Source organism: Macaca mulatta, chromosome 9 (genome assembly GCF_049350105.2).
Source record: "Macaca mulatta isolate MMU2019108-1 chromosome 9, T2T-MMU8v2.0, whole genome shotgun sequence".
Taxonomy (NCBI): domain Eukaryota; kingdom Metazoa; phylum Chordata; class Mammalia; order Primates; family Cercopithecidae; genus Macaca; species Macaca mulatta.
Window position 1 is genome coordinate 23,757,459 of NC_133414.1, and position 144,179 is coordinate 23,901,637.

Below are 144,179 nucleotides of genomic sequence, written 5' to 3' on the forward strand. Positions count from 1 at the left end.
GTGAGCCACTGTGCTTAGCCAACAAATATTTATCGAGCACCTATTATTTGCAAAAGACTGTGGCAGAAGTTGTTGGAGAACAAATCTCAAAAGTTTTGTTTTGTTTTTGAAGAACTTTATTATTCAGTATGAGAGATGACATATACACAATGGCTGAAGTTCAAAATAGCATGTATTGGGAAACATGAACGAGCTTTAAACTGCTATGAAACCCACCAATTTCAGCAAGATAACTAAGCAATTATACCATTTATAACAATAAGCCAAGCTTGATAATAAATGTTATCCAAATATCACAGTGTGTGTGTGTGTGTATATATATATATATATATATATTTTTTTTTTTTTTTTTTTGAGACTGGGTCTCACTCTATCACTGGTTAGAATACAGTGGCATGCTCACTGCAGTCTCAGGCTCCTGGACCCAAGCCATCCTTCAACCTCAGCCTCCCAAGTACGTGGGACCACAGGCACGTGCCAACACAACCAGCTAATTTTTTATTTTTTGTAGAGACAGGGTCTCCTTGTGTTGCCCAGTCCTGAACTCCCAGGGTCAAGGGATCTTCCGGCATCAGCCTCTCAAAGTGCTGGGATTACAGGTGTGAGCCACCTTGCTGGGCTATAAAAGCATAAATCTTAATTGTTTTTCTTCAATATAAGAGGAAGACTGATATAAGCCTTGGAACCAGACAGACCTGGGCTTGGGAAGCTGCTCAGCAATTTGCTTGCTCTGGTTATCAGTCAATGGTTCAATCCAGGAAGCAGAACTCTTAGGAGTAATATGGAGTAAAGGATTCATCATAGGGATTAGATTTGTGCAACTGTGGGAGATATGATAATAAAGGTCTGCAAAGGAGGGGATAGTTGGAGGAGCAGATAAAGCACTAATCTGGGAGCATGGATTGGAGCCTATATGGGGCTCAATGTTGCCTCTGCTGGAGGGCCCAAAGCCACTCAAAATGACAAGCAGGGCAGGCTGTTGGCAAGGAAAGCTGGACACAAAGTGGTAGAAAGCCAGAACACCTACTTGCAGTAACACAGGATGGTGGCTTTGTACTGTCTCTCATTGCATCTAACCTGGCCGAGGATTGAGAGCACCCGACAAAGACTGGCGGGAGCGAAGGGACCTGTGACTGCAGCTGCTGCCTCATGCCAATAAAGCGAACCAGGAGATCAGCAACATTGCTCTGCATGCAATGGCTGCTGCTTCGCTTCTGCATTCCAAATCACGCACAGAAAGCTCTTGTGGCCAACTCTAAACAGGAGCCATACAAGTTCAGGGAATTCCGGGAAACATAGTTCCAGTTTAGCTAAGCTGCCCCAATATGAAGCCACCACACTCCGTTACTTGAAGAGAACAAAAGTCTCTTAGCCTCAGTTTTCTCATTTGTGAAAAAGGCATATTAGTACTTATGCTCAGAGAGTTGCTGAGAGGATGCATATCTTAAGGCATAGCTCCCTAGTATGTAGTGTATCATTTATCTCAATTAATTTATTTATCTCAAATTAATTTAAAGCATTTAATGCCAGTTTTATAATTTTTCTAATTACCCCCTTGATAAGATTATTATTATAATTTGCTATTTTTAAAATAAATTAGGCCAGGTATAGTGGCTTACATCTGTAATCCTAGTATTCTGGGAGGCCAAGACAGGAGGCTCACTTGAGGCCAGGAGTTTGAGATCAGCCCGGCCAATATAGCGTGACCCCCTCTCTATAAAAAATTTTGAAAAGGAGCCAGACATGGTAGCATGTGCCTGTAGTCCCAGCTATTTGGAAGGATGAGGTGGGAGGATCACCTGAGCCCAGAAGTTTGAAGCTGCAGTGAGCCATGATGGTGCCACTGCACTCCAGTCTGGGTGACAGAGCTAGACCCTGTCTCTAATAAACTGAACTAAAATAATAATATCTAATTTTCTTGAAATATGTTTTAATAATGTTTAGTCTGTCATTTTCTTAGGTCATAAGTGATTTTTAATATTATTCAGAGAGAAACTCAAATGCGGCTAACATTAGTATTTATGGACCCAAACTTGAAAATAGGCCTATGATTTGGAGAGTCTTAGTGCTCTTCTGTCATCAACCGCCTGGTCCTCAACCTACACTGACTGGTAGTTTTAAATTCCTCTGCAACTTTTGTGATTTCTTCTTATGATGTTTTGTCTTTCTTTGTGGTTCCTGAGATCAATTCCACAAGGAAATCACAGTTCTCAGATCCTAGAGTTGCCAGAATTAGCAATAAAAATATAGGATGCTCAATGAAGTTGGAATGTAAGTAAACAATGAATTAATTTTTAATATAAGTATGTCAAGTGCAATATTTAGAACATTCTTATTTAAAATCATTCATTTTTCATTGGAAATTCTAATTTAATTAGGCATGCTATATCTCATATGGAAATCCTACCTGATTCTCTTTTCCTTCTGGGGCACCCAGGCCTTGCTAATTCAGGAATCTCTTTTACTGTCATCCCTTCTAATGCTATTTTCACCACAAATTTCCATAGCAACTCACTTAACACTCAACATATCCCAAGAGGAAGCATGACCCAGCCTTGTACAATGGCTACCTTTTCCATCCAGCCAGCTATGTCTGCAGTTTTGCCATTCTTCCAATCTCTCCACAAAGAATCTTAGGTTCATTCTTGAGTGCCCCTACTTCCAGACAGTTACTGAGTCCTGTCAATTCTTTCTTTAAAGTGACTTCCAAGTGTTCACTTTCCTCCTTTTTGCTACCTTCACCTCTGCCCTGACCCCTGTCTGCTAGATAGTCTCCTTAACTCCAGTCTCCTTCTTTGATCCTGTCTAAATCCTACTCATCTTCCTGAACACTACTGTTTCACTGTACTGTGCTGCTTAAGAACTTACAATTGTTTGCTATTGTCTATTGTATTAAGTACTATGACTAGTGTAAAATCTTTCGCTCTTTGAATGACACCGTCAAAGAAATGAAGACAAGTGGCAGTTCTCTCAAGAAAAAAAATAGATGACCTGAATTGTAGTATATTCACTTCAAAAATAAATTCATAGTCTAAGACCTTGTAACAAAGAAAACTGCAGGCTCAGATGACCTCCCTGGTGAATTCTACTAAATATTTATAGAAAAAATAATACCAATTATACACAAACTCTTCCAGAAATAAAAGAGGAGAGAGGTCAGCATTACCCTGAAACCAAAAGCAGACAAAGGCATGAGAAGAAAAGAAAGTGATAGACCAATTTGCCTCATGAACACACACACACAAAACTGCAACAAAATTTTAGCAAATCAAGGCTGGGCACAGTGACTCACGCCTGTAATCTCAGCACTTTAGGAGGCTGAGGCAGTCGTATTGCTTGATCCCAGGAGTTCCAAGACCAGCCTGGGCAACATGGTGAAACCTTGTTTTTACATATATATATATATATATATGCAAATCACATCCAGCTATATATGAAAAGAATAAAACACCAAGACCAAGTGAGCTTTATCCTGGGAATGTAAGTTAGTTTCAAAATTTTAAAAGCAATCAAAGTAATTCACCATATCAACAGATGTATGATCATCTCAATAGATAAAGAATAGGGCTTTGACGAAATTCAACATTTACTCAATCATTTTAAAAACCACTACCAGCAAACCAGAAATATAAGGAATATTCCTATGTTGCTCAACCTAAGAAAAGGCACTTATGAAAAACCTACAACTAACATCATACTTAATGCTCAAAGACCAAATGCTTTCCCTAAAGATGAGAAACAAGGCAAGGATGACACTTTCACCTTCCTATTCAACATCGTACTGGAGGCCATAGCCAGTGCAATAAGGCATGAAAAATAAATCAAAGATATGCAGATTGAAAAGGAAAAAATATTAAATAAAACTATCTCTATTCACAGAAGACATGATTGGCTTTACAGAAATTCCCAAAGAGGCTATAAAAAAGCTACTGGAACTAAGAAGTAGTTTTAGTGAGGTCATAGGATATAAGGTCAACATACAAAATCAATTATATTTGGAATACTTGTAATGAAGAAATTTTAAAATGAAACATTTTAAAGTATCATTTCAAATGGCACCAAAAGTGTAAAATATTTAGGTATACATCTAACAAAATATGAAATCTGCATGCTCAACTATAAAACATCAAAGAGAGAAATCAAAGATGTAAATAAAAGTGGAAATATACCATGTTTACATATTGTAAGACTCAATATTGTTGTCATTTCACCTCCAAAATGATTTATAGATTAAATGTGATTCCAATCAAAATCCCAGTAGGCTTTTTTTTTTTTTTTTTTTGGTAGAAATCAACAAGATGGGGCCAGGCATAGTGGCTCACGGCTATAATCCTGGCACTTTGGGAGGCTGAGGGAGGTGGATCATTTGAGGTCAGGAGTTCAAGACCAGCCTGACCAATATAGTGAAACCACATCTATACTAAAAATATAAAAATTAGCCAGGCAGTAGTGGCACACACCTGTAATCCAAGCTACTCGAGAGGCTGAGGCAGGAGAATCGCTTGAGCCTAGGAGGCAGAGGTTGTGGTGAGCCAGTCTGGGTGACAGAGTGAGACCATCACAAAAAAAAAAAAAACAAAGAAATCAACAAGATGATTCTAAAATATATGTGGAAAAGCAAACAAAATGGAATTGCCAATACAACTTTGAAAAAGAAGTACAAAGAAGATTCACGTTATCTAATTTTAAGACTTACTATAAATCTACCATAATTAACACTACGTGGTATTGGCAAAAGGGCTGATGAATAGATAAATGAAACAGAAGATCCAGAAATAGACCCACAACATATGGTCAGTTGAAATTTGCAAAAAGTACAAAGGTAATTCAGTGGAGATCAGATAGTCTCTTCAAAAAATAGGGCAAAATAATTGAACATCCATATGCAAACACACAGAATAACAACTTAATTCATATTTCACACCATACATAAAAATTGACTCAAAATAAATCTAAAGTGTAAAATATAAAACTTCTAGAAGAAAACATAGGAGAAAATCTTTGTGACATTGGTTAGGGAATGATATTTTTAAATACAATACCAAAAGCATGATTCATTTAAAAAAAAGTTGGACTTAAAATTTCTGCTCTTTGAGTGACACTCAAATGAAAAGACAATCCATGAAATATCTACAAAAATATTTGCGAATACATATCTGATAAAGGACAAGTCTCTAGAATACATAAAGGACTCTCAGAACTCAATAATAAGAAAACCACCATATTAAAAACTGGACAAAATATTTGAATAGACACTTAATTGGTGAAGATGTTTGGATGAGAAATAGGCACATAAAAAGATGCTCAACATATTAGTCATTAGGGGAATGCAAATTAAAACCACAATAACAAACTATATATACCTATCAAAATGTCTAAAATAAAAGTAACTGATAATACCATATACGAAAGAGGATGTGAAGCAACTGAAAGTCCCATACAATACTGGTGGGAATATATACAGTGTAGCTACTATGGAAAATAGTTTGGCAGCTTCTTGTAAAGTTAAACATATATACATCATATAACCCAGCAATCCCACACTTTGGAATTTATTTAAGAGAAATAAAAACATTATGTCTAAACAAAACTAGCACACAAATCTTTATAGAGGCTTTATTCATAATTGCCAAAAAGCTGGAAACAATCCACATGTCCATCAACTGGTGAATGGAAAAACAAACTGGTATGTCCCTACAATGGAATACTATTCAGCAATAAGAAGAAATGAATTGCTGATATACCAACAGGGAGAATCTCAAAAATGTTGTGCTAGGTAAAAAACCACCTGAGCGTGGTGGCTCAGGCCTGTAATCCCAGTACTTTGGGAGGCCGAGGTGGGCAGATCGCCTGAGGTTGGGAGATCGAGACCAGCCTGACCCACATGGAGAAACCCTGTCTCTACTAAATAAACAAAATTAGTCAGGTGTGGTGGCACATACCTGTAATCCCAGCTACTCGGGAGGCTGAGGCAGGAGAATCGCTTGAACCTGGGAGGCGGAGGTTGCGGTGAGCTGATATCACGCCATTGCACTCCAGCCTCGGCAACAAGAGCGAAACTCCGTCTCAAAAAAAAAAAAAAAAAAACCAAAAAACAAAACAGACACAAAAGACTACATGCTGCATGAATCTATTTGTATCATGTTCCGGAAAAGGCAAAACTACGGTGAGATGAAGTAGATCAGTAGTCTCCTGGGGTCAGGGGTGGGGCAAGTATAATCACTGCAAATAGGAACATGGGAACAGGGAAATTTGCTGGGATTATGGTGACACTCTACATCTTGAGTGTAGTGCGGTTACACGACTGCATACCTTTGCCAGAACTCACTGAACTGTTCAACATTTTGGAGTTGTAGAGTTTAAACCTCTACATTCCAAATCATGTGCCTCCATTCCATGGTAAATGAGGGTTCTTACTGTTTTTTGTTTTTTTTTTTGTTTTTTTTTTAATTTGGCCAATCTTATCAATGCCTTATAGACTCTGGGCTCTTTGTAGATAGATGTTTCAAGCAGAGTCAAAAGTGCCACAAGTTATGAATCACTCAGACGACAGTGTGAGACAGCAACTCCTGAACCCAGACAAAGGATGTGCCAGAGAAAAATACAAAGACATCTCGATTTTGTTCCCTGAGAATTTCTAAAGAGCTGCTTACCAAAGGAAATGATTCAAGAAAAACTGGAGGAAGAACCAGTGAAAAGAGAGGGAATGGAATGGCCCACTACACCTTCTAAAGAGAGGGATGTTTACAAGTAGGCTGACCATAATGAACCCTGGTGGGCTCTAAGATTCCTGGGGGACCAAGAGGTGAGAGGATAAGAGAATTACTGTCATCAAGGCCTTTGAGGGCATCATATGACTGCTGTTATTATAAGAGCTCTGTCAGGTTCACTTTACAGTTCCTGATAGTGAAGAAGTACCAGGCAGCCCCCAGAAGGTTTTCATTTTCATTTTCTAAATAGGGGCTTATGTGCTTGGGGTCCTCAAATGGTTACATCACATGCACACCTGCACCAGTAAAAACTCACAATTATAGAATTACACAATTTGGTTATAATTACCAAATAAATACCAATAATGGTGCATGTGCCTTAGGTCTTAATACTTTCCAAGAGCCATGTGAAAGAGATGCCATTATTATTTCCACTGTACACTTTAGGAAAATTAGACTTAGAGAAAATAAGTCTTTAGTCCAAGGTCATAGAACTGGAAGCAAGTGGGATGTGGGCATAAGCCCCATTTCCTCTACTCCATGCACTATACTGCCTTCATTCATTGAACAAATATTCTTGACTGTCTATTATGTACCAGGTACTTGTCTAATAAAGGACTCTTTATAAGAATAACAAAGTAAAAAAGTAAAGAACTTACAACCTATGGTGCTTTTTTTTATAACTCATATTAAAAATCCTATCAACTTCAGTATACTTTCAGAAGGTATTATAACTTATTTATATAACTTTATAGTAATCCTTACAGTTATTAAGATAAAAAACAGCTTGTTAAACAAAGTTATTAAAATCTCCCTATTAAATAAAATTGAGTACATTACTGGATAAATGCTCCCCCCAAAAGAGTTTTTTGATATTTCTTTTCAATAAATCTTGTTATAAATGAGTATGTTTTTAGAAAAATTGATATTCCACTTGAAATGAAAGATAAACCCTGATACTTAAATTTGCCACTTAACCCCTTATATTTTCCAAAATTATCATTCATATAATTATTGAGATATCTTAAAGAAAAAAGAATAATGACTATTTTTATTCAAAGAATGGTGCAATATTCTTATAATACTCAAAGAAGTATTGGCTACTCTCCTATTATTATATTTAGCTGGAATGATTTAAAATTTTTGGCTAACATATAACTATGCCTGAGGATCTGATGACAGTTCTATGTAAAGGTTTTTTTTTTTTTTTAAACCATGTTAGGAATCACATTGAATATGTTTAAATCTAGCCAAGTTTTTATCTTTATACTTTTCTTAAACTTTAATACCATAAAAGGAAGCTAAGAGAAAGCTTATGCAAACACAATTAGATTGTCTTTATACTATTTATGGCAATGGACAGATACTTAAAGCTTACTTAGCTAAAGATTTAAGTCTGTTACTTTATGACATATGCTTTCCCCCAACTCCTGTTAACACGACAGGATGTTTGCAAAATGACTACTCTCCTGTAGTGACTCTTGATTTTAATATAACAGACTATCATTATGACTCAGTTTGAACATTTGTCATCATGGATGTCACAGTTTTTACAAACAAATATTGATCCTAGCAACTTTTAGAAACAGAATAAAACCAAAATGAAATTAAAATTAATTTGAAAGTATTTGTTTGCAAATGCTCTTTTAGGTTTCTAGAAGCGCTTTAATCATTGGTTAAACTGACTTCTAAACATCTGTATTTTATATTTTTATTTATGTTCACCTTGTTACAAAAATAAGGCAACTTTCAAAAGTATATAAAAACATATATGTAAGAATATTATTTTCCTTCTATTATAATTGACAAGTGCAAAATCAATTATTTTCCAACATTTCCAGTATACACTGTTGAAAGTTCTTTATAAAGAACAATGTATATTGCCATTGAAACTTATAAAACAAAATATGTATGTCTTTATTGATACTTTTGGTCTTATAAAACTATTTTTTATTTCAATTCATAAACATTCTAATTAAATTATTGTTTAGCAACAATAAAAGTTTTCTTATAGTTCTATCAACTACTCACCTATATATTATAGTTAGGCCGAATTTTAAATTTTCTGTCATTTTCAAATTTTAAGAAAACCATTTGAAAATTCAGTTTTCTTAGGGCCTTGTTTACCCACATTATTTCCATCTACATTGTAATTCTTTACAAAATTTCTCCTCAGTTTTTGGTCGTAATTTATAGAGCACTAAAAGTCAAATAAAAGTTGCCAATTATCCGATGAGTTTTGATTTAGAATACTGTTGCTCTAAATGATCCGTCCTATTTCTGTTAGCATTTAAAAAAAGAAAAGAAAAAAGAAAAAAAGAAAAGAAAGTTGAGTAATTACGCCAGTAATTCAGGTCCAAGTTTCTCATTACATGGACTAAACTGACTATATAAACACAATTCTCCCTTTCACCTGTTGCTAGTCATTATTTTCTTGGTGTTTTGTTACATTAAAAAGATTTTATAAAACTTGCCTCCCCATCCCCTTTCATAAAATATAGATTAAAATGCTTACACAAAGAAAATTAATTTTGAAAATAACATTTGAGAGAGAAAAACATTTATGTTTTAAGCTTAATAAAATAATGAAACAAAAGTTCAGGAAAAAAAAACTGAGCATATGGGAAGAAACACAGTGGAAAAGTTTATTTTTTTAGGTGCTTGTTTTCTCAAAACTCTGTAAAATTACTTTCTAAACATTCACCACGGTGTAAAAATCAGATATGTATAAACAATTCAAAGTATTTTCTGAATAGTTCTAGTTATGTAACAAATGTGAAAAAGTTGAACACAATTATTCTACTAGGATTTTTCAAAATGTAGTTTTCAGACTGACTTATCCATAAAATGGCTTCAAGTCTATATTTAATTTGAAAAGGGGGATATTCTGTTGAATATAACAACCATAATAAAATGTTAAATTCTTAACCAGTATTATTTTAAATATTGTACACAATTAAAAATATTAAAACTCTTATCTAGGTTTTCATTGCCATGTAAGCTCTTTTGAAATATTAACTTTGGTTTAAATGCTTACTTTAAATGAGTTAAAAGTACTTTAGCTATATAGTCTCCTTAACTGTTTATAATGTATTTAATGCAAATCATCCCTTCTTATACACATAACTTCCATCCTAAAATGCTTCATTTGACAAGTGAATATAGTTACATTTTTTAGTTTATAAGCAAGTGTACTGTTACCTGAGTTTTAATCTACAAAAACTTTTATTTTTGTTTTCATTTTTCTTTGTAAAATTATAGTTCCTTAAACAAAAGATAATTATTTGTACACATTTTAACATGTAAAAAGCATGTTCTCAAAATACAAACTTTAAAAAGTTACTGGCTTTCAACAATAATATCCCACAGCATAGGCCCATTTGTTCCATTTTTTGCTGGAATTCATGAAACCAACCAAAACTCCAATTTCTAAGGTATGAAAAAACACAGATATTCCAAATTCAGACCTAAAAAAGGAAGAGACTCTGTTAGACATTCTCTGCTGTTGTAGTCTAAATGTAGGACATCTTGAAACTGATTAGATTCTGGACATAACAGATGATCTTTCGGTCTTTTTCAAGCCTTACTATGAAGCTTAGTTGAATTCATTGTAGCTAAAAGAATCTTGGATTGTGTCAAAGAAAACAAACACTAAATAAGCTTTCTGTGACACTTCTCAGGTCCTTTCTCTCTTCCTTCGTCTTCCTCTTTCCCTTCTCTTTCTCCCCTCCTTCCCTCCCTCTCTCTTTTTAAAAATATAAAACAATTTAAAGGACAGTCTGTGTACACATGGAAGAATTAGATATATTCATCAGTGTCGACTTGTTTCATGTCTCTTCTTCACTTTACCCTCCTACAGCTAAGCCATGGGTCATCCTGGCTGATACCAGATCAATGATATAGAAAACTGAAGTGGTGATGTTTATAATTTTGGTAGAGAAAAAAAAAAGAATCAACTTGCTGGTGAGGAGGTAACTGTGCTTATTATCTAAATGGTCTATTTGATGGAATTTATTAGATGATTGGCCAGTTGCTAATTTTCATATAAATTAACTGGTGAAGACAGAAATTATGTGATTTAAGAATTGAACTTGCTTTTTATAATCCATACAAAAGATAAGTGAATCATTTAAATCACTTACTGAATTTAAAGGAAAATTATTTTTTATTTGTCTGTGCAGAGAAATTCTCAGACACATAATACAACCTGTTCTTTCCTCATTAAATGTTATGTGGAGTATGATTGCTTTCTTTCATTTCTTCCTAACTTCCTTACCTTTAACTTAAAAATCTGCCTTCATCTTTTGCCAAATTATATTTGTTTATTTTCATTTCTTTTTTACAAATCAATTTCTCATTTCTTCTTAGATGAAGACTTCATAATTTTGGTCTTTACAACTCAGATATTCCCCATGTGACATTAACTGCTTTGCTTAAAAATAAGGGATCAAACTTCCTAAAGTACATTTCAACATGCTACACTGAAGTCCTAAAGAGTAGACATGACTTTTCCAATATGCACAAAATCCTTTTAAAACTATGGACTGGTTAGATACAAAGATTTGATATTTAAAGTATAATTTCATTCTTACGTCTGCTCCTTTAATTTTGCCATTATCTTATACTCACTCAAGTAGCTAACAAAATCATGGCATGACAACACTGATGACAGCTCCCAAATTTCACTTTAGAAATTAAATAGTATTTTCTTTGTCAACATTTTGACTATAGAATTTCTTATTTGCAAAGTTTAACAAAATTATGGTTTTCTAGGCCAAGGTGGGTGGATTACTTGAGGTTAGGAGTTTGAGACCAGCCTGGCCAACATGGCAAAATCCTGTTTCTACTGAAAATACAAAAATTAGCTGGGTGTGGTTGCATACACCTGAAATCCCAGCTACTTGAGAGGCTGAGGCATGAGAATTACTTGAACCCAGGAGACAAAGGTTCCGTGAGCTGAGATTATGCCATTGCACTCCAGCCGGGGTGATAGAGTAAGACTCTGTCTCCAAAAAAAAAAAAAAAAAAAAAAAGAAAAGAAAAAATTTCAGGAAATGTTGTGAGATCTTATATAATAAACTCAATTTCTTAGTAGCATGATAATTTGACCTTTTAAAACTTAGATTTAAAATATTTAATTTTTCTTATATTTTGAAGTTTTATGTTTTATATTTCCCAGATACAACTTATGAAAATGAAATAGTTAAAATGGTACCAGCCGGACACTGTGGCTCACGCCTGTAATACCAGCACTTTGGGAGGCAGAGGCGGGCAGATCACCTGAGGTCAGGAGTTCGAGAGCAGCCTGGCCAACATGGCAAAACCCTGTCTCTACTAAAATAAATAAAAAAATAAATAAAATAAAATGGTACTAAATGATGACAATATTAAATAGAAATTATACTATTTACTACTTAATATAAATGTATTCAAAAAAGTTTTAGGGGAAAAATACAAAACACTTGTGCAAAACCATAAGCATACGTTAGCTAACTGTTTTAGAGAACATTGTATCATTAATTTTAATCCCTGTGGTTCCAGTTTATTTAATGTACTTAGTATTTTCATTTCCCTCACACATTTTAAAATCCACATATGCAAATTAAGCTATACAATGTGAGAAAAGGTTATATTTGTCCCTATAAATTATTGCAGCAATGACCATTTAGAAATAATTAGGGATTGGATTACATGTTTAAATTGAAAATAAAAGCTTTGCTGTTCCCTCTGAATACTCAATTTGGTGTTTGACAGCGTGATACAAAATGCAGTTTGAGACCACTCAACTCTGTGATCATGAATGTGCAAAAACTTGACCATTCAAATTCCAAGTCACAATCTGTGCCTTGCCAAGTTATTTAATAAAAGAATGTAGATAGGTTTTATAAATTTCACTGAAACAGTTTTTGACTTATACTCTCAAGTGTCATATATAACTCAGTTAAATACTCCTTCCAACTGTCCATTTGTGGTTAAAATAGCTTTAAAACAGTAAAGCCTATATCATTAACAAATATCTCAAAGTTTAAAGTAACCATCAAAGCACTGGTGTTAGGGAACACAGAGAGAATGGTTTCTTATTTATAGGTAGTTTTAAAAGTGTTTTAAACTTTTTTCTCTGTAGCATGTGAGTAGGCTACAGAGAATAAAACAGATAAAACAGATCTCCACTAGAATATATAATAAATATATAAGCCAGTTAAAACTAGTCTTTGTCTCAATGGCACTTAAACTTATTAAAATTTTTTTTCTCCCCATGGAGTTCCATGAACTCTTCAATCTAAAGGAGTATCTTCCTTCAGCGTTCTTTGCACAAGAGCAAAAGTACTTATACAATCTAAAAAAGAAAATATTTAAATTCATAACACTAACAAATGCAGCAATGAGGCCTGTGGGAAAAGCTGACCACATAGATCCTGCAAAAGCCCTAGCCTATTTAATTGTAATCACAATAAAGGGGCCAATATTAAGTTTGTTTCTAAAAAAAATTAACCAGTTCAAAGGATACAATGTACTTGAAACTTTAAAACATTGTTTAAAAGGGTAACTTCTAGTTCTTCAAATGATTTCTAGATTCTCAAAAAGAAAAATAAATTTATCAGCATTGTCTACCTAATATTTGCAGTTTAGAAGGCAAGATATATTATTCATGTGAAGATGGCTACATCTGTATTTTCTTATTTTCAGTTGCACATAATTGTTCTTTTAAAGAACTTTTTGGGGCCAAAGTTAGTTTACTGGCTTTGAGCCTGCAGTTTAGTCAAAGTTCCAATGCTGTTTTCAGTGAGTAAAGCAAAATTTTAAACAGTATTTTTCATACTTTCAGAATATATTCATATGTAGTTTTTCTAATATAAAACGCATTGATTTTTATGGCTGCAACCAAGAGAGTCTACATCTGGGAGTCATGCCTTTTGATAATCATACTTCCATGTATTTCAATGGCTTGTCAAAGACACACATGTTTGAAACACTCAATCCTGTGCCTCCTTCAAAGGAAGTTTAAATAAATATAACTGTAGTAGGAAAATTCAGTTTTTCTAGCATTAGAACACACTATGGTGAAAATTTTTGTGCGAGCTTAAAATGTGCCCATCATTTAGGCCTAACACATGAATATACTTAGGCCTAAGAGGACAAAACATCCTAAGAGAAAGTACTCATACATGGGCAACAGAGTAACATGACAGCTATTATGGAAACAATACTTGTGAATTTCCTAACTTTTATGCCCACAAATTCACAACCACTTGTGTTTATTTTTCTCTTTTAAAATAATATTTTAAAATCTATCCCCATGATTAATACTGTTTTTTGACACTAAAATTGAGTATTAAGAGTTATCAACTCAAATCTATTAGTATTAATAATCAGTGTTACACTAGGTCATAAATACATGTGTAATAAACGTAATAAGCTTGGATGTTAATATTGTTGAACATTTACACAACTCTGTCCTATTTATTCTCTATGTAATCAGATATCATGAAGTTTTTCAACTGACATTTTATTACTGATGAGAAACAAATCAGGAAGAAGATGAGTGATGGGAAGAAAAGATGAACATGATTAATAGGTGTTTGTTTCATAAAGACTCTAGGGAGACTTTTAAATCCTTCACTGCTACTATATTCTCACCGAGTGAACAGCCACTGCACGTGCCTTTTAAAGCTTTCAAAGGAGGGCTGAGTAGAGTTACTCAATTTGTTACTGATGCTGTTACTCCATTTGCATCCTGTTGTGAAATGAGGTACTCTTTATGTATTGGTGCCAAGATAAATGGCGACTATATCCATCAAACATTTTTAAAATAGACATCTAAGTTAGAAAAATAAAAGAATATTTCACTTTGGGTCTAATGTAGCAAATAATCGCTCCTGAAGACTAAAACATCTTTGTTGTTCCGCATCCCTTCCCTCCACCCTTCAAGAACTTGTATTTTTTAACTTTTCAAGTTCTCTTGATTAAAAATGCCTAACTACTTTGCTTCACGGGTTTTTTAAAGAATCATTCTTGTTCTCTAAACCAACTTCGTAGAAACAGAGAGGAAGTTAAACTTTATACAGTATTCGAATCTTTAAAGGTATGAGCATCCTAAACAGTAATTCACTTCTAATAAAGATCTTGCCATTCCTAACTGTACTTTACTAAGGTAGCTGTTTAATAAAAACATATTTATGCAGATTCTATACAGCAACTAAAACTGGACCCACAGATGTAGTGAGTAGAGTAGCACAAAATGTGTATGGCAGTTGGCATTTATTTGCAGCGGCATATAAAATTGTTAATAATCCTGTCAAATCTGTTCATAATCCGATTGCTGGAGTGCAGTGCATACAGGAACTCTATGTATGTGTGCATGTGTACACACCCCCCATGCACGAAGGACTCTACTGCCGTATTCCAGAAATGACAAAGAAAAAGTAAAAATAAGCAAGAATCACATAATTAGATGTCTTACAGTCTCATAAAAGGGCAGTGCTGCGAGGTTAAGCTGGTGAGCTAAAAAACAAACAAAACAAACAAAAACCCACAAAAACAAACAAAATCCAGTTGCCTGAGATCGGAGCTCCCCGCAGGATTCGCGCAGAGCGAGGAGCGGGGAGGGCGCAGTTTGCGGGAGGCGGGGGCCGGGATCCCGACACCGTCCGCCGTCTCCCCGGGATCTCTCAGGGAACCGAGCTGGTGACCGTCCGAGGTAAGCGCTAAGCCAAGGAGAAAGCGCCCGGCGCGTCCACAAAGCGCCCGAGGCCGCCCTTCTCGCCAAGGCTCGGCAGATCCCGCGGCCTGCGCTGGACAAGGAAAGGCTGGACCGAAACGGTGGGAGGCGGCAGGCGGCTGCTGGGGGCGCGGGACTTGCGCGCGGACGCGGAGGCGGGCGGGGACGCCCCGCAGCCCGCGCCGCCGCCAGCCGCCCCGAGCCGCGTGCGCGCGCGGCCGCATCAGCTGAGCGCGCGGCGCGTGTCACGTGGTGTGCGTGTCGAAGGTCACGGCGCGCTCACAATGGAGCTCTCCGAGTCTGTGCAGAAAGGCTTCCAGATGCTGGCGGATCCCGGCTCCTTCGACTCCAACGCCTTCACGCTTCTCCTCCGGGCGGCTTTCCAGAGCCTGCTGGACGCCCAGGCGGACGAGGCCGTGTTAGGTAAGCCGCTCGGCTCGGCTCGGAGCTGGATCCGCCGGGGTGGAGGGGCGCTCGAAGAAGAGGAGCCGGCGGAGCGAGAAGGGGAAAGCCCCGGGAAGAGGAAGTCTCCGGGCTTTGCCCTTCGCTCCGGACGGAGTGTTGGGGACGTGGCTCTGCTAGGACTCGGAGCAGACCCTGAGCATTGTTTTGGCCCCGCTTGGCACCTGCATAGAGCCAGCTCCACGTTCCTGGCCCGGTTTCCCTCCCAGTCTCTTTGTTCTTTTGTAAAGCCCGTGTTCAAATCTTGTTTGTGGCCTAAACATCTAAGGTGTTTAGCCTTGTCTGAGGCTGCGGCTGTTTTGACAGTTGGACTTCATCTGGGGAGCTCCCTGCAATTCAAGCTTCCAGGGCTAGGCTAGCAAAGGTTTAAAAGGGTCTGTTTCCGAAGTAATTACTAGGTCAGATAGTGTCGACATTTGCCAACTTAGAGCATACCTCAAGTTGCTGTGATCACTCCAGCGCTCTAGTTCAGCATGTTTTACTCAGGTTCTACACCTAGAACCTTAAACTATGATGCACAATACTTTGTTCCGCCCCAGTTACCAGGATGCGAGTGTCTTTTAAGCGATCTGGTCAGTGACTGCGGAGGTGCAGTGTCAGTCTGGATTGAAGACATATTTTAAGACAGATCGCTTTTAGATGATTTTCTTAAATATAAATATCCCAACAATTCAAATTTTTGTTTTTTTTCTGTAGTTTCATGAACTAAACACTTGTACAAAAAGTATGAAAGTGGAAGTTCTTTAAACGAAAATAGTAACCACCACCTGGGTTAATCTCAAAAAAAAAAAAAAAAAGGATAACTGTCAAACCCTGAAAGTACTACTATAATTTTGAAATTTGTATTTTATATTCTGAACTCATGCCTTACCTTCTACCCCCTTGATGTGTTGTTCATGGAGCCAGTTACCCTAAGCTCGTCATTTTTAGGACGGAAGTTTATTCTAAAATTGACACCATGTAAAATATTTATCTTGTTTTTCCTTTGAATTTACCCCAGTGTTAGAATGACCATTGCATTGTAATATTTTCTTTGGGGGCTATAATATTTTTAATAGTAAAAATATTAAGGCAAAGTAAGTTAATTGAAACCAGTAATAGTAGAGTTCTTGATGTGTTTTTATTGTTTTTCACTTGACCTTGTTGCTCATCTCATTTACTTATAATTATGACTGTCCTTATAGTTGAATTTTTTTTATCTTGTTAAAGGGTTTTTAAACCCAAATTAAAATATTCTTTTTAGGAACATGACTATAAAGAATTTATTATCATAGGCATCACTGGAAGTTAATTTATTTTAGATCATCCAGACTTGAAACATATCGACCCAGTGGTTTTAAAACATTGTCATGCAGCAGCTGCAACTTACATACTAGAGGCAGGAAAGCACCGAGCTGACAAGTCAACTCTAAGGTACAGGATTTATTTAAATATCCATTTATTTTCAAATGCTACCTTTATGATTTCAATTTCAGTTTTAAAAATGGAGACAGAACTTTGGCTTTTTTCTTTTCTTCTAGCACTTATCTAGAAGACTGTAAATTTGACAGAGAGCGAATAGAACTGTTTTGCACGGAATATCAGGTTACTTTAAAATTTTTAATTAACAGTGACTATTTTTCTTTTACTCTATTTGTAAAGATCTGTTTTTTTTCTCTCTTTCTTTTTCCTCTCCAGAATAATAAGAATTCCCTAGAAATCCTACTGGGAAGGTAGGTACTGTGTAAGGTGTCAAGCTGAGGCACTTTTCACTTGCAGGTATGAATGGAGAGTGTTGGTGTGAAACAAGATCTTCGGGATCTTGACCCAAAGAAAAAGAGCCAAAGGGCACGTCAAACAATTGAAGTTAAGCTAATGTTTTTAAAGATAAAGTTTATTGAGATGATTTTCAAATGCTTTTTTACCATTCAGAATTTAAAAGTAAAGTTTAACAATGGTTTAAATTGAGAATGGATTAAAATGGAGTTGGGGGTGGAAAGTAGACCCATTCTTAGTAAATAACTGAAAAGTTCTTCTGTAGAGACTATGTACAAAATTATCATTGCATCTTTCAGCATAGGTAGATCTCTCCCTCATATAACGGATGTTTCTTGGCGCTTGGAATATCAGATAAAGGTAAAGTTTAACCAACTTCTCTAGGGCGGATCAGGGAACTTCTTAAAACACAGAGTTAAAGGCTGTTACGTGTTTGTTGTGTTATTTTAGACCAATCAACTTCATAAGATGCACAGACCTGCATATTTGGTGACCTTAAGTATACAGGTATTTATAGATAAGTCTTACCCAATAATGAAATGTGTAATGAAATTTATAATTTCATTGATTTAAATAAACAGCGTTTTTTGTTGCGTGTTTTTTTTCCCTGCCCTAGAACACTGATTCCCCATCCTACCCAGAGATTAGTTTTAGTTGCAGCATGGAACAATTACAGGTACAGTATTAGGATCTATAAATATGCCTGTCTTTTTATAAATGTTTACTTGAGAGTTATACTCTTGGACAGTTCAAAATAAAATTAACCATCTGTCAGCAGATAATGAAGATTGGTTAAGGATTTAATGGGAAAGGGGCATCAAAAGTAGTATTTTAACATAGGCTTCACTGTTGAAATTAAGATGTTATTAATAGAGAATTGGTCTGTATTTGCTGTTTTTGCTGGTTAAAATAAACTTCTGTAGTGTTAGTGTAAATTTCTTCATGATGAGTTTGGTCCAATAAGATAAAGCAAAATTAAGACATGGCTTTGAAAATGTCTTTGCTTTCAGAAATTGAATTAAACTGTCAAAATTGGATTTTGAAACCGTGGTTTTAATGACTTTTTATAAAGGGGGAAGTATACATAACATTCTAAAACTGTTTTTATTGCCCATTTAAGACTGGGGAAATTCAAAACTACATTGATTAGTGGATATGGCAACGAATTTATTTCATAGCTCTTAAAAAATGAAGATCATTACTGGAAATTTAAGTGAAATTGAATTTTTCAAAGGCATCTTCTGCAGAGCCGTTTTAATGTAACTGTGAATCAAACTTTAAACTTTCAGAAAATGTATATACAGCATAACCTTTGTTAGATAACTTGAGAAAATTCAGATGTACCTGGGCGGTTAAGGATTCGGTTAGAAATCATGTTTCAGTGTGAGGGCAAATAACCGATTTGAACATGAGATATTTCTGAGGAAACGCTTCTTTTTGACCGATAGTAGTTTGTCAAAGGTTAAAATCTTGTTGAATTTTAAACTTGTTTGGAAGATGTGTCCTGACTTTTTTTCTTGCATCTTTCTTGAACTTGGATACTTCTTTCCATGTTTTATCCTAAAAACGTGGTATTGTATACACGTCTTTTAGGACTTGGTGGGGAAACTTAAAGATGCTTCGAAAAGCCTGGAAAGAGCAACTCAGTTGTAACTTGGGGAAGTTAACGATCCGCCCGAGTGCAGAGGAAAACCAGAAACGCCTTGCCTTGAGCTGAACCACCGTTTGTGCGAGCTGGATGTTCTTTTCAGTAGAAAAGAATTTTCCTTTTGAATTTATACCATTCATCAATTTTGACACTTTAAAAAACACGTGTGAAAAGGTTAAGAGGGAAAGATACTGCCCAAGTATTGAATCGTTTAGTACTAACTGTCCATTTATTCTATTTTGATCTTTTTCAAGTCTTCTGAAAGGAAGTAGACAGTATTACACCCTGAATAAATAAGGTGTTGTTTTCCACAAAGAGTGATGATATTTTGTTTGGATCTGAATTCGTGTGTTAATTATTACTTTGTGTGAAGCTAGATAGGAGTAGTGTGAACTTTTAACGATAGCCTTTTCTCAGGATTAAAGTTAAACAAGGAGGAAAGGATGCGATCCCCCCGGGTCTGTCGCAGAACCCTGCTTCGGGACTCTGGGGGCGGGCGCGGGCGGCTGCGCGGCCCGTTACCTGCGCCCGAGGGCTCGCCCACATCCCGACCCTCGGCCGCCGGGTCCTGGCCCGGCGCGGAGCCCCTGCCCGGAGCCAGCCGTCGCCCGCGCGCGCCCCGCCTCGGCCGCCGGCGGGCGGGGAAGAGGCCGGCGCGGCCGCGGGCGGGCGGGCAAGGGCAGGCGCTGTTGTTTCTGCGAGCCCAACTCGGGCGCAGGTTCCGCGCCGCGGCGCCTGAGCCTGGGCCGCAGCCCGCGGGGCCGGCCGGGGGACGGCGGCCGGGGGACGTATGCGCCCCGGGAGGAGGCGGGCGGCCGGGAGAAAGAAAGAACGGGGGGCGGGGTGGACTGCGCGGCGTGCGGGGCCGGAGTGGCGGCCGCGCGGAGTAAGGCGGCGCGTGTGGCGCTGTGGAGAAATGTCTCCACCGCCGCGGCGCGGGGCGAGGGAGGGGGCCGGGCGCGCGGCGCAGAGGGGAGGGGGCGGCCACGGGCCTGACTACACCGACACTAATTCCCAGGCCGCCCTTAAGGAATGAGGGGAGCACGTGACCCGCTGGGGGGGCGGCGGGGGGAGGGGGCGGGCGGACTCCGAGCCATTTTGGAGCCGGTGTCAGTTTCCACTCTGCCTTCAGCGGTGCATTTTTTTCCACCCTCCCCTCCCCCTCCTCCCCTCCCCCCGCTCGCACGCGCACACACGGCGCCCCCCGCCCGCCCGCCTCCCCCACAGCAACTATGAAATAATCGTAGTATGAGAGGCAGAGATCGGGGCGAGACAATGGGGATGTGGGCGCGGGAGCCCCGCTCCGGCTTAGCAGCACCTCCCAGCCCCGCAGAATAAAACCGATCGCGCCCCCTCCGCGCGCGCCCTCCCCCGAGTGCGGAGCGGGAGGAGGCGGCGGCGGCCGAGGAGGAGGAGGAGGAGGAGGAGGAGGAGGAGGAGGAGGCCCCGGAGGAGGAGGCGTTGGAGGTCGAGGCGGAGGCGGAGGAGGAGGAGGCCGAGGCGCCGGAGGAGGCCGAGGCGCCGGAGCAGGAGGAGGCCGGTCGGAGGCGGCATGAGGCGAGCGCGGCGGCCGCGGCTGCTCGGGGCCGCGCTGGTTGCCCATTGACAGCGGCGTCTGCAGCTCGCTTCAAGATGGCCGCTTGGCTCGCATTCATTTTCTGCTGAACGACTTTTAACTTTCATTGTCTTTTCCGCCCGCTTCGATCGCCTCGCGCCGGCTGCTCTTTCCGGGTACGTAGGAGGCGAGGCGCCCCCGGGACTGGGCTGGGGGCCGGCGGGGGCCGCGCGGGGCTCGGGGCGGCCGCGGGTGGAAGGGGAGCCCCCCCCGTGCCCCGGCCGCGCCGCCGGGAGGGCGCTGACAGCGTGGGCGCCCGGCCCCGCGCCCCGCGCCGCCCGCCTCGCGCCCGCCGGCCCCGCGCGCAGCCCGCCCCGCGCCCGCGAGCGCGCGCCCGCCGCCGCCCGCCGAGTCCCGCGGCGCCGGGACCGACCCGCAGCCCGCGCCACGCCGCCGCCGCCAGCAGGGCTCGGCGCCGCTCCAGCCGCCGCCGCCCGCTCAGCCCCGGCGCGCCGCGCGCGGCCCCACGTTTTAGTTCCCCGCTACCCCGGGCGCCCCTCCGCACCCTCGCGACGCACATGGCCCCCAAGAGGAGCACTCGTATTTCCAGCCTCGGCGGCTCTCCCGGCCGCAGCGCCCTTTGTTGAGAGGTAGATTTGGATGAAACGGGGACGGGATCCTGAAATCGGGAGCTGCTTGGGTCAAGTGGCTTCCCTCCTCTCCCGAAGAAAGGGCTCTGGAGGGGCTCCAGCCCCCAGAGAACGCCCCCATTTTATAGGGACGGGTTGCGTGGGAGGCGGCCAACCCGCCAAGGTGGGTGTTAGGCTGGAGAGAGCCCCGACAAAAATGTTATTAACTTAAGTTGGGGGGACACTTGTGTGAGATTGGATGGCTGGTAAGATGGCGGTTCCCAGTTGTTTCCAAGGTCTCCTGCATTTGTGTTTAAAATGCTAAAGTTTTCAAGGTGTTGTGTGTTGGGAGTCTTGGATAAGCGCTCTAAACATCACTTGGGAGGTGCTCCCTGGGAAGTGGGCATTTCAAATTTGGAGCTTTTTGTGGAGTGAAGATGGTGACTGGACGTTAGCCTTGCTGGAGGCTTCCTTTCTCACTACTTCTTTCTCTCCTTTTTCTTTTTTCCCCTTTTGGAGACTGCAACTTTTCTCTCGACTTCTACGTAGAAGGGATGCACTCAGCATCATGACTCCAGTCCACTACCTTTTATAGGTTTTGCTAAATGTCAGCATAGGTCATTTGGCAAAGGGATGCTTTAGAAAGGAGCACTAAAAAGTTGATTGCATATGTTTACGCAGTCATTTGGGCTTGACAGCAATATGGCATGATCTTTTTCCCAGAGATTTACAGTTAATAATTGGAAGTAAACAAGTAGAGAGACTTTGATCATTACCAATTGCAGTAAAAGGATTTAGTGGGCTTAGTGGTCACGGTTCAATATATGAAAGAGAAGTATGTATTAACCCCTTCCCTTAATGTGGGCAAAATTCCGAGCATATTTATCCAAATGCAAGTGTAGGTTGGTGGTGTGTACAACATTATGAGTAGTTCAACGTATATTTTATAGGAACCTTAACTCCCATGTTCTGGAAACACATTATAAGCTCCACGAAAGAGTTGATACTTAAGGATGCAAATTATTGACAGTATATAACAAGTTATGAGACTCTATATGTTAACATTTGAGTTTTAAGTAGACTGATCAGAAATCCTTGGGGTTGATTTTGTAAACAAAATTATAATTTTTTAGATTTGAGTTAATTCCATACATCATGAAATAACCTACTTGTGTGAGTCTTATGCCTAGTAAAAGTATCTTCAAAGCCATATACAAGTCACTGTGTATACATGTATACACTTAAAGCTTTTGTAAGAAAATTAAGCATTTAACTGTACATGATAAGTCCATTAATACTCTATCACTAATTTCTTGGATGTATGTTAAGTGTGCAGATAGGCAAATTTCTCTCCAGGAGTCAAATTAACCCCAACTTTACCCATGCTTATGTTGGGCTGTGAACCCCAACTGGGGCTATGGAGTTCATTTGCATTTCTTAGATTGCAATAGGCAAGTTGATGGTTAACACTAGAACTTGCTTCTGTTTTCCTTCATTTTGACATTCCTGGTGTTAGGCCTCCACCTAAAAACTGACAGCCCCAACTGAGTGTGTTACAATGGCAAGTTTTAACGGTTGAGTATTTTTACCATAATATGTTTGGTGCATTTTTGCTTGCTTAACTGGCACTTTCTAGGTTGGAACCTGGAAGGTTTTCACTTCTGTGGTGGAAGAGATTGTTTCTCAAATATTATCAAGGCACGTCAAACACTTTGGAAGTCTTCCTTAGGTTGCCACTACTTTCAAATAGTATAAAAACATAAAGAACTGATTTTTATATAAGTAACAGTGATATTTATTAGCATTATAAATGGTCACAGGATTGTGACCAAATTTTTCTGAACTGAGGTAGAGGAATTCTGTGAATTAAGATTTAAGATGAATTTGAAAGACTTTTGGTCAAGTACATGTGACTTAAATGCTGAAAGCAAACCGGTAGATAACCCTCCAGTGAGGTTTGATTGTTCTCCTTGTTAATACTTGTGTTTGTGTGGCGTTGGTTTTCTGCAAGGTAGAGGAGAAATAAAGGCAGCTATTTTTATTGGAGCCCCTTCATGAACTTTGTGATCAGTGGTTTTTTAGTGCAGTATGCTTTCACAGGCAAACAGAAGTATTACCTCACTATCTTTCTAGGAAAGATCCTGTGGTTTCAGAAGGAGAATTTTCTTTAAGCACCAAGAAGGCTGTTCTTTAATTTACCAAGTACAATTTGATTTAAATATTGCTACTCTTTAGGGACATTGCTCTACCTGCAACTCCTCTATGCCCCGCTTAGATTTATGTTAACATGTTGACAGTATTCTCCAAAACAAGTAATCCAAAGATAACTGAGTCGTCACACCAGAAGTTTTCTGGTAGAGGTCGCCAGTTGCCACTGTGGTCACTTTCATAAGAGAGGCTTTGTTTTGTTTTTTACCATTTTCTTGAGGTTAGCTCTTAATTTCAGCCATTGAGCTGTGTTGATTGGTGTTTCCCTTCACTGCATTAATACACCTTAGGAATTAAAACCGCAGGTACATCTTACTGCAAGTTTCAAAAGGTCCTGGATTTCCATTCAAGGAAGATTTAAAAGTGTACTTCAGTGAGGTCTGAAAGCTTAGTCTTGTATCAGGTTCTGAAATGAATGAAGGAGGGGGGTTGAAGTTTATTTTTTAAGAATACTACACGAAGTAATTGACTTCCCTGACTGTCGGCTGGTGTATTGTTGCTGACAGTTCCCCATTGTGACTTTCCTGTAATAGAGATACCTGTTGGGAATATCATTTCATCGTATGGGGGGGTTTACATTTGTTTTTCTCTTCTGTCGCTGCTATGGGTTGACAAGCTGTTGATTTAGCGTTGGGAATGGGCTGGTCACATGGTTCTGTACATGTTGTCACTATCGTACTGATTAAAGTACTTTTTCTTGCCCCCAGCATAGTTTGTTCAAATAAAACACTGGGCTTTGCCCCCTTTTCTTCTTGTAAAACAGATTTCAGTTTTCAGCCTTTCCAAAACTTTGTATCGCTCATTTGATATACAGGAGAGCGTCACATTAGAGAAAGAAGTTTTAAAGAGGTTCGGTTCAATAAACATCTCTGCAATTTGAGCCCTGACGGTTTCGGGCTAAGTGCACAGTTGGCAATTCTCAAAAAATCCCTTCGTGAAATTTCTGACCTAGTGATTGCAGACAGGACAGACCGAGGGAGTCGAGATCTGAAACCAGCTCTGCGCACCAAGTCGACGTGGAAAGAGGCTCCCGGAGTGTCCGAAATGGCCGGGAGTGCGGTTTGCATTTTCCTTTCGCGGGCGCTGCCGCAGGCTCCCGGGTCCCCGCCGCCCAGGACTTGGTCCCCAGTCCCCGCTCCCCAGCTCCCCAGCGCCTTGGCCTCGTGGGGCCGCCCCGCCCCCCCGGCGTCGCCGCACCCACCCCGCCCCCGCGCCGGCCCCGCCCCCGCGGCGCGCCGCCCCTCCCCCGCCCGCCGCCCCGCACGCCCGCCGAGGCTCGGGGCTCGGGCCGGGCTCCGCGCGGAGTTGCAGCGGTGGCCGGATGCCAAGTGTAAGTGTAAGTTGCTATGGAAACCCCGACCGAGGCGAGTTCCGAATCCGGAGCGAGATGGAGCCCCGGGCGCCGCCGGATCCGCCCCTCGCATCCCGGCCCCCGGGCGTCCGCCGCGCTCAGGCCCCGGCCCAGGCCGACTGGAGGTGCTCCTCCTGCGGCCCCGGCACCCGGCTCCGGAAATGCCAGGGATGCAGGGAGGGCAGAATTGTTTTCCCTGCGTGTCGCGTAAAAACGTGCCAGGTTCTGCTTGCTGGAACCGTCTAAAACAACCGGAACCCCGGGATTTTCGCTTGCAGATTCTTGAGGAAGTTTTATAATAAATTTGGAGAGCTGGAACAAGCCCTAGTGGTTGGTAAATATCCGCGGGGATTGTGTGGCGTCTGCAGCAGCCTTGGGGCTGCTGGGCTGGAGGACAAATGGAAGAAAGAGACCCTAATACGCTCAGCTCCCAGCCCCCACCCCAGACCTTTTCTTCTTCTACAGGAATGATCTGAAAGACCAGAAGTAACGTTAGTTGGATCCTTTTTCATCAGTTTGGTAGAAGTGATTCCGATCTGATGAGTAAATTCCTTCTGTAGAAACGTTGGGACAGCCCAGCTGTACAGTGTTAAATGGGTTTTCTGAATTCAGTGTTTCAGAGTGTGTGATTACTAGATGATCTCCATTCTTGTTCTGTGAATTATGGCTATTATTTCTGTGTCTTGCAGGATTTTTTATCAAGCAGAAATGCATCGAACAACGAGAATCAAGATCACTGAGCTAAATCCCCACCTGATGTGTGTGCTTTGTGGAGGGTACTTCATTGATGCCACAACCATAATAGAATGTCTACATTCCTGTAAGTACCAAGCTTTAGTTCTCTTTTGTATCATGTGTATTTTACAGTTCGACCTGAAATTTGAAAACTATTAATGATTCCTGCAATCTGTGGGAATGTTGGTTCAAAGTGAAGTCATATTCTTCTCTTGCATATAATGACTTTTTGTTAATATGTATTGTATTACAAGCATGCAGTGTATGTGTTCTCAGGGTATGAATTAGTTTATTTAGTTGGAAATGCTTTTCGGCATTTACCTCCTTGTTTCTACTAGTTCTCGGTTTCTGACACCAATGCTTTATCCACTCATTTCTAAACATAAAAAAACTTTACATGTTCTACTTCTAGTCTGTAAAACGTGTATTGTTCGTTACCTGGAGACCAGCAAGTATTGTCCTATTTGTGATGTCCAAGTTCACAAAACCAGACCACTACTGAATATAAGGTAGGAAACTGTTTAAATTCCTTGTTTGTAATTGTTATTGAAGTTGTATAATTTACTGAAGGCTACCCTCTTTATTTCTTCACAGAAAATTTACTCTTGAATACATACCTAATATGTGTGTGCTTTGTGGAGGGTAGCCGTTTAATTTCTTGCCATGTTAATGGTGACCAAGTTTAGACAAAGTTTAGTAGTAGACAAGTGATTTTAAGATTTTTTTTTCTAACTGTCCTTTACAAATTGAATTAGTTAATCTTTTTTGCATTGCTTTATGGACTTCATGACAGGCAAGAATAAATATTTAAAAGGGCTTCCATTCTTTCCTCTTCATTCTCTATTCATATTAGCTTAATTTAGTAACTTGAAAGGCACACTTCTCTTGACTTAGCAAATGTGAGGAATTTATTAGTGAATATAAAATATTTTTCTACTGATTTAAAAAGTGCTATATACAGAGAACTTTTATTCTCAGTTAATTTTTATCTTATCAATATAGTTATAGACAGCATCACAATAAAGTAAAATACTATAGCATGAAAAAAGACTGCAGAAACATACGAACATTTTTAGTTCTTGCCATCTTAATTCATAGTTTTCTATTTTAATTCTTTTTCAGGTCAGATAAAACTCTTCAAGATATTGTATACAAATTAGTTCCAGGGCTTTTCAAAAGTGAGTAACTTGCTTAGAAAGTGAATTTAAAGAGATTATTCATTAGTTCTTTGTGTTATGCCAAATGTTTACATCTTTTTTTCCCCATTCAGATGAAATGAAGAGAAGAAGGGATTTTTATGCAGCTCATCCTTCTGCTGATGGTAAACCTTTTAGGGGAGGGAAGACATTTTATTTGGGGGGAGAGCTTATCTAGGAATTAAAATTATTGAAATTGACTTAACCACTTCCATCCTCTTATATATAAAATATATTAGGTATCTAATTTTTAAAAATTACATTTCACTATATCATTATAGCTGCCAATGGCTCTAATGAAGATAGAGGAGAGGTTGCAGATGAAGATAAGAGAATTATAACTGATGATGAGATAATAAGCTTATCCATTGAATTCTTTGACCAGAACAGGTAAAATCTTTAGGCAATCTATTTTATGGTAATGTTTTATTAGATTATTTCACTAATAAATGTTCTGTTTCTTAGATTGGATCGGAAAGTAAACAAAGACAAAGAGAAATCTAAGGAGGAGGTATGTTTCATGTTACAAAAACATAGAAGAAACATTGTTTGGATTTCAGATTTTATCAGGGATTGTGTTGCCCTTTAGAATATTCGGCTGTTAAATAGAAGAAAATGGTCATGTTTAATGTTTAAGAAACGTCTACATGTGATATTTAATAATTAGAATTTATTTTATGTATGATTGTTAGTCTCACAAAATATTTTAAATAGTTCACAGTTAATACTTTGGTATGCTTGAAGTTTGCTTATTATATTAGGAATCTGTTCATTTAGTATTTATAATGATAGTAAACTCAAAGTAATTAGTTGAGAGGTTGGTCACCTCCAATTTTGTTTGATACTAGTATCTTTTATCATATTAAAGCAATCAAATTGAAACTTCGTATCTGAAAGTAACTGAAAAAAGTTACTTTTCTAAATGTACTTTTAGGTGAATGATAAAAGATATTTACGATGCCCAGCAGCAATGACTGTGATGCACTTAAGAAAGTTTCTCAGAAGTAAAATGGACATACCTAATACTTTCCAGGTATCTACTTTTATATTCTTCTTGCATTTTATATAGATTTTACAGTTTTAATTACATTTTTCACTTTGAATTTTGAACCCAAAAAAGCAATAGGAAAAAAATGTTAAGTTAGTGCTAAAGTTGAAATTTATCTTAAAACATTTGGTATGCGTTCTCTTTTATGCTATGAAAACAAATCCCTTAACACTCTCTAGAAATATTTTTTTCCTCATTTGAAGTTTCAGAAGTCTTTCTTTGTTAAAATGTTTAGAGAATGTGCTTTTTAAAGCACTTTTGGATTATATTTAAATGATAAAAAATGTAGATTTACCTTTGTTCTTTTGTTACCTAATAAAAATATTTTTCACTAGATTGATGTCATGTATGAGGAGGAACCTTTAAAGGATTATTATACACTAATGGATATTGCCTACATTTATACCTGGAGAAGGGTAAGTAGCATGTCTGTTGTTAGATTATGATGGTAAACTATATTTAAATAATTAAGAGTAATTTTTTTCCTTTTAACTTTGTAGAATGGTCCACTTCCTTTGAAATACAGAGTTCGACCTACTTGTAAAAGAATGAAGATCAGTCATCAGAGAGATGGACTGACAAATGCTGGAGAACTGGAAAGTGACTCTGGGAGTGACAAGGCCAACAGCCCAGCAGGAGGTATTCCCTCCACCTCTTCTTGTTTGCCTAGCCCCAGTACTCCAGTGCAGTCTCCTCATCCACAGTTTCCTCACATTTCCAGTACTATGAATGGAACCAGCAACAGCCCCAGCGGTAACCACCAATCTTCTTTTGCCAATAGACCTCGAAAATCATCAGTAAATGGGTCATCAGCAACTTCTTCTGGTTGATACCTGAGACTGTTAAGGAAAAAAATTTTAAACCCCTGATTTATATAGATATCTTCATGCCATTACAGCTTTATAGATGCTAATACATGTGACTATCGTCCAATTTGCTTTCTTTTGTAGTGACATTAAATTTGGCTATAAAAGATGGACTACATGTGATACTCCTATGGACGTTAATTGAAAAGAAAGATTGTTGTTACAAAGAATTGGTTTCTTGGAAAGCAGGCAAGACTTTTTCTCTGTGTTAGGAAAGATGGGAAATGGTTTCTGTAACCATTGTTTGGATTTGGAAATACTCTGCAGTGGACATAAGCATTGGGCCATAGTTTGTTAATCTCAACTAACGCCTACATTACATTCTCCTTGATTGTTCTTGTTATTATGCTGTTTTGTGAACCTGTAGAAAACAAGTGCTTTTTATCTTGAAATTCAACCAACGGAAAGAATATGCATAGAATAATGCATTCTATGTAGCCATGTCACTGTGAATAACGATTTCTTGCATATTTAGCCATTTTGATTCCTGTTTGATTTATACTTCTCTGTTGCTACGCAAAACCGATCAAAGAAAAGTGAACTTCAGTTTTACAATCTGTATGCCTAAAAGCGGGTACTACCGTTTATTTTACTGACTTGTTTAAATGATTCGCTTTTGTAAGAATCAGATGGCATTATGCTTGTTGTACAATGCCATATTGGTATATGACATAACAGGAAACAGTATTGTATGATATATTTATAAATGCTATAAAGAAATATTGTGTTTCATGCATTCAGAAATGATTGTTAAAATTCTCCCAACTGGTTCGACCTTTGCAGATACCCATAACCTATGTTTAGCGTTGCTTACCAGCAAATAATATTTTTAATGTGGATATCTAATTCTGAAGTCTGTTCCATTAGAAGCAATTGGCACATCTTTCTATACTTTCTATACTTTTCTTTATATACTTTTCTCCAATAATACATGTTTACTTTAAAAATTGCTGCAGTAAAGAAAAACCTTTAACTTTAGCGTGTTAATTTTCCATTGGCTATGATGGAATTAATATTGTATTTTAAAAATGCATATTGATCACTGTAATTCTAAAACAATTTTTTAAATAAACCAGCAAGTTGCTGAAAGAAGGCTTTTTATCTTAAAGTTATTTTAATATGTGGTATAGCAGGAATTTCAAATTTAAGAGTTGCTTTTACAGTTAACAATGGAATATGCCTTCTCTGCTATGTCTGGAAGTAGAAGCTATTTATTATAAGCTTCTACAGGTATTTTTAAATAGAGCAAGCATGTTGAATTTAAAATATGAATAACCCCACCCAACAATTTTCAATTTGTTTTTTGCTTTGGTCGAACTTGGTGTGTGTTCATCACCCATCAGTTATTTGTGAGGGTGTTTATTCTATATGAATATTGTTTCATGTTTGTATGGGAAAATTGTAGCTAAACATTTCACTGTCCCCAGTCTGCAAAAGAAGCACAATTCTATTGCTTTGTCTTGCTTATAGTCATTAAATCATTACTTTTACATATATTGCTGTTACTTCTGCTTTCTTTAAAGATATAGTAAAGGATGTTTTATGAAGTCACAAAATACATATATTTTTATTTTGACCTAAATTTGTACAGTCCCATTGTAAGTGTTGTTTCTAATTATAGATGTAAAATGAAATTTCATTTGTAATTGGAAAAAATCCAATAAAAAGGATATTCATTTAGAAAATAGCTAAGATCTTTAATAAAAATTTGATATGAAAAGCACAATGTGCAGAAGTTTTGGAAACCCTATAGAGGATTACAACAGGTAAACATTAAAGAGAATACATTGCTGTCTTATAGTGATGTTGCTAAGAAGTACGTGCTTTGTTGTAAAACTGCTTGAAAGCCCATTGAAAGATGTATCTGTTTATTTACAATCTTTGAAGTAAAAGTTACCAATGTTTGCCAATTTTGGTGAATTTAACTCATTTTCTAGGCTCTAAGTTTTTCATGATGTTTAAGACAAAAGTTAATGGAAGTGTCGTGATATTTTTACTTTGGATGATCATTTATATAAAGAATGAAAGTATTTTTAAAAGGCTAAAAACTTTAAATGCTAGTGGACTGTCATTTGATTTACATAAAACCAAGTTATAAGATCAACATGGAATTCAAACTTTACATCTCAATCGCTTTATGATGGATTTTTGAAATTGCTTATTAATCAGATACTGCAGTTATGGCTTACTTAGCACTATTTAGCCATATGTGAAAATGTTACTTAGTTGAAAAGATTTTTTTCTCCTCAATTAGAAAATGGCATAAGCTTAAAAGTACATTTCAGCCAAAATTTTTTCTATGAATGAAAGATGTTTTGTATTCTTAAATAAGCAGCTATTACAGTTTGACAATTAAGATTAAAAACGTTTGCTAAATTAATATGTTAGAAAATTTCAACCTTATGAAAACCCATATCAAAAGCTGCTAACTTTGTAACTTTTAGTAGCCAAAGCAGGGTACAGGAAAAGTCAGCTTTAAGTTTGACTTTTGCTTCTGAAAATATTCTAGAACACAAAGTTAGTGCTAACAAAATGTTTCAGAGAAAATGCCTAAATTGATTTTACAGATTTTTAGCTTAAATGCAAAGAGAAAAATGAGGCTGGTTGCTGTTGTGTAAATAGTGATCTATCTTGGTTTACACATGCATACCACTTTACAAGTACTTTTTGCTTTTAAAATTGCCGGCCGTTAATTGCACTGCGTTGAAAAAACAACTGCCCTTCAGTTGTCTTAACCTGCCAACCATATTGCTATTTCCATATCCATTTCTGATACTATTTGGACCTCTGGAGGGAAAATGCAACTGGCAGAATAAGCTGCTAGGGACTTTCCTTCATCCTTTCCTCTTTTCTGAATATTTTGAAGGTGCAGTTAATTTGTGAAATCTTGTTACACTCATTGTATGGGCCTATTAAGGTTTTGTTACGAAAACAATAGGAACTTAAATACCCATGTGAAATGCGCCTTACATTGACCAACACGAAAGGAGGACGTTTGGTATTTTAAAATACTTTATTTTGTGGTATCTTTTGAGGGGATAGGATTTACTTTTAGAAACAATCTGCACATGGAATCCAGTCTCTTAAAATCCTGGGGTGAAGCAATTGTTAATTTTTCCATTTCTCTTTGTATTTTAAAGGTTTGATAAATGAGATCTTTTTCTTCCTAATGCATGAAGAATGATAGTTGGAAATTCTGATTTAATTTAACTTAGTTGGAATGGAGGCTCCATAAGATTTTAAAAATACTTTGGCTGTTTTCCCCACACAGTCTTCATTGCGTTTTATCCAAAACAAAAGAGTCTTGATCAAATTATATGAAAAACGCCTAGACATCATTTTAGATCTGTGCTGCATCTAACAGTATACTAATTAAACCCTTTTCAAAAACCGTCTATGCCTTGAAGACACTAATGTGGTGCAAAAATCACTGAACCCAGCTCCAACTTAAAGCTCTTGAGATACAGCATTTCACTTGAGGATGTTTCTTCATGTACAAAATGAACACTAACACAGGTAATACTTTGGAAGGTTGCTCTAAAAAAATTATGACTCCTCAAAAAAAAAAAAAAAAAAAAAAAAAAAGCCCTTGAGGTAAATTAGCACTACAGAATTCAGAGCGAGGAGACGTCTCCAGTTCTTTACAAGGAATAGAAGGAGATATCCACATATTACAGCCTTGCAGCGAATCAGATTTGGAAATACCCACCGCGAAGACCTTGAGCCAGCCGATCTTCCTGCAAATCTCAAGATCGCCCAGTTTTGATTATGAAAGTCTCCGAAAATGTTTACACAGTTGAGTGTTTCCTGTTTCCGCAGTTAATTTTTTTTTTAACGTTTTTTCTTCTTTTGGTTCTTGAAACGGATTTCCTTTATTTGCACCAGTTTCTTTTTCTTAGTGTGCAATTTCTAGAGGTCTCACATGAAGAACTTCACTATCAACTCTGTCTTCATCAAGTCGACGACATCAGAAGTCATGTCATATTTATCACTGGAAAGGCTCCTCTGTAGAACTCTTGTGAGAAGTGTTCTGGAGAAGTTCAAGTGGAAAACTCATTCGGAAGTCGCTTTAGCCCTCCAAATAAATAGTAAGAGCTTCATAAAAACTTCCAACAAAGGAGTTAAAACTACTCTCATTCTTCAGCCCCTAGCCTTTAACAATGTCCCTTCCGAGACAATTCGAAGTTACTTTCAAAAGTAGCAGGTGTTGTTCCCTACCCTTCAGTAAAATGCTACTTCTTGCTCTAATTGTCGGGTCATCATGGAATGCAAACTTCACCGTGGACGTGATTTCAACGTTGGTGCGGATTTGGAGATCTCCAACTCTGTCCTAAATTAGCCGGAACTCAAGTTGAGAGAAGAGGCTGCAGACCCGGGTGATAGGGAAGCGCGTCGGAAAGTGGGATGCCAGGAATGGGATGGTGGCCAAGACGGACACCGAGGTTAGTGCAGGTGGAGAAGTCGGTCCAGGAGCCCAAGTCACAGGTCCGAAGTCCTCAGGAGTGGAAGATCTTTCAACTAAGCCAGAGAGAGGGGCGCACCGCACGGCGTGGACCATAAAGCCCAGGCGAGGGTGATTAGGGTGGGAAACCCCCACGGCATTCCAAAAAAACAGGTTTCTTAGATTCTAGTGCCCGGTGGAAAGGGCACAGTACACTGGCCTGGAGGAAATCACCTGACTTCTTCTCACAAGCGCTGCCTCCCTTGTAAGGGAGACCTTTATCAAAAAGATACCTTAAAGAAGCAACCGCCCCTCTCTTTTTCCTTATTTTCTAATTAGCATCTCACAGAGTAGGGGAAAGAGCTACAACCCAGTCCCCTGCTCGGAACTGCGCCATCCCGGTTCGGCCCTGCTGGGCGCGCGAGCCAAGGCCGCGGGGCACCGGGAGGCCATTTTGCGCGTGCGCTCCTCGCCTCGCGCCGCCCTCGGCTCTGCGGACTCGGATCCCGCCAAATTTGAAAGCGAGATTGTCAGGCCCTAAGGGGCTTGAGGGGCGGGGGAACGACGTCGCTCTCCAAAGTTGGACCCCGTGGCGAGCGGCGGTTACAGCCGGGTGCGCGCCGCCTCCGGAGGTGCTCCCCCTTCCCGCCGAAGCCCTCCACAGCGGCGGGCCGAGGCGCAGCGACGGGTCTCTGTCCCCCGAGCTCAGCGCGGGCAGGAAAACGACCCGCACTCGGGGAGGCAGCGGCTTCGCGGACAGAGCCCACGGGAGCGCGCCCTACCAGGAGCCAGGCCCGATAATCACCTTTCTCTGTCCTCCTCCCTCTTCGAGTCCTATCAATGCCCTTTCTCCTTAAGGAACGAGGTGTCCTTGGAGTTTGGGGTTTTGTTGAATGATTTTAAATAAAATCATTAAGTTATAAAGTGGCCACCCTGAAGGTTCCCGAAAGCGACTTCATGTCTGTGACTGGAAAGGCCTAGGGGAGAGGGTCCTCCCGCTGGGCTCGTTTAATAGAACACACTCGAATCCCCTGGGAAAGAGCCTTGATCGGGTGACAGGGCTGAGGAGGGGTGGCTGCGCGGCGGGAATCTCAAGATCTGGGCAAAGGCTCTTATCTCGGAACGCGAAGGCGACGCCAAAATAGGTCCCCGGACAAGGCGACCCTGGGAGTGCCGACTCCTCCGGCCTGGCAGAGGAGCGGGTGGGCCGAGGCTGGGACATCGCCTCCGAAAGCTGCCGGGACGCGGCGGCTTCCTGCAGAGCCCGCGCCTGCCGGATCCCCAGAGCACAGAGGCTCGGATAAGAGAGCTCCCCGTGCGCCCTAAAACCGGGAGAGGAAGGGACGACTTGGGGAAAGGGATTGGGGAATCAGCGGAGAAGTGAAAGCGGCCTAAAATGGGCGACGGCGGGCGAGTCCTCTTTATCAGTGCAGCAGGCTGCCGGAGCCGCCATTTGGTGGCGGATCTCGGTAGTTCAGTAGCACGTTGTGCTGAACGTCACAACTGGCTTGTCTACGTGGCATCGTCATTTCTTAACCGCGGTTTTACGAAATGCAAATTTCCCCCTGGCCTTCCTCCTCCGCGGGCGTCGACCCCCCCCCTCGGCGCTCCGGGTGGACGGCTCGGGGGCGCGGGTCGTCCCCCGGGTGGTGCAGCCGCCGCGGCCCGAGACCCGGGGAGCGCCGGGGGTCCTTTCTGTGAGGTGCCCTCCCCCGGCTTCTGCCCGCGCCAAAGCCTGATGGAGTCCAGCGCAGACCTAAAGGCGCGCTTGGCACCCCGATTTTTCGAGACTGGGACGACTCTGAGCCAGCAGCTTTTCTCTCCCCCGCGGGGAGAATCTCATTTCCTTGGGGTAGTGGGTGTGACAGGCATTGTCTTTTGGCCCCGCGTGTCCCTTCCCCGGTCTCCCGCCTCACCCCTCTCCGAGGTGAGGAGGGGAAACGGCGAGCTCAGGCCTGGCGGGAAGGAACCGACCCGACGAGAGGCGGCTCCGCAGGGAGGGTCGGTTGGGATCCCGCCCCAGCGCCTCCTGCTCTGCCCGGTCCCCCCGGGGACGGGGAATGCCAGGCATTTCTGTTGAGTGGTAGCAGGGCCGATGTCACCACCTCGGGTGGCCGAAGCTTCGAGGTTTTAATGAAAAGCCCCCGAAGAGTGAGGCGCCCGCCCAGTGGAGAACAAAGGGCCGAGGGGCGAAGGCGAGGCGAGGCCACGCGCGCGGTTCCCTTGGCTCGGCCCGGCTGGGAGTTGGGGGCGCGGGAAGGGCTCACTCTCGGCCTAGAGATGGGAGCCCGCCACCCCCGCCCCGCAGGCGACCGCAGGGATCCCATTCTTGGAGCCCGAGCTGCCATGTTGCCTTCGCGGAGGGCGCCAGTCACTTGACGCTTACAAGACAGCGACGCCCCGAACCCGAGAGCCCTTCGGCCCTCGTTGCCGCACAGCTGCGGTCAAGGCCCGGAGGGGCTGCGGGACGCGGGCGGGAGCGAGAGCCCTGGGGTGGGGCTGGGAGGGCAAGCCGGCGCGGCCGCGGCGCCGCAGCCGTTTCCCTCGCCACCTTCGTTCCAGGGGCTGCGGGGCTGCGCGCTCGGCAGAGGCTCGGTTGCCAGTAGCAACCACACGACGGCGATTCGCAGCCAGGGCCGCCGCCGCAGCCGCTGGTACCTCTGCCTCCTCCTACACCTCGGGCTCGAGCATTTGAAACCCTGGGGGTTGCCTTCGGTGACACCTCTCGCCCCCACCTCCGGTCCTCAGCCTCCAAAATCCTCAGCTCTGCTCAAAAGCCAGCGCCCCCGGCTGGGCCCTGCCCCCACCGCAGACAATAGGGGCGGCTGGGAGCGCACAGTGCGGCGCGCGCCGCGAGCAGCGGGCACCTGAGGCCCCCAAATCCGGGCGCGTCGCTGAGTCCCAGCCCCAGGTGCTCTCTTCGCGGAGTTGATCAGAAATTCTTTTTCAGTGGCCAATTAGAGAGCTTTTCTTGACATCAGCAATAAGGGTGGTGCCAAAGAAAGAAGTCAAACGCCCACTCCCTTTCTAATAACATCGACACAAAGAAGAGATCATGGTTGCGTCTGCGCTTGGTAACAGTGGCTTTCCTCTGGGTTAGAGCCACAGGCGCAAGCACCCGCTGCAATCTTTCTTCTTCGTCTACCACGAATATTTTGCATGAAATCCAGAATGTAACCATTTGCGTTGGCTTAACTGTTGCATCTGGATACTAGTTTTCATTAGTGGATGGAACACTTTTTTTTTTATCTCCATTTCATTGAATGATCCGCATCAACCCTTGGCAGTATGGACTGCGTGGTTTGAAACATAAAGAAAACGACTGGCATTAACCCTTGAGGGATCTACTTTTTCTGTGGCTCTAGGACACCAATTTAACATTTTATAACAAGAGAACTCTTGTTAATGTTTTAAGCAGGTTTTATTGAAGAAAAGTCCTTAAAGTATCCAGCTAAGTCTTTTATTTAGCTACTAGGATAACTCTGGAAATATGTGCATTGCCAAGTTTCTTCCCTCTTAATAATTGTCCCGGCTTTGAATAGCCGTTGTTAGCTGAGTGGTCTTAATGGGTTAAAATTTCTTGTAAATCACAAATGTGCTGAAATTTCCAAGTTTAAAGCTCCCTGAGGATAAGCACCTGCCTTATTCATCTTTGTAAGCTTTAGAGTCCTTTGAACATAACAAATATTTGTTTGACTTCCAGGGAATTTCAGAAGTCTCAACAACTCTTATTAGGAAAAGACCCTAGCTTACTGATAACTAGCACAAAGCTTGGATATCTTTAATGAACTTAATGAAAAGCTAAACAATTTCCAAGCTGGTAGCATTATCAGATACTCTCATTAATGAGTGTTTTACTTCATTATATTTCAAATACCATATACTGTATGTTAAAATATCTGACAGATGTTTCCAGGATTCTAAGGAGAATGATAAATTGTACATAAGAACTTGAAACTGCTAATTTCTCATCTAGTGTCTGAAAATTTGGTTGAATAGCCACAAGTAAGGTGCAATTTTAAAGTGCTTTCATACTTTCTTATAGCACAGACATGGCATTAACTGTCTTTACAGCTGGACAGGAATGCTTAAGGATCTAGCGTTGGATATTGCAAATCTATTAAGACCTTGGAATATCCTCTTTAATTTAAATAAGCTCTAAGCATACTGAAAATAGTATGTTTCACTCACAAGTGATGGTAAACTCAAATTATTGCCTCCTGAAATGACTCTTAGATATATTATTAAAAGAGGTTCACCTTTAAGCTTCACGAAATATCAAGTTCATTAAATAAGACAGTTTACCTAAAAGAAGAAAGCACTGCTTGGTTCCTAGAGGGAGCATAACGACCTGTAGCTTGCCAAACCACCCCCATCACCATCTTAAAAATAGGAAAGCAAGGCTTTAGTGAAAAGTTCCTTTCTACGGTCTTTCAAGAAAGAAAAGCTCCAACAACTTGCTTTGGACCAAGTTAAAGAGATTATCTCCCTTTTTCATTACGACTGTCTTTCAATGAATTGAAGGATAAGATCAAAGTGCATTCATATTCATGTGAATTATCGCTATTGACTTGAATAATGATGGATTTCATTGTTTTATTTAAACTGAAACCAGGAACGCTGCTGCTTTTGAGGCTACACCCCTAAGGCTGTAGAATTTCTTCTCTGAGGACTCAAAAGCCAAGCAATTAGGTCTGACAACCACGTCATTTCCATAATGTACTTCCATACAGAGGACTTTTTATTGGAATCGGTTACATTTCTATAGAATCTTATTACCACTCAATTTTTGACTTCTTTCCAGCCTTCTCAACAAAACTCCTAAGTTCGGCAAGTACACTTTCAAAAAACTTATGAGTAAATTGTACTGAGAAGATACAGTGATATTTCAGAAGCTTTTATTAATAGCTGTTCATGAATCAGACAAATTAGTGTTATCAGTAATTACCTCAGGAGAGTGTTTTTGTTTTGAACATGATACATTACAGGTTTTCTAGGGTAAACTGAAGAACTCAGTTACAGTAAGCTTGGGAAAATGTGTTTACCAGCTGTTTCTTTCTAAATATGCCTCATGACAGTTTTCTTAAGACATTTTCATTTGGGTTTTTCTCAAACTGTCCCATCATTTTCTAAGGAGATGGAAGTTACTAGATTCAGTGGAACTCCCCTCACTTTCACCAAGTGATCACTCTGCTCAAATAATTCTTATTGAAATGCTTATCAGTTTGGATAACACTTTTTAGGAAATTCATGACAATAAAGTAAGCTTGTCATTCAATTCTGCAAGCAACCTTTAAAATAGACTTAGGAAACTGCATTTTCCTGAACTTTAATATACACAATTTATATAGCCTCTCTAAACCTAAAAAGAGACTCTAGTGCAACAAAAGTCTATTATCATGGTCTGTAGTGGGTTCTGGGAATATCCTTTCCCAGGAAGAGAACTGATTCAGTTACTTGGTTTCTTTCTTAAACTTTTGCCATACATTTAAGGCATTATACATAAACCACATTTTTAAAAAATTCAATGTTTTTCTATTCAATTGGGCTACAAGAGATCTCTATTTTCATTTACCCATTGTGTGTTTTTAGTATTGCAAGACACTCTTTAAGCCAGGAATTTATTAGTAAATTGTTTCTCTTTGGGAAATGACCATATACATATTGAAATTACTTGCATACGTCCAGTTTTGCTTGTAAATTTCCAAGACTGTTACCCTTGACTTATAAGTAAAATAAGCAATTGCATATTATTTCACCAGGGCAAAAAAAAAAAAAAAAAAAAAAAAAAAAAAAGCATTCTTTGAATAAAAAGCATTTCTTTATAATTCAATTCCTTAAGACCAGATTTGTCTTAGTTTTGGGAAAATTATTAGTATTTTCTTCATATAAGTTGTTAATCTTTTATATTGTTCACATAGGAACTTTTATTTTTTCACTGTAAAAAAATTAGGTAATATTGGAGTAGGAGGTAAAGTAATCCAGCTTTAGCAATATTTAGATGTTTTCTCTGAAATGTCAAAAAGCAAGGGTTCAAACTGTAGTGCAAGCATCTCCTCTGAAAGAATGAGAGATGTAGTGCCGCCGTGTTCTCGAATTTAGCCTACGTTTTAGCGGAGCTCACTCTCCGCTCAGATCATCTCTAGGGGAGAAACGGACAGATAGAGTGGTTAAACTGGAGACACTTTTTTTTTTTTCAAAGGTTTCAGAAACCTTGAAAACCATCCCTCGGTACTTTTGCAGTTATTTCCAGGAGTCAGAACATACAGTCCATTATTCTTCAGAGTAACCAATGCACAAGACATTTTGGCTTGGGACTTGATATCGCGAAATGACGTCAAAAAATTAAAAAAAAAAAAATCGAGGCTCGCACATGCGCAATGAGGTGCAGCTGCTTTTTATTTTTTGTCTATATCAGCTATTGGCTCCTATCCCGCCTCTGGGATCCGGCCTCCGCCGCGGGGTCCTAGGGGACCCGCCGGTGTAAGGCGGTGCCGCACCCCACTCCAGCAAGAGAGAGCCCGAAGCCCTTCCCCACCTTTCCCGGCCAGGGCGCTCTTCTAAGTCCCGGGCGCGGACAGCCGGGACGAAGTAGGCCGACCGGTGCGGCAGCAGCGAGTTTTCTGGCAGCGCCACCGCCGCGGGGCCTGGGTCCCCGGGTTCAGGTCTCCGCCAGCTCCGGGCTCGCCCCCGCGAGTTGGCCGCACCGTTCCCCCGCCCGCGGGGCAGCCGCCCCTCCGGGAGGCTCCGGCACGGACCTCCGCCCCGGCCCCCGCGCGGCAGTGCGGCTGCAGCTAGAGGCCCAGCCCGGGAAGCAAAGCGAAAGGACAGAGGCCTCCTTCCTCGCCAGCTGCCCGCCGCGCCTTTCCCAGCCCAGGCCGGGAGAATCGGTGCCTGCCCCCTCTACCGCCCGTACCTCGGCCGCCGCGGCCGGGTCCGCGCCAGGAGGCCCCGCGGGAGGGAACCCCCGACCCGGCCCGCTAGGCGCTTCCGCACTCGCGCCCTGGGGCCGCGCGCCTCCGCCCCTTCCTCCCGCGACACCCACGAGGCCCCCGCCCGCGCTCCGGGCCGGCTCCCAGCGCCGCCTCCCCCGTTAGAAACTTCGCAGACACAGCGAGGCTGCTCGTTGGAGTTGGAGAAACTTGGGAAGAATGCAAAAAGCCAAAGAAGCCGGGGAGGACCACGTTTTTCCCTTGCCGTCGCCCCGACACTCCTGTCCACATTGGACGCGGCTGCCTGCCAGCGCCGGGGAGCGCGGACCCGGTGGACACTCCGCTTGGGGACCCGCCAGCATCCGGCTTCGGCTTGGGGCGGGCGGCCAGCCGCGGCGCAATCCTCGCGGGTCCCGCGTCTGGGGAATGCGTGGCCCGGACGCGGGCTTGGTGGGCTCTCTAGAGTCGTTTCTTATGTGGCACTTTCCATCTTTGCTGTGTCTTGCACTGATTGAAGGGTGGAGAGGATAGTACGGACCTTCTGTGACACAAGTCCAACAACGCCAACATTTTAAAGGGGTGGGAGGTATTGAGAGGGAGGGCTGACCGGCATCTGGAGCAGGGCGCTTAGTGTTTTCCAGCTCGTTATGCAGGCTTTGGTCAGTTTTGAATTACCTAAAACGCACCCAAGTCTAAACGGAAGATATTTATATCACACTCACACATCAAGCTCCAATAATTTGTTTTTAGGAATGTCACCATTGCCTTAGAAAACGGCATGCTGCATTTCGGACTTAACATTGAAAGCACCCATTTTTAGTATTAATCACTTTGCACTACCTGGTGCCTTTTGGGGAAGCAAAATTATTCGTGTATGGAATCCCCCTAATCACGGATTTCTTTGAAAGTGGAAAAGATTAGTTCCATCTCTTCATCCTCTGAATTACTGGAAAGGAAGACAGGTACAGGTATATATTGAGGAATTTGGGGCCAGTTAAACCACTGTCATCTTGACATTGACCTTAACGCTAAAAAGAAAAACTTTAAAATGCAAAGAGTTGACTTTAAAGGTTTGAAAAGCCAAGAATAGGGAGTAAGGCATCAACACAAAACATGCATAGAAATGTTAATCTTCCCTTCCCGGATGCAAGTGTACAAATCTCTTCTGCTCTGCTGACAAACTTGATGAAATAACTGGATGGTCGGCTCAGACCTAAAATCCTGACATTATTTCCCAAAATAGGCGCGATGCACCATTTAAGACAGTCATATTTACTTTCATCATTATAGGTAATATTTCTGTTCCACTAACTTGGTTATGGACTAAGTAATGCCTTTATTTTTAATTCCTGTATGTAACTATGGAGTTATTTTAGTTATTTTAAATTTAGTGTTTGCAAAATGATTAATGTAGTCTCATAACTTCAGTAATTACATGCAATTGCCAGTTGAATGCCTTCTTAAATGCTAACAATGATTTTGGGGAAAATATTTTAGGGGAGGGAAATTTCATAGCTGCACAGAACTCAGTTAATTTTTATTAAAAACAAGAAGCCTTTTATTATTTAAATGATGTTTTAGATATGCTCACTTCTTCGCCTACTTTACTATAAGTCCCTCATCTTTGCCCCCAAAACACTAATAGCAGTTAGAGCAATTACAGCCCTTAAAATAGTGGCAGACTGCAGTACATGCCCATTGAATGAATGCAGGCTGTGGTATATGCTGGTAGAATGAAGTGATGTCTACCTCCTACTAGACTTCATGTCCTGGAAGAAAGGCACATTCTTTTATTAGCAAGGTGTTTGACACACATTGATAATGAATGTATGTTAGGCTTGATGAAGAATATATATAAACACTTGATTCAACTCAATGACAGTTTTAAAATGTAGATGTTAATATCTAATTAGCATATATAAATGTTTAAATTTTAAAATTCAGCTAGGAACTGAGGAAAAAATACATGGATGGTAAAATTAGCAAAGCTTTTAGGCATGTGTAGCATATATTCCCACGATAGTGGGATTTTCTGAATTCTCAAAGGAGATATGCAAAGAGAACAGGATTTTAAAACTGGCTTTATTTTGTCATTTTCAGTCTCATTTTCATAAAGGAAGAATTATTTGAAAAAGTGATTTTGAAGTTACATATTATGATGAGCTTTTTACAAAAGTAGCCAAAGGCTTCCAAACAAACCTATCATGGAAACACTTTTTTTTGCAAGTTGTTCAGCTAATGGTTCATTCTCAATCAAATGTATACTCTTATGTGCCAGTTGCATTGTATATCTCTAAAGTCAGCTGGTACTTTAAGAACAGTAATCTTCCTGTAATACTTTTTAAAATACCGAAGTATCCCTTTGAATTGTTTTCTTTTTCATTGCTTAACTGTTAGTTTAGAAGTGTGTATGTGATCATGGGACATTCATTTAACTTTAGAAAACAGAATAGTATTTTGTTTTAGAGTCAGTACATTGAAAAATGGGTCAGAAAATACAGATTGTTTTCTTATCAGTAAAAGTAATCTGCCATATTTTATGCTTGAATTACTGATAATTTCACTTATATGCATATTATAAACACTCTGTGTTACATACATTTCTCCATTTAGTTTTTAAGATTTTTTAAGAAGGAAACTAGAATAAAGAGCAAAGATCTAGCTTCTTTAATATGTCCAATTTCAGATATGAAGTAGGCATCCTATATTATGTTTTATCAGGAACAATACAATTTAACTTAAATATATTGTTAATAACAGATACTCAGACTCTAATTTACATAGCTTTTGAACGTATGTTTTCAAAGAACTTAGTAGCATCCCATACTGTGTTATGTTTATAGGTTTAGACTTCTCCCTCTATTGAGCTCTTAACACTTTTAAAATAGAAAGCAAAGAGTAAAGCAATTGCTAAAAATGGCAGTTGGCGTAGCTTAAGAGTTAGAATTGTTTGTTTAAGGACTGAAACCAAATATAAAAACTTTTAGTTTTAAGGGGATTCTTTTTTTCATCATTCAACAAGGAACTGAAAATTACAAGGCTTATTTGCAATCTTAATTATTTACTCAACTGTTTCCTCCCGTGTCTCTAAATGGGAACGCACAACTTTAATTTTAAAGGACATATTCCCATAGGGAAATATAGATATCACTGTAAAACTTACGACTTTGAGTTAAGTAAAAAGATTATGGCCATCACTGGCTTTTGAGCTGCAGAAGCAGAAGACATGTACCTGCTCTTTGCGGGTATTAGGGACCCGACTAAACACACTTATTCTTCTCTCTGATTGCTGGTCAATTCCCCAACTATTTGGAGCTCCACAAAATATCAGGACTTCATCAAAGAGCTCAGGTCAGGGTGAGATCTCAAAGATTATTATAGAGGACTCATTCCAAATATAGAACCAGCTAAGTTTGCATGCCCCCTTCTGTTGAAGAAGTATCAAGGGGTTTCCTGTCTTGGCACTACTTAGCAGCATCTGCGGCTATGTATCCACTTGACATCTGGTGAAATTGTAGTTTCTGATGGAGGAACATTTAAAGTTGACAACTGTCATTGAAACAACTGGCATATAGTTTTCAGAGACAAGCTAGAAACCAGTGATAGACTAAGTACTTCAATTTTGTTAAAAGACACTGGGTAGAGGGTTCAAGTTAAGTAAGATAGGGAAGTCTGGTTTTCCAGGTAAAGGTTCTCTCTCCTTTTCTGTTGGAGATGTCATTCATCAACATAACGAAGCCTAAATTTAAAAGACTAAGACCAAATGTTTACAAATCACATAAAAGTGAGGAAACAGCAAAATTAGTAGTCATAAGGAGAAAGCCAGGGAAGACAGGACATTTATCACATCCTTTCCTCATCTGCTTTCTTCATTGAGTCTCTGAGTGCTCTTTAAATGCATTAGTATTGTGTAATTAAGTGCATGAACATAGTTCTCATGCTCCTCCAGGAATCTTGAAACCAGGAATGCCAGGTATATAACAGCGGGTTACAAAGGAAAACACCGATTCATAAATCAGTGTTTTACTGTCAGTGCAGTGTTAAATGTCAATGCATCTTAAGTTTTGCATTGACATTCTTGTTTTGATCGGATTCTACAATGTCACGTGTGAGATTTCTCGGGACCGTCGAAGCTCAGACGACTCCAGGGCTGCAGTTTACTCGTCTGGCCGCACTCGAACCAGGCTCTCTTGGCGCGTGGGGCTCTCCCGGCGCTCGGTCCCGACCCATGCCGCAGTCAGAACACCTCGCCGATCTGGGGTCGCTTTGTAAAGAGCTCCGACCTCCAGGCGGTGGAGGGACACTCGACGGCGCGCGACGTCCCAGCGGTTCCGCGAGCCTGGCGCGCTGAGAGTCCCTGCAGTCCGAGTCCTCGAGCTCGGGCGTCTTAGCGTTGCGCCCCGCGCAGTGAGCACAGGCACCGCGGCCATGACGTCACGCCCGGGACTGGCCGTTGCCGCAAGACGGCCGCATTCCGGTTCCGGTAGGTTGCCCGGGAGACGCTAGTACACAGAGAAGAGGCTCCCGTCGGAGGCCGAGTCGTCGCCAAGATTGCCCTCTGGGCTGACTCGCAGGCTGAGCTGCTTCCCCGCAGAGCTCAAGGAGGGGAGACCGTGGCGGGGGCGTCATGAGTCAGAGGCAGGTGCTGCAAGGTAGGGCCGGGGTGGGCAGGCGCCTTGACGGGCTGGCAGCTAGGAAACCCGGGTGCGGCGGGGTCCACCGACTCTCTCTCCCGCAGTGTTTGAGCAATATCAGAAGGCCAGGACCCAGTTCGTGCAGATGGTGGCGGAGCTGGCGACCAGACCCCAAAACATCGAGACGCTGCAGAACGCGGGTGAGCCTGGAGCCCGAACCCGCGTCGCCCCCTATCACCGGCCTCGCCCTGCGCATGGAGTCCCCGACGCCTCCGCCCCGCTCCCCTGCCCGTGGAGCTCTTGGGGGAGCCGCAGGGTGGGAACGGGAGTTCGCAAAAGCATCCATTCTTTTCTGCGGGTCTTTGGGGTTCAGGCCGAGAGGGTGAAGCTTCCAGATGGGTGTGGGAGGTACCCGATGTCACTATTTCCATCTTCATTGCACACAGGCAAGTGTCAGGTTGAAAGTCGAGGCCCTAGGAATTGCCTGGAAGTCATTTTACGTGAATGGGACTCTACCCTAATGAGACCCATTATATCCAAGTGCCATTTTGCGTGTCACCCTGCCTTTGATCACCTTCGACTTCCTCACCGCAAAGCAATTCCAGTGGTTTACACGTGATTTCTCGTCTTGCTTTAGTGAAAAAGGAATGATATGCTTAAATTTTTTCTAAGAAATTCAAAGTAGACAGAGATCAGACTTTGCGAAATCCTTGTGGCGCGTTCATTGTAGTCCTCAGTCCGAACTCTTGCAGATGTGAGAGGGGGAGAGAGGGAGAGATCTTCTTATCTCATAACACAAACTGATAAGAGAAAGATGGTTCTTCTTCTTCTTTTTTTTTTTTGGATGATTCTACCATCATCTGAACTGTAAGGTAGCATTTTATCACTACTGTGTCATGAGAAATCTTCAGTTTATAGGATGTGATCTTTAACACATAATTTTAAAAATTAAGAACATATTGATATTAAGAATACTTAAGGTGTAATGATTACTCTGGGTTTCTTTGAGGGGAATTACTACTGCACCTATGTGATACTTCGTTTTGTCACTAGGATTTTTGACATTCATTCCTTGTGTGTTTTTATTGGGGGGCATGTATTTACAATAAAGTGTATTTTATAATCTAAAAGCATTTTAGTTTGAGATAATTGTAGATTCACAACTGTGAGGGATAATACAGAGTGATCCCGTGTACCCTTTACTCAATTGCCCACAATGGTAACATTTTTCAAAACTGTAGTGCAATATCACAAGGAGGACATTGACATTGATAAAAATTCATTGATCTGATTTAGGTTTCCTCCTTTTAATTGTTCGTGTGTGTGTGTGTTTTGTCCTATAGAATTTTATTCCATATGTATCCACCACCAGCACAGTCAAGATACAGAACACTTTCATAATCACAAGGATCCTCTCTGTTGCTCTTTTATAGCCACACACACCTCCTGCTGTCCCTAACCCTGGGCAAACACTAATCTGTTCTCCATTTCTAAAATTTTGTCATTTCAGAATTGATAATCCTTTGTTCTATAGTTGTTTTATATGGGTTAATTTTCTGTATTCTGTGTGTATGTGTGTGCACTCGTACTCCTCAAGGTACCCAGAACAATACCGGGCACACAGTATTTCATGTACACAGACTAACACAGACTAAGGTATTAGAATATGTTACATTTTAGAAGTGCATTTAAAAGTACATTTTAAAGTGTAAACTTTTAAAGTTTTTTCTCTCAGTCACTCTCAATGGCCTTTGTGAATGGACACTTACTACTTAACAAAGATTTACTTTCTGGACAATATGAATAGGGCCAAACTAAAACTTCAAAATAGCAAAATAATTGCTATTATTTTTAAATTTTAATACTGAGATATTAAAGTATACGTTTAAGATATGGAGTATAATGTTTTAGTTAGTAGTGACAGGTTAGCTCCTCCCATAAGAGTGCAATGTAGAGTTCACAATGGAATTTAATCCAAACTGACAGTGTAAGTGGCTTAGATATAAGATTCTACACTTATGGTCTGGCTTAGGAAAGACAAATATGAAAGGAATATAACTTTATGTTTTGAAATTCTCTGCACTTGACTAATATCTGGGTAGCATGCTAAAATGTTTCTTTTCCTGAGGAACTTACTTTTAACATATTTCATGTTATCTAGATTCAATTCAAGCATTCCTTTAGCAATTTTAGAGACAATGAATATTTCAATGTATTTATTCTTTTGATTAAAAAATAACCTGTAAGCTTTGTTATGAAAACTTTTCTTTCTTTCTTTTTTTTTTTCTTTGAGACAGAGTCTTGCTCTGTTGCCAGGCTGGAGTGCAGTGGCATGATCTCGGCTCACTACAACCTCCACCTCCCAGGTTCAAGCGATTTTCCTGCCTCAGCCTCCTGAGTAGCTGGGACCACAGGTGCGCACCACTACGCCCAGCTAATTTTTGTATTTTTAGTAGAGACAGGGTTTCACCATGTTGGCCAGGATGGTCTCGATCTCTTGACCTCATGATCCACCCACCTTGGTCTCCCAAAGTGCTGGGATTACAGGCGTGAGCCACCTTGCCCGGCCAGGCCAGTTTTCTTTCTTAATAGTCAACCATTCAAATGATTTTGTTCTTTTAAAAAATTACAATGGATTTAAAAGTGCTTTAGAATGAGCCTCAGTATGTATAAATCAATTCTACATTGTGATCAACCATTTTTTCAGTCAAATGCCTTCATTTTGGTAGCTTAAGATACCAATGCATTTTACTCCTGACTTTGACATACTGTCTACATATCTAGGAAGATTTTGTTTGTTTTCTCACTTTTCCCTCCAATATGCTAAGTAAATATATATCATGGATCCAAGATAATATAAAAAATATTTTCCATATAGGCATCATGATCAAACCAGTAATTCCCTCATTAAGAATATTTCAAATTATTCTATGTGAAAGGAATATTAAAGGTGAAAATTGTCAGTGGAGTATTTATTTCAAGTCTCTGATCTTTTTTATTGTGTTTTTGATATGCTAATAAGAGAATTTGCCTTATTAAATATGTCCAAAGTAATTGCCAAAGCAGACAAAGTATGTTGCAAGATCTTTTCTTCAGAGTTATTTGCAAAACAGTAAGTTTGATTTCTTTCTTTTTTTGTTTTTTGTTTGTTTGTTTTTGAGACAGGATTTCACTCTGTCGCCCAGACTGGAGTGCAGTGGCACTATCACGGCTCAGTGCAACCTTTGCCTCTCAGGCTCAAGTGATTCTCCTGCCTCAGCCTCCCGAGTAGCTGGGATTATGGGTGTGTGCCACCACGCCTGGCTAATTTTTGTATTTAATTTTTTTTTTTTTTTTTTTAGTAGAGAAGGGGTTTCACCATGTTGGCCAGGCTGGTCTTGAACTCCTGACCTCAAATGATCCACCCGCGTCAGCCTCCCAAAATGCTGGGATTACAGGCGTGAGCCACCATGCCTGGGCACTAAGTTTGATTTCTAAGCAAAATTATTACTAGAAAGAACTGTGTACAAAGCATCTATAACCTTGAGGTGTTTATTTTTTCCTCACTGAGGTTTTATTCCTTCTAAATTAAAAGAACACATATGAACGATTAAAAAGTTTAATGTCTGTTATAAAATTTCTTTATGTACTCTCAAATTCTGTATTCGAACCATTACCTCTTGCAGCTATTTAAAAACAAATTTTGATACTTCCCCGTCTGAATAATTAGTAACACATGACTGTAATAGTAGAGACAATACATTGTTGCTTCTACCAAATGTAAAATTTCAGCAATTGGAAGTGTTTTGTTAGTTATAAAATATAAAAAACATGTTTTGTGGCTTATTGGAATACCAGGCCACTTTTAGTTCTGTTTAGGAGGTCTTTCGAAATACACTAATAAAAGCTCCAAGAAAATGACTTTTAAACTTAGCTGTATAAAATAAACTTTTCCTGAACCAGCTATTTATATAAGTGGGGTAAAGTTTAAAATATTACTCAAAATTTCACATATTACAACCTATAGTAAAACACAGCAAATCAGTAGTTATGAACATTTTCAGAAGAGTAGGAATAAATAAGTTTGTATAACACTTTACATGTGCACCTGTATGAAGCTAATTTTCAGATTGAGTCAATTTAATGGGTTCAGCATTCAAGAAAATAAGTCAAATATGTTGTTGACATAAAGTAATTTTAGATTACATGTATCTGGAGCAGGATAAAAGCTCCAGATTAACTATCTAGTGCCCCTTAATATGCTATGAGAAGGAAAAACCCTGAGTAAGCATTTATCATGTATTTAAGACATACCTTGATATGTACATGTGTTATGATCCTCTTACAAACCTGCTGTTTCAAAGGATATTGAAACAAAAGAAAATTAACAAAGCAACTACAAAAAATTAAACCAATCATGCTATTTAAGTTTGACCTTTTTTTTTTTTTTTTGCTATGAAAAGAGTCTTAGCAGTTGTGAATGTGAACGATAATTAACTCAAAACACTAACTTCTTTTTAAAAGATAGGGATAGAGAGGTTTGTTACATATGCTTAAGTGGAAAATATGCCAGGGAACTATACACATTCTGATTTTGTATGCACCAAACAATATGTTCTAAAAACAAAAGCTTAAGTCAGAGTTTTATTCAGTGTTCCAAACCACTGTTCCTACATGGGCATTGATCTGTTTTGTTAGCTAAGCACTGGTACATAGTAGAAAATAATAGTCAGGGTTAGGCTCTCATTGTTTCCTTAGAAAAAAAATGGACAATTAAAAAAAATCCAAGCTGTAGATGAGCCTATAAGAAAGGTGAGGCTTACAAATAACAAATTTCGTAGGTTAAATTTTACAGATTAAAGTTTTGATATTTTCAAAAGTTTTTGAAGTTATTTAGGTATGCCATAATCCTACTTTACATTTGAATGAGGTTTCAGGACCTTTGCACTTCTGCCTGGAATCTTTCCCTATACTTATTTGACTAACTAATTTCTACTCAGTCTTTATGGCTCTGTTTTGGTGCTGATTCCTCAAGGAAATCTTGCCTGAACCCTCACAGTAAATTAAATCGCTCGATTTATGCTACCCTGGCTCCCAGTATTTCTGTTTTCCCTACTAACCCCACTAACCCCATTATGCTATGCATAAATTCCATGCATAGCAAAATCAAAATGATTAAATAGGATGAAGGAAGGAGTAGCTGAATGAGGAAGAAAAGTTTTTTGAAGTAGTAATTGTTTTCACATCCACAGGTTGGATAATTGTTCTCTTCACAAAGTGAGTTAGGGCCCAAACTGGAACTAGAACTCATTTTTAATACTGCCTCATTTTGTGCTCTTTCTACCTTAACTTGTATGTATTAGTAAACTATTTTATGTGATTCTAGGAATTCCTAATAAACCTTGGTTTTAACTGTTGAAACAAGTGCTGTCTTTAGGTATTTGAGTACCAATGGCTGTCCAATAACTGGGAAATTTGGTGGCTTTGGAGGTCTCCTTGAGGACTATTGTGGGAGTTTGAGTGGAGTCCAGATACAGAAGGCTAACTTTAATTGATAAATTCCTGCAGGTTTGAGGGAGTGGGAGTAGTATTTAGTGTTTAAGCTGGCCTCAGAACTCCAGAGGGCCTTTAGGCTTCCTTGGGCTTCTAATTAGAATCTTATCAAACCAGGAGCTCTTTAAATGCACCCAGAGGAAAGTTTGTAATCCACCGGAAGTTGGGAACCAAGGTAGTCCTGCAGAGACTACCTTGGACTGAGACCCTGTCTGCATGAAGTGCAGGCTAGAGGAGAATTTTTCAGAGCCCTGGGCCATCAGCTGCCTGTGACTCACTGACTGCTCTCCTGGACTTTTGAGAATACCCAGGGGTAGAATACAGTGAAGTGAGAGGCACTTGGTGTTTGTTGATTGATTGATGTGAGTATATACTTAACATTTCTTGCTTTTTAATCATGCTTTGTGTGAAGTACTTTTTGTTCATGGGGGCAGAACTTTGGGATGTCTATTGAGTGGTTGTACTGGCCTTAGGAGAAATTCAGGGCTACATCTTGAGAAAAAATTTGGCCTTGTCTTGTAGTGGGTGGAATGGCCTGTGCGAATACAAATCAGGCCTCCCTAATTTTCAAAGTTAAATCTTGATTTTCCCATATACTCCATGCTTTCTTTCATAAGGATGGCTCAATTTGAAATTTATTGTTTATTCAGTTTCTGTTAAAAGTCTTGCTGAAACAAGTGATACATGTGTGCGCGCGTGTGTATGTGTCTAAATGAAATGATCTCTATTCACTTTTCTAAATATTCTGTGTTCTATACCTGTGTCAAGTTAGAATCACTATTAAAGTATATTCATAGGCTAGATTATATTAGTTTCCCATATAAATGTCTTTGTAGACTTAGTTTAATAATATATCCCCCTTTTTTTAAAAAATTGAGGGATTATTTTAAGAAATAGATGCTTAGATTTTCCAGTAGCTGCTATAAATCTGTGAAGACATTGTCTATCTTGTTAAATTTGTAATATGAAGATATAATTATATATTCAACAAATATTTATGTTTTTGAGATGGAGTTTCACTCTTGTCACCCAGGCTGGAATGCAATGGTGCGATCTCTGCTCACTGCAACCTCCACCTCCCGGGTTCAAGTGATTCTCCTGCCTCAGCCTTCCTAGTAGCTTGGATTACAGGCATGTGCCACCACACCCGGCTAATTTTTGTATTTTTAGTAGAGATGGGGTTTCACCAGGCTGGTCTTGAACTCCTGATCTCAGGTGATCTGCCCGCCTGGGCCTCCCAAAGTGCTGGGATTGCAGGCGTGAGCCACCACACCCGGCAACAAAATATTTATTAAGTATTACATGGTATAGGTATAATATATAATATATAGGTGCTAGATATGAAATCTCAGGAAAAACGTTCCTGCTTATTTTTATTTCACAAAATGTTTTCCTTTTTACTTTTGCTGTCAGGAAACAGTGCTCTGTTCAGAACTCAGTTACAGCAGCTATCTTTAACCTACATTTCTGATAAAATATCAGTTCTCCTCCCCACTACATAGGGGAGATGGTACTGTGTACGTACCTTTGTATACATATATTAATATTTTGGAGTAAACTATTTCAAATATTTTAGAGTAGTGAAGTGTGAGTAAAATAAAACATTAATTCTATCTAAAGATAGATTTTTCAAACTGATTGCTTTCCATACATTTTCTCTTGACATGTTACCCATGAAAACTCTTGGAGCAGATAATCCTGTTAGTACTGTCCTGTTTATTCTCTCTGCTGCCCCATTCCTGATTTCAGTCTTCTGCAAACAGATGGATGTAATTAGGTATTTACTGTAAAAGAGAAAACACATTAGTAAAAGAAGACAGGACTAATTCAACATTGGCAGCTTTCTAAAAAGACTTTCAAATTAAAATAGAGTTTTGTCTACATGATATGGGGTGATTTTAGGTGAGGAAACAGTTTGAATGATCCACTTGAGTTCCTTAAAGCTTTATGAATTTATGTTAATAGTGCTATGTACGTACCTGACTTCTTGTATCTAAAAAGAAAATAACTGTGAACACAATATTACCGATTTTGCTTTTATTTTAACTAAAATTTACCAGAAAAGAGATAAAATTGCACATTAATTTTCACAGCTGGTTTATTCATTATTCAATTAACATTTATTGAGTGTCCAAGTGCCAGATGGATGTTTAGATGCTGACCCTGCAAAAATAGGAGGCATAGTCCCTGTGCTTAAGTGGCTTATTTGCTAATGGAGAGACATATAAATAGATTATTGTTTATTCGAAGGACACCTTACTCAAGATTTGGGAATGAGGGATATCGTTCAAGGGGGACATCTAGGAGGAGGTATCTAATCACACAGATACTGTGCTGAATTTCCTGCGAGTTAGCCAGATGAAATGGCATTCAGGTAGAGGGACCATTATGTGTAAAGGCACGAAGACAAGAGAAAAGGTTGTGCCGATGGAAAAGGCCGATGTTTAGTATGACTGGAGCTCAGGATAATAGGGCAAGGAGAGGAGAGTCAGTCATGGTTGGAGAAGAAACAAGCCTAATTATGAAGGGCCTCATATGAAGTTTAGATTTCTCCTGAAATTGATGGAAAGCCATTGAAGTGTTTTAATTGGGAGAATCATGGGATCCACTTTGTGTTTTAGAAAGGCAATTTTAGCAGTGTTTTGGAGAGTAGATAGGAGGGGGTTAAATCAGGATCAGGAGAGTGGGTGCTCATTTTTGCTATAGCAGTCATGTTGGATAAGACATATTAAAGAGGTAACATCTGCAGGACTCGGTGACTCAGGAGTAGGGGTTGGGGCAGGTAAGGTGAGAGATTACTTCAAGATGACTCCTGGACTTCTGGTTGCTTGGACACATTAGCACCATTCATCTGTAGAGAAAGGATGCAAAGAGCAGAGAGAAATGGTGATTTTACTCTTCAGTGGTTGAAGCGTGTCTGGGATATCCATGCGTCAGTGACTATGGTGATGTACAGTGCTAGAGCTCAGGAGAGAGATAGCTGGAAAGAAAGATTTGGATATGTGGAACTAACACGTTCATTTGAAAAGTATAGTAAAAGCCCATTTTATATTTCCTCATGTAATTGTAAATATGTTAAGTTCCAGTCATTTTATCTAGAGTATAATGCAAATCCAACTTTGCATAGCTTTCATGTTCTAAATCTCACTCAGTTGAGAATCTCACAGACAGATAGTGATGGCTGGGACCTAATCAAGAGACAGCTGGCCAGGCGCGGTGGCTCACGCCTGTAATCCCAGCATTTTGGGAGGCCAAGGTGAGTGGATCACCTGAGGTTAGGAGTTCGAGACCAGCCTGGCCACCGTGGTAAAACCCCATCTCTACTAAAAATACAAAAATTAGCCAGATGTGGTTGGCGCGTATAATCCCAGCTACTCGGGAGGCTGAGGCACCTGGGAGGCGGAGGTTGTAGTGAGTTGAGATCGTGCCACTGCACTCCAGCCTGGGTGACAGAGTAAGACTCCATCTCGAAAAAAAAGAAAAGAGTCAGACAGTTGCACTGAAAAAATGAATTAAATTTTGGTTTCATACAGTACCAATGGAAGACAGTTATGATTAATGCTAATGGTAGAAATAATATGAATTCAACAGACTATACCCTTTGGTATACGTTCCAAACCTGGCTCATAGGCCAGTTTTTCTTGGCAAATGGGCTGTAATAGACAGCAGGGAGGAGAAACGGGAGAGCATAGACTCGAGCTATGAAGAGCATCTACCTCACTGGATTGTAATGTGGGTTACATGGGTTACTATTTGTAAATTTCTTAGAGAGGTACCTGGTACATGGGAAATGCTATATAAGTGTTTGCTAAATAAGTGAATAAATTTATGATGTGCTGGTCCCCATCCCATCTTCCTCTCAGCCTTTCCCACTCAAAATGATATATCAGGTATGGTAGTCCTTTCCTCGCAAACAACTGAATCAACACTGAATCACCAAACAAAACTTGGAAGATACTATAGCTAATGAGAATAAATTTCAAAGGAGAAAATAGATTATTCTTGCTCATAATAGTTTCTTGAATTATTTACTATTACAATTGAATTCTATGTAAAAAGGCCATACTTTTTGTGATTCACTCTGACACTTTAAATAAATTATAGGACTTTTTGTGTGTTATAAGGGATAATGCCCTAAATCACAATTGACTTTATATCTGAAGAAGTATTTCAAGAAAACAAGGCAAATAGATATGTGATACCAAAATCTGTGATTTCTTAATCAAATGCAGAAACAATGGCCAGAGGTAGATAATCAATAAAGGCTGGAAGAAACCAAATCAAGGCCTGAAAATTCTTATTCTAAAAACAGGCAGGGGAGGAACACAAATAATTTTAAGTAAAAAATGACCAGTGAAGGAAATGAGATCATGTTATACAATTCATCAGTGTTGTGAAACTTGGTTCAGTAAAAATTGTCATATAAATATCATAATTTGTTATAGAAATATTTAAAAATGTATTAGAGTAAGGTTGGTGAGTATAATTAGACTTACACTATAACAGGAGAATATGTAATGGTTGTAGTAGTAAAATCAAAGTGGATGAAGGTTTCTAGGTCCATTACCACAAGTGTTGGGCTAGCTGTATATTGAGAACAAATTACAAATTACCTATGCTAGGTCACTTGAAGAATAGAAAAGAAGTTTAAAACATAAGCTCTGGCCTAGAGAGGTTTATTATTTTACTCGGGATATAAGACATTTATTCACACAAACTGGAGAACCATATAACATGCTGTGTCAAGGATGGCTGCTGTGCTGTGCTTTGCACAACTTCAGGGGTGCCATTTATATCAATCTATGTGAATGGCATTCCTTGGATTTGTGCAGTGCACATCCTGCACAGCTATACATGGTGGACCTGGAATTATTCAAAGTTTTCATTTTTATTAATTTCCCTGAGAGTAAGTGGGGCAAACAGTAAAGCTCCCCAGTGACTTTCCATTCCCCTTAAAATAAAATCAGAAAATCTTAGTTGGGCCTACAGCCAAATTTGATCTGACCCCAAGTAAACCTCCTAGCTGCCTCACTCCTCCCATTTTATGTTTCAAGCCAGTATGAATTTATGGAGGCTTCTTCAACAGTGGGCAACAACCGTACATCCTTTGACCAAAGCAGAAACTTGGAAATACCACTGATTCCTTTCCAATAATCAGTTTGTCTTCTGAATATCTCCTTAGACCTTTCACTTTCACCTTTCCTTTTGCCATTACCATTCTCCAGGCTATCTTCATATCTGGCTCGGTAGCTATGATAGTTTCCTAAGTGGTCTTCCCTGCCTCTCATCTTGTCCCTTGTCATCCTTTTTCCCCACTGTAATCAGAGTGATCCTTCTTTACAAACTGTGATTTTGATCCTGTTACTGCACTGACATCAATGTTCAGATAAAGTTCAAAATACTTAAAATAGTTTATTGGATACTTCAGGACTTTTGTCTCTATTTATCTCTTAGCCTTCTTTCTCCAGCTTCCTGTCTCCCTTCTTGCACTATAGTCACACTGCATTCTCAGTTTTGTCAACATATCAAACTGTTTTTGCTCTTTGTTTATATAGTTCCTTCTGGGTGCGATACTCTTCGATCCTTCCTCTCTCCATCCCCTCCAAGTTTTTCAGCAGGGAGGTAAAGTCTGCCTGAGAGCCTTCAGATCTCATCTTCAGTGTCATTTTCCCTGTGTTGCTTTCCCATGGGGAATTATTTCTTAAGTTATTTACTATTACAGTTGAATTCTATGTAAAAAGGCCATACTTTTTGTGATTCATTCTGACACTTTAAATAAATTACAGGACTTTTTGTGTATTATAAGGGATAACACCCTAAATCACAATTGACTTTATGTCTGAATAAGTATTTCAAGAAAACAAGGCAAATAGATATGTGATACCAAAATCTGTGATTTCTTAATCAAATGCAGGAACAATGGCCAGAGGTATATAATCAACAAAGGCTGGAAGAAACCAAATCAACCAATTCAAGAATTCCCCAGGGGCCATTGAATTTTTAATAGTTTTTCATTACAATGGATGGTATTAATTAATGAGTCATTCACTAATAATAAAATTATGTTGATGAAAATATAGTAAATTTAGGGAACTGATTTCTTTAGCATTTTTATTTATCAAGCACTTGATGGTGTTTATTTTGTTCTAATCTTCCTAGCACCTTAGAAATTTTTTTTTTTTTTTTTTTTTTTTTTTGAGACGGAGTCTTGCTCTGTCATCCAGGCTGGAGTGCAGTGGCCGGATCTCAGCTCACTGCAAGCTCTGCCTCCCGGGTTCACACCATTCTCCTGCCTCAGTCTCCAGAGTAGCAGGGACTACAGGCGCCCGCCACCTCGCCCGGCTAGTTTTTTGTATTTTTTTAGTAGAGATGGGGTTTCACTGTGTTAGCCAGGATGGTCTCGATCTCCTGACCTCGTGATCCACCCGTCTCGGCCTCCCAAAGTGCTGGGATTACAGGCTTGAGCCACTGCGCCCGGCCTAGAAATTTTATCTAATTCTTACAATAACTGTGTGAGTAGTCCTAGAATTTGAGGGAACTGAGGCACAGAGATGTTAAGTAGTCTTGCCAAGATCCCTCAGCTAAGAAGTGGCAGAGTCCAGATTTAAACCTAATTAGTTTTCCTCTAGATTAATGCTTTTAACCACCTTACTCTGTTGTCTCTCAACATGGGCAGTCATGTAAGCTTCCTTCTGTTTGTAAAGCATGAAGTTTCTATTATATTCTTTCTTATTGGACCCCAGAAAGAATGCCTGAGTCAGATGGTAATATTGACAGTGAAAGGTGAATCCTTTACTGTGTAATTGGTTAATTTTGTGCAAAAATCACTTGTTGTAAAACTTGAATGAACTGTAGTAGCAGTTTCATAGTAAGTGGTTGCATAGAATGTAGCTTTAGATTAAAATGAAGCATATTATTGGAATTTGAATTTTTAAAGCTTTGTAAAATTTATAGTAACAAATATCTAACATATTTTATAACTTTATGATTGGTTTTTTTTGAGATGGAGTCTCATTCACTCTGTCACCCAGGTTGGAGTGCAGTGGCACCGTCTCTGCCCACTGCAACCTCCACCTCCCTGGTTCAAGTGATTCTCCTGCCTCAGCTTCCCGAAGTGCTGGGATTAAAGGTATGAGCCACAGCACCCAGCTGGGTATGGAGTTTCTGTTAGGGATAATGAAAAAGTTCTGGACATGGATAGTGGTGGTGGTTGCACAACACTGTAAATGTACTCAATGCCACTTAATTGTACACTTAAAATGGTTTAATTGATAAATTTTGTTATGTATATTTTGCCACGATAAAAAAAATTAACAAAGCAGGTTAGAGGTAACCAGGGCAACAAGATAACTTTACTATGACATAAGTGGACTGAAGGCCCAGTTTGCAGATACTGTTTGTTTTATTTTTCATTTAACTTTTATTTTGAGTTCAGGGGTACATGTGCAGATTTGTTACATAGGTAAACTTGTTGGGGGCAATACTTGTTTTTAAAGGAACAAAGTTGCAATGTTAAATGTCTTTGTAAAACAGCAGACTGAGTTAATATGTATATAAATTATATGCTTGAAATATAAGAATGAATGAGGTATTTTTTGTCATTGGAAAAACTTGACATTTTGTTCCTGATGATTTCTATATGTCACTGGTATGCAAAATAAAATAATTTGGCCTGCATTGTGTTATAACAAATTAAATGAAAAAGTTGTGATTGTTTTGAGGGTATTTTATAATCTCCTTCACTAGACTATTGGTTTCTTGACAGTAGGTGTCAAGAAACCTTAAGTCATATATTATTCCTATTGCTTGCTGCATGGTTAGCCCTGATATCTTTTTTGAATGAATGACTGTGGACAGGATCAGTGTGACTATTTGTTTGTTTGTTTGTTTTTGAGTGGCTTCTTGTTTTTGTTGTTTTCATAACTGGATTGCAATGTGGGAATTAAAAGCAGTGTTTTCAGGCCAGGTATGGTGGCTCACACCTGTAATCCCAATACTTTGGGAGTCCAGGAGTTCAAGACCAGCCAGGGCAACATGGCAAAACCATGTCTCAAACAAAACAAAACAAAGCAAAACAAAACAAAAACAAAAGTAGTGGTTTCAGTATAGCACTAGAATAAGAAAAATAGACAAGAACTCAAAGCTATAAATTATGTGTATAGGAGCATTGTAAAGATTTATCTTTAAGTTAAATTTCAAAAATATTTTCACATACTTTCATCAGTTTTCATAGAGCAGACAATTGTTTTTATAGATAATTGAGTTTGATATGTGAATTATTTTTAGTATTGAATATAATATTACATAGTATATGTTGAGTCCTTCAGCTGAACCCCAGTGATGTCATTTGCTCCATACTAGAGGCCTTGTTTATCAGATATTGTGGCAACTATTCAGACTACTTTAATTTGTGAACTGTAAATTTCCATGCATTCACTCACCATGGATTTCTGGCTACCTAATGGACAGGCAGGTAAGAAAAATTTCTTTTTATATTCCTTCCTTCCTTCCTTCCTTCCTTCCTTCCTTCCTTCCTTCCTTCCTTCCTTCCTTCCTTCCTTCCTTCCTCCCTCCCTCCCTCCCTCCCTCCCTCCCTCCCTCCTTCCTTCCTTCCTTCCTTCCTTCCATTGTCACCATTTTTTTTGCAGTTTCCTTGAATATTTATCTGTATTTTTAAGAGGAACTTGTAGTTAGAATAACAAAGTCTCCATGTTTAATATGTGTAAGAGGTAAAAACATGTCTCTTTAGAGGAAGAGAAGCATATGGGGACTGTTAATTATGAAACACTAAGAGGCAATTTAAGGACTAGAAATTTGGGATACTATTTTTGAGAATTTATTTTCTTCTCCAATAAAAATGGCCTTATTGAAAGTCATTTATTGAATAAGGTTATTCCAACAGATATTTCAAATGGACACTTTAGCTTTTATTTACATAAATTTGTAGATTTAAAAATTTTTCAGAATTCTCACTGTGCTACTGTCTAAACTAAACAATATAGGAAAATTATAATAGAGCAGAAACATTTCACATATAAGCCTAACTTTGACATTGGATATAGAAATAGAAGGAAGAGAATTATAAGTCATTTTATTGGCCTTATATTAATATTTAATGAGCCAGATGCAATATAAACATGGAGAAAATATATAATAAAGAGAATTCCAGCCAGGTGTGGGGGCTCAGGCCTGTATCCCAGCACTTTGGGAGGCCAAGGTGGGTAAATCACTTGAGCTCAGGAGTTTTGAGACCAGCTTGGCCAACATGGGGAAGCCCCGTCTCTACTAAAAATACAAAAATTGGCTGGGCATGGTGGTACATCCCTGTAATCTCAGCTACTTAAAAGGCCGAGGCAGAAGAATCACTGGAACCTGGGAGGCAGAGATTGCAGTGGGCCAAGATGGTACCAGCCTGGGTGACAGAGTAAGTGAGACTCCATCTCAAAAGAAAAAACAAGTACTCCCTTGGGTATATGGAATAGTTAATACCTTTTTGAGAGGGCAAAATATTTTACTTCCTAATTATAAACTAAAATGTTTTAAAATTGGGAGATTTGTGGTAGATTAAATACTATAACAAACACTTATAATTAAGTATTAGAATGCCAGGTAAATTAATTCATTCTTAAATCCTTAATATGTGTTCACAGTTCTTTAGATTTAATTCAAAATATAATTCAATATGAAAAATTTCAAAAGATGATAAACCTCTGCCTTTACATAAACATATCAAGTGGGCAAATATATATATATATCCCCAAAAACAAAATAAAAAGCCCAGAATAATCAGGAAAAAATAACATGAAACTTAATTGTGATTCTTTAAAGCTATTCTAAGCATACTTTTTTTTTTTTTTACCTCATTCATGCATTTATTATGAAACTTTAAATATATGTTAACAAATTTAGATTTTCTTTTTTAGAGTATTGACTTATTTTAATTATAATAGTGCATATTTGTTATAAAAAATATGAAGTAAGGCCAGGCACAGTGGCTCATGCCTGTAATTCCAGCACTGTGGGAGGCCAAGATGGGAGGTTCTCTTGAGCCCAGGAGTTTGAGACCAACCTGGGCAACATAGTGAGACCTCCATCTCTACAAAAAATAAAAAAAAAATTAGCCGCGGCCGGGCGCGGTGGCTCAAGCCTGTAATCCCAGCACTTTGGGAGGCCAAGACGGGTGGATCACGAGGTCAGGAGATCGAGACTATCCTGGCTAACACGGTGAAACCCCGTCTCTACTAAAAAATACAAAAAACTAGCCGGGCGAGGTGGCGGGTGCCTGTAGTCCCAGCTACTCGGGAGGCTGAGGCAGGAGAATGGCGTGAACCCGGGAGGCGGAGCTTGCAGTGAGCTGAGATCCAGCCACTGCACTCCAGCCTGGGCGACAGAGCGAGACTCCGTCTCAAAAAAAAAAAAAAAAAAAAAAAAAAATTAGCCAGGTATGGTGCACTCAGTTATTTGTAAGGCTGAGTGGGAGGACTGCTTGAACCTGAGAGGTTGAGGCTGCAGTGAGCCATGATTGCACGACTGCACTACAGCCTAGGCAACAGAGCAAAGCTATGATTCAAAAAAAAAAAAAACAAAAAACCAAAAAACAAAAAATGAAAACGTGTAATGCTCGATGATAATGACAACACAATGTCAGGCCAAACCCTGTGCCCAATTCAAAAATGGTCACAGGGCTTGGCCTGACATTTCTTCAAAGAAGATGTACAAATGGCCAATGAGCAGATAAGATGCTCAACATTATCAGTGCTATGGAAATGCAAATCAAAATCACAGTGAGACACTACCTCATCCACATTCGGATGGCTGTTATTTATTTATTTATTTATTTATTTTGAGATGGAGCCTAGCTCTGTCACCCAGGCTGGAGTGCAGTGGCACGATCTCGGCTTACTGCAAGCTCCACCTCCTGGGTTCACGCCATTCTCCTGCCTCAGCCTCTCGAGTAGCTGGGACTGCAGGCGCCCGCCAGCAGGCGCCCACCACCATGCCCGGCTAATTATTTTTGTATTTTTAGTAGAGACGGGGTTTCACTGTGTTAGCCAGGATGGTCTCGATCTCCTGACCTCGTGATCCGCCCGCCTCGGCCTCCCAAAGTGCTGGGATTACAGGCGTGAGCCACCGCGCCCAGTCTGCTGTTATTTTTTTTTTAAATGGAAAATTACAAGTGCTGGTGAGGATGTAGAGAAATTGGAACCTTGGTACTTTACTGATGGGAATGTAAAGTGGCTGAGCTGCTGTGGAAAACAGTTTGGCACTTAGTGGTGATGGTCACACATTGTGGATGTACTTAACTCCACTGAACTGTAAACTTAAAAATGGTTAAAATGGTAATTTTTGTTTTATTTGTATTTTACCCAGTAAAAAACCAACAACAACAATGAATCAAGTAATAAAGCAAACTACAAAGAGATGGACAATTGTTTTAAATCCACCTTTCCTGAAATAACCTATGTTATAACATTGAGTAGTCATGCTAATACCTTGTTCTGTGCTGTAAACTTTTGTTGTGAGATATTTCAGAAATTATCTCTAGCAAACAGTATAGATAATAATATATAAGCAACACCCATGAACACTGGATTTGTTGAACATGAGCTATGACCCAAGTGTGGGCAGGGGCCTCTGTGTGCTTGCAGTGCTAACCAGCCTTCGTGGTATTCACACCTGCAAAGGTGATAGAAGATGATCTAACCTAGTCAACTTAGGCACAAAACTAATGACTAAGTAAAACCGGAAACTAGGAAAATCCATAGGTCACATCATTAAATGTGTCTGTGATAAGCATCACTGCTCTCTGCTTACGTTATTTGCTAGTACTCTTTTATTTTAGTCTAATCCTAAGTGTTACTATAATGGCTTCTCAGCCTTTGGCTAAGATCAAATGTTTAGATGTTACTGTAAAAGTTTTCTTTTTGTTCTATTTCAAATGTTTCTGCATATAATACTATAAAAGAATACTGGTAATATTTGCTTTTGTGTATAACTGGGATACGTTTTTAAAGAAAAGATTTAATGATATCTAATTGACTAGACTGGTGTAAATTAAAGTGTAGAAAGTCAAGGGGTACTTTGTTATAGTTTGAATTCTGTCATTACCTTTCTTGTAATCTTAGACTAAAACAGCATCATTAAAACAGAAATAGCAGTTTACTCTTTTGCAGATTTTACAGTAAGGCAAAGTTAATAGAGCTGGAATATCCAGTATAATGACCACAATACAAATACTATTGGTATCTCTCTTCCCACCTCCTCAGTTTTCAATATGTGTTATTTAACAATTATCAATGAAAAATGTATGAAGTATATAACCTTGCTTCACCATTCATTAGTTGTGTGACAACCTTTCTTAGCTTCCATTTTCTTATCTGTAAAATAGACATAATAGTAGGGCCTGCTTCATAGTTTTGTTATAAAAGCTAAATGAATTATTATAGAAAAAAGTCCTTAGAACAGTGCTTATATATAATAAGTCCTTGATAAATATAAGCTACTTTTACTTTGTTGCTGTTGTGGTGATGATGATGATATACCTACTATGCATTCAACCCTTGGATGAATATGATGAGCACTAGTAATATGCTTCCTCATCTCCAAGACATTTATTTGGAGGTAATATGCAGGCGAGGCCTTGAAATGAGCCTTGAAAGATAAGATTTGCAAAGTCTGGGGGGAGCCCTATCTTTTTTGTGCTAGACATCTTAGCATAGTCTACAACCTTTCTCTGCATGCCTCATGATAACCCTATCAGGTAATATAGACAGGACTTGCTGAATCAGGGATTGTTACCTAAATCCAAAGCCTTTCTTATTTCCATGCTGTACTGCATGTTTAATAATTATAGCTTGTATTATTCTGTGTCTTGGCCAGTTAGGTACTTCTAAATTTCCATTAGTTTTTAGTGAATAGTTTTGTTTTTACTAATTTTTCCCTTTATTTTTACTGTCTGCATATATGCTGAATTGTATTTTTGCTTTTTAATTTTAATTTTTCTGATTTCTATTCTTTCATAATTTAACTCAGGTGTAATGTCTTTGCTGAGAACTCTTCTTCTGGATGTGGTCCCAACAATTCAACAGACTGCTGCTTTGGCTCTTGGGAGACTGGCCAATTATAATGATGACCTAGCAGAAGCTGTTGTGAAGTGCGACATTCTTCCACAGCTTGTTTATTCATTGGCAGAACAGAATGTAAGAATTTTAAAAAACTAGTTATAAGTTTTTTGTTTTAGATCTTTAAAAATGTGACAGTTTGGATACAGTTGCAAGCCTGTAGGCATCAGAATTATTAGGGGGTTAACAAAATCTCCAATTCTCTGAGCTGCATGTAATCGTATTTTTAGGGTATTTTGCTTTGGTGCCAATAACCACCATTTATCTATTATTGATAATATAAAGAGAAAACAGATTTTTAAGGGGGGAATTATACATAAAGCAGTATTTCTATATATGGTAGTTTTAAACAATGCTATCGGATCTGTCTTAGGGAAGTATGTAGACCCTAGGCAAATAGTTGATCTCAGCAATCCTTATATGCTGGTGAAACCAAGTTAAGGGAAATAGTGAGAGACAGCCTTGAGGCAAGGGCTAGAGAAGCAACCAAAAAGAGGAAGAGAATAAGTATGTGTAATGGAAGGTTTGAGAAATCTTTTTTTACCAAGTTATAGGCATGTCAACTCTGTTAAGCACTACCTAAAAGTGCCCCATTTTTCCCCCTCCTATCTGGTACCACTTTCTATTTCTATACAGTGCCAGCTATTTGGTTTCCACAGTAGTTAAGGACCACTTGTAGGTAGGTTTTGGACTGTTCATTCTATTCTGTTAGTTTATCATAACCTAGGGATAGAGCTTTCTTGACATATCTTTGGGATTAAATTCGTATTTGTGTAACAAAAAGACAAGCCAATTGAAAAATAGGCAAAGGAATTAAATAGACATTTCTCCGAAGAATATGTACAAACTAATGGTCCACAGCATTAGTCATTAAGAAATGCAAATCAAAACCACAATGAGGTATCACTTCATACCTTCTAGGGTGGCCATAATAAAAAATAAAAAGAAAATAACAAGTGTTGGTGAAGACATGGAGAAATTGGAACTTTCATACATTGCTGGTAGGAATGTAAAATGGGGGCAACCACTGTGAAAACACTTTGGCAGGTCCACAGTCAGTGAAACATTTTTACCACGTGGCTCAGCAATTCTATTCCTAGTTATATATCCAAAAGAATTGAAAACAGATGCTTCAGTAAAGCCTGCACACAAATGTTCATAGCAGCAGCATCCACAATAGCCAAAAGGTGAAAGCAACCTAAATCAATCAACAGATGAATGGGTAAACAAAATGTTGTGTATCCATATGATGGATTATTAGTCACAAAAGGAATAAAGTACTGATAAATGCTACACCACGGATGACCCATAAAAACATTATGCTAAGTGCAAGAAGCCAGACACAAAAGGCCACAGATTGTATGGTTCCATTTATATGAACTATCCAGAATATGCAAATCCATAGAGACAGAAGCAGATTAGTGGTTGCCAGGGGCTGGAAGGAGAAGGGAATGGGAAGTGACTGCTTTATTTGTAAGAAGTTTCTTGTTGGGGTGATGATAATAGTCTAGAACTAGACAGTGGTGATGGTTGCACAACATTGTGAATGCACTAAATGCCACTAACTTGTATACTTTAAAATGGTTAAAATGGTAAATTTTATGTTATGTGTATTTTGCCAGAATAAAAATAAATCCTAATGGTGCAGAAATTTGCCTTATGTTTATAGATCAGAGAGTCACTTAACTAATGCCTGTTACAGCTCTACAAGGAGTCACAGAAATTTTATTTTTCTTGTGGGTATTCCTTCTATCATCAAATACTGTTGGACTTTCTTCCTCTTGGACTCTTAGCTCTTTCTTTTGAGAGCAGAGTCTGTATTCTGGTATCCCACGTAGAAGATTTTTAGTAGAAGTTTTCTAAGTTGAATGAATGTTAATTAGTTGTAGAGAGACAAAACACTAGAGCAGAAAAGTGAGGAGGCAGTGAAAACACGAAGCCTTTGCACCAGCTTCTGTCTCCCTCACCTTCCAGCCTTTAAGTCATTTCTCACAGGAGATTTAATCTCTTCTTTATGAGGTACAAAGTCCTGTGGTTTTGCTTTTTTTTTTTTTTTGGCCTTTCTTTTGATGAGGAATGGAAGAGAAGAGTGTTAGGAATTTGGGGGAAGTGAAAATTAGGAGAAAGAGGGAATGAGATCAGAAAGTGTGAGTTATAGGCACTGTAATTAATAGTGACTATTGATACCCATAAATGGTCTGTAAATTTGATAATTCTGCACTATAAAAAGTCAAATTAGCTAAAGTAAAGTAATGAAAATAAATGTATCACCATTTTTCCCCCCACATTTGTAAGAAAATAATCTATGGAAACCTACTTCAAAGCTCTACAGTAATATTTAGAGTAAATTAGTAGAAATTTGGTTACTTATATAATTTAAGAAACTAAAGAAAATATGTCAAATCAAAAACATCAGTACTAACATAGCATGTTTCTTATATTAGCAACATATACTGATTTTTAAGGTATACTATGTTTAAGATATACTCGATGTATTTTTTTCTCCTGTAATTTTCATTGTATCAATATTATAGTCTAAGTGAATAGAATGCTTTCAAAACAGGTGCTGTAGTCAACTAGTCACTTTTTAGTAGTCACTGTGAAGAAATAGAAACTTAGAATGTAAAATAGGGGATTAAGTGGGTTTTATTAATAACAGAAAGAGGAGACCATCACTGTGTCATTATGCTAAGCATAAAACCATAGTGAGTGTCACAGCCACATATTTCCTATATATTTAATTTTTTTAGCGATGTGAAGAGAAACATGTTAGTCTTGTGTTTTAGTTTTATTTACTCATTCCTTAGTCAGACACAATGTGTCTATAGGAAATATAAATATGAAGCAGTATTTAAAATTTACAAAATGGTAAGTAATTTGCTTTTATCTTAAAATAAAAAGCATTTCTAGAGAAAATAACTTATATCCCATTGTTTGGCTGATTTATTTGCCAGGAAAAGTTTTAAAATATGTCATTAATGTTTTGCCTTTATGTTTATTTGATGATTGTAAGCACATTTTGGGACATGGTTGTTACTTCAGAATAATTGGGGACACCAGAAAGATTAGTTGAGGTCATGAAAGGCCTACCATGCTTAAAGACTGAGGGCAAGTAAAGGAAATGAATTGGTCAGTTGACAGTGAGCTTAGTTGCACATGCTAACAATCTAAGAGTTCCCAAGGGTCAAACAATACATTTTGGTGTAATGCAGATACATAAAATCTCATTATTTTATGAATTTGTGGAAAGTATGTTTATAATTTTATACAATTTCCAAATGCATGCTTCAGGATAAAACATTTGAAATACAATGTTAAACATACCTTGTTTTCAGTTTAGTTACTGAACAGAAGCAATGAGGGCACATCAAATAATCAAAATTATTTTGCAGGATGTTTTTCATCTTTTATATTCAAAAGCTGTTGAGCTTTATTTACATTAATGTTATTTTTATGCTAGTTTTGGTCTATTTTAGATTTTGGTTTTCTAAGTACTCAATTCATTTTGAGTTTTGTCTGTTTGACCCTTGTAGCGCTTCTACAAGAAAGCAGCTGCCTTTGTGTTACGAGCGGTTGGTAAACATTCTCCCCAGCTAGCTCAGGCAATAGTTGATTGTGGAGCACTGGATACACTGGTCATATGCTTGGAAGATTTTGACCCTGGAGTCAAGGAGGCTGCAGCCTGGGCACTTAGATATATTGCAAGACATAATGCAGGTAATTTAAAATATGCATGAGCATATTTTAAAATAGGATTATTACAATTCAGATTTATTAGGTAAATCCAGTTTTGCTTAGTAAAACATAGATGGGGTTTTAATGATGTTTCTGTATGTGATGAGAAGTACATTTTGAAAGATGGCCAAGTTGTTTGGATCATATATTCACAAACAAACAGAAAAACCCTATATATTTCAGTCTTTATCTCACAGAAGGGAAATTTGAAGAGGTGGAGAAAAGGAGAGAGGGGTGGCAGGGGATGGGAGAGTGGGCTTGAGTCTCAAAGGCCTTGGTAAATTGGTTCAGTTATTAGGTTGGTGCAAAAGTGTTTTTGCCATTAATGGCAAAATCCCCAATTACTTTTCCACCAACCTAATAAAAAATTATTTTAGTTAATCACCCTCTTGGGGTCATTTGGTCTTCCTGCCCATTCATGATAGGGAGTTCCAAACCAACCAGAAGACGTATCACGAGTGAGTGATGTTGAGGAGATATGGACATAACTTTCTGGAAAATATTGGTATTCAACTCATACTGGGCAGGAAGAAGAGAAGGAGCATGTTCTCCTATAAACTGACAGCTCAGTGGGGTCATAAAGAAGGGACCTGGGCCTCTTGTGAGAGGATTGTGTCGATGCACCCAATTGGTAAAAAGTACATGAGGAACATAATTTTCCCCATCACTTTACAGAAGTTGCTTATGAACAAATAACATAAGATGAAAATACAGTTTTAAAATAAACATATGTAAAAATGATCAACTTTGCTAGTAATCAACAAATTGTATATAAAAACATCAATTAAGATCTTTTTAACCTGTTATATGAGTGGGGGGTGGTGGCAGAAGAGTAAAGCAGCAATATAGCCAGGTGATTAAGAGCACCGTGGCATTAGACAGGGTCTGAGTTTAGTTTAGATACTACCATTTAGTTGCTGTGTGACCTTGGACATGGCTTATAAACTTTCTGAGCCTTAGCTTCCTCATCTGCGGAAGAGGATGACTAATAGTGGTTACATTGGAGATTTGTTGTGAGGATGATGATGTGATACATGTAAAGCACTTAGATCAGTGCTTGGCATATGGAAATACTCAGTACATGTAACATATTAGTATTAATACTGAAGGTTAGAGTGGACAATATGACATGTGTGCACATTGGTGGAGGAACTACAAATTGTATAAACTGGTGGAGAGCAGTTTGACAAAACTATTAAAGTTGTGAAATAGATCATGGCTACCCTAAAGAAGCCTGCTTTGAGAATTCATCCTAAGGAAAGAATTCCACAGGGTGGGAAAGCTATATTCATGAAAATGTTATTATAGCATGATTTGTAAACACCTCAAATATTTGACAGAAATTTAGTGGATAAATTATGGAACTTAATGAAATCTCAGGCAACAAATTTAAAAGGTAATTATGAACCTACATGGTAACATGGAAAAGTGATTATAATGTTAAAAAAGATATAAAATTGTGTATTACAATTATAATAATGTAAAAATAAGTTTTTATGTGGATGTAATTACAAAAAAATCGTGTTTGTTTTCCTAAGGTGGTAAAATTAAGGAATTTTTTCTTCATGATCCAGATTTTCAGTGTGTGTCTATGTCTAAAATATTAGCTACTGTGCATTGAGTAATTAGTATATGCCTGGCTCTGTGCTGTGTGCTTCAGACTCATTATCTCATTTTGATTGCAGTTACCCTTGGGTAGGTATTACTCTCCCTGTTAAATGGAGAAATAAAGTGGACTTTAGAAAGGATATCCAAAATTATATTAATGATGGAACTGGAATTTGAGTCTGTCTGACTCCAAAGCCTATGTTAACTACTATACCATACAGCTTCACTAAATACTTCCTGAAACAGTATTGAAGAAAAACTTCAAAACAGAAACAGGAAGAGGCTCTCCTATGGTTATATTTAATTTGGTTCTTAAAATGGTGACATTATTACAGACAAAATAGAAATAAAACAGTATAAAGGCAAGTTGAAAAAGACAACTGTTGTCATGCTTAGAATTATTCAGAATTAAATTACAAATTATTATTTTCTTAAATCTAGATTTTGATTTTCCAAATATGTTTACCTTAAGACTGTTGTTTAGTACATGTTGATTGTGAAAACTACAGCAGGGTTTTAAATCAAAAACTAGTTATCATGGGGAACTACAAGAGTATATTTAGTAAGTTTTTTTTATGCCAGAGGGACACATTACAGATTGTAACATGAGCGTTGGAAAAGAGCTTTGAGGGACAACTGTATAGATACTCTCTGAAGCAGGTGCCCCATAGATAACATTTCCACTCCTTCGTTTTGTTGAGTCTGGGGCAAAATGATTATAGTTCATAAACAGGATCTGTCTTAGGGGTCCCATTCCAAATTCTTGCTATATTCTGGCTCCCACATGGAATTTCCACTGGAATTTCAATATTTCACAGTAGTTAGGGGCCTGGGACCCAGAAGCTCCCAGAAGATATTATTGCATAGATTTCTCAGAAGGAAAGGGAATTGTTGCCTAGTAAATAATAAAAGTCATCACTCACATCCATATCAATGAAAATGGAGGATTTACCTCCAAATAACCTGATTTTTTTTTTTTTTTTTTTTTGAGACAGAGTCTTGCTCTGTCACCCAGGCTGGAGTGCAGTGGTGCGATCTCAGCTTACTGCAACCTCCGTCTCCCAGGTGCAAGGGATTCTCCTGCTTCAGCTTCCTGAGTAGCTGGGATTACAGGGGCGCCCCACCATGCCCGGCTAATTTTTGTATTTTTAGTAGAGACGGGGTTTCACCATGTTGGTCAGGCTGGTCTCGAACTCCTGACCTCATAATCTGCCTGCCTTGGCCTCCTAAAGTGCTGGATTACAGGCATGAACCACCACGTCTGGCTTTTGTTTTGTTTGTTTTTTGAAAATAACCTAATTTCTTTATGATTTCCTAAAAGCAAAATATATTGAGATTAATAAATATTAGTGGAAAACTGTTTGTTAGACAGTTTAAGAAATATAAACCTTAAATTGAGATGCAAAAGAAATAATGTGTACCTTTAAAGGCAATAGAAGGAAAAAGTTCTGTGTATAGGAAACACAATTAAAATAATTATAGAGAGAAGCCAATGGGCATTACCTGACTTTTCCTTATTTGAAAAATACAACTTCTAAAACTTATTTCTATGTATAGATTTTGAAGCATTTTACAGATAAACAAAGGGAACTTCAGGCTGACAACCAGAATGGTGGGTTTTTTTTTTTTTCCAACTGTGTACAAATCATATCATTACATTTTATGATTGAATCACCAGTTATTGAATACACATGGCAATGTTTACCTCTGACTTTGCAGATAAATAAGTGATTTCTTTCTAGTTTTTCCTGCTCCTTAGTGACAGCTGAGGTAAAATTCTTCTCAGATTGGCTTTCTCTTTTCTTACTTTTTGTAACCCTTTCCCACTCTGCAGAATTCTTCTTTTGTTTCCTCATTCACACAACTTTTTTTAGTCTATTGTTATAATTCTTCTCTTTTATTATTAGCTATTGTTGTTAATCTCTTACCATGCCCACTTTATACATTAAACTTTAAAAAGTTTGTATAAGTGTAAGGGGCACAAGTGCAGTTTTGTAAATAGATATATTGTATAGTTATTCTATTAACATATTTATTTATTCAACCAATATGAAATCTGTCACTGTTTCCAAGGAATAGTCTTGCTTTTGGAAAGGGTGCCTCGAGAGCCTGTGCCAGCTGGAAACGTGATAGGCAAGGAAGGAGGGATGGTGGGATTCCCCAGCCACTGGGCTTCCTCAGCTGATGGCTCATCTGCTGGAGGTGGGTGAGGGAGTCTGCTGCAGGAGGTCCCAGGCCTTCCTCCCCTGGTCCCCAGCAGCCTCCCTCAGGCATTGTGACTGAAGTCCTGCGGCTCTGTGGAGAGTGCTTCCAATGAATGGCCTTCTGTGGAGACAGGGGCCACAATGAGAGCACTTGGGACTGAGGTGAGAGCAGCAGCCTGGCTGCAAGTGTGCGGAAGTGTTTTGTGTGAATGGTCTTCCACATTTGGGCTCAAAAATGATTTTTAAATGTTTATTTTGGGAGCTTTAGCTAAAAAAAAAAAAAAAAAAAAGGTGTTTCTTTTTGGTAAACTTTGGCTTATCTCAAGCCTGGCAAAGAGGAATACATTTGATTAGACATTCTACAACTTTTAAATTATTGATATGATTGTCATGTAGATGATGAGACTGAAGTAGAGAGGTTAAAGGATTTATTCTGGTCACACAGCAGTTTATGCTGGAACTGCTTGGCAACTGCTCAGCACTTTCAGAGATTCTTGCATTTTACACTGTGAGGGAGGAAAGTGTACAAGATCTCATCATTCTTTTTTGGCTCCTTGTAATATCTGAAAGTCTTGCCAGATACCTCTGTTTCTAATCTCTGTTGGCTGCTTTCCACCTGGTTGACTCTTCCTTCTCTTGTGGACCTGATTTCTGTCCAGCTCTGTGGCAGTTGAGAGATGAACTTGCTGCGCCAGAGATGAGCAGTGCTTGCAGGGGCTGGCTGATGTGGACATGACGGAAACATTGAGTCGATTGTATCCTCTTTACTAGATAGATAATGTAAGCAAGGTCTCAAGATGAGCTGGCAGCCCGATTGTTTTCTATCATATATCAAATGATTAAATGATAAAATGAAAAGTTTAAAATTCAGAATTTTTGTGAATATTCTTCTCATGCCACCCATGTACAAATATCAATAGCTTAAATGTGCGGAACAGGCTTAGGAAGCAGCAATTAATTAAAAAATCTCACCTACTTATTTACGGTGAGAACACAAAATCTAGTCTTAGCAATTTTCAAAGTAATTAACTTTTAAAAAACCCAAATATTCGTGACAAATATCAGAGATAACAGCTAAGGACTTTGGTTTTTCTTAGAGGGAGAATGGATGGGGAGAAGGGACTAGAGCCTAGTAATTAAAAATTGTTTTAAAGGCCTGCAGACAGTCGTCTTTACTGACGCCTATAGATTTCGGTTGGTTCCAGTAACATATTTTGTTGCTTTATCTTTCTTTTTATATCTTTTTTTTTCTATTGTGGGGGTTGAGGAACACAAACATAGAGGCAAATGAGGTATGTGGGATAACATATATTATATATTTCATTTATTTTTATCCTAACACTTATTTTCACAAATATATTTGTATTTTTTTAGGTGCTAGTGAAAAAGGTATAAAGTGAAAATAAATATCCCTCTATGTTCTTTGGGCATCGAGAACAAATGTGCTAAACAAAAGAACATTTTAATTAATTATAACCTTGTTTTACTTGGTAGTTACCTAATTGGTTGGTTATTTTTAGGGTTCAGTTTGTGTGGTGCTGGTAAAAAAGTTGTGATTCTTTTGTATTTTTGTTTCTGTAATTTTTTTTTTTTTTTTTTTTTTTTTTTTTTTGAGATGGAGTCTTGCTCTGTCACCCAGGCTGGAGTGCAGTGGCATGATCTCGGCTCACTGCAAGCTCCACCTCCTGGGTTCACGCCATTCTCCTGCCTCAGCCTCCCGAGTAGCTGGGACTAGAGGTGCCCACCACCACGCCCGGCTAATTTTTTGTATTTTCAGTAGAGACGGGGTTTCACCGTTAGCCAGGATGGTCTTGATCTCCTGACCTTGTGATCCGCCCGCCTCAGCCTCCTGAAGTGCTGGGATTACAGGCTTGAGCCATGTGCCTGGCCCCTCTTGTAATATTTTTAGTTGGGAACTCTTGGCTAATAAAATCTTCTAATTTTTTTTTAAACTTAGAATCTGGAGCAACAAAATGTAATATATAAGCTCAGATTCCTAAGTTACTCATGCCTCTAACTTTTTATATGAGGCTAGCAATCCATTTATTTAACAGTGTCATCATCATGGTAATCATCAAAATGTACTTGAGGCATTTATGTCTGTGTTCCCATATCTTTCCAACTGTATAAAGTAAAATAAATTGACTAAGACCTCATGTGTGGGACTTTATAATCTAAGGCAGAAAAATTAATACAGATGAGCATGAAGGTCATCTAGACAAACATTGACACAAGGTACAATACTATATTAAAAAGCATATATAATGCATTGGGTGACTATACATTAGAGTAAATGAAAGATGAATTATAACTGGGCACAGTGGCACGTGCCTGTAATCCTAGTACTTTGGGAGGCTGAGATGGGAGGATCACTTGAGCCCAGGAATTCAAGACTGGTCTGTGAAACATAGTGAAACCCTGTCTGTAAAAATAAAATAAAATAAAATAAATTCACCAGATGTTGTGGTGTGCACCTGTGGTCTCAACTATTTGGGAGGCTGAAGTGGGAGGATCACTTGAGCCCAGGAGGTTGAGGCTGCAGTGAGCTATGATTGTGCCACTGAACTCCAACCTGGGCAACAGAGCGAGACCCTGTCTCAAAAAAAAAAAAAAAAGATGAATTACGAGTTACATTTTTTGTACAATGGCAAAAAGAGGAATCTTTACTTTCTCAAGAACTTTGTTACATCCAGATAACAACTGAACAGTCCTTGGCTTAGAAATACAGGAGGAAGTGATACATGCATTAGTAAGAGGAAGGAAAGTGCTTTGTCCTACAAAATACCTCCTCTACCTGATAACATCTACAATTCTTGTAGTTTAAATCTTTGTTTTTGGCTTTAATCAAATACCTGTGGGAGAAATGTCAAGTCTATGTGTGCTGAGTGGATAAAGAGAAGGATATTTTGTATACTGGTGGTTTGGAAATAAATCAAGTTTGAACAATGCACCATGACATGTTTCTCTATTGTTTCTTGAACTTAGTTTGTTTTCCAGTCACTGGCCTGTAAATCTGCCTAATGCATTTTTGATACTGGGGGGAGGAACCCACTTTTATTTACATTTGAATTTCTAGAAATACATGAAGCAAAATGTACTTGATTGAAATTTGAAAGTATTCCAGTTGAGCGTTTTACAAACGTCTACAAGAGAGTTTGCTATTAGAAACTCAGGACTTGGTTAGCATAAGAATTGTACCTTGAGATAAGACATGTTCATCATCTTATTTTCCCATAGATTTTTAAATCCACAGTCTACAGGAAAATAGGAGCTGTATTTTCATCATGTTAGCTGACTGATTTTGCACAGTTAATTTTTGGAGCTTGGTTTGCTCTTATCAGGGTTTTAGATGAATGAACCAGTTTGCTCTAAAAGTGTGGAATAAGTTAATTGCCTCAAAGGATTTTCTTTTTTCTTTTTTTTGAGACGGAGTTTTGCTCTTGTTGCCCAGGCTGGAGTGCAATGGCGCCATCTCAGCAACTTCCGCCCCCCTGGGTTCAAGCGATTCTCCTGCCTCAGCCTCCCGAGTAGCTGGGATTACAGGCGCCCACCACTACGCCTGGCTAATTTTTGCATTTTTAGTAGAGACGGGTTTTCACCATGTTGGCCAGGCTCGTCTTGAACTCCTGACATTGTGATCTGCCCTCCTCGGCCTCCCAAAGTCCTGGGATTATAGGTGTGAGCCACCATGCCCCGCCACCTCAAAGGATTTTCAAAGATAGGACCTCTAGCGTTTTTGGTGTCACTGTGCTATAACTAGCCATAGACCATTTCTCTAGATCCCCTTTGATCCCACACTACGGTGTTAGCAGTATGGTAGCCTCTATTCACCTGGGACTTTTGCACACTTGAACTGAGGCTAGTGCACATTAAGGAGCTACATTTTTTATTTTATTGCCATTTAATTAATGTAAAATTAAAAATTGATACTCAACTTATTTAAAAATTTGTAGGTATAATTGGAGCAACTTGGATATGTGAATCTACCTTTTCAACTGTAAACTTTTTGAAATTTAAATACTTACTGAGCATTTCTGATGAAAATGTAGTGGCTGAATTGAGAAATGCTGTAAGTGCAACATACACCCTAGATTCCAAGGCTTAGTGTGAAAAAATGTAAAATATCTCACTAAATGTTTAAAACATTGATTGCATGTTGAAATTATATTTCAGATATATTGTGTTAAAGTATATTAAAATTATTTTCACCTATTTCTTTTTACCTTTAAAGTGTGGCTAATTTTGAGTTTTAAATTACGTTATGTGGATAACATTTCTATTGGATAGCACATGAAATTATTGTGTCTATGCTTTGTAGATACTTGTTAAAAGGCAATGTGCTGGTAATCCTGTGGTCTTAAAAAGACGTGTGTTATTTTTGTTTATACATACACGTATACAAACATACATGTATACAAGTATACATACATGCATGTGTGTATACTTGTGGACATGTGTGTATGTGTGTGTATGACTGTAGTAGCCAGCCTCCCAGATCATATGTCCTGGTTTTCAGACCCTTGTTTAGACTTCTCCTGCATTATACCAGGGCTGGTCTGTGTGACCAGCAGAAGTCATGGTATGTCACTTCCTGAGAGCAGGTTATAAAAGATAAGAGGCCAGGCACAGTGGCTTATGCCTATAGTCCCAGCACTTTGAGAGGCCAAGGTGGGAGGATTGCCTAAGGCTGGGAGTTTGAGACCAGCCTGGGCAACATAGCGAGATCTCATCTCCAAAAAAAAAAAAAACAAAAAACAAAAAAATTAACTGAGTGTAGTGGTGTGCAGCTACTTGAGAGGATGAGGAGGGTCACTTGAGCCCAGGAGTTTCCGGGTGCAGTGAGCTATGATGGTGCCACTGCACTCTGTCCTGAGTGAGATCCTGCCTCTGGATAAAAAAAAGAAAAAAAAAATCAGTGCTTCTGTCTTGGGCACTGTATCTTTCTTGGGCCACTTGCTCTAGGGGAAGCTGGCTACCATGTTATGTGGACACTTACGCAGCCTATGGAAAGGTCCACATGGTGAAGAACTGAGGTTTCCAGCAGCCAGCAAGGAATGGAGGCTTCCCAGCAATGATGGGATTGAGCTAGAAGCAGATCCTCCCCAAGGTAGGCCTTCAGGTGACTGCCCCAGCTGACAATTGGACAGCAACTTTGTGATTCTGAGCTACAACCACCTAGCTAAGCTGCTCCTGAGTTCCTGACCCACAGAAACTCTGAAATAATAAGTGATGTTGTTTTAAGCTGCTCAGTTTGGGGTTGTGTGTTACATGACAATAGATAACTAATATGTAATCTGAATGCAAAAAAGGTTCATTATACTATATAATAGCAAACAACAAAACCAAACCAAACCAAAAATTAATTAAATGTCCTCAAGTGGGAAACTGGTTAAGTAAATGATGGCATATTTGCTCAGTGGGATATTAGGCAACTGTTAAAAATGTTGGATTAGCTGAATCCTCAGGAATAAAAGTAGCCAGTGGAAACCCATGAGGGTGTGAGAACCACTCAGGGGAGTCACATCAAGCACTGCTGACCAGGGACTACATTTATAAAAACATGACATCAACATATTACCCTCCCAATGTTTTATTTTTATTTCCTCTTTCTGTTTTCTCTCTCCTTTGCCTGTTCTAGAGAATTCCATCAGAATACCTGTGGCCTTTTGCTGTCTAGCCTTCTTCATCAGATCGTGCTCCTTGAAGACAGGGACTTCTTACCTAGCACTGGGCTGGAGCAAAGAGTGCATACCATTGAAGTTTGAATAATAACATGTGCATTTTCCATGGTTTTTAAACTGTTTTTCTATTATTTATTTTTAAAATTATTTTTGTATATTAATTAAAAGTTGTTATATATTTACAGGGTACAAGTACAGATCTTTGTTTTTTGTTTTTTTGGTTTTTTTTTTTGAGACAGAGTCTGACTGTCGCCCAGGCTGGAGTGCAGTGGTGCAATCTCAGCTCACTGCAACCTCCGCCTCCTGGGGTCAAGCGATTCACCCACCTCAGCCTCGTGAGTAGCTGAGATTGCAGGTGCATGCCACCACGCCTGGCTAATTTTTGTATTTTTAGTAGAGATGGGGTTTCACCATGTTGGCCAAGTTAGTCTTGAACTCCTGACCTCAGGTGATCTGCCCACTTCGGCCTCCCTAAGTTCTGGGATTACAGGCATGAGCCAGTGCGCCTGGTCATGAGTACAGATTTCTTACATGCATACATCGCATAGTGGTGAAGTCTGGGCAGGTTTTTTTTTTTTTTTTTTAAGCAAAATGCAAAATTATAGGTAGAGTGAAACCACAACTATGGTTGCAAATGCTATATAAAGCAGGTGGAAAACAAATAAAATAACTTCTAGATTCAAAAAGCATTACTTTGTAAAGATGTAATTCCAATTATTTTAGTTATTTTTTACTTTACCAGGACACTCCAGACCCTCTTGTAGTTTTGAGTTACTCTGTTCAGCTTGGTCTCAGCTGTTAAAAGTCTGATGCTAAATTAGTGGTGGGGATGGGAGCTAAAATGACTTCAAATTTCCTCAGCCTATTGTTGTTCAAGGCTATAACCAAGTCTTTTTTTTTTTTTTTTTTCTTTCTCACTTTCCTTTTGTCTGGTCTCCACTTCTTGACTTTTTCTTACCATGTTTTGAAGCTGCTTTTTACTTGAGTCCTTTGAGAGCAGCCTTACCTCCCAGCTGATTGTAATTTCCTACTAAAGCCCTGTTAACTTCAGATCAATGACTTATTTGACTCACTTGACTTTTTAAAGGACCCAGAATTATTTTGCCTTTAAAGCAAATGTATGTATTTATGTTAACCCTTAAGTGCTCAAACACCAATCCATGTGTTAGGGTTAAACTAATTGCTCCGATGATTGGGTGGAGGGAAGCGAGATAGAAATGGTGAGAGTAAAAAAAAAAAAAAAAAAAAAAAAAGGGTGAGAGTAGGAAAAATGACATTTGTGTGTGTGTGAAAATAAAAATCACTCGAGACTTTTACATAGTAATATGCAAATTCTCCCTTTATGCTTTTCTCACTTCCACCTGCAATTGGAGATGTCAATCTCTCAGCTGAGAATGATAGCTCTAGTGAGTCACTGTTGCCTATGGAGGGATGTTGTCTCGCAGATGTGTCGGTGTAGAACAAAGCTTTTTGTGGTAGTGGCCTTCATGATGCCTGCCTCCTCTTATTCACATCCTTGTGTAGTCCCCTCCCCCATTGCACCAATGCACTATAGCAGAGGCAATGCTATGCCACGTCCAGGCTTAGATTATAAAAGACATTTCAGTCTTCTCTTTTGAATCACTCACTTTGGGGGAAGCCTCATCAAGAGCAGCCTATGTAGAGGCCCATAGGGTGCGGAACTAAAGATTCCCTTTAACCTTCCCACGAGTGTGCCTGGACACACATCCTCAATTGACTGCAGCCCCAGTTGACTTCTTGATTGTAGCCTAGTGATAGGTCTTGAGCCTGAACCTGGCAGCTAAGCCACTCCTAGATTCTTGACCTACAGAAACTATGAGATAATAAATGTTTGCTGTTTTAAGCTGCTAAATTTGGTGTGATGTTACATAGCAGTAGATAACTAAACCAGTTGTAAACAGCTGGGTTAGACCAAAACCTAAAGAGATTTTTCTTTTCTTTTTTTTTGAGACAAGGTCTTGCTCTGTGGCCTAGGCTGAGTACAGTGGCATGATCACACCTCACTGCAGCCTCTACCTCCTGGGCTCAAGCAATCCTCCCACTTCAGGCTCCTGAGTAGCTGAGACTACAGGCGTATGCCACCATGTCCAGCTAATTTTTGATTTTTTTTTTTTTTGAGACAGGGTCTCTATATGTTTCCCATGCTAGTCTTGAACCTCTGGATGCAAGCAGTCCTCCCACCTTGGCCTCCCAAAGTGCTGGGACTACAGGAGTGAGGCACTGTGCCTGGCCAACAGATTTCTTTTACTTTGGAAGTGCTATTGCCAAAATCATACTGGAGTTACCAGTAAGTAACCAGCTGTGGTAATTGCAGCAACATATTTGTTATTATAATTTTACCCAATCATGAAAAATTTGGTTGAATGGGATGAGGAATTATTATTAACATAACATTAATATCATATAAGTGGCAGCCAATTTTAAATGTAGGGTTTTTTTTTTTTTTTTTTGAGACAGGGTCTTGCTCTTTTGCCCAGGCTGAAGTGAAGTGATATGATCTTGGCTCACAGAAACTTCTGCCTCCTGGGTTCAAGGGGTCCTTCCACCTCAGCCTCCCAAGTAGCTGGAACTATAGGTGCTTGCCACCATGCCTGGCTAATTTTTGTATTTTTTGTAGAGATGGGGTTTTGCTGTTGCCCAAGCTGGTTTTGAACCCCTGGCTTCAAGCAATCTGCCTGCCTCAGGTTCCCAAAGTGCTAGGGTCCCAAAGTGGCGTGAGTCACTGTACCCAGGCAAAATGTAGGGTTTTTTTTGTTTTTGTTTTTGTTTTTAACCTGCTTTATTTCAAAAAGCCTTTGAAGTGATATAGCTGTATATTTTTATGGCAAAACCCAGCCCATCTTCAAACTGATAAATAGGGCCACCTAACTGCAAATAAATGATTAATTTATAACTTTCTTGTATTTTTTAATGAAACAAAATATAACTTTTGTAGGGCTTAGAAACAGTTAAAAGCAGTGTTTGAAAAAAATTAAAAAGCAATAAAGTTTAAAGAGATTAGAGTTCCAGAGGAGTTTTTTAATTAGTGTGCTGGATACTTATTTTTTTTCTTTTTTCTTTTTGGAGAACCTCTTCATTTTGAATTCTTTTTATGAGTCCTCATGATCACTTGTTTGCTCAAATTCTGTCTCACATCTCCATTATGAGCTGAAAAATTATTCAAGTATCATGTTTAGAGTAATCCTTTCTTATGAGTCAACTTTTAGGTTTTTATTAATTTCTCAGAATTCTCTGAATTTTCTTATGTAACCACAATAGTGGTTTTTCCTCTGTGACCCCAAACATGACTTCAAAAATTAGGAGTAGAAAGAACATCACCTTTCCATGCCCAGAAAGCCCCGCACGGACTGTTTTAGAGGCTGTAAGATTTAAGCCTGTGGTTGTAATGGGGTGGTTCAGGCTGCAGCAGGCCCACAGAGGGATGTGTTTTATATGGCCAGCACCATGTTGTCTCACACAGTGTTCTAAAAACAAAACGAAACAAAAAGGCCTGACAACATTAGGCCTATATCTATATTCCTACATGGCGACACTGGGCTGAAACTCAGAAACTGCTGCCCCTTGTAGATGGTACCTAGACTTTTGCACTTCACTACTGCTCTGCCGTTCCCTGACCTTATTTTTATTTTTATTTTTAAGCATCCTCTGGCTTCATTTATTTATTATAGTTACTTTCCCGGGCCCTGTGGGCATTTGCATTGACCACTTCTGATCTAAACAGACAACTAGCCATGACGTAATTGAGAGAGGTTGGAGGCACTGAGGCACTGTTAAAGCAAGATTACTTTTGTCTGATTTACCTAGTAACAACCATACTTATGCTATGCTAAGGGACATTCCTGTCTGCCCTCTTCCCTTCCAGTCAACATGGAGTCATTTCTAATGTTCCACTCATGCAGCTTTAGATTGTACTAATCTTATGAATGTTGTTGATCTTAAAAGTCCTCCTTTTAATTTACGTTCTCTTTTTGTTTTAAACTTAAACCTAAAGTCATACTGAGGTTTTTGATTATTCTAAGTTGAAGATTTTGATCCACTTAAATTGTAACACTTCTCGTGCCTGTTACTGACAGATCACCGCAAGCTTAGAAAACAAACAAACCAAAAACCCAGATTCCAAGAGCAGCACAGAATGAAATTCTTAAGAAAATGCAACTGTGTGAGAAGCAAAGTCTTGTCACCCCAAGTTTTTATATGTTATTACTGATCAAAAAATGGTATGCACATAACCCTCATAAATGTTGTTGGAAATAATTATGGAAAAACAGAGGGAGGCAGAGAAGTGTGAAAAGATGACACTTCCCTCTCCCTTGTCACAGTACCACAGAGGAGGCTGCCTCAGTTTCTTCACTCAAAATGAGCTATTCCTCAGCCAAATAAAACTAGTTATTCCTTTATTAAAAACAACTGATCATCAAATTTGGCGACTATACATTTTTGTCTACATATATGCAATAAACAACTTTAATTATTATTTGTGAATAATGAAGGTGCTATTGGATAGTTTCCTCTGACAGTTTGCATTTAAAAAAAAAAAAAAGTTTAGTTAAACTATTGTGGAAAACAGTGTGGCGATTCCTCAAGGATCTAGAACTAGAAATACCATTTGACCTAGCCATCCCATTACTGGGGATATATCCAAAGGATTATAAGGCATGCTGCTATAAAGACACATGCACACTTATGTTTATTGCGGCACTATTCACAATAGCAAAGACTTGGAATCAACCCAAATGTCCATCAGTGACAGATTGGATTAAGAAAATGTGGCACATATACACCGTGGACTACTATGCAGCCATAAAAAAGGATGAGTTCATGTCCTTTGTAGGGACATGGATACAGCTGGAAACCATCATTCTCAGCAAACTATCGCAAGAACAGAAAACCAAATACCACATCTTCTCACTCATAGGTGGGAACTGAACAATGAGATCACTTGGACACAGGAAGGGGAACATCACACACTGGGTCCTATTGTGGGGAGGGGGGAGGGGGGAGGGATAGCAATAGGAGATATACCTAATGTAAATGACCAGTTAATGGGTGCAGCACACCAACATGGCACGTGTATACATATGTAACAAACCTGCACGTTGTGCACATGTACCCTAGAACTTAAAGTATATATATATATATATAAAAAAAGGTTAAAAGTAAATAACCCCTAATGTTTTAAGAATGTAATATTTTAACTTTAATAAGGGTATGAATTAAGGCAGCAGGGTAAGGGTGAAAAAGTAAATGAATATTATTTCTAGTATATACTATTAATTCTTTCAAGAAGAAGAATTATATACTCTTTTCATATAATTTATTTAAAAAAATAGTGATAGAGGCAGGATGAACTAGCCTGTTGGATGTGTGATATGTATGATGTGTATTATTTAGGTGTGCCTTATTAAAGAGGACATACATTCTACCATCTTTTAAAATAAAAAACTTTCAGCTGTATTAAAAAATAAGCTAAAAATTTTTATTTGTTTTTTCTTTGTAATAATGATGCTAGTACAGTTAGGCCCAGCAGTAGCTATATGTATGGGTGAGAGACATGCTTGTATTTATTTTTTAAAAAATCACATTGAAGAAAATTTGGCAAACAGAGAAAAAATATACTACCCATAGTACCATCAACCCAGTATAAATGCTGTTAGCATGTTGGTATAACATGTAGCCTTTTCTCTTTGCATTTTTAGACACAGTTATAACCACTTTTTAATCTTGTTTGTTATGTAACAGTTTAGGATATGTCACATGTTATTGTATAATGGAAGATATAAGCATTTTTTGAAGATTTACTTAAAATTTGAAATGAGGCAATGATATTTTCAGGGACTGAAGATAAATTTCTTGGCTGACTGCTTTTTTTGGTCAACCTTTTATGAGCATCTAAGTCAGTACACATCAATCTTTGATTTCATAAGTGTGATAATTGAACATCTAAAAACTCATTTCCACTTTTGAGTTTAAAATGAACTTCATGAGATTTCTCCTATGGGAAGTGATTTTTAGGTGTGTGAAGTTTTGTATGTGTTTTGGTTGCTGCTGGGTTTTTTTGAGTAGAAAATACAGAAAAAACGGCACAGTGGCTCATGCCTGTAATCCCAGCACTTTAGGAGACCGAGGCAGGTGGATCACGAGGTCAGGAGTTCAAGACCAGCCTGGCCAAGATGGCAAAACCCTGTCTCCACTAAAAATACAAAAAATTAGCTGGGCATGGTGGCAGGTGCCTGTAATCCCAGCTACTCAAGAGGCTGAGGCAGAGAATTGCTTGAACCCAGAAGGTGGAGGCTGCAGTGAGCCAAGATCGCACCACTGCATTCCAGCCTGGGCAACAGAGCAAGACTCCATCTCAAAAAAAGAAAGAAAGAAAGAAAGAAAATACAGAAAAAAAGAAAAGAGGAGAAGGAAGGAAGGTTGGAAGCACTTCCTGAAATGATACTTTTGTATACATTTTCCCTGAACACTCCACAGACCTGATTCCTGGCTGTGTTCTATACTTGTAGTGGCCTCTTCATGTATTCACTCTGAGCAGGATTTTCTAGAACAGAACAATGTTTTTATTCCCCTTCCCCAAGATCTAGCCAAGTGTGCAGCACATAGTAAGCACTTAACGAGCACTCAGTGAGTGAAAGAGGAGAGAAAACCATGTACAGACACCAAGCATAAGAGAGGAAGGAATTATATCAGGATGTTTTTAGCTGTAAGTTGTAGAATGTAAACTACAAGTGGCTTAAGCAATAAGGACATTTTTTAAATTCACATGACACGAAGTTCAGAGTAAGGGCAGTTCCAAAGCTGGTTTTGCAGCTGAACAGTGTCATGGAGTACCTGGATGTTTTTCATTTTTGTACTCAGCCATCCTCAGCATATTGGTGATTTCTTCCATTATAGTTGCAAGATGGATGTAGGAGTTCCAGATGTTATTTGCAGACATGACCATATCCAACAAGAAGAGATGGTGTTTTCTGCTGTGTATCTCAGTTTTTACGGAGCTTTCACAGTTGCTTTCACAGTGGCTGACTTCTGCTTAGGTCTAGGATTTGCTCACAAGCCTCTGCCCTAGCTGACGATGGCTATTGGGTAGACGCCAACAGTGGCTGGCATAGAAACATCAGAGGAAACAATAATGGGAAAAAGAGTAGTGACAGAGGCAGAGTGAAATAGCCTGTTGGATGTGTAATATGTAGAGTCTACATTATTTAGGCCTATTGTATTATTTCCTGTATATACATTCACTGTCTGATATTTAGTATTAACATATGTTTGAAGCTAGGAGAACAATACTTCTAAGCAAAAAGTGTGCTACTCAAGAGCAGTAGAACCATATACATTTGGGGATGTAAACTATATGAAATTGCAAGTACAAAATTGCTAGGCCCACTTTAGGTCCTTGGAAACTTCATTACCTTCATGGCAAATCTTTTTCCACTACCATCCTTAGCCGTCCCCACATTTAACATTGCTACTCTGGAGAGAATAGAAAACTTGGGTAACAAGTTAGAAGAACAGAATTTGCTTTCTTATTAACATTATGTTATTCTAAGGAAGGAAGATATTGCACTCAAGAATTACTCAAGGAGCAAGTCAAATGAATGGGAATTATAAAGGTAGATAATAGATGTTTTTTAAAAAGCATCTTGAGTTTTTAATAGTACTTTTAAACAGTTGTAGTTTGCTACATATTCTTTACTCCTATAAACTGCGTATAAAAGTGAAAATATATCAAAACAAAATATTCAGCCCATTATATATATATTCCAGGTGTTCTTAAATAGGAACGTATAAATTATTACTGTATGACACCTGTATAATTTGGATTGAGTTGAATTCTTAAGCAGAATGTTAATTACCAGAAAATGAGTATTTTATTTAGAAATTATATGTAATATAACATTTTATATTTTTTTCCCATTTCCTTTGGATGGGGGTGGGGGTGTGGTGTGGGAAGAGAAATAGTGATCACCTATGTCACCTGCTGTCTTCATGGTCTTCAGTCTATTGCAGTAGCATCCCAGAGGCTGTTTCTGAGGAACCTGTTACATTGCTAGATTGATACTGCAGTCTGTTGGCTATTGTCTTCTTTTTTAAAAACAAAGCAAAACAAAACATATTCCTCTCATCTACCTCTCGTTCTTGAGATTACTTAAGAACTTCCCATAGTATACTAGCTTTTACACCAAATTTTAAAAATTGAAAGATACCTTTGCCAATGAATGTAGTGTTAATTTGCAGAAGTGTGTCATTGGCATCGAGTTGAATGAGCCTGTCACTTAATAGCCCTCCATTAATACTTGTTTAATGAAAGAATGAATGAACTGTTTATACAATATTGGGACTTCTAAGATAATTATGATAATTTAAGGGAAGCAAATATTGGACACTAACCTGTATTTGCTAACATTTTCTTTTAGAAGATGTGATATTACCAGTACTTTGAAAAATCAAACACTGTATTATCTTCAAATTAAATACTTTAAGTGATATGCTAAATAGAGCTCTTAGCTTGACAGTTAAGACATTTATATATAACTAAGGCACTACACATCTGGGAAAATAAGAACATATTTTGAAAGGAAGAGATTCCAGAAATGGGTGTCTGTGATTCAGTAAGAGGGGCCATGAATACAATGTGAGTAGTATCTGTAACTGCATGTGGTGCTTTATGCTTCTCAAATGGCAGTTTTTCCATGATATTATATGGGTCTGCTTGCCTGTCTCCCATTATCTGTAATTTAAAATGTGCTATTTTTGTAAGCTATTATTCTTGGACATACAAGTAAATCAACATGTATATTCAAAAGATATGTACTTGATTTCTGACAAGAGTAAGATAAATTTATTATTGTATCTAAACATTAACATTTATATACAAAAGTTTATTGATTAGTAGTAGATCTCATTTTTGAAAGTATTTTTACATGTACAATGAAAAGGCAGCTTTTTATTTTGTATGAAAGTTTTAAAAAATCTTTTAAAAGTACTACAAGATAAAAGGAATCTAAAAATTGACATTATTGGCACAAGATTCATGTTAATGTTTACTCACGTAAATAGCACAAAATATTGCCTAATTAGTGTGGTTGGTAAATTTTTGGTACTTAAATTTTCTCTGTTATTGTAAACCATGCATAAAATGCTTGTCTATTGAGAAGTGCAGAATTGTCAGAGCTTAAACAGCTGACATCTGCTTACTCTCTTAAAAAAAAAAAAAAAAAAAGAATAACAAGCCATTTCAGCCTAATCTACCTCAAATGTGTTCATGTAAATGGAGGTCCATCTATTGACCTGTATTCTTTTCAGCTCAGGATTGGTCCACATGGTTTATGAAACCAGGAAGCCTGATTTGAAATGCAGATGTCGAGAGAGTGAAGTACACCCTCCCCTTTTTTCTTTGCTGTATCTGTCAGGGTGAAAAATGGCTTGCACAAGGGTCAGTCACCCATACTCACTTAATTACTTTTCTTGGACCCACAGAACTGTCACAAGCTGTGGTGGATGCGGGAGCTGTTCCTCTTTTAGTACTCTGTATCCAGGAGCCAGAAATTGCTTTGAAAAGGATTGCTGCTTCCGCCCTCAGTGATATTGCAAAGCATTCTCCAGAGTTAGCACAGACAGTAGTGGATGCAGGAGCTGTTGCTCACTTAGCCCAGATGCTCCTGAACCCTGATGCTAAATTGAAGGTATTTCAAAATAAGGTTGAAAAGCATATCAGCCTTTTTATAATGGAAGAAAATGGAAATGCGTACACGTGAATATTTTGCATCTAAAAATAATTAGTAAATTATCATTGAAAACAGATATGAATATATTATGTATTTGGTCTCTTAATATGTGAAAACAATACCATAAGGATTAGATAACAAAGATGTGATTGGGGAAACTATGTATAAGATCAGAAGTAACAACAGTGTTAACATTAATAATTAAAATACAGAATCACATAATGATTAAATCTTTGGTTTGGAAAAGATCTAAAGATTTTTTAACCCTCCACCATAATATTGTTTCTTATGGAAATTGCCATATTTATCTTAGCCTGTTTTATAGCTTTCTAAAATCTGATTTTTAGTCAACAGTCACCAATTATACTTTTATATTCTAATAGTTACACCCTATAATGTTTTAAAATTGTTAATGTTAACTAAGCAATGGAACATTCTTTGAAATTGTATCAGCATCATGTCAAAGATATTGTTCTGCTTGATGATTTTTGTACTAAATGATCACATTGCTCATAAATTAGCAATTTCAGTATTGCATAATTAAGAAATGGTATTCATCCAGAGGTCATGTTATTTAATCATCTGTAATAGAGTTTCAAAATATTAAGAACTAATTTGGAAATTAGGAATTTTTAAAACTTGGGTATAAGACTAGAATGCGAATGTCTCAAGACTAAGAAGTCTTAGGTTGTTTAGGCATGTATATTTTTTTCCCTTTATAAAAGAATTTGAATATATATAAAATGTTTAAATCTGAACTCTGTAGTGGATGCTATATAGTGTTTTGTTTTGGTTTTTTTTTGCTTCACAGCATCAGATCCTTTCAGCTCTCAGTCAGGTTTCGAAACATTCCGTGGATCTGGCAGAAATGGTTGTTGAAGCAGAGATTTTTCCAGTTGTACTTACCTGTCTGAAGGACAAGGATGAATACGTGAAGAAAAATGCTTCTACTTTAATTAGAGAGATTGCAAAACATACACCTGAGGTGAAAAGAAACTTCAAGCCACAATAATATGTAATACTTTTAGTTTTTAAATAAAACATCAATTTGTTTATAGGGCCTAGGGGTTGTGGCACATGATCTAGATGGGTTGGGATTTCTTGTCTTCTGCACTGCTGATGTTTTGGACTGGGTAGTTCCTTGTTGTGGGGGGCTGGTCCTGCACATTGTAGGATGGATGTTTAGCAGGATCCCTGGCCTCTGCACACTAGATGCCAAAAGCACCCTTCCCCCACAAGTGGTGGCAATAAAAAATGTCTCCATACTTTGCCGTATGTTCCTCAGGGAGCAAAATTGCCACCGGTCGAGAACACTGGGTTATATTAGCTGAGTTTGAGCTTGAAATCTGTTTTTAGTCATTTCAAACTTTCCATTTCTAGATTGTGAGGACTATGGAACTTTGCCATCCTTACCATTTTATGTCAGCTGGGAGTAGTGAGAACACTATTATAGCTCCAGGTTGGGAGAAATCACAAAGGTCCCCTGGCCTACTGTTACCACTCCAGTAGCTGCTCTTACGTGGTGATTTCCTGCTCTGAGTTCTAGATGGGAAAGAAAGAGAGAAAGCAGGCCTGTATTGATTCTGAAGTATCTTTTTTCTGTGTATATTTTGACTAACCAATTTTTATTTCATTAAACTTTAAGTCCTCATTCTTTATTTCATCTAACATCTTTATTTGATTGAGATTTTTCAAAATTAAAGTGCACTCAGCTAGTAATCATTACTAGCAAGGGAGAAATAATTAGGTTAGAATATTTCAAGTCTGACATTGTCTTTCAGCATTCAGTGATTAATCTGCTTCATACTCACCCATTGTGATTGGGGGTTTCAGTAGTTAGTTATGAACTAGCCCTAGGCTTAGAGTCTAGGTGAGGAATTTTGACATCCATTATAATTGGGATAAAAGTTGTGCCATTGATGCATGAAAAATTGAACCACAGAATAAAGCTTCTCACAGTGAGTGTATTTGTGCATTTGAACTAGCATGATTAGTGTACTTGTATATTTCTTTAATAAATATAATAATTTCACCAAAGGATAATTAAATTTCACCAGTTGGTTTTAGGTACTAAATAGAGTGTGGCAATATTAAACTGATTTAAAGACCATTGTACGGTCCTGGTGATCTAACTCTTGTTCCCATCTCTTAGCTTTCACAGCTGGTAGTTAACGCAGGAGGGGTTGCTGCCGTGATTGACTGCATTGGGTCCTGCAAAGGGAACACACGGCTGCCTGGCATCATGATGCTTGGTTACGTAGCAGCTCATTCTGAGAACCTAGCAATGGCGGTCATCATTTCTAAGGTTTGTTCTTGCTTCATTTTCCTCTAGTTGCAGTAAGAAATTCTAAGAGAGAACCACAGATTAATGTTCTCCCACAGAATGCAAGATATAACTGACTGGAGCAAAAAACTTTTGATTGTTTCAATGCTTATTAGCAAGTTTTATTAGCAAGGTTATGGGAAGTTTAAAGTTTTACTCAGTGTTTCTGAGTAAACAGAATATCAACTTTTTTGAGCATTAGTATTATCTGTATTTAAATATTATTTGTGCCTTGAAGGATTAATTGTACATATCTACAAACATGTAAATCTTACCTTGGTTAGAAACACCTATTTGTAAATGCCATGCCCAGTAGTCATTTTCAGTATTCTGGGAGGTCTATATACCCCTCCATTTCCTGCCACCTGAGTGGGAGATGACAATGGCTTGGACATCCCTTTTTATCCACTTTCTCTTCTTCAGCTTTTACGAACTATTTCTCTTCTTAGATTTAGGCAATTCAGAGCACGTGTCAGATAGCAGTGTTTTTGTTTCCATGCTCTAGGGATTTTGCTTTATCTCAGTTCCCAACTTTGTAAGAACCCCTCATCTAGTGCAGCCCTGGCACATAGTAGGTGCTTATGAAATGTGTGCTAATGAATAAATATTGATCTCTGGACGAATGCTTCAAAGCCTGTGTGCTTACAGTGTGTGTGGTGACCCTCTGGGCCGTGGGTTTCTTATCAGCATAGAAAACCTGCTGCTGTATGTTAAACAGAAATGTGGACGTTTTTTTATCCCTTATTAATCCTCAGAATAAAAAGGAGCCTCAGATCTTTATTTTCTACCTATTTCATGGTAATTCTTTGCTTTACTCCCTTTTATCCTGCTCTTTTCCTTTTGTTCTTCTATTACCACAGACTGTGATAGTGACTAGAGCAATGGTGGTGCTTTCTGAAGGGTCACAGTAAGGATGTTACTAGGATTTTGATCCTTGGTTCTTTTGTGGATAGTCATGAAGCTTATGCATGGGAAGAATGATGAAAGAAGAAGCAATTGCTGTTGCTTCCCATATGTCTTCCTGAAACTAACCAGGAAGCTCTCCCCTTCTTTGGTTTAAGGTTACTGCTGGCCTTTCCCACCTGGTTTGTTTTTCAGATAGAGATCAAGGTGTTGCTTGCTGAAACTCCAGCAGTTTCAGGCAAGCCACATAGTATGGTAGCACTCTCTCCTTTTCCTGTGTGGTATTACAAAGACTAGCAATAATACCTTACATTTAAATAGTAATTTTAAAGCAAATTTTCATTCCTTATCTTATTTGTTATTCATAACAACTGAGGCCAAAAAGTCAGAGCTTTGGGGATGGAGTAGAGGCACTGTCTCCTTTTCCTCCTGCTTCTTCAGTCTTGTTACATCCTGGACATGTGGACTTTCTGGAAAGTTGCTTCATTCTGGAGACAGGTCTGACCTTTAATATTGGCAGACATACATTTTTAGTTGTAGGAAAGAAGCCAATGAAGAAATATAGCTGATCTCTTCAGGAAATTGGTCTTAATAACCAAATTAAAAAGCAAGGAATAAAAGTATATATGATGATTCTGGCCTTTGCTATGGTAGCATAACCATGGGATCTTTTTTGTGGTACTAAATTTAAGGTGATTACCATAATCTCAAATTAGTGAGCAAATCACACCTATACAGAATTTGGAATTAGAATTTGATTTTTTAAAATTGTTCCTTGGGTATACAAAATGTAATATATTTGAGGCTCTTTAGTTAATTCTGTTTTTATTATTTAGATAAAGTTGAAGCCTAAGATGCGAAATGTAAGCATGAGCTGTGTAACAAAAGTAATCATTGTTGTTTTGACATTTAATCATGTTAAAGTGGAAAGAACTATAATTTAAAAGTTGGCCATAATTGATGGAAAATTATTTATGTACTGTTTCAGGAAAGGTGTTAGTGAATATATTCCGTTGACAAGGTACTTAGATAGGATTCTTACTGATATATTTTATTCTCAGGCTTATTATATCAGGTTTATTATATTTGGTGAAAAGAATTTCTTTGAAGATTCTAAATTAACTTTTTAACAAAGGAAAATAAAAGATTTTAAAATTCTAAACATTTTTAGTTTGTCACAGTAAAATCTGGCTTTGCGTATTTCCTAGTCTGTGATATCTGTTGTTTGGTTAAATACCTCTCTATTTGGGGGATAAAAGCTAGTAGAGAAATTCTTGGTTTAGTTGAATTGTTACAGATAATTAAGGTAATTTAGTTCTAGTCATTTTATTGACTTAAGAAATGACAGCCCCTGTGATGTGCTCATTTATTGAACCGTTTAAGAAAAAAAGGATCAAGGCCGAAATGATTTCTTCTCATGTTTGAGAGACATGGAAGACTCTTTAATCCTGCTGTAGATTCATAACACTTGCTCTTTTGATCCACGCTGCAGGGTGTACCCCAGTTGTCAGTCTGCTTGTCAGAAGAACCAGAAGATCATATTAAGGCTGCAGCTGCTTGGGCCTTAGGACAGATCGGAAGACACACTCCTGAACACGCACGGGCTGTTGCAGTCACAAATACTTTGCCAGTTCTGCTTTCTTTGTACATGTCAACAGAAAGTTCTGAGGATCTCCAAGTAAAAGTAAGTGCTTAATTCTGTTTTATGAAGATTTTGGCTCATTTAAAAAATATGTCATTTAAAATCTCTTTGTTTTCATCATGGACAATATTGTTTTTATGAGTCAAGAAATACAAATTTATCAGAATTGACTTCACTCTTCTTTGAAAATGAGTTACCCTGTCTCTAAAAATCAGTGATATATTTTAGAGAAAGTTCTCTGTGGGTACAAAGTTCTTTGTAAAATGAATGGTTATTGCATTCTACATTCCTTTTGACTTATGAAGTAGAAATTGAAGAATAATAGAATTTTTTAGTTTGAATTTGCAAGAGAGACCTCTAGTTCATTTTACTTTTAAAAGTGGAATCCAAAAGAATTTAAGGTACCTTTCAAATGTATCATATGACTAGTCAGCAGGTATTTTTGAACCCGTAATTTGCCTCTTTAATTCCAAGGCCACCTGACCTTTTAATTATATGTCTTGTATTTGTTTCTTTAAAAAATTGTCTGTAAGACTCACTAAATTAAATATTTTTAAATCATGCATTTTAAAAGGCAGATTTTCTGAAATATTACTGACTACTAAAATGATTCACAAAACATGAATATGAAGAAGGATGGATTGTTTAATGATTTTAGAATTTAAAAAAAAGAAATAAAATGTTTTCCAGCATAGTTCCTATTAGGAAAACATGTATGTTTTTGAAAGCAGCTTGTAAAATTGACTTGGATTGAGGGAAGTTCACAGAAAAGACAATAATTTAACAGTAAATTAAATTATATTTACATTTTAATTAAAACAGTAAACTAACAAATAGGAAAACAATTTGGTGAAACTTTAGATGGCATAATGAGATGGGAAGTTTACTTGAACTATACACTTAAGGGACTCTGAAAGTTATGTATAGCAAATTATCTATTTGACTTGTAAATTTTATAAAAGCAAATTTATGTGTATTTGGTCATGTTTGCATATTATTTCTCTACTAATTCCTTGAGGGAAATTGGTTTCTAAGATTTAACATTTTTTTCTCAGTTTTTATAAGGCTTTCTAGACCAACAATAATTTAATAGATTTAGAACTTCCCTCATATGTCTGTCACATGTGTATTCTTTGGCAATGCTTGGTAAAGAGAGAAAGATTGACAATATAAAGTCTTTTCTAGTTTAGCAGGTCTCTTTAACTTTCTGGTGAGAAACCAAAACTCTATTCCCAGCTTTGAGTTGTCCAAGCACAGCTGATATACATGTATACATGTATATAATGTTAGTCTACAGATGTAGTCCTCTTTTGGCTTTGTATTTCTTTAACCCATTATCATTGTTGTTTTTCTGCTCTTCCTTTCCTTCTCCTCTTCCGTCCTCTCCTGCCACCCTCCTGAGTTTCCTCTTAAGGTTTGGAAATAAAGTAAAGGGATATATGAGCTAGAGCATTAATCATTAATAGTGGACTCAGTAGTAATTTCAGCTTGAGAAGCCCTTGCAAATAGTCCCTTAGGCGAGAGTATGTACTTTTTATATGCTACTACCTTATATAACTTGCTTTTTAATAAATTATTATGATACTATATTGTATGCATATCGTTGGAGAAAAATAAATTTGAAAAGTTCACTTTTTGAAGTAAGATAAATATCATTTTGTTTAACAAGTGGTATTTTTAGGTTAACTAATAGAAATTAACTTCCTTCTGCCTATATTTACTACAGTATTACTGTCAGGAAATACACTTAGTGGTAAGTTAAAAAGTTACCAATCATTATTCCATCAATAATCTTTTAAAGGCTTCAGGCCCATCCAAATATTTTATTATTGTAGAGATTTGGTCATTCTTTTTTCTTTCCCCACGGTCTCTTGAATTCTATCAGCTGTTATTTTAAAGGGTGTAGAATAAACGTCCATTCAAGCCTGTTCAATTTGACACCATCTCAGTAGGGAAAAGTGTATCCAAGAGTGTCAAGAACTGTCTAATGGTATTTCTCATTTGTTACTCTATGGCAGCTTTCAAATTATAAGCCCATGTTGAAGTTCATTTTGTCCCAAAGGCATGTCAGCTTCTGTAAGCATTCTCTAATTGGTTTCCATGCAGGAGAACCAACGAGCAGTTTTTTGGAATTTCTCTTATGTTTTCTTTGGAGAAATAACTATTCAGAAGACCCTTTGCTCATTTTAAATTGGGTTACTTATCTTTTTATTATTGAATTGTAAGAGTTCTTTGTATATTCTGGGTACAAGTTCTTATAAAATGTGTGATTTGCAAATACTTTCTCACATTCTATAGATTTTCTTACTATTTGCTCCCATGTTATTCCAAATCTCTTAATAAAAATGGAGAATAATTTTTTTTCTAATAAGCTTATCTACATGTTTTGAAAATTTTCATTCAAATATATCTTTATTTGTTTGGATTTAGAGGCATCATATTGAAATTTGGCATTGAATCAGCTCATTCTAGTTATAAAACTATGTTTAAGATAGTTATTTAATTATTGTGTTCTTATGGTAATAGTCGTTCCTCCTTCATTTTTTAGCAGCGTTATTGAGCTATAGTTCACATGCCTTACCTTTATCCATTTAGAGTGTACCATTTAATGGTTTTGGGTATATTTACAGAATTGTGAAACCACCACCACTATCTAATTTTAGAATATTTTTATTCCCCACAAAAGAAATGCTACACATTAGTTGTGATTCTGTATCCCCTCTGCCTAGCCCCAGGCAACCATTAATTTACTGTCTCTATGGATTTTCCTCTTTTGGACATGTCATTTAATGGAGTCATACAACATATATAACCTTTTTAGAGATAGGGTTTCTTTCTGTTGCAGACTGGAGTGCAGTGGCATAATCATAACTCATTGCAGCCTTGAACTCCTGGGCCCAAGTGATCCTCCTGCCTTAGGCCCCCAAGTAGCTAAGACTACAAGTGTGTACTGCCACATCTGGCTAATTAATTTTTTCTTTTTTTGGAGAGACAGGGTCTCACTGTGTTGCCCAGGCTGGTCTTAAACTCCTGGCCTCAAACAGTCCCTCCCTTGGCCTCCCAAAGCACTGGGATAAGAGGTGTGAGCCACCACACCTAGCCATGTGCCTGGCTTCTTTACTACTTAGTTGAAGTTTCACAGTTCGTCCATGTTGTGGCATATATCAGTATTTTGTTCCTTTCCATTGCCAATACAATATTCTGTTGTATTAACATGTCACATTTTGTTTATCCATTTACCAGCTGATGGATGTTGGATTATTTCTACTCTTGACTATTATGAGTAATGCTGTTATGAACATTATTGTAACAAGTTTTCATGTGGATGTGTGTTTTCATTTCTCTTGGGTATTTACCCAGGGATGAAATTGCTGGGTCAATGGATAACTCTGTTTAACATCTGGAGAAACTGCCCAACTGTTTTCCAGTGTACTACCAGCAAGGTAGTACATCTTTGCCAACTCTTGTTATTATCTTTATTTTTGATTGTAGCCATCCTAGTGGGTTTGAATTGGTATCTCATTGTGGTTTTGATTTGCATTTGTCAAATGGCTAATGATGTTGAAAATCTTTTCATATGCTTATTGGCTGTTCATACATCTTCTTTAGAGAGATGTCTATTCAGACCCTTTGCTCATTTTAAACTGTGTTATTTATCTTTTTATTATTGAGTTATAAGAGTTCTTTGTATATTCTGGATGCAAGATCTTATCAGATGTATGATTTACAAGTATTTTCTCACATTCTATGGGTTGTCTTATTTTCTTGATGATATTGTCTGCAGCACAAAAGTTTTAAATTTTAATTAAATTCAGTTGATCGATTTTTGTTGTTGTTGCATATGCTTTTTGTGTTGTATCTAAGAAGGCTTTGTCTAACCAAAGGTCATAAAGATTTACTCCTATGTTCCTCTTCATTTTAATAGCTGTTACTCTTTGGACCACAATGCTTTCAGAATAAAAATAACTTTCTGAAAAGAATTTTTTAAAAATTTTAAGAGTTTTTCAAGATAATTGTATTAGCCTGTTCTCACACTGCTGTAAATAACTACCTGAGACTGCGTAATTGATAAAGAAAAGAAGTTTAATTGACTCACAGTTCTGTATGTTGTACAGGAAGCGTGGCTGGGAGGCTTCATGAAACTTACAATCATGGCAGAAGGCAAAGGGGAAATAAGAATGTCTTCACATCATGGAGCAGGAGAGAGGGAGTGAAGGTGGAGGTGCTATACACTTTTAAACAAGCAGATCTCATGAGAACTCTGATATGGTTTGGCTCTGTGTCCCCACCCAAATCTCATTTTGAATTGTACTCCCATAATTCCCATGTGTTGTGGGAGGGACCCAGTGGGAGATAATTTGAATCATGGGGATGGTTTCCCCCATACTGTTCTTGTGGTAGGGATTAAGTCTCATGATATCTGATGGTTTTATCAGGGGTTTCCACTGTTGCATCTTTCTCATTTTCTCTTGCCACTGCCATGTAAGAAGTGCCTTTTGTCTCCTGCCATGATTCTGAGGCCTCCCCAGCCATGTGGAACTGTAACTCCAGTTAAACCTCTTTTTCTTCCCCATGTCGGGTATGTCTTTATCAGCTGCATGAAAAAAGACTAATACAAACTCTACCATGAGACAGCACTAGGGGGAGGGTGCTAAAGCATCAGAAGCCACCCCCATGATCCAATCACCACCCACCAGGCCCCAACACAGAGAGCAGGCCATACTATTGATAAGGTTTACTTTCTAACACTGGGAGCAAGCCACATCAATAATCCATTAAGGAAAGCAACAATGAGTAATTTTTGATATTCTTCCAATTTTCAGTGAAAAGCAGTTTAAATTGTGTTGGTTTCCCATAGTATTGTCAATTTTATTTTGTTAATTGCAATTTTTATGTGTAGTGTTAAGAGGTAAAAAATAGTGTTGTTATGTGGTTTTTCCAATAGCCTGAATCGGGGAGGATACAGTCAGTTTTTAGAAATGATAGAAAAATGAATGAATTTAGAACTGTAGATGCTATGCTAGTTAATAAGGAAACCAGGCTCAAACCCTCAGAATGCCCTCAATATATAGCTCAGGATTCCTTCTCTGACATCATCATATATTGTGTCTAAGGATAAACATTAACTACTAAATGCAGTGACAATTAGCAAAATTTATAATCTGTTATTCATTAGTCCAAGGTAAGATATTACTTGATTTACTGAGTTAGGTAAATAGAAGAGGTTTTTTTTGTTGCTGCTGTTTTTGTTTTTGAGACAGAGTCTCGCTCTGTCACCCAGGCTGGAGTACAGTGGTGCAGTCTTGGCTCACTGAAACCTCCGCCTTCTGGGTTCACGCCATTCTTCTGCCTCAGCCTCCCAAGTAGCTGGGACTACAGGTGCCCGCCACCATGCCCGGCTAATTTTTTGTATTTTTAGTAGAGACGGGGTTTCACCATGTTAGCCAGGATGGTCTCGATCTCCTGACCTCGTGATTCGCCCGCCTCGGCCTCCCAAAGTGCTGGGAATAGACGTGAGCCACCGCACCTGGCTGGGAGAGTTTTTTTGGCCCCATAAAATTTCTGTATAATTCATAGTATGGAGTTGTAAGAGCTATTTTATTTTGCTCACAGCCATAAACAACCAATCATAATGAGTATCTTCTAGAAGATAACGAATCTTAAAACCAACATGTGACATGATCTTGTATGTAGAAAATCCTAAGGAATTCACACACACAGACACACACACACGTGCACACACACACACAAATCATAGAACTAATAAGAGTTCAACAAAGTCATGGGATACAAGATCAATATACAAAAATCAATTGTATTTTCTTTTTTGAGACGGTCTCACTGTGTTGCCCAGGCTGGGCTGCTGCCCAGGCTGGAGTGCACTGGTGCAATCTCAGCTTACTGCAACCTCCACCTCCCAGGTTCAAGTGATTCTTGTGCCTCAGCCTCCTGAGTAGTTGGGATTACAGGCATGTACCACCATGCCTGGCTAATTTTTTTGGTATGTTTAGTGGAAACAGGGTTTTGCCATGTTGGCCAGGCTGGTCTTGAACTCCTGAGCTCAAATGATCCACCTGCCTTGGCCCCCCAAAGTGGATGGGATTACAGGCGTGAGCCACTGCTGCTGGCCTCTCAATTTTATTTTCATATACAGGTAACAAACAATTCAAATATGAAATTAAGAAAATAATTTTATTCATAATAACATCAAGAATTAAATACATACAAATTAACACAAGTTTAAGACTAGTACCCTGAAAACTATAAAACATAACTTAAAAAATAAATTATGAGACATTCCATGTTCATGAACTGGAAGATTCAATATTGTTAAACTGGCGATACTCTAAACTGATCTATATATTTAACATAATATCTATCAAAATCCTAGCTGGCTTTTTTATCCCCCCAGAAATTGAGAAGCTTATCTGAAAATTCATGTGGAAATGAAAAGAACCCAGACTAGCAAAACAATCTTGAAAAAGAAGAACTTAACACTGCCCAATTTCAAAATGTACCACAAAGCTTATAGTAATCAAGATAATGTGGTACTTGCTTACAGAAAGACATATGTATCAATGGAATTGAATTGAGAATCTGAAATAAACCCTTTTTATCATCTGATTTTTCATAAAGATGCCAAGGCAATTTAATGTGGAAAGAATAGTCTTTTCAACAAAAGTGCTGGGACAATTGTATTCTCAAGTAAAAATATTAATTTGGACCCCTATCTCATACCATATACCAGAGTTATCTCAAAATGGATCATAGATCTAAATATAAATGTTAAGTCTATAATCTCTTAGAAGAAACCTAGGAATAAATTTGTGTGACCTCAGGTTAGGCAATTATTTTTTAGATATTTTACCTAAACACAAGTGATTTTAAAAATTGATAAATTATATTTCATTGAAATAAAAAAAAACTCTTATGCTTCAAAAGACACCATTAAGCCTGGGCACATAACTTATGCCCATAATCCCAACACTTTGGAGGACAAGGCAAGAGGATCACTTGAGGTGAGGCGTTTTGAGACCAGCATGGGCAACATAGTGAGACTCTATCTCTACAAAAAAACAACAAAACTAGCAGAGTGTGGTGGTGCATCCCTGGAGTCCCAGCTACTTGGGAGGCTAAGGCAGGAGGATTACTTGAGCCCAAGAATTTGAGGCTGCAGTGAGCTATGACCCTGACACTGCACTGCAGCCCAGGTAACAAAGTGAGATCCTGTCTTTAAAAAAGAAAAAGTTAACATTAAGAAAATGAAAAGACAAGCCACACAAACCTGGAGAAAACATTTGCAATTCAAGAAAGGAGTTTAAGTCTTTTTTTTTTTTTTTGAGACAGAGTCTCAGCCTCCTGAGTAGCTGGGACTATAGGCACCCACCACCATACCGGGCTAATTTTTGTATTTTTAATAGAGACAGGGTTTCACCATGTTGGCCAGGCTGGTCTCGAACTCCTGACCTCAGGTGATCCACCTCCCTTGGCCTCCCAAACTGCTGGGATTCCAGGCCTGAGCCACCGTGCCCGGCTGAGTTTAAGTCTTTTTAACAACTTTATTGAGATATAATTTACATACCATAAATTCACTCATTTTAGGTACACAATTAAATGATTTTTAGTAACTTTACAGAATTGTGCAACCATCTTCACAATCAAATTTCAGAATATTTTCATCATCCCAGAAGGAAGCCTCATGCCCATTTGTAGTCACTCCCTCTTCCTCCTCTCAATTATACCTACCAGCTCCAGACAACTATAATCTACTTTCTGTCTTTCTAAATTTGACTTTTCTGGACAATCCATATAAATGAAATTATGCAGTATGTGAACTTTTGTGCCTGGTGTCTTTCACTAAGGGTAACATTTGTGAGGTTCGTTCATGTTGTTGCGTGTGTCAGTACTTCATTCCTTTTCATTGTCAAATAGACATGTAAACAAAGTCTTAAGTAACTAGGATTTCTATCATGCTGGATAATACAGCTGATTATGAATTGTGATATACATTTCTATCTAGAAGAATGTAATCATAAGCTGATTATATTTCTTCCACATGAAAGATAGTAAAGCTCAGTGGATTTCTAGGGTCATCGGACTCTTTTCTACAGTTCTTGATTAATAACTTAATAACACATCAACTTAGAACTACTAGAATAAGGGTGTCTTTATTGTACAGTGTATGTGATTTCTGCTACACTGTTCAAGGACGTTTTCACTGATAACATGAAGTTAAATTTGTTAGCTTGCTAAGATTACCATGATTTAAGATAGTTCCCAAGTATATTGGGAATTTAGAGTTTAATTCCAACTTACATTATACTACTTGTGGGAAAAAGCTGAGCTGCATATTTTACATTCCTTGTTTTATTTAATCTAATTTGTAAAACAGTGTTTGAGGATAAATGTGTCAAGCAATAAGAGGCTGTGCAAGACTACTTAGCCTGGGTCTCCAGGAAACCTTAAATTCAAGAGATTCTTTACTAATAACAAACCTGTGATAAAGTTTTGCTGAATCGATTTATCAATTAAAAAGTTCATGATGTGAAAATCACAATGCTCCTTGACATTTCAAGAGCATTGCAAAATACTCAGCAGCAAAACAATATGGTGATCTCAGAAGACCAGGTTGGGTAAGGCCTCAGAGAAAAAATAGGTGAAGAGAAAAACCATAAGGGAGCACTGAAGCACAAAACCTCAGTCAAGCAGATGTGGAATTCTAGTGGAAAATAGTTGGAGACAAACCCAACTGTGAAGCTTTCCAACTGAAGGGGACAGCCTTTAAGACAAAGAAAATGAACCACAACTAGCCATGGCCTGAGGGCTGGCTGCCATGATGTGCAGCAGCCCCATCAGGGCCCTTCTCCACTTGTGGCAAGGGTCAGCACCACATGATGTCACCTTGAAATACGGAGTGCAGGAGGGGGTAGAAATGGTACATATGGTACGTATTCTTCTGCTTGTGGGTGATACACTCCCTACTGTTGAGAAGATCTTTTCTCTGCAGTTGAGTAGATCCTATCTGTTTTGCTTCTGTGAATGGGGAAATGTCTACCCACGAGCTATAGCAGCACCTCTGCAAATGCTCATTGAATAATGCACACTGTAGACATTTTGACTGCCTATGTATAAGCCATGAAATCATGGAGAATATAGAAAGCCTGTAATGACATTCTTCAAAAAACTAAATGATTTTCTTGTACTTGTTGACAAGTAGAAATGGGATGTATTAGTTATCTGTTTCCTGTATACAAATTTTTACTCTAATATAGTACATATTAATTTATAGTCTGTAACTTTGCGCTTTATAATTTTAATTTTCTTCTAGGCATTTTAAGAGCTCAGTAATACACTTTACATTTTAAGGCTTAACACAAAGACAACTTGTAGGATATTCTATGATAAAACCAATCAAAGCAGGAGTTTTTTTTTTTTTTTTTTGACAGCAATTTAAAAAAATGAAACAACTGCAGCTTAGACCAGGAAGTTGATTTTATTTTCAAATTCCTGTAATGTGAGACTTGAACTCTTGCCAAGGTTTCATTGATTACTTACTTATATATACATTCTGCTTTGTATTTCAAGAGTAAAAAAGCCATAAAGAGTATCCTGCAAAAATGCACTTACTTACCAGCCCTTGAACCATTTCTATATGATGCTCCTCCCAATATTCTGAAGCATGTGGTTGGACAGTTCAGTAAGGTAAGAAATGCCAGCCTCTAAGGGGAGGAAGAAAATCAAAATGATTTGTTAACTTATTATTATTATTTTTTTCTGTTGGGTCAGTAGCTTTTTCTGTAAGACGGGGTCATGGTTTTACTGCTTAACTCTCACCAATCTGTATGGACAGGGAAGTTACCTTAACAAAATTCACATGTAAATAAAACACTTTCTTCATCCTCACATTTTCCTCAAAGCCTCTACTGTCTTTTTAACTGTTCCCAGAAAATAAAAATCTCATAATATAGATAATTTATATTGGTAAGTGACTTTTAGTAATCTTTCTAGTGTCTTTCATCTCACTCACCTGGGAGTACTGCAAAGATCATAAAGAGAAAAGGAAAAAGGTTTCTGAGCCACTGAAACATCTTTCACAAAGTTCATGTGCTTTACTGGAGATGTTCTCAGACAGTCATTTGGAGCATATTGACTTATTTTATGAACAATTTTAACAAATATAGCTGTCATATTTCTTAGATTGTTGCAGATTAAATGATAGTAAATGGTAGTAAGGTAGAAAGGTCAAGCTGCTAGAAGTGGGCACAGCCAGCAGAGCTGATTACCAATAGCAAAGGATAAAAGAGAATGACTCTATTACCACAGACACTGACAGTCAGGATGGTGACCCTAAGCTGTCAAGAGCTGGCTAAATTATGCTCAGTGAATTTGGCTTAGGAAAATGGGGTCTGTGCGAGTAGTAGCCCATGGTGGTTATGAGCTCAGGTTCTGAACTGGAGTACCTGGAGTTCCCACTTACCAGCTCTATAATTCTTTAACAAAATATTGACCTCTCTAAACCTTAGTTTGGTTACCCATAAAATGTAAATAATTAGAGTACTTATTTCATAGGGTCATTATAAAGAGTAAATGAGATATTATTGTATGTTAAGCATTTAGCTCAATCCCAGGCACATATTAAACACTCAAAAGAACAAAAACAACCAAAGAGTTGTATTTAAGAAATAAAATGTGCAAGTAGGTCAGGCTAATTTAAAAGATTTAAAAAAAAAATGAATGGGGGGTGGCAAATTCATTTGAATAGTCAGTTATAATGCTATATAAATGAGAAATTACTATTCATATACTATGTTTCTACAAATAATGAACAAAAACTATGTATTGTTATAACTTTTAAAGTAGTCCCTGCAAATAAGTTTGTCTAGTTTTAGGTCTTCATCTGAAAGATAGAGTCTGCTAACAGCCTTCAGTTCTCTCAACTCTGTTCATGATCTCCAACAGTATAACTGGCCCTCAAGTGCCAGAGCCACGGGAAAGTAGAAGTTTCACATTGCTGAAGCCACTCACCCAGGCAGGATACAGTTCTGTGTATCAAACACCTATGTCCTTTCTTCCTCCTTCCAAGAAAATAACCTCCCCCTCTTAGTTATATGGGATGTGGGAGATATAATGGCATGCCCTCTTGACAAACCAACTAAATAACCAAATAATGCAGAGAAAAGACTAAATTACCGCAAGGGAAATTGATCAATTTCTTTCTTTCTTTCTTTCTTTTTTTTTTTTTTTTGTACTTTTGGGTGCTAAGAAAGTGACCAGCTAATTTGGTCATCTAAGAGTGATAAGGGGTCGGGGCTGCATAGATCATCTACAGACAGAGTCATCTGTTCTTGAACTGGGTAATTGACATTATTTCTGAAAGTTTCATTTTGTAGTTTAATCTTTTAGGCTAGTGAGTGAGATATTCTGGTTTTATTGAAGTAGCTATGAAAGTAAACACTAACCTACATTAAGAGTTCAAAATACGTAAAACCAGTGGGATGTGTGGAAGTTAGCCCCAAGATAAAATAAATACAGTACCTGTATCATATACACTTATCAATGTGCCTTCAGGAATATTTTCTTAATCGAAAGATACCAAAGCACTAAAAAGAGATGATAAAGCAAGGTAGAAGGTGAAGAGGTACTGAAGTGGCTAGGGACAGAGATAGGGAGTAATGAAAATTCTCCAGGCCAAATGAAATATGTAAAACCAATATATTTATGGAATATTAAATTTTTTACAAATACATACTAGTGCAATCTTTTATTGTCCGTTGATTTATATTATTGTTCTATTAGCAAGATCCTTTTGTGGTTTTAATTATTTGTTAAATGCCTACATGTACCCAGCTCTCTGTTGAGCACTGGGGAACAGACAAAAAAGATTAAGTTGTTCTTCAGGGAACTTTATAATGTAGCTGAGGAGAGCAGACAAAACAATTAGAAAACATTTCAGTGTACTAGAGTGGGAGATAAACTTGTTTAAAAGAAGGAATGAGTGAATGTAGTCTGAAATGTTTAGATAGGGCTTCAATGGAGGAAGGACAAGTAAAAGGAGCTGGTCTCCTTGCAGAAGGAACAAGATGGGAAAAAAGGGTGTTTCTGTCAGAGGGATAGTAGCAGTGACCAAGGAGGAGAGCAGGACTTCCCACATTGTGAGCCCACCCCTTCCCCAGGACCTTCCTAGTCTGGTCAGTCTTTTTTTTTTTTTGTCTCTCATAATAAATTTCTTCATTTCCACTGGCTTTTTCCTGTCAACATGCAAACGTGCTCAAGTCTCCTTGATCCTAAGATCAAAACCTGCAACATCTTTAGCCTTTAGTTCTATCCTACCTTGGTCTACTGATTCCCTCTGTTTTCTCTTTCTGAAACTTTAAAGTTCGTCTTGACTTCCTTACTTGGGACACTTTCCTCAGCTGCTGATAACCTGGCTTCCTCAACTTCCCCTCCACACACAGCTGCCTTTACTCAAGTCTTCAGCACCTTTCTTCACTGTCAGATCCAGTGATGACTTGTTTTTTAGTTTTCATTGGTTGCTTTAAGAAACCTTCTCTTGGATTTATTGATTCCTTACATTTCTGGTCTTCTGTCTCTCTAACATTTCAGTCTCCTTTCTCTGCCTACACTTTAGTATATTTATTCATTTGTTAAACATTTGTCAAACCTCTGTTAGGTACCAGGCTAGAGGGAAATGAATGAATGAAGTCAAGTATAGTTTCTGCCTTCAGTGACATTGTGACAGACATATAATGCATAATTAAAAATTAAAATTAAAATATTGTGTGGTATTTAGGTATTATGTGGTAAGCACACCGATGGTGGTTTGACAGAATGCTGACGGAAGAGAAGGACTCAATTCATCCTGGGATAAGGGGATAGGGGCTTCCAGAGAAGGATTCTTAAAGGAGGTGACACTTGAGCTAAGTCTTAAAAGATGACTAAGAGCTAACCAAGCATAACGGGAGAGGTTTGTGGAGTGTGGAAAGCCATTTTGGGAAGAGGTAACAGCATGGGCAAAGGCAAGAGATGGCACAGCATGCATGCTGTGATGTTACTGAAACAATATTTAGGACGGAGAGTAGTGGTGGCTGGAGAGGTATTTAGGAGCTGGGTCCCAGAGGACCCTTTGTGCCTTGTTAAGGAGCTTGCCTTTAAATTCTCAGGGAGCAGAGAGACCTTGAATGGTGTAAGCTTTGTATTTTACATCTGTGAGTGGATCTCCGTTGCCTTTGCCCATGTTCATTGCCTTTATTTCATTTCTTTAGCCTAAACATTAACACATTCTAAAAAGAGCACATTTCACTTCAAATCATCAGCAGATTTGGCTCATTATGTTTTAGGTATATTGGGTATAAATTCTCTTTTACATTTTCTTACATACATTATTGCTTCTCAATAGTAATAATCTAACTTGGAAAAGAAAAGCTGACATTTTATGTGCTTCACTTTGCAAGGTGCTGCCGCATGATAGCAAAGCTCGACGACTTTTCGTAACAAGTGGTGGCCTTAAAAAAGTTCAAGAGATAAAAGCAGAACCTGGTTCTCTCCTTCAAGAATACATCAACAGTATTAACAATTGTTACCCAGAGGAAATAGTGAGGTAGGGAAAATGGACTTTGAAATGTTCAATATTAGAATATAGTTTTTCTGTCTTCAAATCTAGGTTTTATATCCACTGTGTCAAAATGTGGACTTTGAAATATGATGTGAGGCCAATATGTACCTTTATTCCTCTCTTGATCTCTTCCCCCTGCCAAATTAATTAATGATCTGACAGACACACACATTTCCAATTCAAACTGGAATGTCATCGAATACATTTTTGTACTAATTTAACACATGCTTTACTAAAGAGTACCCAAATATAGAGTTCAAAGTAACCAGTTTTTAAATTGTGAATATCTGATTATAAAAGGCCTATAGATTCTGATTTTCATAGTTCCCTGCATATTAAACAGATGTTGAGTAACAAAAAAAAGTTACTATCTAAATGCAAAAAAAACCCAAAGTAATGTTTATGATATGCAGGTACTTCAGAGTAATATAGCAAGATGCTATTTTCAAGATTAATAAAAAGATTCATTTTTAAATGAAGTTGATTTGCAGAGCATTCAGCCTAAGCCTCAGTCCTTGTAAACCTAAAGGAGAACTATTCCACTAAACTCAAAATAAATAAAAGCAAAGTTACCAAAAAAAGATAGAATGATTTAAACAACTGAATCTTTAAAAATGCCCCCAACGCATGCAGGATAAAGACATATTTATCTGTGTTTTCTAATCCTACATTTATTTCTTATTTTCTTTGATTAATATTGGAAAATATAAATTCTAATTTTTAAAACTTACATGCTGTAACATATACTTACGTAAGTTGTAACATGTCTGTTAATTCTTCCTATTTAATATCAATAGGGTTTAATACATATGGTAACATTAATTTTAAAAGCACAAAAGCAAGTTTAAGATTAACATTTGTTTTCTCTCCACATATTTTTACCCAGTAAATTCTTTCCAGAGTTGCAAGTTTGTGCACTTTTAGAAAGTTTATGAGAACTCCTTGACCAAAAGAGTTCCAATAAGTCAGTTTTGAAATATTAATATATATGATACATCAAAGCAGTGATATATCATAACATGTATAATTTGTCTAAATATATAAATTTATTTTTATTTATTTTTTTGAGATGGAGTCTCGCTCTGTCTCCAAACTGGAGTGCAGTAGCACAATCTTGGCTCACTGAGATCTCCGCCTCCTGGGTTCAAGCTATTCTCCTGCCTCAGCCTCCCAAGTAGCTGGGACTACAGGTGTGCGCCACCACTCCCAGCTAATTTTTTGTAGTTTTAGTAGAAACAGGGTTTCACCATGTTGGCCAGGATGGTCTAGCTCTTTTGACCTTGTGATCCACCCACCTTGGTCTCCCAAAGTGCTGGGATTATAGGCGTGAGCCACCATACCGTACCTGGCCACAAATATATATTTTAAAAGTTTATATAACATTCATTTAATGTAAAACCATTAAATGAAGGAAATATTAAAATCTTTTATGAAGAAAATAAAATTAATTTTTATACATGGAATATATGTCCCTTCAGGAAGAATGGTATTTTATATAAGTTTAAGGTAATTTTCAATGCAATTTTGTCACAAAGTTATAGAAAGACGTGAAAAAAAAAAAAAAAAAAAAAAAACTAAAGCATCCCCAGAATGAATGACCTATTAGAATCAACCAATGGTAAGGTGCTTTGTTGAAGAGAAGTTTTTTTCCCGCTTTTTTGGAGGCATATTTTAATTGAGCACCAGGAAAAACAGCCAACTCCATCACATTAGAAATTAATCTAGTGCCTTGTCAAAATACCATTGTAAATTTTTAACTGCTCCAGTTCTGTGGGCTGAGATTTTATTTTTAAAATTGGCTAATTATCACAAAGAACTTTGGTTACCTGACTAATGTTTTCAAATTTCTGATATATATATATTTTACCCACACAGGGCAAATAGGAAAACCTCAGTTATGTCTTAAAGCATTAGGTTCTATAAAATGGTATTTTATAGACATCTTGGAAATGTTGTCCTTCTATGAAAATAGACAAATATAATCTCAAAATAGTTTTATTTTTACAATTACATAATTCTCGAGAATCACTTGGTGACAACTATTTTAGAATTAATTATCCTTTGTAAGACAGTTTATCAACTGGTACATTTACATTCATCAGTTACTAACCTAAACATTTGTTTCATATTGCCTTCTGATTTAGTAATCTTTAAATTTTTTTAATACAGAAAGGTAGGTAAATGAGAGGAAAGGGGTCTGGACTAGACATTAGAAGACCTAAGTTCTGGGCCTGGCTCACTCCACAGCCATAGGGTGTTTTTGAACTCATTTTTCTTCAAAATTTCTGCCTCAGCTGGGATGGGGAAGCAGCTTTGGGGCAACATCTAATTTGGGGAGGGAGATATGGACACAGTCTGCCATTCAGCATATTTCTGGTATCATAACAATATAATAATAACCCCAATTCTCTGTGGGTCTAGGATAAGGTCAATTCGCTTACATTCTTAAAGGCCATTTAGAGGTAAGTTGGGATAGCCGTGTTTGCTGGCCAGAGGGAAGGAATTTCCTGGTCTTATCTAGAGGCTCATTTTCTTTCCAAAGGAGTATGCTAAGAGCTCAGGCCTAGGTGTCAAACAGACCTTAATTCCTCTCTCAGTTATAACTACTTACTATAACTAACTATTACCTTGAAGGTAATAGTTAACCCTTTTAGCCACAGTTTCCGCATCTATACAAGGTGATTAAAGATAATTACCTATTTCATATAGTTAGAATTAAATGAGAAAATGCTTAGCCAAAGGGCTACATGTGGCTACTGAGGACTAGAAAAATGGCTAGTATGTCTATTAAACTGAATTTTTAATACTGAATTTAAAATTTAAAAACTGACACTTGATTCAGTTATTGGAAAACTTTTAGATATGTTTGGAACAACTTGTGAGTCTATTTTTTCAACTGCAAATTTTATATAATCCAAATACAGACATACTAGCCTTTTTTAAAAAAAATTAATTTATATTTTTGAGATGGAGTTTCACTCTTGTTGCCCAGGCTGGAGTGCAATGGCGCGATCTCGGCTCACTGCAACTGCCACCTCCGGGGTTCAAGCGATTCTCCTGCCTCAGCTTCCTGAGTAGCTGGGATTACAGGCATGCACCACCATTCCCAGCTAATTTTGTATTTTTAGCACAGATGGGGTTTTGCCATGTTGGTCAGGCTGGTCTCGAACTCCTGACCTCAGGTGTTCCACCCTCCTCATCCTCCCAAAGTGCTGGGACTACAGGTGTGAGCCATTGCGCCCGGCCCATACGAGCCATTTTTCTAGTTCTCAGTGGCTGGTGGCTCCCATTCAGTCTACATGTAGTTGGTGGCTCCCATATTTAACATGGTAATAACAATTATTATTAATCTAATATCAATGATGACATCATTATATCAATACTAAGAATACTATATTATTAAATACGTAAAATATTAATATATTAGTATGGTAAATTAAATATTTATTACATTAAAATATAAAAATTATTAATATTTAAATTAAAATGTTAAAATTTTAAAGATATTTAAAAATCTACCTCTTGAATTCATATTATCTGGTGTCTGATACATTTGAAGGCCTAGGAAGGTAAAGTCTGCTTTAAAATTGTTTACTAACTCAGAGAAGAAACAGTTGTGAATTTCTCAGTGTAAGAATACTTCAAAGAAACCCACTGTTAAAAGACAATTTTTTCAAGAGTAAGAGACTGTTAGAGGAGAAACATTCTTTCAGGTAGCTTTTTGGGTGTGTACATAAGTATCTGTTTATGTATGCCTATAAGCACACTACTAAGAAAATACAGCTGTATTTTTTTTTTTTTGGTCCACCTTAACTTGATAAATTGTGGAAGGAATTTTAGTGTAATATAAATTTTGAGTTTTTAGGTCAAGCATCTGGGCATAGATAAAGATAACTAACAAAAGGCAAAGCAAGTCTCTAATATTAGGTTTTATCTGGAGAAAATGCCTTCAGAAGCTTAACTATTTTGAGTGATTTGAGAATTTTTGAATTATACTTTATAAATTTTAAAAAATTATTCTAGAATGCCTGCTAAATTTTATTTGACATTCATTTATCTGCATGTAAATTATTTCCATGACATATTAAGCATCTCACAATTGATTGATCCACATATTTAATACTTTATACTAAATCTTGTATAAAATGTTCAATTTATGAATGTAAATGTATAGTACTATAGATGCCCAAGAACTATTGATAGTAAAAATGATTAATTTCATAGGTTTGTATGATACAAGTATTTGTAAATAGTTTTTCAATATGAAATTATATTTTATTAAATAGTTTTTCAATATGAATTATACTCCCAGAAATTTTTGTTTTCCTAGGTGACCACATCTGATTAAAACCCATGCTGAGAATGATCTCTAAGGCAGTTAGAATGCAGAAGTTGATTAGTAACAATAGACTGTGTAGTCTAACTTATGAAAAAGGTCTATTAGCTATGATCCTTAAAGCAACATTGGCCACTTGATATGATTAAAATGAAGTTTCTGTAATAAAATATTGTCACTGGATTGAAGATTCTTGTTTGGAAAATGTTCCCATTTGCCATTACATTTATATCCCTTAAATGTTTTGCTACTTCTCTAACACAGTTTTATGAATTCGTATTCTCTTCCTGGATAGCCTCTAACTTTATGCACAAAGTGTTACTGGAGCATAATTATTCGGAGTGTATTTGAGATTTCACTCACAGGATTATTTCAGATCAATCCCCTATACTGCATCTTATGTGCCTGCTGTGTTGATCATTTCACAAGCATTTAATGGCGTATTTTCTTTTTCAGGTATTATTCCCCTGGATATTCAGATACACTTCTGCAGAGGGTGGACAGCTATCAACCACTTAATAACTAAGCAAAGTTATATTTTGATACTCAAATTCACAGCAGAGTAGTTATGAGTAACAGTAATTAAATCTTCCTAAATATTTGAACTAAGTATATTCTAGATTTATTTAATGGGAAATACCTTTAGATAATATTTTCTACATTTATATAATACTTTAAACATTAGTAGCTTGAATATATGAAGAACTATTCCTGGTCATTCGCATGCATAGGACTTGCTCTAAAAGTAGATTTTAAAAACACGTTAAAGGGTTTTAAGGCATTTATTACATGCAGACACCTCCAATGAGATATAGATAAGAGATGGCATTCAAAAACCCTAAATTATTCTAGCCAATTCGTCATAGACATAGGCAAGGAAAGCTGGCCTTGCTAACTATATAGTAGGATACAGAAGAGAAATCTTTGAAAGAGGAAACTGATGACATATACAGGACACTTGAAGGAGACTCTGATGCTAGTTACATAAGTGCATTAACTTAAGACACAGACTGTGTGGGTAACCTGTTAGGTTTTGCCAAGTTTAGGAAGAATTTACTCCTCTTTATCACAAGTTTTCCAAAATCCCTTCCCCACCCTATCTAAAGTGTTCCTTACCTTTCATGGGGCCAGTGAGGGTAGAATTCAGAATAAAGAGTTATACTCCTGTATACATGCTCTCCTTCTCATTGAAAGGTTTCTTAGTCTAGCTCTGCTCATGAATAAACAAAGAAGCAGGCATGTAAAATGGATCCTTGTCCTAGCTTCACTTTCCCGAGTTTCAAAAGTCACATTTTCAGGTATTTAAGGAATAATTTGAAGATAATACCATCAGGCTCAGACTTCAACATGCATTTTCACTTAGGAAGCGGTAAACGGGTGAAAGAGGGTTTCAATAAAATTTTAAATAAAAAGAGCATTACAATTGTCCTTTTCATTTTTCCTATCCAGTGTGTTACTGACCTTGGGGAATATGTGATTGGATTTATGGGTCTTGATTAGTTGCTGTGTGTGTGTCTTTTGCTTTAAAGGGATATTACTCCTGCTGCTCTCTCCTGGATGAGGTGAGTGGTAACCCCCACAGCCCCTAGGCCACGGTGTTTCCAGTCTGACTGTGTTTTCAGGTTTCCTTCTTGGACTCTCTCTCTCTTTTTTTTTTTTTGTTATTTTTCATGCAAAAGGAGCTACCTATTTGTTTTTTTGTATTTTCTGGATTCATCTCTGTCATCATTATTTCCTAACAGTGCATAACTTTGTTGCGTCTTTTAAAACTTCATAATACCCAAGATTACCCCATTTCGTTTTGCCTTATATCCGGCTAAGATTGTTGGTGATTTCATTTTTTTTAATACTTCCTTGGGCCTATTTTGTTTCCTTGCAGCAATTTATTTGACCTGTTGAATAGGAAAATGTAATTTGTATTCCCAGTTTTATAGCTTTCCTTTCTTTCCTTCATGCCGACATAGCTTGTCTTATGAATCTTTTAATTGGAGAAAATAAAAGTAGTTTTTACCTTTCTTCATTAGGGCTATTCTTAGATGTGTTGGTAATGACAGAAATTAGTTTATCTGGGTAAAAACCACCTCAGATATTGTTGGAATGTCAAATTTCCTAGTTGAAGTTTTTCACTTCATAGATAATTTCATACTTATCAAATAGTACTAAACAAATAAGTAATAAAATACTTAATAGTGTTCAGATGGGTGTTATAATCTGACCATATGCATTGTGGAAAATTTATGCTATGAAATGTTTCTTGACATAAAACACTTTAAACAAAATGAAGCTTTACTTTTTGAAAAGTATGTTGTGAGATTTTAAAAATATATATATAAACAAAATCTTTTTCCTTTGTCATAGGGCAAAAATAATGCCTGTTATTAATGATATCCACTGATATTTTCCACCCCCATGTGAATTTTGTCAATTTCAATTCCCTGTGCAAACAAACCCCTGTCCCATTGCTCCCTACCCACCCCCAACCCCAGGAGTTTATTTAAAATTTCCCTGTTCTTAGGAATTCTCAACTTATATGAACAACTATTTTTAGGACGTCAGTTCAGGAATAGAATTACTTGGGACCTTATTATTATAGATTCAGTCCTTTCATGTGTTGTGGAAATAGGTGAAATCAGTGGTACCTGAAAAGAGATGTTGAAAACATAGGTTCTAGTCTCTCTCTGTTAAGTATTATAGTAAGGGTGATAATAGTTGCTCAGCTTACTCATAAGAAGCTTATGAAAATAACCTGCAGTGGTGAACATAACAATGTTATAAACAAACCCATTTTATACAAACTCGACATGTGATTAATGGAAAACCTGATAGTCAATGGCAGATTACATATTTTAGCCAGCAATTGTGCAGTATTCCCCAGGTCCCATACAATCTTACATAAGTGTAGTTCAAGCCAGATGATTTGTGATTTAAAAAAAACCCCTACATTTCCTGCCCTCATGGAGTTTTCCAATATAAACACATTTGCCCAGACAGAGGCAGTGGAATAGGCACGAGACACTGAACACAAAACAGGCATATTTAATGTAATATGGAAAAACAAATGACAACCCCATATTTGCAGGATATTGACCTGTTTTTCTAACCCCTTCCCTCTCAAAGAAAACCCTATTCCTTAAAGAAAGGATGAAAGGTTTGCTTGTTTCTAAACTTGATTTGAAGTCCTGCTTAACATAAACCCTGACCTTAAATTCCTGGGTGAGGCCCATCTCCCATCCCAGATGTCAAGTTTAGAAACTAACCTTGAAAGAATGAAGAATTTTTCTGTTGTGTTTTCAAATAGCCAATTCTTTAAGATGGGTGCTACCAAATGTTGAGGTTTATGTACACTGTGGCTTATTCTGCCACAGAATTCACTGTTTAAAAAATGATTTGTAGCTTTCAGGAGATTAAAAGGATCAAATGGCTGTCCTATAATTATTACATTTACCAGTTGTTTAAGATACTTTTGACTTTTAAAATTAGATTTGTTCATGCTCTTATTTTTCTAGTAACATAAATACTCATGTTGTTTTGTTTTTATGAGGCCTTGGTAGGCCATAAAATTAGATGCATATTCAGTAGTATTACTTTAAAGAATGGTGGGTCTTATTGTTTTGTAGGTATCAATAAGTTAATATTTTTTTAAAAATTAGGCAGTATATGAATGGATAAAGAAGCAAAAATATGACTCCAGATCTCACAACCCAAAACAGAATTGTCATTAACAAGGTGAGATAATTCCAAATAGCTCTCCAAACCTTTGTACAGCTAGAAAAACTCTGGAAAAATGTATTAATGCTACACATGTTATTTTAAAATTAAAACCAAAAGTTACCGCAGTTTGCTTGTTTCATGGAAGATAAGAGTTTTCACTGTGTTTTTAATTTTTATGGGTTTAGGAAAAAAATATTTCCTTGGAGATTAAGTTAGAGGTCAATACAAAATATTTATAAATGGGCTTCTTTTATTCATTATTGATACATTTTATAAAGTAGATTTAAACTGAATGCTGGATAAAGAACATTATACCAATATATATCATTATTGCAAAGTGATTTGGTATAGATATTTATACATTAAATAAAGCCTCTAAATTTCCTCACGTATATAGAATTTGTGGTAATACAGTCTTGCTGATTTTGTTTTTTTATTTTTTATTTTTATTTTTTTTGAGACAGAGTCTCCCTCTGTTACCCAGGCTGGAGTGCAGTGGTGTGATCTCGGCTCACTGCAAGCTCCGCCTTCCCGGTTCACGCCATTCTCCTGCCTCAGCCTCACGAGTAGCTGGGACTACAGGCGCCCGCCACTACGCCTGGCTAATTTTTTGTATTTTTAGTAGAGACAGGGTTTCACCGTGTTAGCCAGGATGGTCTCGATCTCCTGACCTCATGATCTGCCCGCCTTGGCCTCCCAAAGTGCTGAGATTACAGGCATGAGTCACCATGCCCGGCCCACTCTTGCTAAAATTTATGCATTACTGATAGTAAATGTTTACTCAGAGTATTTTTGGATATAAAGAAGTCCAACTCTATGAACTATTGTAACCGATATTGAGTGTTCTGTTTTTTATATTTCTGTTTGCATGTGTAGTTTAAGTCATACAAACAAGTGAGTAAAGTGCCAAAGGGAATGTCAACGTTTTCCCATATTTTTCTTCACTAACTGAAGATGACCTTTTACTTAGATGAGTGAAATGTGCCCTGTTCTCAGTCCCCAGTGTCACCCAGCACTGTGATGAGCACACAGGAGAACTAGCAGCAGGTTGGACTGAGAGTAAGGGCCTCTAGGCTCCTGGTTGACCTTAGGTCACGCTCGCTCTGACCACAGCAAGTCTCCCCAAGTCTCTAGGCCTTAGTAGACCTGTATAAGAATCTCAAAACTACTACCCCGGTCAGTGGCCTTGGCAATTTGCTAATAGCACCCACTTCATCACATTCTGAGGATTAAGTGAGGATGAGCAAGCAGAAGGCACGGCATGTAGTAAATGGTGCCACTGTTACTCTATATATCTTTGTACAAATATAAAAGGTGCCCAGTCCTCAAGATAGTTTATTTCCATCTGGCAGAAATTATTGTAATAGTCTTATTTTGTTAGAGCAACACACTTTACTGCCATCTGCTGGAAAATTCTCTATAAATATGCAAATCCATGATGTCTAATATGTGAACTGTGCCCCCTTAGAAGTGCTGGTGCCCTTGTGAAGTACACAACCTGTGTGACCGTGCACATAAGTGCTTGATAAATCATATTTGCTACTCTTCTTCTCACTTTTGTAATGAATTTCGAAGAGAGTTTCAGATAAACAATGCTACTGGATGAAGAAATTTATTTAAAAAAATCACAGAGTCAAAGTTAATATCAATAAAAAGAATCAGCATTTTGTTGCAAAACCTGGAAACATTTGTGCCCACTACTTCCCTCACTTCCCCCTTCCCCCACAGAAAAGTGTGCTCTACAATAAAACCTGCAATCTAAGTTAGCAGAGATGCTAAGTAAGCCATTATTCTTGCATTTATAAACACTGTATGCGAGACCAAATTTGGAGCCACATTGTATATATGCAAAACCAATGCACATTTTGGAATAACCCATATGGCCTTTTCATCTTGACTTTAAAAATTGAATAAAAAATATTATATTAATCATGTATCATCACTGCAAGATGGCAGATCTCCAGAAAGCAACACTTCTGGGCTTCATTTTCATCTCAGAACCTGGGCTGGGATGTAACAGGTGTCCCTTTCTTCTAGCCAGACAGTCCTTAATGAAGGGATGTTATAGTACCATTTTGCACACAAAAGGAAATATTTGGCTCATTTTCATAGATAGCTATACAGTAATGGAGAAGACTGACCAAAGTTGGATAAAGGAGAGTTTATTGATAATGGGAGCAGTCTCCCAGGACACAGGATTTATCACTCTGGCAAGGGTGATAAGATGACTCTTGGAAGCTTGGAGAAAGCAACAGCCCATGGTAAGTGAAGTGGAAATGCCATAATTGCCAGGGCCAACTGGAAGAGGTGTCAAGTGACTCAGAGAGGTGGGCATGCTGGAGTGCATAGCCTGTGTGGGGATGGAAAACCCACTAGCTGACTGCATTCTTAAGTGAAGGCAGGGAGGACATGCCATTTACCAAAGTGATAAGAAATGCATTGTTAAGAGGGTTACTGAGAATCTTAGTGGAGGCACTCTTCTGTATGCCAGGGTTGATTGGAGGAGACACTGCTACAGAACTGGGATCCTTAATAGAAATAAGGATGATAGGATCCTGAAATAACAGAGGCCAAGTAGCAAGACTTAACTGTCAGAAGCAAGCTGTGCACAGTTTTTGCAATGAGTGGTAAGATTGATGTGGCACCCAGGGCCCAATCTACAGAGAGCTGTGAAAATGCTTAATAGAATTTCCTAGAAGCAAGATAAATGGGCAGTCAACAAGTATCAATTTATAAAATAAAAATAAATATGAGGCTGAAGGCAGCTGTCAAGGTAAAAAGTCAGTTACTAGCTCAGTTTCCAAACCTGAGTCAGATCTCAGATCTGGGACCCATTCTTTGAAGGAGAGGATGATCCTTATGCCAACAGAACCTAAAGCACCTGAGCAAGTATATTTAGTAATTATTCCCCCAGCACTTCAGAATATTGTTCCAACCCTTTTACCAGATGATAGAGCTCTGTGGCAGGTCTAGACAGCAGTACAAGAAGCCCTGCTATATCCCTCAACAGACCCCGTATTAGAGGAATCTGTGGTGGGAAAGAATGCTCGGGATAGTTGCTGGTAATCAATCTCAATAAGAGAATCACAGCATAGACCCCCTAGGATGCTGGAGAAGGCCATGTTATCTGTAGTAAACAACAATATACGATTCTAAAGTTCTTGGCTGGTTGTGGTGGCTCACACCTGTAATCCCAGCACTTTGGGAGGCTGAAGCAGGAGAATCGCTTGAGCCCAGGAGTTCAAGACCAGCTTGGGCAACATAGAGAGACCTCATCTCTACAAAAAATACAAAAATAGTTGAGTGTAGTGGTGTGTGTGTCTGTAGTCCTAGCTACTTGGGAGGCTGAGGTGGGAGGATCACTTGGGACCTGGAGGCCAAGGATGCAGTAAGCCGTGATCACCCCACTGCATTCTAGTCTGGACATCAGAGAGAGACCCTATCTCAAAAAAATAAATAAAGGAAATTCTTGCAGACCCCTGATTGAAATGAAGCACCTGACCATGAGACATCAAGTAACTATGCAGCCTGAGATATTCATCATGAGCTGGCTCTATCAGACCCACCAAGTTATAAAGTTGGGTGGGCCTGACAGCAATTTATCACAAAATGGAAGTGGTAGATACAGGATTGGGCATAAGTTGGGTCAGAGGACACAAGTAAGTTGTAGCAGTTGATGGCCCAGACCTACATGTCATCCACTCCTATTGCACTGGTGTTTATAACTATGGTGTTCACAACTATCTCAGCTCACAACCATGACTGCATGGAGGTGTTCCTTGTGGCCAGCTGATGGAGGAGGAAAAGGGCTGACCTTCATTCATAGCTGGCTGGCTCAGCATAAGAGTGCAAGCCAAAAATGGATGCTGCTGCACTACAACCCTACTTAGGGTGATCTTGAAAGAGGGTGGTGAAGGAGAAATCCTTCCAATGGGCAAAGTTCCACTGGATGCACTTGGTCATCCACTTTGTGTGAAAAGAAGAGTGGTTCAAGGTAAAGAATATGTGCAGGCTCATGGACAGTGGGGGATGGGGTGGTTGTTTGGTCAGGGGCTTAGAAGCAGAAGGACTGATATGGATATAAGGTGTGAAGAACTTTGTGTCATACGTTAATGCACATCAAAGCAGCCACTACCAAAAGGCACTAAACAACATTCATGTCTCAGCCATGCGTGCAGCAGCCTCTCTCGTTGGCTACTGTAGTGCTGGCACAATGGGCACATAAATGGAATGAGTAATGGAGTGAGTAGCCATGCTGGCAGGGATGGTGGCTATGAATAGATCCAACAGCATGGACTTCCATTCACCAAACCTGATCCAGCTACTGCCACTGCTGCTGCCAAATGTCTAACCTGTCAATAACAGAAACCCCAACGTAGTATCCCTCAAAGAGACCAACCAAACATTTGGAGGTAAGTGGACTTCAACTTCTTCCACCCTGGAAAGGGCAGGAATTCATCTTGATTGGGATTATTGTATATTCTGGCATGAATTTGCCTTTCCTATCCATAGGACATCAGCCAGTACCACTACCCAACGACTTAAGAATGCTTGATCCACTGGTATTAGATTCCATATGATACTGCCTTGGATCAGAGTCTACTGGTACTATCACACATATTGCATCATTCCTGAGCCACTGGTATGACAGAATAGTGGACTGTCCTCTTAAAGACGCAACTGAGGCTCCAGCTTGGAGAAGATACCCCTACAAGGTTGAGATACCACCCTAAATCAATGCCATTATATGGTGCTATGTCCCCAATAGGTAGAATACATAGGTCTAGAAACTATAGGAAGAAGGGGGAAGTAGGCATGGCTCTGCTTACGGTCATTCCTAGTGGTACATTTGGGGAATTTGTGCTTCCTGTCCCCAAAACTTTAGATTCTGTGGGTCAAGTGGTCTTGGCTTTCACTGGGGTAATACTTTATCAGTGGACACAAAGTCAGTCCCATTGTACTTCACACTGCAGCTGCCACTCAGTCACTTCAGTCTTCTTATGCCAAGAGACCAGTGAAGAAAGAGTCACTAAACTAGCAAGACCACTGACCCTGATCATGAGGAGGAGGTAGAACTTTGTCACAGAACACAGAGAGGGAAGAATGTTTGGCACACAGGTGATATGATGGGATGTTTCCTGATGTTCTCATGTCTAGTTTTAACACTAAACAGACAAGAACAGAAGCTATGGCTGGGATAGACATGGGGACCAGGGACTCACAATCTTGGAGACAAGGGTCTGGGTCACCCCATCAGACAATCTGCCTAGACCAGCATGGCTGCTGGCAATGGCTGAGGCAATTCTAGAATGAGGACAGGGTAGAGAAGAGGGTGAAATGTCAGTTACCTCAGGCTTGAGATCTATTGCAGCTGCAGTGACTATAATTTGCTGATTAACCTTATAAGTTTCCCAGTAATAAAGGCCAATGAGAATCCTGGAATTGCCGAGTACTGGGTGGATGAACTTATTCCAAGCGGCAAGTGTATCTGAGCAGCACAAAGGGTGGCCCACAATACTCTAGCGCTCCACCCATGTCTCCTTTTTAGGACCAAGGGCCAACAAATCCGTCCTCCAACTGCTGTGATTTTTGGTCACACGTTTTATATCCTTACCCACAAATATGAAATGAATTAAATCCTCAAACCACAACCAGAATGGTCTTAATAATTTGCTAAATCTTAAAATTGACACCTTAATTTGAGCACCCCCACCCCAAATTTGAGAACACATAGGCAACTGGTTCAAACTGGAATCCAACCAAACCAGAACATCACATTTTCTCAGATGTGAATCCAAACCAGAAGTTCAGACACTTAGTATATACAGCCCGGGTAGACTCTCTGTGGCCTTAGCAGTCCTTGCTAATTAGAAGCTCCTGTATTACCTCTGGGAGCTTAGCTACCAAGCATCTTTCCAACTACGCTCCCAAATGAAGGTAAGGTAAATGGCTAGAATTTTTAAAAATTAACTTATGCTCAGTTATCTATTTGGTTCAGAGGAGAAAGAAACATCAGTGATGTTTCAAAAGGTAATTCCATATCCACCACCATCATACCCTCCAAGTCACATGGTAAAAATAAATGATGCCTGGCTGTGGTTAATTGTGAAGCCATCTCAGTTCTCATCTGATGTAGTCTAATGAAGGCTCTGAATACCAAGAGTGAAATCTTAACCTTAACAAATGACCTTGCCTCACAGTTCAGGCACAATTTTTAGGTTTCTCATCCAAGGAGGGGGGGATTTAAAAATCAGTATTCATATGAAAAATTATTATTGGAAGCCCTTGAGTGTTGCTCACACAAGAGATGCAGGTCTATGTTTATGCACCATGAGGACGGGAACCATGCTTGATTCATCTTTGTATCCAGCACAACACTTAGCATAGTTGCCTAGTGTGCAGCAGGAGATCAAGAAATAATTATTGAATAAATGAATGAGGCTTCAAAGTTCCAGGAGCCATCCTAGTTACTGGCAACCCTTGAGAGGAATTTTGCCAAGACACTTTAAAAGTGTAGCTTGCCCAAGTAAGAAAAGGCTGTTTTCAAGATCTACTCTGTCAGGACCGCTGCCACTTTGTTTTCATTGGGCATGGGAATCTGGCTCTACCATCCTCCACACCCGCTCAACTCAGGTTAACGGTGTCTGAAGTAGTTCTTCTTAGAACTTTAAAATGGTAGCAAAAAGACCAGTTTAGAAGGAATGAACCACATTGTAGGATGATTTTCTGAGGTTATTTAACAGCTTGTGCATGTGTGTGTGTGTATGTGAGTGCATGTGTATATGTGCCAATCAGATTCTCCCAGGAACTTTAGATTTGCAGAGAGACAGTGGTTGGGAGTTGGTAGCTACATCATTAATGGCAGCCAACCCTTTGGAGGAACTTGCAGATTTCAGCCTCTGAGGTCCTGGGAACTGCCCTGGGCCACTTCTTCCTGAGGGAGGTTAAGTTGTTCAACTCTTCCTTGTAAGACTCTTCCTTCCAGTAAATTTACACTTTTACCTATATTCTTTCCAACTGTTTTTTGTTATCTGCAAATGGAAGAAAGGCATTTTGGAGGAAACCAGTGAATCTGAGCTGGGCTCTGGAAGAATGGTGGGGTGGAGGAAGGAGAGCTGAGTGGAGAGGTCAGGGGAAGGCTCTTAAGGCAATCAATCACCTTTCTGCGCTGAGTCAGCTATGGACAAGAGGCTGCCAAGCAGAGAGCTGACTCAGCAGAAGACTGCAAGGGGCCACCCTGAGTGAGGCTGGTTTTTAAATATTCATTTCAAAAGCAATTGAATGCTCTCTTTCCCCTCTCCTGTGCTTAGGTATGACTTCTACAGTTCTTGTTCCAACCACTTGAACTCTTTTGTGTCTCCTGCCTCTGCTAACTTCCAAGGCACCAACTAATGTCCAACGAGGCCACAGGATCTTCTCTTTGATCCCAGGATATTTCTGTGAATTATTAGCCTTTTTATTGAACCTAAGGAAGGAATTCAAATGGTGATTTAATTCGTGCCTTTCTCCCCTCCTGCCCCTTCCCAAGTGTCCCACTGTGGGAATTTTGGAGACAAACCCTGCCTCTGATTCAAGCCATGTATGTAAATGAATTTATTGGATGCCACTGAGAAGGCTACATTAGGAAAGGGAAGAGAGTTGTGAATTTAAGAAAAACTACAACAAATCTATGTGGGAGGAGGGAAGGAGAAAAGGAGGAATTGGGACCATTTATTTGCAGCATGTCTTACTGACAGTTAAATACAGTGGTTTGTTCTGTTTTCTGCCACTCGAGGGTTATTTAATTAAATTCATGACCTAGGATGCTAACCAGCCCCACATCTAAAATAATTGCTTCTCTGTTGGTGAGATGTAAAGCTGGGATTGATTTTCCCTGGCCGATAGCTCTCCTTTCTGACTCATGAATGTCATCTCCACTCCCTGCCCCACGTAATTTGATCTCTGTATTTGATCCCTATTTAGTAGTACACTTCGCCAAACAGATGTCTGAGTAATTAAAATCCCACATGGGCACGCTCGTCAGTGAGTTACATCTATTTAATAGTCAGCTTAGAAACTTTTCACCCTTCGGCTTTTCTCCCATTCTGGTGTCATATGTCAGTAGCCTTTAGCAGGATTTAACTATTAGAATTCAAACCTGTTTGAACTCTAAAATGCAGTTTTAGCGTTGCAGTTTGATTTCCTGCATTCATAGAGACTCTCTTTTCATTTTCTGACTGCATTTTCTTCACAAGTCCCTGATCTCTTTTTCCTTCAACTCACCTGAATTTTCTCTATGGTTTTACACCAGCATTCAAATTTTCATTGGATGAGTCATCCTATATTTCATTCATGCCAACACTGGCAATTAAAAAAAAAAATTAGAACAATGTTGTTATAACCATGGATTAAGAGTGCCTTTTACTTTTTACCCTGGAGGCATAGCCAAAATATTTCAGTCTGAACAATCCTCCGATTTTTTAAAAAAACTATTTGAGATCAAATACTGAAAACCTGTTTGGTTGCTACAGGTCACTGAAGGATTTTGATGGAACGGAATTATAGAAGGAAAGAACACATACAAGGAAGGTCAAGAAGGGCTGATTACAGGGAATTTGGTCACTTTTGAGAAAGGATTTAGACAGACACTTATTTAGAAAATGTTGAATTGAATATGAATACTACAGAAACAATGTTCTTATGATAAATCCTATGCTACTAAGTAACATTTCATAAAACTTGAGGAGAATGCTATAATTTACTGTAGATAAAATAGTTTCCCTTACAGTTGATGATGCATATTGATTTTAAATTCCAAAGAACTAAACATTGTGAACTAAGTATAGAATACATCTAAGTATAGAATACATATGCATCTGTTCTGATACCCATCAAACTGGACTTAAACAAAATCAGATAAATAAGTAGGTAATAAGTCATAGCAAAAGGATTATTTTCCTACTTTTAAACAGATGGAGTGCTAGTGCATTTAGCATGAATCATTTTATAAAAGTAAGTTTCTCAGAACATGCATGTTTCTTGTGAAGTTCCTTTGTACTCACAGTGTTTCAGAATAAAAAAATAATGTGATCGAAAAAACAAGCAACAAGTTCACAGGTTAACGGATGTTGTTTTAGTTCTATGTGAACAAATTTTAAAAGTATTTGTACAAACTTTATTACCATGATTGTATTTAAAAGCTAGGTGAAAATCCTATTGTTCAGTGGGAACGTCATCTTAGTGGTTTGTACACAACTTCTGGTATTGTTATCTAAACTAACAAAGGTCATGTAAATAAACAGACATAAATTAACAGCATGATTCTTAGATAAACAGTGACATGGACTAGGAGTTAGTATTTCAGGAAGTTAGATAGCTTCTAAATAATGGAAATGCTATGGGTGTGATTTCTCTCAATGTTTATTATCTAGTATCATTCTACCCCTTGCTGGCTCATGAACTGGTATGCTTTTCATTCTTGCTGTGCTCAAGATAACCTTCCCCTACCTGTTCCCCAGCTCCCTTGCCTTTCATGCAGCTTGTGTTTAATCTATATAAGGTTTAGGGCACTTTTTTTTCTGTGATTCAAGCTTTTTAAGCCTTGTTTTCTGTCCAGTCATTCCTTATCACACGTCTATCCATGCTCTGCTGTCTGTCTCTTTCAGATATTGTTTTAAAAGGTGATTAATTCCAATAACCCATTTCTAGCTTCCCGTTGTCTTAGTGTAAATTGGGGAGACTATTTCCTGACCTCAACATGAAGAAGTTGTGAAGGTCAAATGAGCTCTTGTGTATGAAAGGGCTTTGTACATAGCTACTGGCTTCACGTAGCCAAGGAGCTTCCGCTCCAGCCCTCAAATACAGCTTGTACCATTTGCTAGCCGTGTGAACTTCAGCAAGCTACGTAACTTTTCTGTGGAACTTCAGTTTCATAAAGTGGAAAATGGGGATCATAAATGTACTTAAATCCTGGGGTTGTTTGGTGATGGTGACATGAGATGATTCATACATATTATGAGGTCAGAACATGATTAGAACAGTTTCAGTTTTAAGCCCCCAGTAAGTGCTAGTACAAGTGCAGGGATCAGACGGTGTTTCTCCCTTGATATCGGTGTACTTCTTCACAGGTTCATCTCTCTCTAGCCCAAGGCGAAAGCTGGGCTATATCCCTTGGGCGTGGTCTGTCACAACTAAGGATAAGGGCGGGTGTAGGGATCCTGGCTGAGCACATGTCTTTTGAGGATTGCCAGGTACTTTTAACAGCTGTCTCTCTTTCTCTAAATAGTGTTCACTTGGCTTGGATTATCCTTTAATGACTTTATTTAGAATGACTTGTTTATGTCAATTTTTTCAATTTGCCGCCTATTTATGCTTAAAGCCACAAAAATACATCCTTCCTAATCTGGAAAATGGTAATAGTAAGAGTATCTATCCCTGGGGTTGTCATGAGATCAATTGAACCTCTTCCAAAAGATATAAGGAAGTATAATATTCTAGGAAGCTTTTGAAAAATAAACTGGAGAAAATAGCATTTCCAAATGTTACTTTGAACACAGAAAATGAGGTGAGAAGAAACAAAATATACAATAAAAACCTAATATTCTAAAACTTCAGTAAGTTAGTGATTCTTCCAAATGAACTCTCCTTTCAGAGTGGTTCTCTGAATTTAAGCTCAATGATGCTGTTGTTGCCCAAAATGTTTTGGGATTTCTTCTTTCAGAAGGGTTGTTAAGGACCTGGATGTAAATACTAACTCCTCCACTTTACGATAGTCATGACAAATATCTTCCTACTTCACAACTTCTTATTTGATATTGTTATAATTTTTGGTATACAGATGCTTTAAATAATTATTTCAGATAAATCTGTGAGTTCTTCCATTGTTTTGTGGTTCTTTTCCATCCAAAAATCAATTAGCTGTCCATTTAGATTTTGGTTTTTTTAGTTCTTTTCTAGTTCAGTTTTCACATTTATTTCTTTATCTGGAATGTATTTCAGGAGACTGCATGAAGTGAACATTTAATCTGATTTTTTTTCTCCAAATGGTTGGCCAGTTTTCCTAGTGCCAGTTATTGAATAATCCATGTCTTCCCCATTAGTGACGCTTCATTTATTGGAATATTGAGTTTTCTTTCAGGGCTATCTGTTCTGAAATATTTGTCAATCTTTCTTCAGTAGTTCAATATTACTGTAATTATTATGGCTTTATAATATGTATTAACATGTGGTAGAGTAAATCTCATGTTATTATTCTTCCTTTTTGAAGTATTCTGGCTACTCTGTTTTTTCCTCCAGATGGAAATACATTTTTTCAACTTCTAAAAATGTCCTGTTGGAATTTTAGTTACAATTGCAAATTAAGGGATAGATATCTTTGTCTAGGAGCATAACATATTTCTCAATCTATTCAAACCTTTTTTATTTCATTTTTTCTCTTTTTCTTTGTATAAATCCCTTTCAGTTCTTGCCAATATTATTTATATGTGAATAGAATCTTTTTAAGAAATATATTTGTTCCCAGGTTTCAACACCCCAAAAAAGTTATATTTCCCAATAAGTTATTGCTAAATCAGTAGAAAGTTATTGATTTTAATAATTATTTTATAAGAGATTTTCAATCAAGTTTCTTAAGTTTTCTAGGCAAAAAGTATCTGCAAATAAAGGCAATTTGTCTACTGCTTTGCAATATTTTACTTAGTATTTCTGTTTGTCTTATTACAGAATGACTTCGCATAATTTTAAATAATAGTGGTGAAAGCAGGCATATTTATACCTGCTTTTAATGAAAATGCCTGTCTGTCATTGAGTATGGAAATTTAAAAATACACACAAAAGTAAATGAAAGTCTAATGTGCCTCTCACCTAGCCTCAACAATTATCAACATTTTTGCAGACACTTTTAGTGGAATTATAAATTAATCCAGTCTTTCGAATATTAATTTGGAAGTATCTATCCAAATATTGATCTGCAATTCCATTGCTAGGCATTAATCCAACAAGTACACCTGCATCAATAGACAAAGACATTCAAGGATGCTCTAACTGTATGTAATCGCAGAAAATGAGAAAATCATCTAAATGGTCCCTAACAGGTGAGTGAAAAATATGGTACATTCATATAACTGTACTCAACTACTATGAAAAATTTTGGAAGGTCTGTATGTGCTGATGTAGGAAGATGTACAAGGTACTTTATGAAATTAAAAAATAGAAAGCAGGCCAGCTGTGGTGGCTCACTGTAATCCCAGAATTTGGGAGGCCAGGCAGGTGGATCACCTGAGGTCAGGAGTTCAAGACCAGCCTGGCCAACATGGCGAAACCCCATCTCTATTAAAAATACAAAAATTAGCTGGGCATGGTGGCGTGCACCTGTAATCCCAGCTACTCAGGAGGCCTTTGGAGAGAAGGTGTAAACTTAATTTGACTGTCTTACCAGTAGCATTATTATTTTTATAAAATTTTATTAAAAGATATGATGTTGGCTATCAGTTTAACATTTACTAAAAGTTTTTTAAAAATATAGTTGTAATTGGGAATAGGTGCTATATTTTTATCACTTATCGAGACAATAAGGTTTTTATTCTTATATAACCTAAATGTATTTTTATATAAACTATTTTCCTAGTATTGAAATATCCTGGTATTTCTAGGATAAGATCTACCTGATTGTTTAAAATGACTGACATTATTGAATATAATTTGCTGGGGTTTTTTTTTGGTATTTTGGGGTGAATTCTGGCATTGAGTTTCTTACGTGAACTTTTATTTTTTGAGTGTCCTTTCCTTATCTTCTTTTTTTTTGAGATAGGGTCTTGCTCTGTTACCCAGGCTGGAGTGCAGTGATGAGATCACGGCTCACTGCAGTCTTGACCTGTCGAGCTCAAATGATCCTCCCACTTCATCTTTTCGAGTAGTTGGGACTGCAGGAGCCTACTACCAGGCCCAGATAATTTTTTACTTTTTGTATAGATGGGGTCTCTTGGAACTCCTGGGCTCAAGCCATCTTCCCCCCTTAATTTCCCAAAGTGCTGGGATTACAGGTATGAGCCGTTATGTTTGGCATATACCATTTTTGATAGGTTTTATAATAAAAAAGAGTTTCACTCACAAAAAAAAAAATTAAATTTTAGTGTCTTTACTCATTTAGAAAGGGGATTTTATGTCTTTCAAAATTTGCAAGAATTTGCCTAAAGCCTCTCTCAGTCTTTAGGCCTTTTTAAATTTCTCCCCTAGCTTTGATCTACTTACTTTTTCTACTCCTAGATTCAATTTGGGTGATTTATGGTTTTCCAGAAAAAAATGTTTAGAACATAGCTAATTTCATATAGTAGTCTCACATAATTTATAAAAAGTCTCTTTGGCGGATCAGGAGGTCAGGAGATTGGGACCATCCTGGCTAACACGGTTGAACTCCGTCTCTACTAAAAAATACAAAAAATTAGCCGAGTATGGTGGCGGGCGCCTGTAGTCCCAGCTACTTGGGAGGCTGAGGCAGGAGAATGGCGTGAACCCAGAAGGCGGAGCTTGTTGTGAACCGAGATCATGCCACTGCACTCCAGCCTGGGTGACAGAGCGAGACTGCACTCCAATCTGGGTGACAGAGTGAGACTCCGTCTCAAAAAAAAAAAAAGGTCTCTATATCTTTATATCTCCTTTTTCCTTTATATTTTCTTTCTTTTCTTTTCTTTTTTTAATAGATTCATCAGCGATTTCTCCATTTTCTTGATCTTTTTCCAAAGAATTACCTTTGGAATTGATCAAAAACATTGTTTGTTTTCTAATCATTAATTTCTGCTCCAAACTTTCCCCTAATCCTCCATTTCTTGGAGTTTAATTTTTTAAAAAGCATTAATCAGTTCACTTATTTTTGCTCTTTCTAGTTCAATTTTTCCCTGCCAAATGATGTTACTAAACTCAGTGTGGTTTCAAATGACTTGGGTATTTTTTCTAAAAATCTGCTCTCAGAGGAGGAAGATTTGCTATCACTGATGATGTCATTTAAAAGAATGTGACTCAGACTCTTGTGGCAAATTTCTAAAGAATTCTAAAAATGTTTGAGTAATGGGAACGCAATTGTAGCAAGCTTATGACCTACTCTGAAGGAGCCAATTTGTAAAACCTGCACGTTTGCTGAACATTATCTGCCCTTATATATTTGGAAATAATCAAGTGCTAGGATTTAAAAAGGAGCTTTCACTTTTGTTTATTGGGATGCCTTCTGATATTGCATGTCTGTAAACCAAGATATTCTTAATATTTTTCTTTTTGTGAAAATGTATTTAAACACATCATATATACAGTCTGGCTTCATTTTTGCTCCCAATAGAAATTAACCTCAGATGAAACATTTTTCAAACAAATATTAAAAATTGTTCACATGCTAGAATGACAGGTTTTCCTTGCAAAAACCAATTCAGTAGATTGATGATGTGGATGAAGGCAGAATGTGTTATTTAAAATAATTAAGTGCTCTGATAGGCCACAATTATAAGCAATAAAAATAATCTCTAATAAAATGTATTGTGCCAATAGAAAGGTAGATTTCAGGTGTGACCTTTGCCAAGGTATGCAGCAGAACTTATTAGAGCCATGTATTTGTAGATTATGTAACAGTTTTTAAGTGGTCAGGAAGGGGAGGATTTTGTGGTCAGAAAAGTGGAACTGTCCTATTTAACATATGACCCTGGCCAGTCCCATCTCAAATTACTGTTGATCAAGTTACAGATGGTTGGGAAGCCCAGGTGGAAGGGAAGCCTAGAATAAGCCCTGACAAAATTGCAATAAACAGTAGGCCACAAAGCCAGTGGCCGTTATCATTAAACACTTACTGAAGTATTTAATATAGAAAATAATGCAAAGAAAAATTGTTTCGCAAAGCACTATGAACCAGAAATCACTTAAAAAGGCTTTAACATATCCTCCCCTGATGTCTTTAGGAAAGCTAGAACATGACCAAAACCATAAGTAGACCCCCAGACTAACAGCTTTATGATCATGATTTGAAAGCATTTTGTTTTGCACTTGCATGCATTTCAGGTTTAAGTTTCCAAATTTTTAAAGCATTTAAGTGCCTAATGATCTAGGAATTTACTCTTGAGAATAAACACCACTAGGAACCAATAAATGGAAGTCCAAACTTTTATTATCTCTAGCAACTTCAAATAGGGGCACACGTATAAAAATTTATATATTCAGCATTGGTCTCAATTGGTTGCCTTTTACAGAAGCACTTTAATGGGACAGTAAACCAGAGCCCAAACAGAGAAAAAAAAATCCTAATTTTGTGTTATTGTGGTTGCAAAATTTTTAGAAAAGCACAGATCTAAAGCCCAAGCCTGCTAAATGATTCACATGAAGGCAGAGCCTGAGGCCAAGTTTAAGTGCTGATTTTACTAGGAGGTACAATTCCAGGGTTTTAAGGGTGAAAGGAAAGGCGAAGGCAGGCAAAAATACAAGGTGGTACATTATTGAGCTGAAAACAACTTCACATGCAAGGACAGCTTCCAGACAAACCATGTAGAACCAGCATACCTTGGGACTGTGTGGATGGCAGGGAAAGGAGTTTCTATGCTGGCTACTTCATTCTTTCTGTGCCCTTTGGGGAAAGTATGCCTCACGGGGCTCTAACTCTCCCAGTCTTCTGAGGGCAGCACCTGATCCCTCCAGGTTAACTGCTAGGGAAGAGCATTCTGTTCCTTCAAATTTCTCACCTGAGTCTGAGAGCATCCTATCATCACAGCCTCTGTGTCAGGGAGGCAGTGCTGAAGCATGACCCTCATCTGGGGGAGGCTGTCGGGAGATGGCACTGGAGGCCAGGCCTCTACCCTAAGCAACAGTTGCAGGCCGGCGTGGAGGTGGACGGTGGGACCGAGTAAATCCGGGGAGGCACATCAACCGGGTCTGGTAGGGCATAGCCTTCTTGGACCTAAGCCATTCCTGCTGCTGGTGTTCACTGCTTCTCAATTCAGAAACAGCACGGATTTAGCTCTCAGATTTTGTAAACGGTGATTTTCTCCCTTATTCCTCAACGATCACCTAGCCACGACCTTCTTTAACTCTTCCCCCCACCCCCCAACTTTTGAGGAAATGATTTTTCTTATAATTTGAATGTTAATAAACCGCACCCATTTAGAAACTACGGTTTGATGATCTTGGGCAACTGTATACGTCATGTTGACGCCACTCCTATCAAGATATGAAATTGTCCCACCACAGCCCCAAAGTTCCCCCGCTCCTGTGCATTCCATTCTGTCCAGTTCCACTCCTTTGTAACTGCTTTGCATCGCTACCGTTGCTTCTTCTAGAATGTCTTATAAATGGCATCAGGCCGACCATAGCTTTTTTGGGTTCTTCCCCCCACACAGCATCGTGTTTTTCAGCTCCACCCACGTGGTTTCGGGTATTAATCCTATGGTAGGACAAGCTAGACGCTGGAGAACTCATTATGCGCCGTTAGGTAATTTTAACCCGCATCATCTCGTTTCTATTGTCACAATAGAAGAAACTGAGGCGCGCCCGGCGTGTGGGCGTGGGAGGGAGCACCGGGGCTGAAGGCCGACTTCCGCCGGTCAGTCGGCCTGGACCTGCTAGCACCCGCTGTCAAGCCTGAGGGGACAGACGGGACCTGGCGTCAACGAGAGGCACCGGCTCGGGCAGACGCACAGCCCAGGAAGCAGGCGCGTCGAAAGCTCCACGCCCAAGCCCAGGCAGAGGGCTCGGCGGGCGCGAGGCTGAGGGCCCAAGAGGCCGGGGCCGCTATCCCCTCGCCACCAGGACGGCCTCTGGGTCTCCTTGCCCCACCAGAGAGGCCCGCGGCGGCTACTCCGAGGCGCAAGGGCAAGGCCGCAGCGGGCAGCGATGGACCACATGCAGACAACACACTACGCAGACAGACGGGAGCCACCGCGGCGTCTCCGGAGGCGCAGTTCTATAAAGGCGCGCTGAGCCGCATCACGCTGCGCGTTTCCTTCCGCGCGGGGCCGGTGCTACTTCCCTCGCGACCAGGCCGCTGGGCCCGGAGGAGCAGAGACGTCGGCAATGCAGCAACCGCTCGCAGCGGCTTTTCGCCTGCTTCCTCCGCTCGCTCTAGAGGGCACAGCGAGGCGCGGGGCTCAGCATGCCGCTTCCCCGCCACGGAGGTGGGCGCCGCGCTCCGGCCTGCTGTAAAGGACCGAGCAGGAAGAGCGGTCTCTGGTTTCTGTGGTATCTGGGGACAGTTTCCCGGCGCGAGGGAAACAAAGATGCTGGCGTGGAGCGGCCTGCCCGTCGCTATTGTCTGGCTGCCTGTCAGGGAGCAGCCGCTTTCGCTTTCTTCTGCCGAACGGAACGTGGTGACTCGGGGGCCGCGGAGCGCCCTCGAGGCAGCTTTGTCTGCGGAAAAGGAGCGCGGCGGGCGGCCTATCGGAATGGTCACCGCCCGCTTTCCGCGGGAGGCGCGCCAGGGACCGCGGGGCGATTTCTCCGCCTTAGCGAAAGAAAGGAGAAGCCGGGATTTGTGGCCTCTCCGTCTTCGTTCCGATTTGAGCTCTGGCGTCGGCGGGAGGGGACAGTGCTGTCCGCGCGCACCCCCTCCGTCGCCGTCAGGGTCGTGCTCCTTAGGTTTCCTGCGGTTTTTCTGCTGCTTTGAGACAGTGTCTGGGACCAAGTTCTCACAACATCGTCTTCTCCTCTCGCAAATAATCGTTTTACGATGTTTGTTCTGCTGAATCCACCGGGCGCCTCAGACACGGGCCCTGACGGCACCACCGGCCTGAGGGAGGCGGGAGGGCTGTGGGGCTGCAAGCTGGTTTGGGGATCCCATAATCTTAGAATTTTAATGCAGAGCCAGTGGAAGCGCCTGGTCAGAGGAGCGGGAGGCAACTGAACCTAAGGAAGGGGCTTGGAGTCAGCAGTGAAGCTCTATTGTTTATTTTAGTTTTGTTTTCATAGATTCAGGAGGTAGAAGTGCAGCTTTGTTACTTCCAGGTATTGCAGAGCGGTGAAGTCTGGGCTTTCAGTGCTGCCCCCACCCAAATAGTGTCCTTTGGACCCATTAGGTCATTTCTCATCCCTCAGGGTGACTGCTATTTAAAAGGCATCTATTGTTAGAGCAGGCAAGCTGCAAGGGCAAAAAACGAAACAAAAAACAAAACAGGGTTGGGGGGAGCATAGAGTATTTTTTTTTTTTTTTGACAGCGGCGCAATAAAGTTTGGATTTAGAGCTTTTTGTTACTGCCCATCTCCCATACTCCTGTTTTATTTCTCTTTGTAGCATTTATAACCTCCTGGTATGATAACGCATTTTACACGTTTATTGGCTTCTCTGCCCACTTGATTTTTATCTCCTTTTGGAGAGCAGGACATTTTTTTCTTCCCTGGAGCCTAGCACGGTACCTAGCAGTGTACTGGGGGCTTTGTAAATATTTGCTGAATCAGTGGATAAAAAAGAAACAGGGCACATGATCTAAAGTTATTGTGAGACAAGCATAAAACCAAAAGGCGAATGATGCAAGGCAAAGTTATCTCTTTGAACCTGCTCTTTGTGTTTTGGAGCAGTAATACATTAGGACTAGCTAAGAAGGAGTCACGCCAGCATTCCATTTTCCAAATAAGAAAGTGAAACAAGTGAGCTCTCACTTCTGGGATGCTTTCCACTTCATTAGAGGGATTGGTTCTCTGAGGTCAACCCATCAAAAATTTATGAATATAATGGAAGCCATTTATTACTGTTCCTCTGTTACCCTCAGACATATTCTCATTTCCAGCAGCAGGGAGTTAGGGTGGCATGCCTCGTGAGCAAAACATGGGGCTTGGGGACATTCAGAACACCTACAAGATGGTGGTGTACATAGTGCTTGGAGACATATCTGGGGAGTGTTTCAGATGAAAATTGGCCACATCCTCCTATTACCTGTTTCAAAAATGGCCCCACAGGTTGCACATTTATAAGTGGTGGATTTGTTTTGAGGGAAGTGAGAGGGAGGAGTACACTTTGTTTTGGAGTGAAGGGGATCAGGGTAGCCAGCTCCTCTGAGAAACTACCCCAGTCTCAATCTCCATTCCTTTGGAACTTTTTGTTAGGAAAAGGCCACATATTGCCTGGGAAAATTTATAACACCTGTCACGGTACAGTTGGAAAGCTCTAAATAAAAAACAAGTTAAAAATTTCGTGTATTCCTCGGTCACCCAGTAATTATAGCATCCTGGTACACAAAACTGGAGGTATCCTTGGAGGTCATTTATTTTTTCAACAAGTACACTGTATTTATTGAACATTTTTCATGTGCTAGGCATTGTTCTAGATGCTGTAGATACAGCAGTGAACAAAACACAAAAATCCCCTCTTTCATATTGTTCCACTCCCAGGGCCCTTTCATCCTTTCAATATGTTGTTTTCCTTATTTTAGCATTTGCCACAACCACCTTCTTTGCTAGTTGGTTCCCTTTCTTCACTAATTTTTTAAAAACTCATTTCTTCAATCCCTCAACTCATCTGAGATACGAACATACCAGAAATATATGATGAAATACAATTTAAAAGTCAGATCCTTTTTTAAAAAACTTTTAACCAGAACGAATCCACTTCTAAAATTTTCTTTTTTATGCGTGTAATATTTAAAAAGCCTAAAAATGATCTTGCTGGTTTTCTTCAGTTGACTGTTGTGTAAGTGAAAATTACTTCCCAAATCCTACTACTAGCTATTATAATCAAATCAGCTTTCACTCTTCCATGAGAATATTTCCTTCACAAGACTTTGGTTGACCATAACCAATTTTATAGTAATATACAACAAAAAATGTGGAGAATAGCAAAATTAAACACTTTTTTTTTTTTTGAAAAATAGAGGTTTCTTTTCCAGGATTTTTTTTAAAGAGTAAATAATGTTAGCTTGGAGGCTTAGAATGTAAATGTATGACGGGATTCTAGTGCACAGCACAGCCCCATAAGGAATATTCAAACCTAATTTATCTTAGTTGTATTATCTCTGACTCTCTTCCACCGGTTTTCTCTAAACTTATTTCCTGTCATTCAGTCTAAAATGCTCACTGCCTCAAATGTTCCCTGAAGACTATGGCTTAACTATAATTCTTCCCCTTCCACATTTCACATTTAAATGTGTTTTATTTCAGACTTGCTTAAACATTCTTGTGAACTAACCCTACTTCCCTGCTTATCCTCGTCAGCCTAAACCGAGGAAGCATGCTGAGCTCCTCACTTCTCCCCCAGGTTGCTCAAGCCTAGGAATCACAGCCAGATTACTTAAAATGCTAGTGATTCTCAATGCTGGTGGACATACTAGAATCACTTAGGAGACTTTAAAAATACTGGTTTCCTGGCCTACCCCTGACCAAATAAATTAGCATCTATGGCATTGGAGTCCTAACACTGATATTTTTATAAAGCTTCCCAGGATATTCTAATGAACAGCCAGTTTGACAAACTGTAGCAGGCAGCCCAAGTATCTGTCCTCGGCAGTGATTCTCAAACGTCAGTGTTTCAGCATTGCCTGAAAGGCTTGTTACAACACAGATTGCTAGACCCTACCCGCTGAGTTAATGATTCAGTAGATTTAGGGTAGAGCCCCCAAATTAGCATTTCAAACAAGTTCACAGGTGATACTGATGCTGCTGGTTCAGGGATCATTTTTTGAGATCCTCTGTTCTCAGACCAACAGAAACAAAGACATGCAAGAAAAAAATGAGAGAAAAAATTGGAAAGATTTTATTTGGGATTTCAAACAAAGCTTTGAAGCAGTTATAAAGGTGCAAATTAGAAATGAGCTTCTTTACCTTTATTTTATGGTTTAGTGTGATTTTTAAATTTAAAATTGTATTTGGGAAAAGAGGACTACCATAATTCTTTTATGTTGGGGTAGTTTCTAGAAGTCTTAGGCCCTGTGCATTTTTTTTTCATATAAACCTCATCTTTCACCCTCCATGAGAATGTTTCGCCCAGATTTTGCCTGACCATAACGAGTCTTACAGTAGCCCACAACAAAACATTTGTGGAGAATAGCAACATAAAACACACACACGAGTGAGAGTGGAAGAGAGAGATCTCACTTCCAGCAAAAATGCATAAGGCAGAAATAGTGTTGATCTTGTTTTCCTGGTGATAGGCAAACCTTATCTTGCATGTTCAAGCCTGTGACAGAGAACTTGACACATGAAGGGCATGCAGATATCATTGCAGAAAACTTGTCCGAGTTATGGAAATAGAGAGTACTTTGCTTTTGACTAATTTTCCCATCCGTTTTTGCAGTTTATGCTCCCTCTACCAGCTCATGAGATTACATGGAGAAAGTCAGGTGCAGGAAGCTTTCAAACTTGCCTAGAACCTTACAGCTCATTAGGTATAAAATGAGAGTTCTTGGCTCCCAAACTCTTTATCCTTTTGTCTAGAACATGCTGTAATTCAAATGCCAGAACACTGGATCTGAAGGGAAGAGAGAAAAGATTTTATACTCTTCAACCCTGTAAAGTGAAATGGAAGAAAAACACGCTCAGTTTTCAAGTTCATGAAACAGTTACAAGAATTTGAATGCAATTTATGACACCTGAGGGAGGAAAAATAGGAAAAGGAAAGAAAGAGAAGTAGAAAAGATTTCAGGGAAAACACCTGTATAGTTAGCTAATAGTCTTAGGGCCGGAAAGAGATTCTGTTGGACCTTAAGGAAGACAGGATAGAAGACTCATCATTTTAGCTTTGGTTCTTACGAGCCACCCAAAAATTTAGTGGCTTAAAACAAGAGCATTTTATTGCTGAAAATTCTTTGGGTTAGGAATTCAGGCGGGGGTCAGGGAGGATGGCTTTTTATCTGTTCCATGTGGTCTTGATTAGGGGTATCTCAAGGGGCTGGAGGATCCAAGTTTGGCCTAATCCACAAGTCGAGACCTTGGTTCTCCTCCATGTGCCTCCCTCTCATTCCACATGGTCTTGAGTGATTCAGTAGTCTAGCTCAGGCATTTTTACATGGCAATGGTTTACCAAGGGGTAGAAGGAATCACAGAGCATTACTTTCATTGTATTCTGTTGGTCAAAGCAAGTCAGAGGGCCATTCTGGATTCAAAGAACTGGAAAATAGATTCTACCCTTGATGGGTGGATGGTACAGGCACATTACAAAAGGAATGTGGTTAGGCTAAGTAAAAGAAGCCAGACACAAAAAAGCACATATATTATGCTATTTATATGAAATTCTAGATAAGGCAAACTATAGTGACAGAAAGCAGATCACTGGTGGCCTGAGGCTAGAGGATGGGGATTGCCAGCAAAAGGGTATGAGGGAGCTTTTTGGCATGATAGAAGTGTTTTGTACCTTGATTGTGGCAGTATATATACAAATGTATATGTTTGTCAAAATGTATGCATTTTATTGCAGTTATTTAGGTAAAGCATACCTTTAAAAATAAGGTACGAAATAGGAGGTAGGAAGGATTGTCAGGACCACCATCAGAAATGATCTACCACACATAAAAAGTTAGATCTGAAGGGACCTTAAATGATGCTGTGGTCCAATGTCTTCATTCTACAGATAAGGAAAGTGAGGCTCAGAAAGTGGACCTTGCCAAAGGATACTCTGCTAGTTTGTGATAATAGCAGGATTGGAATCCAGACTCCTGACCACAGTCTTCCTGTCACTCCTTCCACATCCTCAACAGGATCAGGGAAAAGGATGCCTGGCCTGTGTCCCACTGAAACACAGAATTTCCAGGGGTCAGTACAAACAGTCAAGAACAGAGATTTCTGTGCTCTGTTCCTAGTTCTGAGAGACTATGGACACATTCCTGTAACTATTCCATGAGTCAGTGTCTACAATAAAAGTGAATGGAACAATGTTTAGAAACAGAATAGAAAACCATGGGAAAAAAAGAGCACCTATGCCACACATCTGTGGCCGGCAGTGCCATCTTGGGTGTCCTAGGAGGGTATTGATGGGAAAAGACAAGGAGGGATCTGGAACGATTGAAATGTTGTTATTTATGTAGATTTTACTAAATTAATAAACCCACCTTTCAGACTTGTAAGGTAAGAATTATTGCTAGCTTTTGTAATGTGCTCTATAGAGTAAGATAGAGTTGAAATAATAAATAGTATAGCAACCCATAGTAAAATGCAAATGTTAGTATTTAGGGAATTTGAAAAAGTGAATACAGTTTACTCTCTTTTTAGTGTACTTTCTTCACTCAGAAAAAATGACTTTGAACCTTGTCCAAAGTCTCAGACATTTATCAGATGTATTTAATTCCTTTGGATGCCAAAGATGCTTTTTAAAAAATGTCTATAACAGATGTTAAAATGCTGTCAGCTGAATGATTTGCTGCTGGGACATCAGAGAGTAATACCCTGCTGATCTGTGGCAATTACCTAGAGAACAATGGACTTGAACTTTGGATGGAATCTGAAATTTTTTCTAACACAAAGTCATATTTGAAAAATGAATGATTCAGCAGGGAAAGTTTTTTTCAAGAGAACATTGCTCTGATACATTTCTGAAGATTGGGTTTTTCTTCATTTTCGTTTTGGTTGTTGTTACTTCCTCATTTTTCTAATACCTATATCTTAAAAACGATTATATAATAAGCATTTTATTAAATGAGGGCTGGGACACTGATTTGCATCTTAGAGTTGTGGCTTTTGTCTCATAGTTGCAGGCTGGGAGGAGTCTGCTCCTTCACAAACATGAAATGCAGTTGCAGAATAACTCTACTACCAAGTGGAAAGTGGTGCAATTATGGAAATAATTCAAGCCTAAAATATCTACTCTTATTTGGATAACCCCAGCTGGCTACCGTTAGCTTTGGTACCGAACGGATTCCCCTTGCTTTAAGTTGGATTAAAGAGGGAAAAACAATGTGGAATGTAAAGAAATCAGTTTAGGGCTCTCTTAGAGTTTAACCTCAGCAATCCTACAAAATTTAGCTTAGTCTGGGCCCAAATATTTCAATTAAAGACCTTTAAAAAAGCGATATTTCCACTCTCGGGCTGCCATTTTTTGAAATATCTGGACTACCCAACATGTGATATTATTCATTACCCACGCAGACTTTTTACTTAGGTAAATGCACATTTTGCTAGTTTTTTTTTTTTTTTCCAATCAACATTGGCAATCACGTACAGGTCACCAGTACTACCTTAGGGCCTCAGGAGCCCAGCACGAAATGAGACTCACGACAGAGACAAACCAAAATTTCTAGGTCTCTTACATCCCTGCCGGGCTGGCTCCCACTTCCCACCATCACTACTATTCCTGTGGCACTAACGGTTTTAGTCACCTCCTATTTACCACATTGGTGAGGAAGGGATTCTCACCCTAAGGTTATGCTGTTGGCCAGACACACAGCACCTGACACTGGACACTTGGGATTGACAGCAGCTTATTAGTCACATATACTCATAGCCAGGGGGAGAGGGATAGGGCACACAAGAGCAAATGAAGGTTGTCCTCGGGAACTGAATGAATAAGCAGGGGCTTGGGAGGCAGGCTTTGTGGTAACAAGAGGGTGGGATGCCCCCTGCTTCCTATAGGATGATGTGATTGGCTTGTTTCAATTCCATGGGCTGGCAGGGAACGGAAACCCAACGCTCAGGGATAAGCAGGAACAGCACCTGATGAGGAGGGTAGATTGGCTAGGGGACCTTATCTGCAGAAACAGAGAGGGAAGAAGACTTTCAATTAGGCCATTTGAGGCCGGCCCTCTCGGTTTTCCCCAGATGACAAGTAATACTGCTCCTTACTTTTAGGTCTGACACCACAATAGCAAAGTCAGGACATTATTTCTAGACCACCATCTACTATGCCCTCTTATAACTGGGAGGAAAAAAAAGAGATGGAGTGTGGCAAAGGATGCAGGCCAAACGCTTTTAGTAAATACTTTTAATTTGTCAAAAAAACAAATGTTTACAGAATATCTTGATGTGCCATCACTAGAGTAGGCACAGGGACTTAGAGAGGAGTGGACCACAATCTTATTTGAAGGAGTCACGTGGAGGAGATGGGGAGGGCACAAGTAGATGATTATAATACAGAGTGATGGATGTGGGAATTGGGATTTGCACATGTGCAGTGAGAGCACGGTGATGGGAGCATTTATCCAGCAAGGTGAAAGGTCACAGGGATAAGGGACAGTGGCCCCTGAGCTGGCCTCGAAGGATGAGTAGGAGTTTGCCAACTGGAGAAGGAGAGAAATGGGAGCATCATCTCAGGAAGCAACCAGTAGTTGGGAGCATTGTTCCAGGAGGGCTGTTCCAGGAGCTTTCTACTCCTCTCACTGCTCCCGCCCCACCACCCTGCATTTCCCTTTCGTCCTTCTTTTTCCCCCAGGTATCTTCTCATATTTGCAGAATCAGATTCTTTCCTCATATTGTTCAGGGTCATTGCTGTTGGGGGTGGAGGTGATGGGAGCAGGAGCAGGGAAAATGAGAGAAGTGTGCTGCGGGGGCTGAGGAAATAACAAGAATGAACTTTACTCACCTGACCATCTTACCAAAGGCTGCCTTTGAGTGCATGTGTAAAACTTGCCAGTCACTGGATATACCAAAGACCCCAGTCCTGGAACAGGCCAGCTGGGCTCTGTCCGAAGCTCTGTTATGGAGTACTCAGATTCCCTGACCACTCATCTGCTGTCATTCTCTGCTGCTCTTGGAATCCTCTCCATACACTGCTCCTCCTCCCCTTGAACGAGATGATCAACTCTTTCTAAAAGCCTTAAACTTCTCTAGAGACTGAGGAGGCAGGAACCAAAGAGTTTAAGCTCTTTTCATCCAGTCCAGGGGCACTGCCGTCAATGTTTCTACTTAGATCAGTGAGCTGTATTTATTTTCTTACATGATTTTCTGCCTTCACATGTGCTGATCCCTTGGACTGGAAATTGCCTGCACTTCCTCTCTTCCTCTCTCCCTATGTTCTCATCTGGAAAACTCCTACCCATTATTTTTCAAAGCCTAATTCAAAATCACTTCTTCAGTGAAGGCTCCCTTGACTCCCTCAGGCAAGCTAGTTGCTACCTCTCAGGGCTCTTTTAGCAGCTATTTTAAACTTCAAACACATTGATTATAATTCTGTTTGCATGCATTTCCTTCACTCATCTAAGCTTCTGAGGCATTTTTGTTTTTATAGCAACCCACAGTAACAGACACATAGTAGGTATTCAGTAAAAGTTGAATGAATGAAAGGAGATAAAAGCCAAAGAAAAAACCCTTAAAAATCTTACATATATATAAAACTTCCAACGATCAGTTTGCAGAAAATAGACTGCAGAGAAAGATGTTAAACACTACCCCAAAATGCAATCAGCAGAACCCGAAGAGGGGAAATTCATTAGGACAAACAACCTAGTTTTCTGAAAAATAAATTACAAAGAGGGAAGAGAGAGAGATGGAAGATGGCATCTAATTAAAAAGAGACTTAGAAGACATAACAATCAATTGCAAAGCATGTACTTTATTTGGATCTAATTTTTAAGAAATTAAATTATGACATTATGAGACAATGAGAAATTTAAACATTGACTGGATATTTGATAACATGAAGGACTATTAGTTATTTTAAGCATGATGATGATGTTATACTTATTTTGACAGGAGAGTAGCCATATTTCAGTGTTAAGTAATGAAATGTTTACAGGTGAAATGATACAATATCTAGAATTTGCTTCAAAATAATAAGGGAGGGAGGAAATGGACAACAGTGTGAATGAGGCAAGGTTGGCTTTGGGATTGGTGGTTGTTGCAGCTGAGTGATGGGCATACAAAGAGTCACTATATAAATATTGTTATGTGTGCTTGAAATTTTTCTTGTGTTGTTTAAAAACAAAAAATAATCATTTTCTGATAGTATTTTAATAACAGAGTTAAAATGATTACTCCTCACCTCAATGTGAAAAAGTTTTTAAGTTGAACGTATGGTTATCTGCAATTTTAAAAATGTATTTATATATGTGCTAAAATATTCCCCAAAGGGACATAATTTAGAAAAATACGAGTAAATCCAATTAGGAACATCTGTTTTTCAAAGTGATATCTATATAATAATATATCAACTAGCAAGCTACTTTATTTTATTATTATTACTGATTGCAGGTTGTTCTTAGGTGCAAAGCAAATTTGGAAAAATAGTTTCTAAGAACCATCACCAACAATGTCAGCAATAAGTAGATTTTGAAGTTTGTTCACTTCCACAAAGTCCAAAGTTCTGTAAGTTAAACAGTGGGTTTCCAAGGGTTCTTATCAGTGTGGTTAAACAAGGTATGGTGATACTGACATGGGCAGTGCTTTTGGGGGGGGGAAAAAAAAAGCTTCGTTGAATCACTTTACACAACATGGGTTACTTAGAAAGAATATTAAATGTTTTATCATTTGTATTTTCAATTTAACATTACTTTTTTTATGATAAATATTTTCCCAAACCTAAAGATTGTGTGTCAAAACTTGTTTTTCTTTTTTAGACTTGTCCAGTAGAGTCTGAGGATGTGGGCTCAGTACCCTGCCTCCCCTACCCCCAAGAGTATGAATGTTCTGAGTCCCTTAGTCCTTGTAATTGATGGTTGTCATTAAATGTGTATTTAGTTGAAATAGTAATGTCATATGTAAACGTTTTAAGTTTTTAGATTAATTAAAAATATTTCTTAGTTCTAAATATATCTGAATTTTTCAGGTGTATGTATGTCTACGTGTATGTTGCTGTATAACTGGGAAGCAGGTGTAGAAGGTTAAGACCCAACCTTTATTGAATGGCTATTCTGTCAGCTAATGTGCTAAGTGCTTTTCAGGTGTTGCTTCATTTAACCTTCCTGACACACAGTCATGAAGAATTTTACTATTTCCAATTTGTACGAAATATTAAAGAAGGGCTCAGAGAAAATAAGACACTTGCCCAAGGTCACACAGCTTGTAAGCAGGGGGAGCAGGGAGTTGGATGCCTATTACCCTGGTTTATACCATTTCCCCCCTTGTACTCTGATTAATCATTTTCTCCTCAAGACTGTGAACACCTCACTCCTCCCCCTTTTTTTTGTTTTTGTTTTTCTTAAAAAAGAGATGGGGCCTTGCTTTGTTATTCATGCTGGAGTGCAGTGGCACTAGCACAGCTCACTGCTGCCTCAAATTCCTAGGCTCAAGCAATCCTCCCACCTCAGCCTCCCAAGTAGCTGGTACTACAGGTGTGTGCCACCACACCCAGCTAATTTTAAAAATTTTTTTTGGCCGGGCGCGGTGGCTCACGCCTGTAATCCCAGCACTTTGGGAGGCCGAGGCGGTCGGATCACAAGGTCGAGATCATCCTGGCTAACACGGTGAAACTCCGTCTCTACTAAAAATAGAAAAATTAGCTGGGTGTGATGGCGGGCGCCTGTAGTCCTAGCTACTCGGGAGGCTGAGTCAGGAGAATGGCGTGAACCCGGGAGGCGGAGCTTGCAGCGAGCCGAGATCGCGCCACTGCACTCCAGCCTGGGCGACAGAGCGAGACGCCGTCTCAAAAAAAAAAAAAAAAAAAAAAAAAAAAAAAAAAAAAATTTTTTTGTAGAGAGATTGGGTTTTGCCATCTAGTCCAGGCTAGTCTTGAACTCCTGGGCTCAAGAGATCTTTCTGCCTCTCAGCCTTCCCAAGTGCTGTGATCACAGATGCGAGCCTGTGTGAACCCTTAAAGAGCAGCCTTCCATTAATCTTTGGGGATTTCACAACTCCTTAACTAAAGTGGATATTTAATAAATATTTGTTAGAAAATCTCAGCAAATCATTCAAGTGTCAGCTCAGGACAGGAGTTGAAAGCTCTTTGCCAGCATATTTTAAACTCACTTTTGGGACTGACCATATGTGATTATTGAATAACCGTTTAAGAAAAATGTTTGAGAACACATTTGCAGGCTTCAAACTACATAAAGAAACGGGAGAAAAGGAATGATGCCAAAGACTGGGGTCAAGGTTAAAAAAAATGAGATTTAAATTTGGAAAATGATAAATTAACCAGAAAAGTTTATGTATTCGGGGTTTTACTATGTGATCTTGCTGCAGAACAAGTGGAGAAACTAACAACCTATGGAAGAAAATTCATATAATACTGGGATCAAGTCAAAACACCTGATGGTTTTAGAGGACAGAATTTTCAGAGAGAAAAACACAACCAGATGACTTTCTGCACCCCTTCCCCAGGCCATGGGTGCCTGCCTGATTCCTATAGTAATGAAGGAACGTTTTCCTGATGTGACCATATTCATGGTGTCAGTGCAATCTCAGCAGAGATGACGCTCCCCACTCAAGCTGCCATGTGACTTGACAGGTGAGACGTTAAGTAATAGCTAAAAATATTATCTGCCATTTGTTGCATGCCCAATATATGCCAGGGGCACTAATAAGTGTTTTACATAAGTTATCTAATCCTTCCAGAACCAAACGAAGAAACTGAGGCTTAGAGAAGTTGGGATTTTGCAGCTAAAAGATCTTTCTCTTGGACTCTAAAGCCCAGGCATATTCTGGCAGGGATTATGGTAGCTGAGGGTGACTAGTAGTGTTAGGAAGGTGAATTTTTGTTTAACAAGCCCCAATGACAAAAGTTTGTAAGCATTTAGACTGTTTCTGAGGAGCCATGCTCTAGAAATATCTAGAGACAACTAAGAAGGTGACAGGCCAAGGAGTTGGAGGATTGCTGGCCCAAGACCCCCAAGGACCTCTTTAGCAGAAACTCAGCATTTAGAAGCCAGGGTAAAAAGCCAAAGGTAAACTAACTTTAAGATGTCTGAATTTTCAATAAAGGAAACACTTCCAGGGAGGTGTTGAGTAGGTGAGATCATTGGGAATTTGCCCTGTTGTTTCTGGCACCTGCTTCTGTGTGTCTGGACTTTGTAGCACCTCCTGGCCTCAGTTCCTCCCTATTCTAGTTTGACATGCCCAGCCTGGCTTCCAGAGTCACCCCTCCAAAGCATTGAGGTTACTGTAAGCTCTTTGAGGGCAGAGGCTTGGTTACTGACAAGATTCCAGTATGGGAGCTGCTCAGTAAATATCTATGAACTGTTCCAGGGATCACCAAGTTCCTGTTGTCAAGAGAGAACCCTGGGCAAGAACCAGGGCCATGTTCTTTCCTGGTCGTCTTTTCCCTACTGCCTAAGGAGCTCAGCCATGGAACGTGGAAAAGCTATGGAGACAGTAACTCTGTGGTCATGCCAGTCAGGTCCTTTTCTCACTTTTATTGCAGACTGAAAGACTGTCCTGTCCTGAGGACAGGCTTAGCATTTTCCAGTATCATGATATGTAATGTCTATTTTTTATTTTCTTAAAATGTTCGGTGGGAGAGTGTCTACAGTGAAAAAGGTATATAATATCAAAGGCTGGTGAGGATGTGGAGCAACTGGAATGACTACACTCAGCTGATAGTAGGGAAAAGTAGTACAACCACTTTGGAAACCTGGGAGAATCTGCTAAAGCTGAACATGTATATACCCCAAAGCCCAGCAATTCCACTCCCAGGTGTATAGCCAACGGAGAGATGTACACATGTACTAGAATGTTCATAGCAACACTATTCATATTAACCTCAAACTGGAAACAATAAGTTCATCTATAGTAGAATGAATAAATTGTGGCATATTTATATGTGGGACACAGTAATGACATGAAAAAACTACAACTACATGCAATAATATACATGGATCTTACAATGCTGAGCAAAGAATCCGGACACAATAGAGTCCATAGTGTATGATTCTACTTACATAAAATCAAGATGTTTATATTAAAGTATAAAAAACAATTTTTGAAGGTAAACTCATCTATGGTGTTAGAAATCAGGATCATAATTATGTGGGAGCAGTGACTAGGCATTATACGATTCTGGGGTGCTGGTAATGCTCTGCTTTTTGATAAAGTTATTCATTACATGGATTTGTCATTTTGTGAAAATTCATCAAGCTGTGTACTCATGATTGGTTCACTTTTCTATATGTGTGTTATACTTCAATACAATTTACAAAAAAATATACAGTGAGGTCTTTGGAACCTATCTGTTAACAGAGGTATTTAAAATCATGAGTTGCAGGCCAGACACAGTGGCTCATGCCTGTAATCCCAGTACTTTGGGAGGCCAAGGCAGGCAGATCACTTGAGCCCAGGAATTCAAGACCAGCCTGGGCAACATGGTGAATCTCCATCTCTACGAAAAAACACAAAAATTTGGCCAGGCATGGTAG

The 144,179-nt window shown here is 38.7% G+C and overlaps 3 protein-coding genes across 7 annotated transcripts; all 3 read left to right on the forward strand.

Moving 5' to 3' along the window:
• Positions 1-15,700: 15,700 nt before the first annotated feature.
• Positions 15,701-19,419, forward strand: COMMD3 (COMM domain containing 3). The gene is made up of 8 exons (NM_001195447.1): positions 15,701-15,852; positions 17,193-17,304; positions 17,412-17,475; positions 17,569-17,603; positions 17,946-18,006; positions 18,097-18,153; positions 18,263-18,322; positions 19,240-19,419. Exons 1-8 carry the CDS (start codon positions 15,714-15,716, stop codon positions 19,297-19,299), a joined length of 588 nt encoding a protein of 195 aa, NP_001182376.1. The 5' UTR covers positions 15,701-15,713; the 3' UTR covers positions 19,300-19,419.
• A 987-nt stretch (positions 19,420-20,406) lies between these two features.
• Positions 20,407-30,792, forward strand: BMI1 (BMI1 proto-oncogene, polycomb ring finger). 4 transcript variants are annotated; one of them, XM_015146598.3, is made up of 10 exons: positions 20,407-21,025; positions 25,727-25,857; positions 26,185-26,281; positions 26,895-26,950; positions 27,043-27,093; positions 27,250-27,358; positions 27,434-27,479; positions 27,903-28,001; positions 28,352-28,432; positions 28,517-30,792. In XM_015146598.3, the coding sequence occupies exons 2-10, from the start codon at positions 25,746-25,748 to the stop codon at positions 28,844-28,846; spliced, it is 981 nt and encodes a 326-aa protein (XP_015002084.1). In that variant the 5' UTR covers positions 20,407-21,025; positions 25,727-25,745; the 3' UTR covers positions 28,847-30,792. The 4 variants fall into 4 exon arrangements, with proteins under 4 accessions (XP_015002084.1, XP_015002086.1, XP_015002087.1 ...); XM_015146600.3 differs by lacking the exon at positions 20,407-21,025 and adding an exon at positions 21,333-21,499; XM_015146601.3 differs by lacking the exon at positions 20,407-21,025 and adding an exon at positions 21,555-25,016.
• A 13,967-nt stretch (positions 30,793-44,759) lies between these two features.
• On the forward strand, positions 44,760-110,749 carry SPAG6 (sperm associated antigen 6). Of its 2 annotated transcripts, XM_001097347.5 has the most exons (11): positions 44,760-44,907; positions 44,994-45,089; positions 63,454-63,620; positions 67,076-67,259; positions 86,269-86,474; positions 87,328-87,501; positions 88,669-88,821; positions 91,235-91,426; positions 100,970-101,086; positions 104,836-104,981; positions 109,789-110,749. In XM_001097347.5, exons 1-11 carry the CDS (start codon positions 44,883-44,885, stop codon positions 109,856-109,858), a joined length of 1,530 nt encoding a protein of 509 aa, XP_001097347.1. In that variant the 5' UTR covers positions 44,760-44,882; the 3' UTR covers positions 109,859-110,749. The 2 variants fall into 2 exon arrangements, with proteins under 2 accessions (XP_001097347.1, XP_001097245.1); XM_001097245.5 differs by lacking the exon at positions 104,836-104,981 and having other exon boundaries at positions 109,789-109,987.
• Positions 110,750-144,179: the final 33,430 nt, after the last annotated feature.

What these genes read in the sequence shown, in the direction of transcription:
- BMI1 (XM_015146598.3), top strand. Translation starts at nt 25,746, where the DNA reads ATGCATCGAACAACGAGAATCAAGATCACTGAGCTAAATCCCCACCTG. An exon ending in AGTTCCAGGGCTTTTCAAAA is followed by an intron (nt 26,951 to 27,042) that starts GTGAGTAACTTG and finishes TTCCCCATTCAG; the next exon opens with ATGAAATGAAGAGAAGAAGG. An exon ending in AAGAGAAATCTAAGGAGGAG is followed by an intron (nt 27,480 to 27,902) that starts GTATGTTTCATG and finishes ATGTACTTTTAG; the next exon opens with GTGAATGATAAAAGATATTT.
- SPAG6 (XM_001097347.5), top strand. Translation starts at nt 44,883, where the DNA reads ATGAGTCAGAGGCAGGTGCTGCAAG. An exon ending in CTGAGGATCTCCAAGTAAAA is followed by an intron (nt 91,427 to 100,969) that starts GTAAGTGCTTAA and finishes TTGTATTTCAAG; the next exon opens with AGTAAAAAAGCCATAAAGAG. An exon ending in TACCCAGAGGAAATAGTGAG is followed by an intron (nt 104,982 to 109,788) that starts GTAGGGAAAATG and finishes TTTCTTTTTCAG; the next exon opens with GTATTATTCCCCTGGATATT.
- COMMD3 (NM_001195447.1), top strand. Translation starts at nt 15,714, where the DNA reads ATGGAGCTCTCCGAGTCTGTGCAGAAAGGCTTCCAGATGCTGGCGGAT. An exon ending in TGTTTTGCACGGAATATCAG is followed by an intron (nt 17,476 to 17,568) that starts GTTACTTTAAAA and finishes TTTCCTCTCCAG; the next exon opens with AATAATAAGAATTCCCTAGA. An exon ending in GCAGCATGGAACAATTACAG is followed by an intron (nt 18,323 to 19,239) that starts GTACAGTATTAG and finishes CACGTCTTTTAG; the next exon opens with GACTTGGTGGGGAAACTTAA.